The 121854-nt window shown below is 46.3% G+C and overlaps 4 protein-coding genes across 6 annotated transcripts; all 4 read right to left on the bottom strand.

Moving 5' to 3' along the window:
- Nucleotides 1–21271: 21271 nt before the first annotated feature.
- Nucleotides 21272–25967, bottom strand: LOC115907067 (vasorin-like). Its single transcript, XM_030954702.1, has 2 exons — nt 25854–25967; nt 21272–24360 (listed from the first exon to the last, which is right to left on the bottom strand). Exons 1-2 carry the CDS (start codon nt 25892–25894, stop codon nt 21807–21809), a joined length of 2595 nt encoding a protein of 864 aa, XP_030810562.1. The 5' UTR covers nt 25895–25967; the 3' UTR covers nt 21272–21806.
- Nucleotides 25968–27657: 1690 nt separating this feature from the next.
- Nucleotides 27658–36520, bottom strand: LOC115907036. Its single transcript, XM_030954662.1, has 4 exons — nt 36365–36520; nt 33065–34797; nt 30369–30599; nt 27658–29508 (listed from the first exon to the last, which is right to left on the bottom strand). Exons 1-4 carry the CDS (start codon nt 36381–36383, stop codon nt 27880–27882), a joined length of 3612 nt encoding a protein of 1203 aa, XP_030810522.1. The 5' UTR covers nt 36384–36520; the 3' UTR covers nt 27658–27879.
- Nucleotides 36521–44616: 8096 nt separating this feature from the next.
- On the bottom strand, nt 44617–48814 carry GP5 (glycoprotein V platelet). Its single transcript, XM_030954577.1, has 2 exons — nt 48784–48814; nt 44617–46556 (listed from the first exon to the last, which is right to left on the bottom strand). Exons 1-2 carry the CDS (start codon nt 48788–48790, stop codon nt 44617–44619), a joined length of 1947 nt encoding a protein of 648 aa, XP_030810437.1. The 5' UTR covers nt 48791–48814.
- Nucleotides 48815–50274: 1460 nt separating this feature from the next.
- Nucleotides 50275–106254, bottom strand: ATP13A3 (ATPase 13A3). Of its 3 annotated transcripts, XM_030954158.1 has the most exons (35): nt 106134–106233; nt 105390–105600; nt 104951–105004; nt 85873–85966; nt 83963–84136; nt 83279–83449; nt 82901–82971; nt 79313–79393; nt 78529–78598; nt 77550–77684; nt 76686–76758; nt 75787–75918; nt 74667–74846; nt 72845–73002; nt 71998–72186; nt 71032–71093; nt 70293–70443; nt 70087–70203; nt 69041–69058; nt 68796–68949; nt 68592–68712; nt 67295–67419; nt 66228–66406; nt 65661–65783; nt 65498–65577; nt 64775–64817; nt 64568–64677; nt 63637–63733; nt 62687–62759; nt 61708–61885; nt 60861–61048; nt 60328–60416; nt 60051–60131; nt 56267–56356; nt 50275–54799 (listed from the first exon to the last, which is right to left on the bottom strand). In XM_030954158.1, the coding sequence occupies exons 3-35, from the start codon at nt 104986–104988 to the stop codon at nt 54602–54604; spliced, it is 3843 nt and encodes a 1280-aa protein (XP_030810018.1). In that variant the 5' UTR covers nt 104989–105004; nt 105390–105600; nt 106134–106233; the 3' UTR covers nt 50275–54601. The 3 variants fall into 3 exon arrangements, with proteins under 3 accessions (XP_030810018.1, XP_030810017.1, XP_030810019.1); XM_030954157.1 differs by lacking the exon at nt 105390–105600 and having other exon boundaries at nt 106134–106254; XM_030954159.1 differs by lacking the exon at nt 105390–105600 and having other exon boundaries at nt 106182–106240.
- Nucleotides 106255–121854: the final 15600 nt, after the last annotated feature.

A 121854-nucleotide genomic window follows, 5' to 3' on the forward strand; every position in this document is an offset into this window, starting at 1 on the left:
CCTGCTGACAGCTAGATACTGCCAGGAGGCTCTGGAGAAGGGGGAACCCCACCCTGAGTGTGAGAGCCCAGCAGGAACTTGGCTGCAGCTGCAGCAGGGCTGAGCAAAGTGATGCAAGATGTCTGGAGACGGCCAGCTACCGGCGGGAGCATGTGGGAGAGGAGCTGCCCTCGGCGGGGCTCTGCCTGCGCGGGACGGACCACACAGACGCTTCACCCTCCAGCCCTCACAGCCTCAGGATGCCTGGAAAGAGGAACACAGATTTTCCATCCACCCCCAAACTGGATACTCCCTCCAGAGCTGCTCCATCCTGCCCAAAAATATGGGAAGGGGGCAATCTAGCCCCTAGCAGGGGTCTGGGGGAGCTGTGTGTGTGCTGCTGGGTGCTGGGGTGGCACAGGTGTTGGTCTCTGGGGTCACTGTGGCTGAGGAAGTTTTGCATGGGACCCCAGAGGTGAGTGAATGAATACTTGGCCAGGCAGAGGGCAGCCTGGGGAGAAGGGCAGCAGAGCTGAGGCTGGTGTCAGCAGAACACACTGATGGGGACATCCTGACACCTCACTGCATGAGCTGGGAAGTACCAACAGCTGCAGCCCTGCCAAGCCCCAAGCAGGGAAGGATCCTGTGCACAGCCACGTCAGAGCACGTTTGCACAGAAAGAGTAAAACTTCAGATACCGGGTGTTGTTTCAACCCCAGAGCCTCCTCAATAGTGAGCTGCCCTCCAGAGACCTCCCCTCTGGACACAGAATGGAAGTAGCAGCCTCAGCACTTTGTCAGGAGCAGGGAGCTTTCTGCCTCCTGGCCCTGTTGAATAGCTGCAGAATTCATTACAGCCCCGTTTCACTTCTCCCTCCAATTATCCCTGCGGACAAAGGGCTGGGGCTGCAGCGGAAGGTCCCTTTCAGGAGGTGCCGGTGGCAGGACATGCTGCTGGGGCTCAGGCGAAAGCTCCTTTGCTGGGGGGCAGTGACCTGAGTCCTGCAAATGCCACTTTTTGGCCGGGGCAGTCAGTGTGCACAGGATGGCAGGGCCTGCTCAGCACCAGGGACTGGGAGATGCTCCCTGCAGGGCAGGAAGTGCCCCAGTCTCCATAACACCTCCAATATGTATTGCAGAGTGTTTCAGTCAAAAGTAAGATACTGAAGATTACTTTAATTAAGTACCAGACTCATTTTATCTGTACAAACACAAATGGTGATTTGGCCCATTTGGCACTTCTCTGCACAGTGACTGTGAAGCTGCCAAAGACCACTGGTGCTGCTTGCAGTGTAGCTCAAGGGATCGGGCTCCTGCAGGTGACACCTTGTATCCAAGGTCCCAGATGTCATCCTTGCTGGACTGGCCGCCCAGGTCACCACTCTGCAGCCAGCCATGTGTAGGCCCATCAGTTTCTAAGGTGAAGAAGCAGGCAGCAATTGGCTCCAGAGCCAATTGCTGAGAGCCTGGAGCTGGTGTTGAGGATCATGGGGTGGATGTGATACCTGGGTGAGGGCTGGCCTTCACTGGTTCCCTCCCTGACAGCTTGGAGAGGCCACTCACTTCCTGAGATGCTGAGCCCCACCCATGCTCATCACAGCAGAGCCTTCCTCCTACCTGGCAGAGCAGAACTCACTGAAGGGAGATTTTAGAGGGATTTGTGCTGAATAAACTTTGGTGTGAGAAAGGGGAAAAGGGGCAGATGCCCAAAGTCTTCAGGCTTCGTGGGGGGATTTGCAGCTGTGCAGGCAGGGAAGTTTGTGCAGCCTTTTGTTTGTTTGTTCCTTCCACCACTGGCTTTGCAAGATTTAAGGGCTGTTTTGGAGGAGCTGACAGGAGAGTGACTTAGCACCAACATGTCCAATCCTGACACGCTTGAAGCTATTGCCAAAGCAGGCTGTGCCCAGGCTGGAGAGCCTGCAGAGAAACCCCGGGAGAGCAAGACAAGGACTGAGGACGTTTCCGATGGAGGCAGACAGGACACTCAGCCTACTCAGTTTATCAGGAAGAAGATCAAGAGGTGGCTTGATTACAGTCACAAGGACCTTGGTTCAAAAGTATCCTGGCAGAAATAACGAACCAGGTACTTAAGAGCTCTTTAATCTAGCAGGGAGAGGCAAAACAAGGGCCAATTGCTCCACATTTCCAGCAGTCCAAGTGATTAACTCCTGAAGGGGAGGCAGGAACACAAGCTGCCCTCCCCAGGCTGCTGTGGGGCTGGCTGGGAACTCACACCTCAGTGTCACTTGGAGCAACATATTTTACCTTAATATAAGCTACAAGAAACTTTCAGGGATGGCAGCAAGGCTCAGAGCTGGGACAGCATTGGGTCCCCTCTGCTTGGGCTACAGACGGCACATCTTCTCATCTGCTGAAGTGGTCACCGCTGGTCCTTGGGACACAGCAGAGAACATGTGGCACTGTTCAGGAGGAGTGGGTAGGGTGACATGGGGTGCGTGGTTCTGGCCAGGGAATCTGCAAAATGGTGTTTCCATTGAGATTGCAGCTCTTGGTGCCCAGGGGATCTCCAGGTCTTGATCTTCCAACTCCTGAGCAGAGGGACCATTGATCCCCTCTCTGTGAGCTCACACATCTGACCAAAAGCTCCTGAGGCCACAGAGGAGCTGGATCACCCAGCAACAAGCAGCACCCAGAGCAGATCCTGATAATGTGGTACATTATCAGGAAACAGGTACTGGGCAGATAACAGGTACTGGGCAGCCCCATCTCCATCATGCCAAAAGCATGGTGAAGCAGGAGGAACAGAGCCCTTATCTCATGAAGCCATTCATATTTCTATTTAAGTCCTATTATCCCCTCATTTTTGCAATTTTTCTAGTTAAAAAGCAACAGCCTGGCCAAGGCCTTGTTGCAAAGCACTGGGAAGAGCTGTGGCCCTGGCAGTGGCGTGGGGACCCTGATGCCCGGCGTGCTGCCAGCAGGGCTAACAAAAGGCCAGCAGCGGGGCCAGCCCGTGCTGGGAGCGCAGCGGTGCCGCTGTTGAATAGCTCTTCCCGCTCAGAGGAAGGCATGAAGAGGCGTAATCAAATAAGGGTATCAGCATGGTGCTCCTTGAGCGACGCTCCCAGCGTGAGCCGGCAGCGGGGCCGGGTGGAGGTGACAGGTATCTTTATCCCACCACGCAGGAGAGCTCACACGTCCCGCTGGCAGGAATTTGTCTGCAAATTTTCCCCCATTGAAAGAAGAGAGGGGGCCAGCGAGGCACGGGGCTGAGATGATCGCTTGATTAAGGCCAGGGCAGGCGAGGTGGAGAGACGGGGCAGCTCCCAGGGAGCCGTGCTCCCAGTCCTTAACCTCTCCTCGGGAGACCGCAAATTATATCTGTTAATGTATCAGCCCCCTGGTATCCTACAAATAGGTCGTCTGGCTAAGTGTGTGTCAGAGGTTCACAGGAGGAGTTGTTACCTTTTCATCACTTAATCATTTTCATCATCATCATCTTTTAATTTATCTTGCAATAAGCTTTAACCCGGTGAGTCCCAGGGAAGGTAGGTGAAGAGGCTTGCCAGCCCAGCTGGACCGTAAACACAAGCAGGAGGCACTGGATTGCAAAGGGAGTTTGAAGAACAGAGGGAAACAGTTTCATCAGCTCTCCCATGAAAATGGGAAACCCTTTGCCATGGAGGCAGGAGTATTCCCAGCCCCATTTCCCATCCCACTTCTCTGCCAGCTTGCAACCTGGGGATGATGTGCAGAGCTTGGGTCCACTCTGCCAGGGACCAGGAGCGGCTGGAGGGAGGATGCTCCGCGGGTGTACTGGGACTGGGGAGGGAGGGGGGCATGTCACGCACTCCCCTGGGTGCCAGAAGTGATTTACACAGTGCACCCGAGAGCAGAGTCAATTAAGGTCACATTTCTGTGTTGCTAAACAACAGGCGGCTCTGGGTTCAGGCCCGCTGAAAAGGAAACAAAAGCCACCCCTTGAAACGGGGGCTTTGAGCGGGTTCAAAGGAGCACGGAACAAAAGGCGGGCTTTGTGGCTGCCCTCGCCCGCGCCTTCCCGGGCCCTTCCGCCACCAGAGACACCGTTCATGTGGCAAGGGGGAGCTTTTAATTGTCCAGCACAAACAATGCTGGCATATTTAGGCGGCCTCATTACAGAGCCATCCGAAATGCTTGAGAAGCATTCCCACCGCTTAGCATAAATAGCAGAAACGCTCTTTCACCAGCAGAGCAGGTCCCATCTGCTCCCAGCCCGGCCTCACCTTGACTTGCAGTGGTGAGCCCATAGTGTCAGCCCCTCTGCCCCGCTGCTCCCAAACTCTGGTGCAGGAACCTGCCTCCCTGCCCTCAGCCCCCCTGCCATAGGGAGCTCCCCGCAGGAGCAGAGGGCAGGATCTCCAGGGATTTGCAGAAAGGGGTGCTGCTGTGGCAGCCTTGTCCAGGGCTTGCTCTGCCCGCCTGACTCCAGCAGCTTGGCTATGGCTGCTGGGAGCTTGAGGAGCATCCTTCACACCTGACTGGGTAAGGCAGTTTGCAGTTTCCATGGGGAATGAGACAGGGAAGGTCTTGGAGACGTTCCCAAGCTGGGCTGAGAATAACACGGATGTTTCCCAGAGACCCAAACCTGACTGGACGAGGGTCTGTTTCAGGTTTGCACCCCACTGCATTTACCAAAGCTCCCTACCAGCCTCCCAGCTGGTGCGTGGGTGCCCTGGAGTGAGCCGCCCCGGCCGCCGTGGCTCCAGCACAGGGCAGCCAGGGCAGGCAGCCTGTTTCCACAGCGTGGGTGCTGGCACAGAGCCCGGTCAGCCCACAGAGATCAAAGGGAGCAGCGTTTCCCGACCGATACCTGATCCTGGTGCTGGAAGAGAGCCGGGAGGCTGCCGAGTGCCTCCTGCACTGTTCCCACCACCACACAGCACCAAGCACGCCATGGGCTCTGCACCTCTGGGCTGCATTTATGGTACTGCAGTTTCTGCCAGCTCCCTCTTCCTCCTCCTTTGCCTCCCCTTTCTTGCAGGCAACCAGCTCTCCACACCCCACAGTTTATTAAAAATCCTGGGTACCTTGGAAGAGACAACACAATAGTGTACTTGTTACAGCTGCCCAGTATTAATGGACTGCCCCTTTTGATTTTAGAGTGGAACTTTTGGCAGAAAACCAGCATCCAAAAGGGAAAATTGCTGTAAAGCTCGGCAAAAAGGGGGTGGGGAGGGAGGAGAAACAGCCTATAGCTTTGATCAGAAAAGCTTGAAGATGAATCATGGTGATGCCCAAAGCAGATTTGCTGAAGTTTGATTGCAAAGAGGGGAGCCAGGACTGGTGTGGAGAGGGGTGGCCAGAGTGGTGATGGGGCCGGGGTGGAAGGGAGCCCCGGCAGCCAGAGGTTCAAAGGCCTCTGCAGCAAAGAGCAGAATTGGAGGATTATTCACTTTCTATATTTCCACTTCTGCAGCACACATGGGAATCTAATTGGCCAGGATGAGAAATACAGCTAGACAGCTTACAAGTGGACTTGGGAAGACAAAAATATTTGCAGCTGCAAGCCATTAAAGGCAAACCCAGCCTCGCTCTTACACTTTAATTACCCTGCTGTACACTTTCCTCTGCGTACCAGAGCTAGTGTCAGCCCAAAAACCCTTCTCATCTTAAAAAGACAAACACAATGCCTGGCTATACCAGGGCAGCAGCACTCCAGCACAGCAGCTCCAGAGCAGCAAGGGCTGAACACCTCTCAGGCCATCAGGCATCAGCTCTCGCCCACTGCCCCAGTGCAGACCCCAACACTGCCCCTGCAAGGCTGATGGCAGCCCTGAGTCCCATCGAAGAGATGAGCTTGGCTTTTTGTGGAGGGAGGACATCCAGCTGTGTATATTTGGAGCTTCCCATGTACCCTGTGTTCTGCAAGGTCCACCCAAGCCCATCCCAGCATTGCCTTGCTGTGACAGCAAGTGACAAAAGCCTTGGCATTGATCACCCCTGTCCTACAGCCTCCCCAGCCCTCTCTGCTGCTGCTGTATTTCAGCTGAGATGCTCATTTCCCAGGGCCCAAAAGCACTGGCAGGGAGATTTCCCCTTTATTGGCACCTGGACCCACCCCGATGGCTGGAGGCAGAATGAGCCCATCTCCTCACATGCCCCACCACAGCGACATGTCCAGGTGACTCCTGGCAGTGCTCTGGGCCCTGCAGGATGCCCGGAGGACCGTGCAGCCCTGGCAGCAGTGCAGCCACCCTGAGGCAGCCCAGCACTGCCTGCAGGGGCTCTGTTTGGTGAGGGGCGATGCAATGCCCATCACAGCCCAGCCTGCCCGGCCACCACCGTGCTGCTCCCAGCTCTTTGACTGCTCATTTCCTTTTTCTCTCCTGCACCAACACCAAAAATGTTATTCCAGGTGCCGGCCCTGCTCACTCCCCCACATGCTTCACCCCGCTTCTCCTGAAACCTGAGGAGAGTTGAACTCATTTTATGCCATTTTATTTCAATGCACTGAGAATTAGCCTTGTGCCAGGCATTTTTAGTTCTGCGATAAACACAAAAGAGGAGAGGGCCCAGAACTTTGATTAATGAGCAATTTTTTTTATGACTATTTTGAAGCTTTGATGCAATCTCCTTTCAAATGCACAAGCTTGTGGGGAGAGGGTGTTTGAGTCATTTTAAATTGAGCTTAAGTTTCTTGGCAGCACTGGAGGGGCATTGCCCGACATAGGCAAGGACCCCAGAAGATAAGGAAGGACCCTCAGGGAGAAGATCCTAAGTGAATATGTGTTGTTTGTACTAGTTTGAGATGTTAAACCAGGTGCATGCATGGGGCAAGGAGAAGAACTGCCTGGCAATGCTGGTGCTGGGACTGTGCACCAGGGTGTCTGCTGGGATCTGCCTGGTCCTGAGTCCCCACAACACCTGTGCTGAGGGGCTGAGAGAGCTGCTCCTGTGGGAGCTGTTTCTGAGGAAAGCAAAATACAGCAAGGAACTGCAGGAGCAGGGGGGCTCAGGAGCCCATTGCTGCCCTGGGACATCTCTGCTGCAGCCATCATGAAAGGGGTGCACGGGGTGACGCCGTGTCCCTGGCACTGCCAAGGGCTGATGGGCACAGCACAGCAGAGCCAGGATAGAGCAGGGACAGGGGTTAGCCCTGGCAGCAGCCAGCAGGACCCAGCTTATCTCTCTACTGCCCCAAGCCCTGGCAGGACAGGGGTGTGTGCCCACAGAGCCCACCTGTGCCCAAGGACAGCGAGGGGGCAGCCACAGCAATGAAGGACAGAAGGACAGCTGGGCAGGGTGAAGAGAAGGCTAAATTAGGATGCTGGGCACTGCTGGCTGCCAGCCCAGTGCTGCCTGCCAAAAGCCCTTTGGCAGATGAAAATCAAATCCCGTGGGAAGATGATGCCTGGGGCTGGGCTAAGGGCAAACGAGTGATGTTAGTCCCTCCACAGGGTGCAGGCGAGTGAGGGCCATTCCGGACATTGTGTCCCCAGCAGGAATTTTCTGTGAACTTCTCTCACAGCCTGGTGGGGGTTCCCTGTGACTCCCAGGAGGGAACTGGCTGGGGGACACATTTTGGGGCCAGGGAGCCAAGGAGGCCGCTGTGTGCCCAGGCCAGCACCGGGCTGCTCCCGGCTCTGCCCTGCGCGGCTGCTCCCGGCCCCTGCCGAGCCCCGGGGGGCAGCACGGGGGGAGCAGGGGCTCCAGATTGGAACCACATGGAAGCACATTTGCAATGAATTAGGCTGGAAGCCAGCAGCTCTTGCTTGGCTGGGTGTGCAGCCAATCTTTGGGGATTGTCAGCTCCTCCCAGGTTTCCACAGCGGATGTTCCCTGGCCAGAGTGCAGCTGGGCTGTGCACAGAGCTGTGGCCAAGGCGGCCCAGAAGGAGATGAGGACACGCGCAGGCAGGGACCTCCGCCCACACACACACAGCCCTGCTGGCTCAAGTGGGCCCCCACACACTCCTGGCCTGGGCTGGGCAAGGTTTCAGGGGCTGACGATGCTATGGGGCAGGGCAGTGGTGATGCACAGGAGGAATTGTTTGGCCACTTCCCAGCCTGGCAGCCCCAGGGTGAGCATGATGTCTCCCTGCCTGCCCTGGCTCACCAGCCCCTCAAGCTGCACCCAAGATTAAGCAGATGGGGAGCTCTTGCTCAGGAATTGGTGTGAAATCACATCTCAGAGTACTTAAGAAAAGGGCAAGATCCAAAAGGCAGGGAAGAAAAGCTCCAACCTGGCAGCCCTCTCGAGGGGTGAGAGGGTTAAGGCACTGGTGCAGAAAGGCTTTGAGTGTGCATGTCAAAGAATGACACTAACAACTCATGTGACAACCTGCCAGGAAAACTTTTCAGATCATAATTCGCATAGCGTTTGTATCATGTTCCCTTCCTGTTTAAAAAGGCAATATGGAAACCGTGCAAGGGGTTATTTGCTGGTCAGGCCGATCTGCTGGTTATGCTCCCTGTCACGCGCGTCCCCTTAGGAAGTGATGCCACCACGACAGACACAATTTCTAAAAATAACACCATCCCACACATTAGTCTCTAGTATCATTTGTTCTAATTATTCATCTGCAACTGAAGAATAATGTCTAATCATTAGCACTGGGTGCATACTAAGCCCCTGCCAGAGCAAGAAGTCAGGCTACCCCCCACATGCTGCCTGAGCATCTGCCTTGGTGGCATGTCCTACTGATGGCAGAAAACACAGGGGGCACACTGCCTTCCTGTGCCCAGCCCAGCCATTTCAGCACTCGCAAACCAGTCAGGAGTATTCCACTGACCCTGCTCCACCTCTACAGGACAAATCCTGGGGGCACCCAGAGTGCCTGTGCAGCCTCAGAGCCACAACGCAGTGCTCAGCTGGGTGTGCGTGGGCCCCAGCAGCACTGTAGCTCTCTGATAAGGCTGTGTCTGTCTCTTGTTTCATGGGTGAGGGTATTTCTGAAATGACAGGCTGCAGTGTTAATCTCTGGTTGGCAGGGGAGCATGCCAGCCGTGTGGCAGCCGGGCACAGCCGGCAAAAGCCTTTTGCTGCAGTTGAGGCAGGGAGGTGCTCGGGGAGGCTCTGGAGATCAGCCCATCTGCCAGTTGCTTTCACCTCCTGCACTTTGCACAGCCCCTGCTCCCTGACACCCTGACACCCATGCTGCTTGTGCCCAGGTCCTGGTTCAGAGGGGCTGGGCTAGGAGCTGCCTGTGTGTGGGCATCCCCACTGGGTTAGCTGACCTGCAATCCCCCCACGTGCTCCTAGAATGGCCCTGGAACAACATTGGCCAAAAAATTCTCCCCCTTGGATTTTTTTATCACCCACATAACACTGGTGAAGGAAGGGAGGCCACCGCCAGGGAACATCTGGGCTCCATTGCTCATTGTCTGAGCAACGAGTGCTGAGACACTCGTTAATGGATGTCAGCGCTGAAGACAGAAGGGACGTCAGATATTAAATAAACACGACCGCACTCTGCAGCCCAAGGCAGTCCCCTGGGGAAGGCTCACATGCATCCGCACCCACACGCTCCCCCAGCACGGCCCCAGCCAGGGCTGGGACAGGCAGCTCACCACACACACGTGTGAGCACAGCCACACGCCCGCCCGCTCCCACACAGCTCCGGTTTCATGTCAGCCAAGGCAGAGCCGGGTAAAAAATAGTCCTCCTTTTCCTTTTTGGTTTTCCAGCAGGCAGATTATCTGCAAATGCAGAAACCGCCAAAAGCTCTACCCCATGAAAGAGGGGGATGTGTGGAAGGTGGCCAGAGCCCTCCAGAGTCTGGGCTGGCTGATATTCCCCATCCAAAATTGCTGCTTGGGGTCCCACCTCTGGCCTGGACGCATGCCTCCAGCAAGGAACAGCTGCATGCCGGTCCCCATGGCTGTGCACACACCACATGTGGGGCCGTGTCCTGCCTTTACTGGTGCACCCAGTCCCTCCTGCTGCCCCCAGATTCCCAGCACAGCCCAGCATCCCACGGGTCTCTGTGCATCCTGTTAGTCCAGCCAGTGGGAAAGGACAGTCCCACCCCTGCTTCCACCGAGCTGTGAAAGGCTGTGTTTCCCTCACTCCAACTTCTATGGGCTCCCAGAGTCATTTCTCCTGCCCTTCCCCTGCCTGTGCTCTGAGGAAGAGCAAGCGTGGGAGCAGCCTGACCCCAGAGAGCAGGGAGGCTGCCTGGCCACTGCACTGTGACAGACACGTGCTGCAGGGCTGCTCCGGTGGCTGCCAGCCCGGGGGCTGAGCGAGCCCAGGCACTGTTCAGTTCACAGGCCAGGGCAGCCCTGCCCCACAGGCTGCCTGGTGCCAGGCACAGGATGCACAGCTGGGCTGCTGGTCCAGCCCCTGCTCGTAGGGCCGGGTCTGGAGCAGGGCTTGGGGCACCATTACCCTGGGGGCAGCATCACCCCGGGGGCAGCATTATCCCTGGGGCACCATTACCCTGGGGGCAGCATCACCCCGGGGGCAGCATTATCCCTGGGGGCACCATTACCCTGGGGGCAGCATTACCCTGGGGGCAGCATCACCCCGGGGGCAGCATTATCCCTGGGGGCACCATTACCCTGGGGGCAGCATTACCCTGGGGGCAGCATCACCCCGGGGGCAGCATTACTCTGGGGGCAGGCTGTGGCACTAGGCTGCTTTGATGTGTGTTTTGGAGTCACACCACAGCACCCAGATAAGGCACGGACCAGCACACACTGTGCAGGTGTGCAGGATACTCCTGACCTGTGTCCACTGCTGCTCCTTTTGCTGCATTGCTGGAGCCAAGTTTCCTCCCTCCTATGGCATCTTCCACTGAACAGGAAACATTTCAGCAAGACGCATTCTGCAATGTGCAGAGTGCACATGTGCAACCCGACACAAGTGCAGGGCAAAAGCAGCCCCAGCAGGCTGGTAGGTGCCCAGGCTCAGCCAGCGTGGTCTCCCATCCCTCATGACATTAAACTTGTGGGTCCTGTAAAGGGCAGTGAGGAAAAGGATGGACAGTGAGACGTCTCCTGTCACACAGGAGCATGGCACCAGCCAAGGGCAGCACACAGGGCTTCCTGCTCCTGCGTGTGGTGGGGAACTCATTAGCTCAGGGCTGGCTGTGCCTACTTTATTCTCTGGCAGCTTTTGTTCCTTTACAGAAACGTAGTCTCTCTCTCCCTCGCCCTTAGCCCCTTTTAATATTAAGGTCAATAGGTTGACGATTAAGCAGGAAAAGGGCATGAAGAATCAACCAAATTAAATCTTGTGTGCAAACAGGTGGGTGTGAAATTTCAATCAATGGCTGGTGTTAGCAGGGACCCCTGGGATCACGATTTCCCAGGGGAAGACTGGGAAGCCCCGGAGGGATTTGGGTACAAAAACTCCAGACATGGGAGAATAGAAAAAAAGTCTTCTCAAAAACCAATATTGACAAGGTTCCTGTGTTTGCACCCCGGCTTTCCCCGGCAGCACAAAGGGAGATGATTATCCCGGGTCCACCGGGGAGGGGATGACGGGAGCTCAAAGGTGAGCCAGGCCCCCACTCCCCGGCTCCCCTGGCCCCAGCTCCTCCACTTAATCCCCTTCTCGCCCAGGCTTTGAAGTCGCCAGAGGTCGAATATGGGATGTAAATCACGTTAGACGCAGTGTGTGATCACAACGCCGCTGCGAGACAATGCCGCTCTTCCCCCGGTGCCCGGGCATCCCGCGGAGCCGCGGCCGGCGCTGGGTTATAAAACATCCCCGGCACCCCCGAGCCGCGGGGACCGAGGGTGGCTCGGCCGGGGTCACCATTCCGGGCGGGACAGAGCCGCGATGGGCAGCGGCGCCCGGCGGCCGCGGGGCTGCAGCGGGCTCGTCGCTGGGATCAATTAGCAAAGGCTGCGGCTGCGGAGCCGTGTAAAACACGAGCCGGTCGCTGGGCGTTGGCTCCCGGGGCCGTCCCGCAGCGCCGCACATCTTGTAAGCATTAGCATCACGTAAGGGGAGCTGCACAGAAGGACCCGGGGTTTATTGGGCTGTAAACTGCGTTGTTCCCGTTACAGTAACGACGTCGCTGGTGAAGAGATGTGCCTTTAGCACATGAGGTTCGGGAACCAGGTGTGCCGGAAGGAAACAGAGCAGGGTTTGGAGGCTCTGCTGTCACCAGTGGGATAATAGAGAGAGAAACAAAGCAGACGTGGGAGGAAGCAGGGGGCGGCACCAAGGATATGCCGCCCCTGCTCCCAGGGCTGCGGGGCTTTTCAGCCCTTGGCATTTATCTGCCCCAGCCCCGACGGGCCGGGCTCGCCCCCCCTGCTCCCGGACATGGGGCTGTACACCCTGCCCTCCGCCTGGCAAGTTCAGGGTGCAAGGGGTGACAGGGAAACAGCGAGTGACTGCTGGCTCCTTGGCTCTGTTTTGATGGACTTTGCTCTGCCTTGCTCCAGCACTTCCTCTGCCTCCCGTGGCACCTGGGAAGATGTGACACATGGGGTTTGCTGCCCCGAGCAGAGCAAGGGCACTGTTGCCCCAAGGAGCAGCCCTGAGCATCAAGAGCTTCCTTGCCCTGTGGAAAAGCCACTCATGTTTAATTTTCCCCCAGTCACAGAAGCAGCCTCCAATAAAAAAGTGATAGTGGACCGTAACAATTAACACATTTCCTATTTTCCCATTATCAAAAATGTATCCATGCTCTGCAGGCAGCAGGTTGGCTGGTTTAAGTCTTTTAAGACCAGTTCACAGCTAAACCAGGACTGATTTTTCAAGACCAGCACCAGGGCTTACCAGCCATCACATCTGGCTGCACAGACCTGTATGAACTGCATTATAGGCATGGTCCCACAAGTCTGGCCCTGTTTTCTCCCTGGAGCTGCCACCTGTCTTGGTGGCCCTGGCAGAACTTCCCAAGCAGGTGCCTGGTGGGAAACACAGAACCTGTCACACTCCCCACCTGGTGACAAGTGACAGAGGGGGAAATGGTTGGTGCCAGGGACCTGAACCCCATGGCATCAAACGTCTGCACATACCCACTAACAGGAGCCAGGCCCAGGTACCAACCCACCTGACCCCCCCCCTCCCAGGCTCCCCTCCAGGCTGTGCTCCATCCCTGCTCACTGCTGCAGTGCCCAAGCACAGGACTCTGGCACTCAGAAACTATCTGCTTTCAATGCCTTTTTTTCTTTCTTCTTAATTGGGAGAATGGATGATTTTTTTTAAAACAAAAATATGTTGTTATTGTGGAAAATATCTGCTCTCCACAGAAAATGCCTTGCATTCGCTGTACACATTGTGGACCATACCAGAAAACATCTGATGTGCTTCCAGGGCATTTCTCTTCTTATTAGACTGGAATTTTTCCTCAGGAAACAAGTTTTACCTAGTTTGCACTGACATTTGCTGCAGCAGAAAGCAAGCAGCCCTGTCCCCATCTCACCCTTTCATCCCCAGGCACCACATGGGCATCGTGGCATGACCAAAACCTGTGGCACAAACCCTGGCATTGGTTCAAGATTTGACCCAAGTCCTGTAAGCCACCAAGCACCCGCCCAGGCTGGCCCAAGAGGGAACTATAATTTCCTGGGGCAAGATTATATCTGTGTGGGAAACACTGAGGAAAACACAATATGTTACTGGTTTCTGGCTTTCAGTTAGTGTTGATGCTGTACAGTTGTACTGGCTAAAGTTAAATAGATGTTTATCAAGCAAAGTCAAGCCCAAATATTGCCATTTCAGTTTAGTATTTTCTGGGATTATTCTGTAGAACAAAAAAATCAAAAAAACAAAAACAAAAACAAAAAAAAAAAAAAAAAAACAAAACAAAAAAAACAAAGGAGAAAAAACAACATTTTCTTCATGTCTTTCAAATTCATCTGTGATTAATGTAGATGTTAGTATGGTGTTTACAACAACTCCACCCATCAGTTTTCCTGCTGCATCCATAGCAGCATCCCCACAAGGTGGGATGCACCTGAGGACAGCTGCTATGGTCCCTCCACAACAGCTCTGGCTGGGTCTGAGTCTGACTTTCTCTGCAACATTTCAATTTGGGGACTACTGTTCATCTCTGTTTACCCCAAAAAAGCTTCTGGACACAGCAAAGAGAATTGCCTGTGCCCCCTCACCTGCAACCTGCCTTACCAAGTGCTCCCCACCAAGTGTTTTTAGGTTCAACCCCTGGTGGTTCCCCTTGCACTCTGGAGAGCCTGGGGGCTCCTCAGGCAGGGGCTGCCTTCTCCAGAGACCAACCCAGGAAGCTGCTGAGGTGCCGTGTGACACAGCCAGCCGGGACGCAACCATATTCTCTATTTCTTTCTCTTTTTTTTCAAACAGATTTCTGAGAAAACATCTGCTGTGCCCCAAGCCCACACCGGATCTGAAGATCAAAATAAAGGACTTTTGTCTTTTTATTAAGCATTTTAGCAAACGAGACTATTACATTCATATTATATTTCCCTGTTTTGTACAAACACGTTTAAGTCAGCACTAAGAGGATTACGTTTATGGTGCACCAATCTCTGCTCAAATGGGTTGACTAAGGAAACTCTTGTTAAACAGTATTTTCTCTAATGCCTGTTGCTTTTCTTCCTTGCTTTAGTGCTCAGATGTCTATCCAGGCTCCCTAAATCCACTCTCCCCATAAGCTTTCAGATCAAGACTCTTCCCCCCTGTGCCCCCCTCCACACTCTTTAATACAGCTGAAGATGAACATTAGCGCTTGGTTCAACTGCACTGGAAAGGGAAAGGGCAGATTCATCAAAATCTTTATACCTCCATAGAAAAATGTAGCCTTTTGCCTTTCCTCGAGTGAATGTCTTTTCTAGAGGGTATTCATTAGGGGTTTGGTCTGTTTTTGCAGACAGCTCCACAGATGTTGACATTTTTTTTCTTCACTGGGTTAAGACGCCTTCTATAGGCTTTCAGTCTTCATTTGTTACTTCTTTATTATCCAAGAGGGGTTTTTCTTTTTTTTTTTTTTCCGCTTCTTTTTTTTTTTTCCCCCTTTCTTCCCAAGGAGTTGACTCAGTTCTCTGAAGAGAGCAGTGGTAGTCAGGCTCATTATTATCTCGGGCCCTTTTTCACGGGCCCGGCAGGCCGGCGGGGGCCGCGGGGCCATTGTGGCCGAGCAGCAGGTAGCTGTGGCACAGCGGGGTCAGCGCTCCGGCCGGCGCAGCGCCTTTGTGCGCCCGCCCCGTGCTGCTGCCTCCGTTTGTGCGGCGCTGGGAAAGGTCAGGAGCACGCTGCCGCTCCGTACCTGAGCCTTTGTCTGCAGCCGCTGCGAGAACTTATGTAAATAATTCTTTGGGAAGCAATCGCCGGGCCTGGCGGGGGGACGGAGGGAAGGGGTGGAGATGTGCTGGCAGGGTGGTACCAGAGGTACCTGCTCCATCAAACATGCCTGCCAGGGTCTTGGCCACAGCTGCTCAGGAAGCCACGGGCTTGCCACATTCCATCAGGCTTCATATCATCACTCCTATACACCAGGATAGCTGGTTTCCTACTGCAAATTGTGCCAAGAGAGCCATTTGTGTGTGGAGGTTTAAAGCGTGGAGCAGGCAGCAACCTGCACTGAACTCCCCATCTCCGAGACCCAGCGCTCTGCAATTCGCCCAGGACCCGTTACCCTTGCCTGCAGACATACACCATCCAAATACTCATCTCAGTGCCAGTACCTCTACCTCAGCTCCCACAGAAACTTCACTGTGCATCTTGAGATTTTTCCACAAAAAAGGTTGGCGGTACAGACATGGGAACTGGCAAAGGCATCATAATTCAAGTGGTGCTTCAGGACCTGCTGTAACAGAAACCCGAGGTAAGGATCCAGCTAATTCACAGCAGGGCTCATTGTGTCACCCCATCTCTGCAGGCCATGCATTATCTCCAGGAAAACTAAGGCCCTTCTGCTCTTCCTGAGAGCCCTCCAGCCCATTCCCACACTGCCTGGAGTCACCAGCCCTGTGGAGAGCATGGAGCTCCCCAGCCATGCTCCCAGCAGGAGCTGGTGTTGGGGACAGGGCAGAGGTGACAGGTATCTTTATCCCACCATGCAGGAGAGCTCAAAAGTCCTGCTGGCAGGAATTTGTTTGCAAATTTTCCCCCATTGAAAGGAGTGAAGGGACTGGTATGACTGCTTGATTATGGCAGGAGCAGGCAAGGCAGAGGGATGAGGCAGCTCCTGGGGAGGTGTGCTCCTAGTCCTTAACCTCTGCTCCACAGCTGGATGATTTAGTACCTTAGCGGGGTGTGCTGGCTCCAGCCATGGGGCAGGGCATGGACATTAAGGGAGATGTGGTCCCAGGTAGCAATCACTGCCTGTGACTGGGGAGGGAAGGTGCCTGGCCAGCAGGCATGGCTCCCTCCTGCAGCAGGACTGTGCCAATGCTGGGTGCCCACACTGGGTGCCCAAGCACTCCCCAGCTGTCCTTGCCCAGCCAAAAGTGGAGCAGGAGGGGAGCAGCTCCCCCCTGCCTGTTGCGGCCCCTGCTCAGCCTGGGACACTGAACTCGACTGAGTCCACATGAGAATATTGATGGGGAGGCCAAAATCCATCACATTCAGCCCCCACCAGTATGCTAAAAGCTCTTGCCATTTTCTATTTTTATCACAGCTTTAGCAGGAGAGCTCCCATTAGCTTTACACATCATCCCTGGGGAAATAGTGCTGATAGATGTGTGAGATCAGGCAGGTGGATTTTCTTTTCATCACATATGCTGGAAAAGCCTTCCACTGTTAAAAGCAAGAGGAGACTGAGCCAGCTCCTGCAGACTGCTAATGATTCACCTGGAGGGTCCTGGCTGGATTTCAGGCCCCTTGCTCTGCTCTGGTGCCTGGGTGCTGCCTGGCCCAGCAGGCAGGGCAGGATCTGGCCTAGAATCAGAAGGATTTTCCTTTGGGCTGGACCCCCCATTTTGCCCTGAATGAAGATTGGTCCTCTCCCAGTGCAACATTTCACCCCAGCAAATTCCCAGCACAACCACGGGCAGAAAGTAGTTTTTCTGTAACAGTGGAGTGATGGCATCTCTGGCTGCTCCTGCCCTTTGTCACTCTGCTGTGCTCATGCTGGCCATTGCTCCCCCTGAGCACACCAAGCTCAGTGGTGCTCACACACCCTGACCAGCATTAGGGATGTGAAGGAGCCCTGGGCACAGGATCCACAGCAGCTTCTGCATGAACATGACAAGTGCTGGGGTTTATAACCCAGAAAATCTGGGCTCTGAAGGGCTCTGTCTGGTGGGGTGGGAGGCGTGCCGCCCTGCCCAGAGCCACTTTTATGCCATTGTGCCTTTTCAGCATTGCATTAAGGCAGCCAAAGAAGGGGGATTTTTAATGGTTCCAGGGGAACAAAGCGGAAACATTCGACCCAACTTCATTACAGAATCATCTGAAACGCTTGAGGAACGTTTCCCACTAATTATCATAAATAGCCGAAAAAAATCTTTCCCTCCCAAAGCAGGTTCCAGCTGCCCCTCTGTGTTTTCTCACCTCCACTTCCAATAGCCTGACCCTGCCCCCGCACAAAGGGGAGACCCCATCTCCGCTCCCCCCACACTCAGGGGCTCTAAAGAAATACAAACAGGCAGCAGATTAACAGCACTTGTTTGCACCTTAAACAAACAGGAACTTCCGCCCCTTCGGGCTCTCTCACTGCCCAAGGGAGGATGCACCAGCTTGTTTTTCTTGCCCTTGCTCTCATGCCCTGCCCAAACTTTGGATAAAAGCCTGGACAGCCCAAGGCATGAGGCAGGCAGGATGAGAATGCCAGGGGTGTCAGCCCCCATCTGCTTGAGCCTCGTCCCTAATCTGTGCTGTCCTATTGCTGCCCCACCTGCCCCTGGGGAAGCCAGGCCCCTGCTGCAGTAGGGCTGTGAGATGCCAAGGGCAAAGCAAATGCAGGAATGTCCCAGTTCAGCTCTTGCCCCATGTGTGTCACAGGACTCCTTGAAAGAGGCAGCCTGACATGGCTGGATGGGTACTGTGAGTGGGTGTGGAGAGGGATGCTGAATGGGAAGGATGGAGAGGGGGAGACAAACCATCCAGAGGACAAACAGAGGAGCAGTGCTGGTGTTCAAAACCATCACCAACATTGAGGAGGCACAGCAGCACACTAAGCAATGACTTGCAGCCCCCGAGCCATCTCTGCTGGCTGCCACAGGGGATGGATGAGTGTTACACATGCCTGTGCAGCCAGACCTGAGGCTGATCCCAGCAGCTGCCTCCTGTGCCAGGGAGCTGCCCCAGCTCATGTCCTCAACCTGAAGATCCTATGTTGCCCATTCCACCTCTCCAGTGGCATTGCCAGCATCTCTCTGCTCCTACAGGAACAAGTGACAAACCAGCTCCTTCTTGCTCTGCCCACAGCTCCCCATGCCTCTCAAACCCCACCAGCAGCTTTTCAGACACTGCTGCAGCACAGCTTGGCACATGTCTGGCACCAGCACATGAGGCAGGCACGCAGAGAGGAAGCTGTGGCAGCGTGGCCACGAGCTGGGACAGGTTCTCATCACAAGCCAGCAGTGAGACTTGCCCACCAGAGGCCCAGGCTTGCTCCTCGTGCAGGTTATTGTGCAAATCCCCTCATGCAGGTGTTCATTGCCTCCCCTTCCAAAGAACCACAATAAAGAGTTTTGCTTGTGAGCCCCCTTCCTGCCCATGGGGTGCCCCAGGGACAGGAAAGGGAACTGAGGCAGGTGGCAGGGACAGGCCACCACACCCGCAGCATGGCTGGCTCCCGGGAGGGCTGACATGCAGAGAGCTACAGTCAGTGCTGCAGCATGAGTGACAGTGCTGTGGGAACCACTTCTCACCTGCACAGGCAGGAAGAGAGCCAGCAGCAGCTGCAGGACTGCCAGGCCATGCTGGAGACCCCTGGTCCCAGCACCACTCAATGACACACATGTATGGTGTCCTGTCTCTGCTTCTAACAGTTGGTCACGTGGGGCTGTGAGGGACTCAGGCAGTCACAGCAACTGGGAAGAGGTGGAGAGTGTCACAAGCAGCATGGAGAAACCCCACGGGGATGCTCAAGTTTTTTTTCCAAAGCAAGAACCAGGTGCATCCTGTGCAAGGAGCAGCAAGCAGAGGAAGAGCAAAGCGAGGTGATGTCTCATTCAGTGCATGGGCAATCCTGGGCAGCCCTCAGCACATGGTGCTGTGAATGCTAAAATCTTACCTGAGTTCAGGGAAACCAGAGAAATTCAGGGATTAAAAACTATCAACCACTTCCCAGTACAGTGGTGTGCTGCAAAGGGATGCCTGGGCTGCCCACAGCAGAGTGGGGAGAGTGTGCTGGGGACCCTGCACTGCTCAGAGTGGAGAGGCTGTGCTGGGGACCCTGCACTGCACAGCCCTGTCCCAGCCATGCACCTTCATTGCAGCCCTGAGGCAGCAAACACTGATCTCCCTGGTGCAGATCCCCTGCTCTGCCCCATCTCCATGTGCTCTCTGGCTGCTCTTGCTCAGCAAGCAGCAAACCCCAGGGTGCTGCCCTACAGGCTGCTCAGGCACATTGCCCCCAGGATACCCTGCATCCCTCTAAGCTCCTTCCCTCCTGGAGTACACTGTTGGCCCCAAGAGGGGCAAATGGGAACAGCTGCTAATTCCTCCCAGCCCAGCCCAGCCGTAACCCTCCAAGGACTGGCCCTAAAGTGGTGGAGGGAGCTGAGTCTTGCCTGAGAGCCAGCTGCACCAGCCTGGCCCCGGGAACACTCACGCTGTGTTTTCATTGCAAATTACAAATCGATCATAGCAGCAAATTCCCATGCTGAGAACACCCTTGGCTGTTATTATTTTACAGCACTCTGAAGCACTTAGAGGTGTTCTGGGTACTTAGAAAGATATGGCCCTTTCGGGGTATTATGGGGCAAATTAGTTTTAAAAGCAGCTGTAGGAATGTTGGCCATTTGGCTTCCAGAGCCGGATGGGCACAGGTGGAGGCTGCAGGGCTTTGTGCTGCTTTTGGATACAGCACCGTCCTGCAAAGAGGGACCCAGCACACTCGGGAGCCAACACCTCGTGCCTGACCCCAGCTTTATTAATAACCAGTAATTAATATGAGAGCGGACGTGCCTTGTGTCTCTGAAGACCTTTTAAGATGTGATTATGTTGTGCTAATCTCACCCCGAAGTACTTCCCTGTTTAGACTGCGCTGGGCCATTAAATATCTGAAAAGCCAGCAGAGACCCCCCCTCATCACCTCGGGAAGTGCTCAGGGTCTGTTCCCCAGCAGCCAGGCCCCGCTTTCAAACCCTCTAAATCAAGTATTAAGCTGAGTCCATCTGGATTGCCAGAAAAAACACTCCCTCCCCCTCATCTGTATCTCATTACCTGCTGTGCCAGCCCTGGCCCCGGAGCCGCTCGCTCCATCCCGCCCAGATGTGCTGCCCCGCTCGCCTCCCGTATTTCACAGCCGTCAGCAGCACTTCAAGGAGCAGCTGAAGGGCCTGTAACACTGCACAGGTTCTTAGCAAGGATGTATATCCAGGTCCCTAATGCATAGCTGCAGGCATGCACTCCAGCACAAAGCCCCTTCCTCCTCCCCTGGCCTTGCAGGGGAACTGGGGTGCTCAGGGCTCACTGGCCAGGAGGTTTGAGTTGCTTTCCCACTTTTCCTTGTGAAGCACACATCCAGACTACTGCTTTTCAGGGACTCTTTCCCTGGAACACCTCCATGCCACACAACTGGGGAAGGCCACCCAAAGGCAGGACAAGATGGAGCAGGTGCCAGCAGCAATGGCAAGAAGATGAAGACAGACACCTACAACCCTGTAGAAACTGATCAAATTTGGGAGCAGCTTACCTTGCACAAGGCAAAATCAATGCTGAACCTAGAGCAAAAAAAAGGTACCTAGAGACCCAAATCAAGGGAACAACGCCTGTGTTCATCAGCTCAAATTCTCCTGGAATAAAGCTTCCCAGGAAAGGTTTCAACACTTTCTGTGATGGCAGAAACCACAGAGGAACAGCCACTTTTGTTTAAGTTTGGCACTTCCCTAGGCCTGGCAGGAGCCCATGACTGCGGAGGTGAAGGCTCTCATCAACCCTTCCTGCCAAGTTTCCCAAGAGAGCTGTTCCCATCCTGCAGCCAGGGCTCAGCACCAGGTGAGGTTATGGTGACGAAGCACATGCCAGCCATGCTGAAACATCAGTCTTCCAGAGGGGCTGGGCAGGCAGCACCACAAAGGGGTTTTGGAGGACATGAGATTTAAGAGTGGGAAGAAAAGATTATCTGTTGTCTCACAGTGCCACTGCCGGTGGAGGGTCAGACCTGCTTCTACCCCAGCACTGACTGGGGGCCCCACACTCCAGCAAGCAACAGGTCAGGGCAGGAAAAGCCCCCAGGATGAAAACAGTCTTCTCACCAGCCCATCAGACATGGAGAGGAAGATTTAATATCAGGGAGGAGGAGAGGCAGAGGGAGAGGTGAAGAGGTCTGTGTGTGAGGGTGGTACAGACACTGACACATCCTGTAACGTGGCACGGGGAACAAGACGCGGTGCGGGGCAGGAAGCCTTGTGAAATCTTCCTCCAAGGACTGCAAGCAGCTTCCAGGGATGGGAGGAATCCGGGTGGGGGCTCCTGACCCTCCATGGCTCCTGACTGACCGCGGGGTCCCGGCCGGCGGGTGCGGAGGCTCCGGCGTTCCGGGGGCCGCGGGCAGGCGGTGGCAGCCACTGCCTGTGTCGGGATGCCATCTAGTGTCAGGGTGCCATCTAGTGTCCCTCGGCAGAAGGGCCATCAGGCAGGGACACCGAGACTGGGCTTGTAGGCTCCCAGCATCGCCAGGAGTCATCCCAAAACAGCCTGGCTGCTGGGACCCCCTGCACTGGGATTGGCCTGGGATCCCCATCCCAGGGACAGCGCACCCTGCGGCCAGCACGGCTGCAAACCCCACTGCAGGACAGCTGGCACTACCCAGATCATACAGGGCAGCAAAGCTCAAGGTGGTGCCAGGGCTGGCTCCGGGGTCCCCGGAGCAGCCAAAGCCTGAAGGCTCAGCAGCCTCACGGGTGGCCCAGGGTGGTGGCGGGTGTCCTGGTGAAGAAGGAAGGCGACCACCCCTCCCAGCAGTGTGCAGGCAGCCTGCAGTGCCAGCACGGCCAGCCCCAAGGCCAGGGACACCTGGCACTGCCATGGGCTGGTCCACAGGGACAAGCCCCAGGCATGATGACTGCTGGGGGTCAGGGGTGGAGAGGCTGGAGAGGGGCTAGTGCTGTCTGATAGTGTGGGGATGGGAGGTGTGGGGAGCAGGACGGTGCCTGCCGGAGCTGGAGTCTCTAGGGGGGCAGTGGGGGTGGGCTGGGCACCAGCTGCGGCCGAGTCACAGGTGGTGGAATAGCCCCATTCCCTGCCTGGTGCAGGAGCATGGTGTGATGGTGAACGTGAGGTCAGCGGGACTGTGCCCAGAGCAGCAGTCCTGGGGAATGGCCAGGGAGCCACGGAGGGAGCTGAGACAAGGGGGGTTGTGGGTGCTCCCTGTGGGATGGTGGCTGGCCTCTCCCTGGGCACTGAGAGAGCAGGAGGCTCCTGTCTGGTGGTGCCTGCCAGTGAGCTTGTTGGCACCTGTGTGGTGGCAGAAGCTGGAGTGGGTGGCACAGGTTCTGGGTGGGTGGCCCCAGGAGTCTGTAGCCTTAGGATGGCTGAAGTTGAAACACCTGATGATGGGGTGGTGATGGAAGCCTTGAGCATCTCAGCTGATGATGGTGGTGTGGCAGTGGAGGCCTTTGGCAGCAGAGCTGGTGATGAGGTGGTGATGGAGGTCTCTGGCAGCACAGCTGGTGATGGGGTGGTGATGGAGGACCTGAGCACAGTGGTTGTTGCTGGTGTGGTGGTGGAGGTCTTGGGCTTATTGGTTGTTGATGGGCTGGCACTGAAGGCCTTCTGCAGCACAGCTGGTGTTGGGATGGTGACAAAGACCTCAGATGGCTTAGTTGGTGACAGAGTGGTGAAGGCAGCCTCCATGGGCACGGTTGGCAACACAGCAGAGGTGACTACAGGTGAAAGAGTGGTTGGCAGTGTCCTGATGGGAAAGGATGCCAGTGAGAGCATGGTTGGTGCTGCTGTGGACATGGCTCCACGTGTCAGGAATGTTGATGTCCTTTCTGATGGTGTGGAGTTAAATGGCAGAGTACCTGGGCAAATCAGGTGTTCATCCCTCAGCAATGTTACTTCTTGCCCTGCCAGGTGGGGTGGGCTGTAGCAGGAGATTTGGGTGGACAATTTGACCTTCTCCCTGTTGCCCAGGATCCAGCGGTGCAGGTAGCAGAGGTTGCAGTCACATCTCCACAGGTTACCACTCAGATACACCGAGCTGAGCTTCTTCAGAGGGTCTAGGAGCCCTTGGGGAACACTTTCCAGCTGGTTCTTTCGAAGGTTGAGGGTTTTCAGATTTGGGAGAGAAGCAAAGACCTCTTCATCCAGAGCAGAGAGCTGATTTGTGTCCAGCTGGAGGTCCAAGAGCTTGCTGAGCCCAGTGAAGACCCCTCTCGGCAGGACTGAGAGCTGGTTGTGGGACAAGATGAGTTTGCCAAGGGATGTGAGGTTGACAAAGATGTCTTCTGGAAGTGTGGCCAAACTGTTCCTGCCCAGATCCAGCTCCTTCAAGTGTGGCATGGTGTCAAAAAGGCAGCAGGGGAGCTCCATAATATGGTTTGAGCCCAGAGTCAGCAACTTCAGTTTGTTTAAACCAAAAAAGCCCCGAGGTGGGAGAACCCTGATGAGGTTGTTGTCCAAGAGGAGTTTCTCCAGGTGAGGCAGGCTCCTCAGAAGCATGGGTGGCAGTGCCCTGAGCCTGTTCCTCTGGAGGCTGAGCTCCAGCAGCTCCAGCTGACTGTCTAGCAATCCCTCTGGAAGGTCCTGCAACTCATTCTCATACAGCCGGAGGACTTGCAGCTGGGTGAGTTTGCTAAAGGCATTCACAGGAAGAGCTGTGATCCTGTTTCTAGACAGGTCCAAAAAAGTTAGATTGACAAGAGAATCAAAAATGCCTTCTGGAAGAGAAGGGATTGCATTGATGTGCAGGGAGAGCTCCCCCAAACTTTCCAGCCCATCAAACAGGCCTTTGGGGATGGATCTGAGCTGGCTGTCTCTCAGCTCCAGCTTCTGTAAACTTGGGAGGTTTTGGAAAGTGCCCACAGATAGTTTTTCTAATGAGGCACCAGAGATGTCCAAGTCCCTCAACTTGTCCAAATTATCAAAGGCTCCAGGTTCAACAGTCTTGATCTTGTTGCCAATGAACAAAATTTTGGTCAGGTTGGGCATGTACCTGAAGGCACCTTTACTTATAGAAGTGATGCTGGTTTGCACAAAGATCATCTCAGAAACAAAGGGCTTTGCAATCTTTGGGATCTCTTTGACATCATTTTTTGTCCCTCTGTAGACCTCCTGGTAGTCTTTGGGCATTTCATATGGATCTTCACCCAGGATTTGATCTTGGCATTTATGGGGATTGAAGGACAGGAGGAAAAGGAAAAGGAAATGCTGGTACATTGTCCTGGAAAAAAAAGTTTCAAAAATCATTATGAAGAACAGTAAATCTCTGTCCACAGTTCATGAACTGTGGTATCACACTGTTGTTCAGTCTCAGGACTCTTATATTCACATACCATGACTCATTTCATGAGAAAGAGAGACTGGACAAGCAAACCTACACTGCATTTACATGAGTTCACTGCTGTTGGTACCAAGGGATGGAGAGGGAAGGCACACCAGCTCATGGCTTGCATGGGAGATGCTCCAGGAGGGACAAGGGCTGGACACTCTGTTCTCTGGCCCTTCGCACGTGTTTGAAAGGCAGGCTCAGCCTGCCTGGGTGAAGAAGGCAAAGTGCTGCTGCCCATTAGTGCTGCCCCAGTGGGTCCAGTTAGTCACAGGGCAGCAGCCCATTCATGCAACAACAGAAGCAGTCAGCCCTGCAGTTGCTAATGAGGGATCAGCAGGGCTCCCAGGAGCCAGCCAAGACCACAGGACCTTGTATGCTTAGAATTTCCACACTGTGCTGGGCAGACTTGCTATTTCATTGCTGCTTCTCTCAGTTCAGGGGGCTGATTAAAAACATGGTTTCTAAGCAACTCTTTTTCAGGATTCTTGCTAATTGTACCATATTTTGGCCTTGGTCATGAAGCTCTGACAGACAGAAATAGTTAACCTGAGAACAGCAACCAAGCTTTACAGCAAGGCTCATTAAAACCTTGGAATGTCCACAGATGAACTATTTAACACCTAACATTTGGGGCTCTGACCTTGCAGGTAGGAAGTGAAATCACTGATGCACACCTACTAGTAGAGCCCACTTCTTCCATGGAAACATTTGGAAACACTCAGCTAACACATTAACTGGGGTTTAACTGCCATGAGCACCTCACTGGGACCATATTTCCAGCTTTTAATTCACAGCCCTGGGTGGGAGCAGGGAAAAGAGGTACAAGTTTCTTCTTGGGTGACCATCAAAGCTGGCCATGCAAAAAAACTTATTCCGGGAGGGTAAATCTTCTATGAAAAGTTATTTTTTTAAAGAACATAGAGACATCAGCAAATACAGGAGACTGAAAGCCACTGGGTTTGAAGATAAATGGATGGGAGGTGACACTGGTTGTGCAGGCTGCTCCCCAGGGCAGAAGCCACTGCTGATCCCTGCCCATCCTCTCCCCAGGGAGACTCAGGTGGAAGAGCTGGGGCTGTGACTGTGGCTGTGGAAGTGCCTGCTTCACTTCTGCTGCAGGGGCAGTGCAGTGGGTGAAATGTGGAAACATCTGAGGGTATGGGGATGAAAATAGACAGTTTTGAGCCACAAAACCCTTTTAAAACATTTACTGTGGTCCCGTGCTTGTCCCCCACTCCAGCCAGGCAGAGTCATGGAGAGATGGTCCCAGCTCATGGCACTGAAGCCTCCCCTGCTCCTTGCTGCAAGGAAACACCACCAGCCCTCCACACCGCCCCTCCCAGCACATTTTAAAGAGCACAAAAGAAGCATTTTGCATCACTTACTTGGCTGAGCATTTGCAAACGAGTTCAGCCACGGGAGCCATGCCGTGGAGGATAGAGGACACCGGATGGGGGTCTCATCACCTGGCCAGCTCTTTATCCACGTCCCAGGCACGGGGCTCAGTTTTACGTGAGGTCATGACACCAGTCTGTGTGGGGAGATAAGGGACGGCCAGGGAGCTGTGCCCCCAGTGCAGGAGGCCACGGCAGAAACCCCTTGGAGGGGACGCAGTCACGTACTCCCCAAGCGTTATCTGCTGGCACCACTTGACTCATCACATCCAGGGAAAGCTGAAGATCTCCAGGCCAGCCTGTTTGCAGCCATGGTCTCTGTGGTCCCGTATCTCCAGCAGGGTAACTCACCAGTTTCACAAACACAACCACAACAGACAGCTGTTTCATTCCTCAGCATTTGCCGTATGTAGCTAAAAGTGCAGTTCTGAAGCCATTTCTTAATGCTTATAAACAGGGAAACATCTGTGGCTCGACAAATACAACAACACCCGGGCTCTGTGCTCAGCCCCACAGCTCCACACCTTGCTGACCCTAGTGCTGTGTGCTGCACCCCAGTGCAAGCCAAAAACCCTCCCATGGTAACACCCAGAGCTCCTGGCGAGTGCAGGGCATCTTGTGGGATGCTCATTTTGAGGCAAACTGCCAGGATATCCATTGCTTCCCAATGGATAATTGCACCGGCTGCATTTAAACTTCTTCCATTTTCACCTGCTCCTGTAAAAGCTCAGCTTCTGCTTGCTGGGTTTCATTGCAGTTTTCTTGGCAAATTTAAAAACAAACTGCACATTTTTAACAGCCTTACCCCTTTCCAACGTCGTTTCCATCCATGTCCCCACCGGGGCTCCCACCGCCGGCTCTGCCCACGGAGCCTGGTCCCGATGGCCACGAGATGGTGCCGCAGCACCGCCAGGCACGGACAGACAGACATGGGGGACACTCACAGACACTCAGGGACACTCGCACACACTGGTGGGCACGGGCAGGCACACACGGACAGGCCGGCCCTGACATGCACAGACACAGGGACGCTCTCGGATGGACACACACAGACACTTGTGCACTTACTACACCCATGCTCACCCTCCCAGGGGAGCACACGCCTCACCTGTCACCCCCGGGTGGGCAGCACTGCTGGGACTTCGTGCCAGGTCTCCACAGGTCACAGAATCAGAATCCCAGGATGGGAGAGGTTGGAAGGGACCAGTGGAAGCTATCTAGTCCAACCTCTCCGCTGAAGTAGGGCTCCCTGGGTACCCATGGCTCTGTTCACTTGGCTTTTTAGTATATTCAGAGAAGGAGACTCTACAACCTCACTGGGCAACCTGTTCCACTCACCCTCACAGCAAAGTTTTTCCTCTCATTTACGTGAAACTTGCCACTTTCCATTTTCAGGCTGCAGGGCTGCAGGCCAAGCCCTGACAGGGCAGGGGTGGGACCTGCCTGTTCTCACCTGGGCTGGAGCTCACCCTGCAGCCAGGCAGCTCATGCCCCTTGCTGGACAATCAGCAGCACTCACCCACACCTCCCTTGGACACCACAAATCCGTGTCCTCAGGTTTTGCCAGGCTGCAGCTGGGCCTCTCTTCCCTCTGCAGTGCCAAGAGGAGGTGGCTGCAGCGGGCAGACACGAGTACACCATGGGAATGCCAGAGTGGCACCTACTCACCCCCAGGCACCTGCACTGTGCCCCACCATGCAGCTCCTGGCAAGATCCCAATGTACCACATGGGCCCTCGCTGTCTCTCCCAGACACACAGACAGTGGTGGGGGGAACGGAATGATTCCTCTCTCTGCCATGGGAACTACTAGCACAGAAATAATAGATAACTTTTAATTCTATTTGAAATACACAGGAAACGCATAGCTGAGTGGATAAATATCCCCAGGCCAGCTGTTGTGGAGAGCTCAGGGACAGCTGGGGACCATGGCAGCGGTAGCGGAGCGAGACGGAGAGCAGTTTGCTTCCCAGGCTGGTCCAGAGGTTGCCAGAGCAGAAGCAAACGCCTGCCCAAGCCTTAGGGCACGGCAGGGGGACCTGGTGGTGTGACCTCGTTCCCTCTCTGTGCTGTGACAAGGACGCTGACCTGCAGCGTGCCGCAGCGGGAGCGCAGCAGCCAGGCCCGCCGGTAGGCCGGCCCCAGGCCCCGCTCCGGCCCGGGAGGAGGGAGGCGCAGGTTCAGCTCCTGGCACGATGTGGCATTGCAGGCCACGCTCACCGTGCCCTCGGGGTCGCTGTAGGTGCACTGCCCCGGAGCATCTGTGTCCCAGCCCTCCTCCGGGGGGACACCACCGTGTGCTCCCGGGCACTGCAGCTGCCCGCGGGAGACCTCCAGCAGGGACCGGCCCTGGAGAGCAGCTGGGTTGGCACAGAAGGCTTGGCCGTGGATGAGGGGCTCAGCAAAACTCTGGAGCCAGTGCAGGAGGTAGGAGAGGTGGCAGTCACAGACCCAGGGGTTGCCAGCCAGCCCCACACGCACCAGCTCATCATTGGCATCGAAGAGCCTGGCGGGCAGGCGGGCCAGGCGGTTGTGGTCCAGCACCAGGGCGGTGAGGAGGGGCAGCCCGGCCAGCAGCCCCGCCGGCAGCCTGGAGAGGTTGTTGTGGCTCAGCTGGAGCTCTGTCAGCCCTTCCAGACCCTGGAAAGCCCCGGTGGGCAGGTGATCTATGGCATTGTGTGAGAGCTCCAGGGTTTCCAGCACTGACAGGTTAGCAAAGAGCTCCTGGGGCAGTGTCTCCAGCTGGTTGCGAGCCAACGAGAGGTGGAGGAGGCCAGGGGTGCCAGCGAACAGGATGGCAGGCACGGTGGCCAGGTTGTTTCCCTCCAGGCTGAGGACAGTGAGGTTGAGGAGACCCGTGAAGATGTCAGGTGCCAGGCTGCCCAGGGCATTGTGCTGCAGCTGCAGCCGCCGCAGTGCTCCCAGCCTGGAGAAGATGCCCGAGGGCAGCTCCTCCAGCCGGTTGCCATCCAGGTGGAGCTCGGTCAGCTGGCCAAGTGCCCTGAAAGCACCAGGAGGCACCCGTGCCAGCAGGTTGTCACTGAGCTTGAGGACACGAAGGGCGACAAGTGGGGTCAGCAGCCCATCCGGCAGCTCGGGCAGAGAATTCTGTGACAGGTCCAGGGCCTGGAGCCGCCGGAGTGGGCGGAAGATGCCAGGGGGCAGTGCCTCGATCCTGTTCCCTGACAAGCTCAGGTCCTGCAGGCGGCAAGAGGCAGTGAAGAGCCCTGGCTGCAGGGTGCGGATGGCATTGGCACTGAGGGAGAGCTTGCTGAGGCTGGTCAGCCCTGCCAGCATCCCAGGGCTGACAGCTGGCAAGGGGTTGCCTGACACCTCCAGTTCAGTGAGGCTGGGCAGCCCCTGAAAGGCACCAGCCTGCAGCTCCTGGATGTTGTTATTGATGAAGACCAGCTTAGTGAGCGTGGTGCTGGAGCCCAAGTGCCCGCTGTGGATGCTGCTCAGGGCTGTCTCCACGAAGAAGAGGTGGGTGGCACTTCCCGGCAGGCCCTCTGGGATCTCCCGTATCCTTTCGTTTGAGCAGAAGACTTTGGAGGTGTCATAGCACTGGCAGGCGGGGGGGCAGGATGGGGACAGTGCCCCCACCAGCAGGGACCCCAGCCCCAGCAGCACGTAGATCAGCAGCCTGCACTGAAGAAGGAACCAAGCCTTACCCTGTGCACCCACAGGCACTGCTGGGGAAAGGGCTTCTGCAGCCAGAAATGCAGTAGGATCACCCTCTGAGACACCACCAGCATAGGCAGCTGCCCTGGCCATGGGGATCCCTCCAGCCCCTGCCGCCAGCACCTCCCCAGCACTCCCCTTGCAGGAATGGGAAGCTCTTCCTTCCCAGCTGTCTCCCCAGGGTTTTTACTCTGTGCCCCAGCCCACCCTGTGACAGCCAGGGTGATGCCACCCTCACCAAAGGTGGTGAGCAGCCACATCCTGCAGAGCAGCTGCTGAGGTGGGACCTGTGTGGGTCTGTGGAAATCTTGGGGGAAACCTGTACCCTCATCAGATGTCTCCACAGGCACAAAGCCAGTGGGCACACCGTGGGCAATGGGGACAGCCCTGCAGGGCTGCTCTGAGCTCAGTGGCAGTAGCTCTGGGCTCCACCACTTGTATTTCTAATTGCCTGTCGGATGCTTCTTTTTCTACAGGGAATCAGAGCAGCATCAACCTGCTGGAGGGATATTCAGTCTGACCAAATGCCTATTCCCAGCCCACAGAAGCTCTTTTAGAGGTGGTGGCCCCCAGACCTCTGCCAGTCCCTCCCTAGCTGGGATACATGCCAGTGCTGCCTCGTGATGGGGAACATTGCCCACCCCAGAGCAAGGCCCACCTACAGACACCCCTCATCAGTGGAGCTCCCCCGGACTTACACTGGCACTTGAGAGCAGCACTGGCCTTGGCATTTCCTTTCCTCCCTCTTGCTTGTGCTCACAAAGCCAACAGAGGCTCCCACCCATCCCAGGCCCCCAAACTACCCAAGCAGTGTGGGCACCACTTACCAAGTGTGGCATCATGGGGTCGGTCGCCAAACGTGTGGCAGATATGCAGGGATGCTGCTTGCTGGGATGGAACAGTGTTTTCTGGGGCGGATGGGAAGCCAGGGACAAGCTGTTCCTGCTGGGGCGGAGCTGCCCCTCACTGCTTATCAGCAACAACAGCCCATGTCCTTGGAGCACTCTGAAAAATAACCCGGCCTCCAGGGCACTGGAGGCGAGGCCAGAGGCAGCTGCCTGTGAGCATCCTGGCAAGGAAGTGGGGTTCTGGCCCCGGACATCCACTGGGGCAGGGATGGTGGCAGGGTGCTGCTGTCACAGGTGGCTCCAGCCCCACACCAAGGTCAGCATACTTGCTTCCAGAAACCTCCTAAGAGAGCCCCAGAACTTTATTAAATCTCACAGAGAAATGGTGCTCAAAATATCTCTACCATGAGAGAAGAGGCCAGGTGCAGCTTAGCAAGGCAGATGAAGGCTGTTCATGAGGTTAGAGGTCTTTTCCAACTTTATGATTCTCTGGGGAGGGGACCACTGTGGGACCATCATGGGGTTTTGCATCCCAGCCAGCAGTGGGATGGCGAGGGAGCCATGGATCAGCTGAACTCCCTAGGAGTTTCAGCCTGCCCAGAGGAGCAGCCCACACTACCATAAAAGCTGCATTGCAAGGGCCTGTGTTGGCACAGGCTGGGCTGGCAGCAGCCATGGAGACACCCCCAGGGGCAGGAGGAGGGATACCTCACTGCACTCAGTCTCATGGAGCAGATGGTGACACATGGAAAAACACAGCTGACACAGTTCAGTGGCAGCCAGCTCTGAAGGGAGCCAAGCAAGCTCCCCACCACCCCAGCAGTGAACTGTGCAGGAGACAGTGTCTCCATGGAGAAGCTTGCTGGGGTCTCAGCTTACTCACCAAAAGCCCACCCACTGCTGTTGTATGGCTTAGCCCTCCTTGGTCCATCATCCCAGGTTGGAGTCCAGGAACCAGCAAGGGCTCTGCAAACACAGCCCATAACCCTCTCCCAGCCTCACCAACTCGTACAGGCTTTTCCTCAACACTGTAAAAATCTCTGCGGAGTGGAATCAAGTGCAGCTCCTGTCCTTGCTGGGCCATTCCCCTGCTGCCCACCATAAAGGAGTGAATAAACAGCTCTTGGCACTTGGAGTGGACAGCGGCACTTTAATGAGAAGGTCACACATCAGCACTCAACAGCCCTGTGACACAGTCATGAGTCTCCTGTTACCGTGCAGGACTCAGCCCAGAGGGGTGACCCCTCACATGCACCAGGGTGGAGCTGCTTGTACCAGCACTGGCTGCTGAGGTGGTGTGAGCAGCCAGCACTGCAGGGTGGACACCAAACACGCACCTTGTCCCACAGCAGCATTCCTCAGGCAGCCTGGTGCCACTGCAGTACACATGGAGGTGAGCTCAATCCCCCATGGTCATGCTACAGCTGGAGAAGGCAGCTGGATACAGGGGATGGCATGGCACTGGCACCCATTTGCAAACTGCAGAGCAGCCAGCACTCTGTGCTGCCAGCATCCCCCCTGGCCAAGGGCTGCCACCAGGCAGGGGCACTGGGCACACAGGAGGGCACTCAAGGGAGTAAGAAGAGGATGAAGAAGCTTTGTCAAGCAGAGCAGGACCAGGTTGCTCACTAGCTGGTGGAGGGTGTTAAGGAAATGAGGACCAGGAATGGGGTGGAGTGGAAGCAGCCCCAACATGCTGCAGCAGTCCAGGAGCACGAGCACAGGAGCTTCTCCCAGCCCCTGCAGACACTTCACACCCATTGTCCCACTCCTGTACCCTCACAGTGCAAGCCCCTGGCACCCTGTGGGGCTGAGGCAGGGTGCTGCAGGCAGGGGCTCAGCCACAGCAGGGTCAGCACCAGCGTGCAGTGAGGGCTGGGAGGCAGCTCCTGCCCATCCCTGATGCCAGCACACTGTCCCATGCCTTTCCTGGCTGGAGGAGCACAAGGGAAGGAGGCAGGAGCCAGGAGCAGGAGAGGGTGTTGGCTGTGCTCTGGCCTGCCCTGCCTGCAGGCAGGGAGGGCAACTGGGACGCAGCTGAGACACTCAGGGTGTGCCAGCCAGCCTGGAGCCCTGCGGGGAGCCCTGCCCAGGCACTGGTGAGTGATGGAGCAGCACAGGACACACAGCTCCCCTGGGGCAAAGGTGGCACAAACCCAGCATGATGGCTCACACTGCCTGCCCAGGCCAGGGGCAAGGGGAAAGGCATGGTGGGGGCAGAAGATGGGGAAGAGGAGCTGGGCAGGGGTGAGGGCAGCAGGCAGCATGAGGGAGCAGCACTGCAAGGAATGAGGCAAGGTGAAGGATGGGGAAGTCCTGTTATTTGGGGTAAAGCACCATCATGGCCAGGCTGTGGCTCCTGGCTCGAGGGGTCCCTCTCTGCATCCCACACCTCAGCTGCTCGACCCAGGCAGGGAATGAGCACAGAGGCTGCACTGGAGGCAGGAAGGGCTGGGGACAATGGGCAGCCATGGGAGGTCACTCAGTGGGGGGACCCTGCTGCAGAGCAGGGGCAGGGCAAAGCAGAGCAGGACAGTGGTACACACAGCACACACGGTGATGTTGTCCCATCCCAGTTAGCAGGGCAGCTGATGCAGAGCCTCTGTCATGTCCTTTGACCCCCACAAGCACCTCTGCCCTCAGGGTCTGCCAGATACTCAGGCTTCATTCGAAGCCTTCATCCTCATGAGCACAACGTGGCTCTTCTTCCTACAGCCATAGACCACCAGTGCCACCAGAGCAGCCAGCAGGGCCACACTCACCAGCACGATGACTGCCACCACCACCCCACTCTGCAGGCGTGTCAGCCCCCACTGCCCTCTCTCTTCCTCCTCCTTCTTCTCCTCCTCATCCTCCGGTGGGGAGGCTGGCAGCCCTGTGGGGGGCTCCATCGAGGCATCTCCTGCTGCTGAGGCATCATCTGATGCTGCCTCAGAGGTGTCAGCAGGGAGCAGGGTGCTGGCATGAGGAGCAGCAGTGGGGGGCTGGGGGTCGATGAACTGGTCCTGAGGCAGCCCGGTGATGGGGATGCCCTGCAGGGCGGGAGGCTGGGCACACAGCGGGGGTATCTCACCCACCTTGTGAGGGTTCTCCTGCAGCCAGCCCTGCAGGGGCAGGATGCCCTTGTCACAGCGCCAGGAGTTGTTGTGCAGCCTCACCTCTCGCAGGGCAGTCAGCGGGGAGAAGATGCCGGCAGGGAGGTACTCCAGGGCATTGAAGTGCAGCTGCAGGTGCCGCAGCCCAGGAGTGGCCCTGAAGAGGCCCCGTGGCAGTGCCTGCAGCTGGTTGTGGTGCAGAGAGATGTTCTGCAGCTTGGGCATCCCCTCCAGTGCCTGGGCATCCAGGCGGCGCAGGGCATTGGAGTGCAGCGATAGCTCCAGCAGCTCCCCCAAGCCCTGGAAAGCCCCCGGTGGCACCGACCGAAGCCGGTTCTTGCTGAGAACCAGGAGCTGCAGCTGGGTCAGGTTGCTGAAGACGGCAGTGGGGAGGGTGGAAAGCTCATTCTCATAAAGCCAGAGCTCCTGCAGGTTGGGCATGGGCCCAAAGGCACTGGGGGAGATGTCCCGCAGGCGGTTGACGTGCAGAGTGATCTTGGCGAGAGCATGCAGGGGCAAGAAGACACCACTTGGCAGAGTGGTGAGGAAGTTGTTGGACAGGTAGAGCTTTTGCAGGTTGGTATTGTGCACAAAGAGCTCCGGGGACAGCGTCTCCAGATGGTTCTGGTGCAGCCCCAGCTCCTGCAGCTCCGGGAGCCCATCGAAGGTGCCCACCGGGATGTGCCGGAGCCGGTTCTCATAGAGCCGCAGCACCTGCAGCCGCGCCAGCCGCTCAAAGGCCCGGGGCGGCAGGCGGTCGATGTTGTTCCTGGCCAGGTTGAGCTTGGTGAGGCTGGTCAGCTGGTCAAACACCCCCTCCTGCAGCTCCTTCAGGTTGTTCCCGTGCAGCTGCAGCTCCTTGAGGTTGCTCAGATGGGCAAAGTGGGAAGGCTCAACCTGGAGGATCTGGTTGCTGGAGAGGAGCAGAGACTCCAGCTTATCCAGAGGCTCAAAGACCTGCACAGGGAGCTCCTGCAGCTTGTTGCTGGCCAGGCTAAGGTAGCGCAGGTCGGGCAGGTTCTGGAAGGCCCCGGGGCTGATGCGAGACAGGAGGTTCTTCTCCACGCGCAGCCCGATGAGCAGGGAGGCGTTGCCGAAGGCGGCGTCGCCCAGCTCGGCGATGCGCGTGTTGATGATCTGCAGGGTCATGGCGTTGGCAGGGATGGGGCTGGGCACCGTGCTGATGTCAGCACCAAAGCACTCTACCTGGGCACTGCGGACACACTGGCACTGCTCTGGGCACTGGCTGCTGGCCAGCTGGATGCCCACCAGCAGCAGCAGCCAGCGCTGCCAGCCTCCCTGCTCCATTGGGCCTGCAGAAAAAACAAAGGAGGGGGGTTCAACCCTGGAGGTTCCCAGCTCCCAGAGCCACTGCAAGGGATGGGTGCTGCTTTCCCCCTGGAAAAAGCCACCAAGGTTGTGGCCATCCTGCTCCCAGCATGGCAATGAGGCAGAAAAGGGCAGACAAGGAAGGCTTGGGGCAGGCAAGGCTTGACTCAGCCCAGGCAAGAGCTCAGAGCAAGACAGAGCTGGAGGCCACAGTGCCTGGCTGCCATACCACAGCTATTAGTGGCATCCCTGGTGTCCCAGCTCTCTGGGCTCTTCTGGCAGCCAGGAGTGTGGTTTCCTGTTTTACAGAGTGTGGCGAGCTGCTGCCAGCAGCACTGGCCTCCCAGCACCACCAAAGAGCCCAGACCTTCACCAGAGCTGGCTCATGGCACCTGCAGCGTGTCCCACCATTGCCCTAGAGGCCCCAGCACTCTCTGAGCTCTGAGCTCCTATTGCAAATCCAAGAGCAGTGCCTAGGGATGCTTTAGTCCCAAGTCCTGCAGGAGCCTGGGTCAACAGGACCCTTGCCAGCTCCCCAGCACAGGCTGGGTACAGGCTGGCCCTGTGCTCCCCCATGCCTAGCAGGAGGTCTCGGCCTGGCCTGGTTTTGTCATGAGTGGAGTGTCTGATGTGGGCACGTGCCTGCAGGCTGGTCCCAGGGGTGGTGCCCAGCAAAGTTCTCCATTACCCTTGAGCAGAGATACTATGGACACCCTCTCCTCTCTCCTCTGGCCTGTGAGCTTCCTCCCTTCCTAGATTAAAGCACCAGCCTTGTGCCAGGCTGGCACGGAGCAGCCCCCCATTAACAGCTTCATGTGGCACAAGGGAAGGAGAAAGCCTGCAGCTTCTGCTCTGAGCACAGCTCAGCCGGACAGGCGACTCAGACAGCACAGGGGTCTGGCCACAGTGCCCCAGGGGCACCCAGGGTACTGGGGCACAGCCCCTGCCCTCCCCACAGGGAACACTCTTGCTCTCAGGCAGGGAGGGAGGAGCCCTCCACAAGCCAGCATGGTTTATGTTTCCCATATGGAAACAATCTGCATCCAAGAACAGCTATGTTTATAGCAAGACATTTATAAACTTCCCCAAAAGCTCGGTACATCAAAAGCCCTGCTCATGTCACTCCCTGGTAAGGCAGCACTGAGAGCACACACACTGGAGCAACCTTCAAGAAAAGCAGCTGGAAACAATTGATATCTCTTTTTCTTCTAGGGATAAAAAACCTACAGACCAAGACGCTGAACATTCTCTGCTGCTCAGCCCCTCAGCATCCCACTGCTCCTAACATCAGCCCGCCCAAAACAGTACTTTGCCCCCTTTAATTTTCTCCGTTGATCATTGTCTGGGATACATTGCCTATGTAACTTTCAGCTCCCACGGCATCTAAGTGGTCTCACTTTTTTGGAGAACCCTTGCAAGATAAACATCTCCATCAAATGAAAAGGTGCTGAACGTGCAGATCCCACCACTCCACCACCACCTCCCAGAGCTGCCCTGGCAGTCCCTGGAATCCGTGTCCACTCAGAGGGGCAGCAGGAGAAGGAGACTTACCCGAGTGTCCTGCAGCCATGAGCAGCGAGCGAGCACAGCTCCGTGCTGGCAGGAGAGCAGAGTGTGGTTCATTCTTCCCCTCCCAGTATATAACCCGTCCAAATCAATGAATCAGCACAGGGGCAGTGGCGGGGTTAGGGAAAGCGCTGGAGCAGGGCTGCTTCCAACTCCTATTTCCTCAGCACAGCAAGCATTTCAAGGATCACTTTTGGGTTTCCCCCTCCTGAACCCCATGCTCTCGTAAGAAGACAAGCAGAGGGCCCCGTGAACATGCTGCTCATGTCAGCCAGTGCCCAGGCAGTGGCTTGGCCCTGGGAGTCCCCCTAGTCCCCAGTGGGACACAGCCACTGACCCATGAGGGCAGACAAGCAAAGCCAGACCCCTGGGCACAAAACCCTGTCCTTCCCTGGCATGAGTCCACACCAGGGCTGCTCCATGGCACTTCCTTGGCACAGGCACAGCTCTCGTTTCCCCATCTATGGCTCCTGTAAGTGTCAGGAGCTCGGGCTGGGCCCCAGCCCAGGGCCACCAGTGCAGGCAGACCCCTGCCACAGGGACCCTGCCCAGGTCACAGCTCTCCTTCCCCCCACAGCCACAGATGCCACGGGGCCACAAACGCACGAGCACCCACTGTGGGCTCTGTCCTGTGGGCACCACAACCAGCACTGCCAGGAAGCAAGAACTGTGCCAGGGTCAGCAGCTGTGTGGGTGCCAGCCATGGGCCAGGCTGCTTCAGAGAGCCCTCAGTAAGCCAGAGGATTGCCCACAAGCCATGAGGAACACCTTGGCACCGATAAACCCCCACTGCAGGCATCCCTGGAACCCCAGAGCAGCACAACAGCTGTCTCCCGGTGGCTGCCCCTGCTCTGCCCCCTCAGCACTCCTGACACACAGGTGATGGAGCCTGGTATCCAGGGGTGTTTGGAAAGCATCCATCGACTTGTTCAGGGGCACCTGCTGCCAGCCCTCCCCTGCTCCTCCAGCACACAGGGGTGCACTGGGGTGCCCTTGGGTCCCATCACCCAGCCCAGGTCGCCCCACCTTGCCCACCTCCTCCGGGCAGTCCCGGTCCAGCCGCTGCCGGGAACGGATATTTGGGAGGAAGGAGGTGACGAGAGTCAGTGCACATGGCCCCTTTGAGCTTCCTGGAGAGCCACTGCAGTCCCCTGGTCAGCACAGGGCAGCTGGAACTTCCCTGCCTGCCTCTAATCCCCTCTCACCCCACCCCACCCCACCCGTTGCAGCAATCTCCGCTCAGGTTCCGGTGGCACCGAGGAGCTGCTCAGGACGGGAACAGCTGGGGCTGCTGCTGGGAAAGGGAAGAAATGTGTCACGCTGTGAGGGCTGGGAGCCTGCAGGGCAATGGAGGGGACAGAGAGGGGACCAGACCAGGACAAACAGCAAACTGCAGGGATGGAGAGCAGAGTTCCCAGACAGTCTCAAAGGAAGGAGACAGGGATCGTGGGAACATGGCAGGGAGTGGGACCTCAGCTGGAGGCCACAGCCACCATGATGTCACATCGCATGAGAGGCCATCTGCCATAGCACATGCTGGATGGCCACAGACCCCTCTGGCTGGCAAGGGGATGAAACTACCCCTGGCCATGCTTCCTGCCTGCTCTGGGGCAGCATCCAGGCATTTGGGCACAGAGAATGGGCATTTTGAATACACCACCCACCAAGTGCTCTAGTTCACACTCTAGTGACACAGCAGTTTCCCAGAACCACACTTCCCAAAACAATCTCCCCACTTCTGTGACAGCACTGCAGCTGGAGGTCAGGCACAGGGCTTGGGAGCTGCCTGCTCCCTGCAGCCCTGACACAAGAGCTGGGCTCTCACAGCCTTATCACAGCCTTATCATGGCTCTATCTGCCCACTGCCAGTGCTGCTGGGCTTCTGCCCACTCTGACTCATCCAGAAGCTCACAGCTTTTCAGCCAGGCAACACAGAAACCAAAGCTCAGCACTTCCAATAAATCACTGCCCCCAGCCCAGCTCGTCCCAGGAATGTCGGAGTCGCCTCCTTCCAAGCAGTGCTGCCCCAGGGAGGACAGGGATGCAGTGATGGGTACCTCAAACACCCTGCCCCAACAGGGGGGTCATCAGATTATGGTCCCTACCGTGATGCAAAGTTTCAGACTAGTCCAGGTAACAGCCCTGACAAAACCTGCCTGTCTCTACCCAGGCCTCAGGAAACTGCCTCTGGCTTCCAGCTGGAAAAGAGGATTGTTTTCGAGTTCAAGACATGGAAAGCAGGGCTGAGTAACAAACGCACATGCCCGTGAGCCACCGCAGCCACTCCCAGAGGTGAGCACATGGGGGGTTGCCCCAGGCTACTTACAAGGGAGAGGAACAGAGGGTGTGAGAGCTTGAGACAGCAGCATGGACTCATCCCACACATTTGGAGGGGAGAGGCAGCTCCTGAGGCAGCAAACGGATGTGATTGAGGGTGAGATGAGGATTTTGCAGGGAGAGGCTGTTCCACATAGCCAGAAACCCACACAGTGCTGGATGGAGTGGGTCTCATGCCACAGGAAAGCCCCAGGTTCAGCATTGTCTGGTGGACCTTTGCCAGCTCCAGCTGCACCAGCCAGAGGCTGCAGCCCCCCTGACCAAGCCCTGGACAGTGTGGAATCACTGTTGTATCCCTGCACCTTCAAGGAGACAATGGAGCCCCAGAACAGTGTCACTTATTACTGGAGCTGCCTGCCTTGCTATAGGACAGCAGGACAGTCCCGTGTCTGTCTGTCCATGCTGGCACATCTCCAGCACATCCCCACGGCCAGGGTGGCGGATGCAGCAAAGCTGAGTGGCTCTGAATCACCAAGGGACTCGAGACTGCTTGGAAAAACTCATGTAATCGCTAAAATTAGCATTGTGGGCTTGGCTGGGAGAGCACATTGTTCATCTGCCAAGCAGCTGAGCGTGCTCACCCACGCTATGCAGACGCAGCTCCCCCCTCAGCCCCTGCTCCTGCACACCTCCACTCCTGCACGAACTGGCACCCTGGGCAGGGTGTGCCCTCCCCATGGCCTGCAGGGCAGTGCTGGGACCCCCCAGTCACTCTGTGCTGCTGCAAAGTGCCCACCCTGCTGTGAACCCCCACCCTGGTGGCCCCCAGTGCACACAGCTGGTCCCAGGCACCAGGCCAAACACTGCTGAAGAGAGGAGGAGGATAGAGGGCTGGGCTGGGGCCACAGAGGGAATGCTCCCCGTGTTCCAGCACAGGGGGACACCTCTGGGCCTGAGCCCTGCAGCAGGACCTACAGGCTCACACCACAGCTGAGGGGCAAAGGAAGGAACATTAATCCCTCAGGGACTGGTGCTGGGGTCACCTCCACCCTTGGAGAAGCAGCAGCAGCCCCTGCCTCACCACGGGCCCACCCTAATCGTTTGAGGAGCCCAGATGAGAGAGCTCCTCCATAGGACCAGTGATCCAGCCCTAGTGACATTTTCCCATCCTGCTTGCGGGATGCAGGGCCAGGGCTGCCTCACTGCTCATGCCATCATCTGCCCCAAGGGACGGGGACATGTCCTGCCTTCCCTGGGAAAGTGCTTATGCAAAGGGGGAAGGAACTCTGGGAGGGAGCAGCAGCACTTTGCTTAGCAGGGACGGCCATCAGGCTGACCTCCATCCCAGCACCGGCCCCAGGCCCACCACAACCCTCCTGGAGCTCCAGCAAAACAGAATTTAGGATCTCAGGCTCCAGTGCGGTTGGCCCCAGCAGCAGAACCGCCCCGGCCCGAGTGATAGCAGCAGCAGCAGCAGCAGCAGCGGGGCTTGGCCCCGGCTCCCGGCAGCTAGGCTGGAAGGAATGCGGGCCCGCGGCCAGCTCCGCCCGCAGGGATAATCCGGAGCGGAAAGAGCTTGTCCTGGGAGAGGGGGGAAGGACCAGCTGGAGCCGGAGGCGATGGCATGGGGCTCATACACTGAGAAATGTTCCCTGGATCAGCTCCATCTCTGTAAAGCTACCTCTGGCACTACGAAGTGGCCCAGGAACCTCTCCCCAGCACACAAAGGGGGAAGGAGGCCTCGTTTCTTCCCAGGAGAAGCCAGCAGAGGAGTGAACAGCAGACTGCAGAGCTGCTGCCAGCCATCACTGGCTCTCTGCCTGAGCTTTTTCCTTGCAGAGAGACACAAAGGCACAGCTGGAAGTCTGGCATGTCAGTCCCACAGCAGCAATTGCTGAGCCCAGTGGTGGATGGGTCCGGGTGCTGCTGGAACAGAAGCTCCCAGCCTGTAGTGAACTGGGACTCACTCTCCTTGGCCCAAGAGACTATACCAGGACTTATCCACCCACTAACACTCACAGGTGAGTATAAACCCAGATTTTGGCTACAAAAATGGAGGTATAACACCTCCCTGGTTTGCCACTCCCTAGCGGGGACAAAGCAGGAGCTTCAGGCCTTCTGCTCACCGTGAGTCTGTGAAGTCTCATGGCCTTGTCCAGCAGGAACGTGCTCGGGCTGCATCTCCTCCCAGCTCTTCTGACATTCCTAGGAAATGCTCCGATATCAGGGCTGCCAAATCAGCAGCCATGGGCCAGCCCTGCTGGTTGGAGGCCTAGAGGAGACACAGCCAATGCTCCATAATGTCAGGCAGAGGCTCCCAGGCTCCTGCCTTGCAGCCAGCAGCTGCATCACTCCTGAACCACTGGGGGGGGCCTGCCCCAAGCACATCTGCCATCACCCTACTTCTCTTTGACATCAGGACAGGGAAGATCTGAGGTGCAGGCTCTGATCTTGCTGCTGTGCATTGGAGGACTGAACTGCATTCACAGGCAGCTGCCCAAGCTCACTGCCCTCTGCAAGCAGTGACAAAGGCCCTGCTGCAGTTCCTGGTCTCAGGAGGCAGAGGTGTGGGATGGAAAGGACCAGGACAGCAGGGACACCAGGAAAGGATGTGTGTGCTGATGGCTTGGAAATGCTTGCTGCAGTGGCTGTGAAACAGACAGAGCTGCCAGGGTTTGTGGCAGCAGTTCATTCAATGCCCCCCTCAGCAACTTGTGCTTTGGGGGCTCTCTGGATTCAAATCCCAACAAGCAAAGGAGAATGGCATTTGTAGTGACATCGAGCTGGAAACACAATGAATAGTCCCATGGCTTGGCACAGGGTAGATCAGAGCTCCCACTGCTCCAGGATTTCCTCAACAGAGAGAACAGGAGCAACTGCTACAGCAGCAAGCATTGGAAGGGACGGAGCAAGCTGTGACTGGGCTGGCACAGCTGGCATGGTGGGGAGGTACCAAAGCACTCCCAGCCAGGATGTGCTCCTGGAAGCAGGTCCTTGACCTGGAGGTCTGGATAACGTGCAGGGCTGTTAACTATGACTGTGTGCACCCCCATCAGGAGCCAAGAGAGCTAACCAACCCCTTCAGCCACTGTATGCACATGTGCTTTGCATTCACCTCTTCCCCAATATCAGGGACCTGTGGATCAGGGATTAGGTACCTCCAGTTTCTTACCTCCAGCCTACTGTGTTCCTTCCAGCCTGGTGGCAAAGGCTGGGCAGTATATGATGCAAGCGTGGACTGCAGGGACTGAGAAAATCCTGGCACACAAGGAAAGAGTACGTGGAGGGACCAGCCTGGTGCCTTCCTCTGGCCACAGCTGCATCGTGCTGACCTGGGCAACTATCCCTTCTCCAGGAAAAACAGAAATGGGCTATGCACAAGGATATCCTTGGACTTCTCAGGCCAGGGAATTTTTCAGGAAGGGCTGAGCTCCACTGAGCAAGAAACAATGAATCAGAGGCAACTCAAAACAGTACAGCTCAGAGGAAAGTTAGTAAGCCACCCCAGGCACTCATTGCTCCAGCCTTTTGTTGTCTGATGACTTCACTTCCCCCGTCTGGCTCGAGCGTGGGGAAAGCCCGATGACAGCATGTGAAGAGGAATCATCCTGGAAGGGGAATCATCCTGTCCTAGCCCTTGCCTGTACACAGCTCTGTGCCAGAGCCCCCACGTGCCAGAGCTGGAGCTCAGTGACTGCAGCAGGAGCCAAGGAGCAGTGTGGGGGCCCAGCTGGCTGCACTGCAGGGCCAGGGCAGCCAGAGAGGGCTCAGAAAGGCGCAGCTGGTGCTGCCGTGGGGTTGGACAGCAAGGTGTCATACCCATACCATGGGCAAACAGGGGCTTTTTCTCACAAATCAGACACTATGCATCCAAGCACCCGGAGCACACTTCCTTCACTGAGGTAACAATCCCCAGCATGGTTTGTAGAAGTCAAAGACAGAATTTCCTCACTAGCCCTGATTATCCTGACCTGCCTGCTCTGAGCAGCTGCCTGCGTGGCACCGTGTGACAGCGCTGGAGCTGGCACAGCACCGAGGGGTTATTACAGCTGTCCAACCAAGAAACTAAATTTGCAACAACTCTCTCTTCTTAAATACTACATGCAACCACCCAGAACCACCACTGAGAAAGCTCACTGCTGGTTTTGTGCTTCTCTCAATTATATTGCAGTAAATATTCTGGAGCATGTGTTTATGATTCCAGTCACAGCTTGCTTTGCACCACTTGCAGTGACTTGCATTTCTGCTTCTTTAGAGATAGCTCTAACTCCCATTTAGCCAGGTTTGCTAAATTTTGTTAAACCTCACCAGCAAGACAATGATCATTTAACACTATAGAGGCACATTCTCTCTTTTCAAAGCCTGGAAGAGGAATTTAGGCCCAGCAGCAGAGCACCCTGAAACAAAGAAGTAACAGTTTATTCTCACTGCCTAGAGTAACACATAGCAGGGAACCGACCATAACCAACCTGCAGGAAATGCAGGTTTTCTTCACCTCAAGTCTATTATTCATTTAAAGGCCATCCAGGAAAGTCCCTAATAGTGAGAAAGTCACTAAGGTTACAAAATGACTCCTAGAGTAGAGGCTCTCTGGCCCAAGAAACCAGGGATTCACACCCAGAGGTTTTTAAGCACATCAGAGCTTTTAAGAGCAAACTAAGTCCCATAATGTAGATAAAAGCTGATAGTTAAATCCAAGAGCTAGTAAAGCACAGACAGTCTGACAGCCACCAGTCTACCTATGAACTAAAATATTCATACAATTCAAAATATAAATAAAATGTTAGTATAAAGACCAAAACCCACACTATTGCCTAGTAGTTGCCTTTGCACATCAACACTTGAAAGGACTGGAAGTCAGGGAATAGCAGGATGTAATAAGGTAAAAAATAGTGAGACTGAAAATGTGACTGAACACTCCAAGTTGATGAAGTTGTATATGCTCCCTAGCCAATTTCAAAATGGAGCTGACACTTTGTGGCCCTCAGTTCAGGCAGGCTCCCTGCCCTTCAGCTGCATGCTGCTGTTTTGCTAGCCAAGCCCAGGAGAGAGCATTCTTTTCTCTCCCAGCTCAGTCAAGACCAGCTCTCAAACCAAGTCATGCCTGTGGAGCCCCTCCTCAGTCCTGGGCATCCACCTGGTACTCTGGTTTCAAGACTCCCTGCATCATGCAGCCAGGAACACCTTGTTTTTTCAGACCACTGGCCAAAGTTTATGGATGAAAGTGTTTACTTAAAATTCAGAGTTGTAGGAACTTTACAAAGTTTCTAGAAAACCTCCAATCAAACAATAAAATACATCACGATTATACTTCCTAGCTCAGCATCTTCCCCTGCTGTTAGCTTTAATTGGTATCTCTTCCTTGTGCGATGCCCTGGAAAGGGGCTGAGGATGGAAAGCAGAAGTTAAGACACTTGCACCACACCATTCTGCACACATCCCCATTGTTTAAGGGTCCTTCCCAGCATCTCCTCCCAAAACCACCATTTTTTTTCTCAGTAGGGAGACAAAAGATTGCAGGCAGTAGAGGAAATAATATCATTTGAGTTCTTTGGGTGATCTCTAAAGCACAGCTGAAGCCATGTTCCTATGTAAGAGTTCCTCCACTGATGGCACTCCATCTGAGCAGTGAACACTGAGCAGGCAGCAGCCTCTGGCAGCGGACAAGGCAGCACTCCAAGGCAGGAAACCCACAGCACACGTGTAGAGGTGACCACAGTACTTCCATCTTGCCCTCTGGGTTCATGCACTAAGTGCTGTAGCAATTTACAGTGATTACAGCCACTCTTGGCAAATGCTGCAAGGTACATAAAACTAATTTCCATTATGTTATAAAGACAAGGTCCTTATGGTCCTTGCTATGAAGATCTGTAATCCACATCTGAATCAAGTATTAACTGCTCAGATGTTCAAAAAGCATCCAAAGCAACACTTCCAGTTCTTTCTTGGGCTAGATTTCTCTATCTTCTTAATATACTTATCAGAACTACAGGCTGAGCAGGAATATTTCTGGAGAGCAAGAGTTGCCTGGTGTTACCCATCACATACAGACTGAGCACAATGACTACAGTCTGGAGTGTTAAAATCAAACTGTGAACACACAAGAATAGCTGGCAATAAGTAACTCTGGTATTAAAATAGGGTTTAGCACTGCTGTGGGCTGGAAACTCATCCCACCAGACAAGAGTAGTCAAATCTGTCCCTCTAACACTGCTGGTTCGTGCTATGATGTTTGGAGAAGTTTGGACTGGAACATCTGAGAAATGTAGCCCAGGTTGTCCAACATCTTCAACATGGGAGTAGGTAAAACCTGGAGCTGCAGGAGGGATTGATGTGGGTGTGCTGGTGATGTCCATGTCAGACAGCACTGTTACAGCAGTCTCCTGAGATGATGTGAAGTGCTCCATCACAGATGTCAAAGTTGAGCTGAACGTCTGATAGGTCATAGCTGTGGTTGGCAGGCACTCTGGGTCATCGATGCTTAGAGACACAAGAGAAATATTCTGCAGTGCCATTGGGCTGTGGCACATCAGAGATGGCACATTTTTAACTACTGCTGTGTTCTTTTGGAGCCATTCTCGGAAACCAAGAATTTGGCAATCACATATCCAAGGGTTGTCGTCAAGGACAACTTCTTCCAGCTCAGGTAAAGCAGTAAAGAAGTCTGCAGGAAGAGACTGCAGGTTAGTACTATTCAGGTAAACTTTCTGGAGGTGCTTGAGATTATGAAAGAGGTTTCTAGGAAGAACCTCAAGCCTTGTATCAAAGAGGGAAATGTTCTGCAGTTTCTGAAGGCTCAGAAATATTCCCTCTGGCAAACTGGAAATATTGCTTGTATGGAGAGAAAGGCCCCGCAGTTCATTCAGGCCACTGAATACATTCCTAGGAAGAACCGTAAGCTCTGGGTTAAAACTCAGCACAAGAAGCTCTAAATTTGTCAAGTTACTGAACACAAAATCTGGTATTGTTGAGAGCTTTGTGTGATACAGCCATAGGCTACCAAGATGCCTCATCTCTCCAAACAGTACTTCTGGAAGAGACTTCAGTGGGTTCCTGTACAAGGTCAGTTTAGACAGGTCATGCAAGTGCAAAAAAAGCCCAGAAGGCAAAACCTGAAGCCTGTTCCTGGAGAGTGTCAGCGTTCTTAGTTTACGAAGAAAATGAAATGCGTCAGGGGCGATGGAATGGATATTATTGGAATGGAGGAAAAGCTCCTGCAGCTCCTTCAGGCTATCAAACACACCAGACTCTATTGAAGACAGCCTATTAATATACAGCATCAACCTCTCAAGCCTGGCTAATGCACTAAATATATTTCTAGGCAGTGCTGCTAAGTAATTTCTTGACAAGTTCAATACTCTGAGTTTGGTGAGTTTCTTCATCACACCACTGTGAAGTGCTGTTAGTTGGTTTTTGTTCAAGTAAAGCTCCTGCAAACCAGCCAGTTTGTCAAACAGATTTTCCTCAATAGATTTCAACCTGTTACTTTCAATGATCAATTGCTGAAGCTGCACCATGTCATCAAATACTTCTGGTGGAAGTTCAACCAGCTTATTATCCAGCAGTTTGAGGACTTTTAGCCTTCCCAAGCCTTTAAAAGCTGTTGGTGAAACCAGAGCGATGTTGTTTGAAGACAGGATGAGATGCTGCAGTTCCTCCATCCTAGCAAAAACATCCTGCAAGTATGATATGTTAGCATTTGTTATGTGAATTTCAGTCATGTTGCAAGGCAGATTTAACAATTCCAGGTCTTTTATGTGGGGGCCAGAGCAATAAATTGCATTTTTTGTAGAGCAGTCACATTTCTCAGGACAAATAGATGCATCCAACTGGAAGAAAAGCTTGATCATCACTGACAAACGAAACACCAACATCCTTGTTGAAGTGCCAGAAACATTAGCTGTTACAAGAGATAAGAGAGAATCAGGATTTGATCATAGGTAACTTAGCAGCTAACAAAGATGTGTGATTATATTATAAACCTGCAAATGTGTGCAAAAATTCCCTTGACTTGAAAGCAAACTTCAAAATCTTTTATTGTTGACTGCCAATATTTCTGAAGTGCTCAGCTTACACCAAAAAGTACAGGTAAATTAATTTTTGTAACTCAAGTACTCCTTGTTTGTATTTGTACTAATTAACTATAATAAAAGTATACAAAAATCATGATGAAACACTTAAGTAGTCAAAAGACATTTTATTTGAACAGAAAAGCATTACAGAATCACAGAAGGGTTTGGGTTGGAAGGGACCTTAAGGATCATCTCTTTCCATCTGACAGGGACATCTTCCACTAGACAAGGTTTAGTATATTATACTAAATTACATGCCAAAAATGTTTTAAGAAATTATCAAAAGGTCCTGCACTCACTGTGTTTTTCATTGTAAGTTATCTGAGGTTAAAAAATAAAGTTTAGCCTGCAAAAATAGACAATGGAGGTAAAAAGGTTGTCCTGTACTTTAAGTGGTGAAAAGCAAAACAGCACTGTCCAGTTAAATCCTGTCTCAGCATTTTCAAGCGATGGCTTCTTGGAACAGCCCAGGAACACACAAGAAGGAACAGGCTATTTTTGACACAGCCTGAAATAACACAGAAGACCCCATATGGCACAGGACAGTGAGCCTCTGATAATCACCAAGCCTCATTTCAACAGCTTAACACAATACCAAGCTATCAGCAGTGGAATTGGAAGTACAGTAAAATGAGAAGAAAGAAGCGCACGAAATTAGATGGGAAGTTGTAGCAATAAAGGTACATCTGCATGAAACACACCACAAAGTTGGGAAGTTGCATACATTTCCAAACAGGAAAGCAATCATTGTAGGTATAAATGGTAATATTTAAAAGAGCAAGTCAAACAGAAACCCACAGAAATACTTCCTCAATGAAATCAACAAGTCCAAGTGTATCAGAAACGTGGATGTCAAGCAGCAGAATAAGCAGCTGGGACCACTGAAATAGCTGCAAAACTTCCACAGATGTAACTGGGATAGCTGACACAATGTCAGCCCTCTGTACCAGGAATATGGGGGGAGAGGAAGGCTCCATCCCCACATGCTCTTTTTCAGGGGCAAGGATGAAGCTCTCCCATACCAATCCCACAGACAGACTGTTGGGTACAACCCCCTTCACTTTAAGAGAAATCAGGAAGGACAGCAGAGCTTCTGAGGCACCTGAACTGCTGACAAGAACATACCACAACAGACCTAAAACAGCTGCATGTCCAAACCAGCTACTGCATTAAAAAAAAGCCAGAAGAGCAAAACAGAGTGCTTTAAAAAAATTTAAATTTTATTCAGCTTCAGAGTACTGAAGTCTGGTAAAATATCTAACTCTCCCTCAGGAAGGGAAGGATGTGGCATTTAGGGCTATCAACAACCAGCCACACAGTGCCACAAAATAAGGTCTCAGTGGGCTTTTCACAACTCATTGAATGAGATATAGGCATCACCAAAAAACAGCACAAGATTTCACACTTCCAAAGGTCTTTCACATGTCAAACAAGAATCTTCCAGAGAATCTCACCCTCCTAGTAATCCTCCCTACTCCAAAACTTTGTCATAAGCCAGTGATGCTTTTACCTCAATGAATTTCTAACTCAGCCCATCTCTGATCCTACGTATCCCCATGAGCAGAACCCTCCATCCAGAAACACAATAAGAAATTTCTGTTTCAAGCCCTGATTGAACCAAATGGATGGAAAAACTCCCAGTTTGTTATGCTAGAAACTGCAAATGCAGGTCCCTTGGAAGGTATGACTACAGGCCACTCTGTAAAATCAGAAACAGATTAACACCAGCCTGTAGGTTTGTGATGACTGCTTTCCTGGTGTTATAGCAAAAGATAAGAGAATATACAAGAAGACAAGCAGATGCTCAGAAATGCTAGAAAGCACTAGTTTTGACAAACAGCAAAATGGTAGAAATTCTTTGCAAGATATGAAGGCTGTAAGTGCTGTCACAAGAACTGGAAAAGCCTATGGGTCTCAAACATCTAGAGCTGCTAACAGTATTTTTAAAAGAGCATTTAAAGACTTTAACAATACAGAATACAGTAATACCCAAATAAAGATCATAACTATACATTCCCATGCCTTAAAATTCTCTTAAAGCCTCACATGAGACACCTGGCATTCCAGAAAAGGCACCAGCCTGGCTGGTCACTCACCAAAGTCTGGTCTACAGCTTCTTTCCCTTTCAGCCCCCCTTCCCCCCTGCTCAATATTTCTCAAGACTACAAAAGGATGCCAGAGGCAATACATTAATGCTGTTACTATATCAGAAGTCTCAAATCAGTTTTGAACTTACAGAACACTGAGCACATGTATTGCTTACAGTGGTGCTTACCTCTTTTACTGTCTTGCAAGTTCCTAAACTCATACAAGCATGACAAAGAAATTTTGAGCTGTACCTTAGAAACTTATCTGCTTTTTAAAGGAACTTACTAGGAGCAGAGCAGGCAATCAGGCTTCACCATGACACTGCACTTTAAATGGGAAGTAAAACAGCAAAAGGCATCCTCCAGATAACACTTTCACCCGTATTTGCCCAGTTACTGAGACAGGCCAAAGGCCAAACAATATCTGAAGCTTCAGAGCAGATTTTTGCTTATAATTGTTCAAGCAACCAACTTCCACAGGTTGTAACTCGAAAAGTAGGGCTTGAAACCATTCACATAACAGGAGAAAGTTTTAAGTCACACACCCAAGAGCAGAACACCCACTTGTAGCTTCTTTGGCAGTGATATTGCAGTATGTGCTTCAGCCAACCCAAAGTACATCTGAGTGAAGTCAGAAATCTACATTTCAATGTGAGATATGATCAGAAATTTCAAATTTGTCACCGGTCTGCTAAATAGGTTTTGAAGGAGTGAACACATCCACTTTAAACCAGGTGCTCCTACCTTCACAAAGCTGCTCTGACTTTTAATTTCTTGCAGGATTGGAGTCAAAGCAACTTCAGTAAGGAATGAAGGGACTTTTTTACTTAATACTTTGGCTAAGCATTCCAAGGTTGACACATTTGTTTCTGTTTTTCCTCAAAGTCTTCTGGAGTAGCAGGCCAACAAAACCTAAAACCTGCAAGATTCTGAAAGAGAAAAGCTAAGTTGTAAAAATAGAAGCTTGAAATTGAAAGATTAAGTTTTTGTTATTAAGTAAAAAAGGTATTTTAAGTATCTTGTCTTCAAGTTTAAAATAATGTGCTCTGCCAATGACTGTTTCAATGGAAGGTGAGCCACAGGACAGAAAAGATGTCTTCATTTCCACATGATTTTTCTGAAGATGACTGTGACAATGGTGACAGCTCAGATCACACCTCCCACATGTCCAAACAGAAGGAACATCTGAATAACCACGGTGGAAACAAGCTGCTATCACGTGTACAAGGCTTTAGAATGGCTCTCCTAAGCCACCAGGAAAAGCTGCAGTCAGTGTGATCCCCTGAAGAACACTAACACAGCAGGCACCCCTCCCACCCCATCTGCAGAAACAGAGGCACTGAACAACATATCCATGACATCAGAGGGAGTAAGCCTGTGTTCTTCAACAAGCTTTCCACCTAATTCTAGAAAGAATAATTAAAACAATTTCATGAAACTAATGAGAAGAGTTAAAATATCTGTTCATTTTAATTTTATTTTCAAAGAGCTTCAGTCACAAAAATGATTTACAAGTCTATTTACAATTCTATTGTACAGTTATTTATGTATGCCTCTTGACAACAGGGTACCATTCTAGAGCAGCAATACATATTTTAAATACAAAGATGTAGTATCATTTCAGATTTAAAAATAAAAGGAAGCTGAGCTTCTAGAGAGTGCTGTAATGATGAACATTTTAATCTGTGTTAGGCTCAACGAATTAATGACAAACTAAGTAGTTTCTGGTTCACATAATTATTAAACAAGCTGCAGTTTGTTGAAAATAGTTCTAAAAACCTGAAGCTTTACTGTATATAAAATCAACATATTCAAGACTCTAAAAATTGTCAAAAACCCACAGCGTTCCCTTAGACATACAAAACCCTAAGTTTACAATTCAGAATTTCATGGGAGAAATCCAACAGGACTTGAGCTCTCTCATTTTGTGATGACCAACATAAGCATTAAAAATTTGCAGCATAAAAAGGACTCCACATCTGCTTAGTATTATACTGCATATACATATATACAGTACAGGATTATTTACCCAATTTGGGATGACTGTTCAGCAAAACCTTCATGAAGAAAGAAAAAAATAAATAGAATTAAAAATCCAACTTTTTAAAAAGTGCAACAGTAAGAGTTTCCAATTTAAAGTTATGATGAATATGGACAGTCAGTTCTGTGGGTTTTTTCAGCCGCTTCTATTCAAGCATTATTTGCAGCATTTTCTTTTTACAGTAGATTTAGTTCTATAGTACATGAAACTAGAGTTACTGCTAATTGAATCTGAAGGGAAAGGAAGGAAAAAAACTTTAAAAATAACCCTGAGGGATATACAATTTCATGATCTTGTAATTTATTTCTAAAAAGTAATATTTATTATTTAGCAACTGCTTTTCTGGATAGACCAGTCCTTTAAGTATGTGCATAAATAATATTTAAAAATCAGTAATATTTACAAATCCTAATACATCAAAATAAAATACGTACAGATTGAAGTCTGCATACACAAATAATTTAATAATAAATCAAACTCCTCAACATAAGGCCAAAATATACAGCAGGAAGAAAATGTCTACCCAGTATCTAGTGGAGCTCACTAACTTGGTCTGTTCACCTGAATTTAGATTTCCAAGATGAACACTGAAAGAGATTTTTTTACTACAAAATGAATTTCATCTTACTTCAAAACAGAAACTGAATACACTAGTGCAGATCTAGTTTGCTGCATTTCTGAAAACCAGAAAAACTAAACTGCTCAAAATGAGAAAAATTACAGGTGGTCAAATTCAGCTCTTGGGCAGGAAGGCATAAATCCCAATAATTGCAGAAAATGCAAAAGCTTATTTTGTGGCTGAACTTGCAATAACAAGATGGATTCTCAGAAAAGCTGGTTTATTATTCTTGACTAAGCGTCAGAGCTCAAGCATGCAACCTCAGGAACATTTACCAACCCTGAACACAGACCTGGAGGAAACAAGCTCCCATTTGCAAAACATCCAAGTTTACTATGCTCATGAGCCATTAGTCACTCAGCTAAGTGGAGACACTTGGCAATTTCTGTTTTAGTAACAGTTCCCTAAAATGTTCTCTGAAGACAAGCCCACCTTAAAGAGCTGTTTTCCTCCTCACTTTCTAGGTAAGTCTAATAAACTGGAATAAGACTGAAAAACTAGCTTCAGAAACCAAACAAGCCGAGAGAAATTATCAGTCCAGGAAAGTATTAAGCAAAAGCATATAAAAGGGAAAGACACAAGTATTTCCTTTCAGTTCTCATGAAACAGCAAATCTAAAATGGTCAGTGAAATGGAGAGCAGAAGCTTATGCGTTTAAGGATAAGTCACAGCTCCCAGGTCCAAGATGCATAGCTTCACAATATTTTTCAACTAAAATATTATTTTTGTTTAGATTTCAATACTACTTACGCAGCTAAGAATTATTCTTCATCAGTTATTCCATGCTACAAAGATTTTGTAAAATCAACATCGGCAGAAATTAGCCAAATGACTCAGGTTCATGACTAATTAATGTATCCAATGTTTGCAGACCCTTTAAAAGCCACCAATGTTGTTCATGTTTACGACCTTATGAAGCCAGGATAATAAAGAACATTGCTCTGTTGAATGAATGCTAAGAAAACCACTTCCCCCTTTCCCCCTGCTCCACTCCTCAAAAACAAACAACAACAACAACAGAAATCAGGAAAAGAGTTGACAGCTGGACTGGAAGATAGTACACCCATATGCATACTATTTAGGAGGAGCAATAACTTCAACAACCAAGTTCTAGGAAAAGGTCTTCCAAACCATTTAGCACCACTTTTAAATTCCCTGTTGGCACAGTATATTCAACACTGCAGAAACCACAACATGATTGACATTAACATGGTTAATGGTTGATGATTTTGAAGGTCTTTTCCAACCTTAATGATTCTATGAGCAGCAGGGCACACTGTCCATACTGTCCTACAGAACAGCACAAAGGAATTAGGCCTGATCTGAAAAATTCTGCTTATTAAAACAAGGCTGGAATGGAATTGTCTCCACAGGAATTTAAAAGAAGAAAACAAAACAAGACAACCCAGAAAAATAAAAAGAAAAAAAAGGAAAAAAGAAAGAAAAAAATCCCTAACGTGAAAACCTCAAATTCCATCATCAGAATATACACACTTCAAAACAATCCCAGCCAGCCAGTGCGCCTGGGGCCCTCATTCCACCACCACTCTAAAGGACCCCACTTCCTTCTCTAAAGGATCTCTACAGAATCATGACTTCTTCAGACCCCAGATCTCCTCCCAAAGCTTAGAGGTGTCTGGACCAGTTAGTTGCCCCTGGTCAAAAATAGACTGATCAAGACTTAATATTTATCATCTTCCCAAAGACACTAAGGAAGACTTTTCCAAACATTTACAAAGTTGACAATGGCTTCCAGAGAAGTAATTTGTAGTTAAAAAAAAAAAAAAGTTTTAAGCCTTACAAGTCAAAGTGCTGTCTGCCTCTACTTCTTTGTAGACCTGTTTTTCTAGTGGTCTTGGGTTCTGATACTGCCTCATGGCAAAATGATGTATGGCTACCCCTAGTGCTTAAGCAGTATTAGTGGTGACACAAGCTTTTATTTTTTTCATCTTTTTTTTTTTTTAATAAATAAAATCTGCATAAGCCTTATAGTTCTGTAGCAAGACAGACTTCACCTCAATTTTCTTTTAATTTTGTTTTGTACAGCTACATGTAGCGCTGAAGACACCGGCAGACTGAAATGCCTGCGCTCTTCACGTGCACAAACACCACACGTGGGCATGTGACAATACCTCCCTCCACTCCCATATCCCTTGCAGCAGTAACTCTGGCCTTACTACTTCAAGGTATATAGGAAAATTATCTTTAGATTTGCAAATAAAACATGGTCCACAAAGGGATAATCCAACCCTTCTGCTGGAAAAAGCAAGGTTTATGGAGAAATGCATAGCTAAATGTAATAAAACATGACATAGAAGAAAGGGTTTAGATTCTCCATCCTTCTTTCTCCAAAAACTTTAGAGTGTAGCCAAATGGCTCCTCCCCTGGAGGCCACCTAAGCCTTCCCTGTGGTTAGCTAGAAGAGAAGCCAAGAATCCACATGAAAGCAATGTGCTTATTTCTTAAGGACAGAGCATATTGCTTCTACAGCATTCCCAATTCCTGCTGTGGCAGACTAAAGAATTAAACTTAGAACCCAAACATTACACCTGGAAACACTCCTTACTAATAGGGACAAACTTAGAAGGTACACACACAAACTTTAGAACCGTTCTGAGGTACAAAACTTTTCATCAGTCAAATAAAAACCAACTAAACAAACAAAATAACCCAAATCAACCAAAAAGACAGACCAAAAAACCCCAAACCATGACAAGGTTATTATGCACCTCTAGTATAGCCATGAAACCATCACATCATAGGGTTTACATGAACACATGCCCAGATAAGCAGGTTAGAACAATTATTAAAATACTCCAGGCAAACAATGTGAACCTGTTTTAACTGCCCTGCAGTTTAAACCTTCAAAAGCATCTCGTTTAGGAACAATGAAATCTGAAAGAAGGTGGAAGGAAACACAATCATTTTTGTTCTGCCTAAGGTAACTTACATTTTTAAAATGTATAGCCATAGGACACCTGGCTCTGAATTTTGTATTCAGAGAGACAAAACAGTTGGAAATATCTGCATTAGAATTTGACATTTAGCACACTGCAGTTTCAAATAAAGCCTTAAAATTACATTCTTCTGAATACTACTAAAGATACATGCCACCAGGATCCACTGCTACGTTACAGTGATGATTTGATATGAACCATTTTCTTGGGATGGTACTTTTGCTTCTGTTGTTGTCCTGGGTTTTGGTGGCCATTCTGGATCAACCAGCAGTTCCTGAGCTAGGTGCATATACTTGGCTTTTGGTGTCTTCTCTCTACAGCCAAACAGGGAAGAAAGCAAACAGACTCCACAGCGGTCCCCAGCCTCCTGCAGAAGTGAACAAATTTGAAAACTGGATTACCATAACAAAAACAAAAGTCAGTAACAATACAGTAAATCACTAGAAGAAAAACTTATTTCAGTCTTTAATTTACTATTTCATTATCACATTGGATTGGACCTGTGGTACAGAAACTCTTCTGTTGTGTCTTCTATACTATGGTAGTAATGACATTCAAAAAACATTACGAAAAAACCAAGTATTTCACATTATCATAACATCTAAGACCACCAACAGTTTTTATGCATATTCTGAAATAATTTCAATAATTACAGATAGAACAGGGAACAATAAATTATTTTACTGTTGGAGAATAAAAGCCTGGTCTAGAAAAAGCAAATTCCTAAAATCCCAAAACACTTTTTAAATCATGAATTGTTAAACTGAAGGCAGCCAGTCAGACAAAAGTAGCAGAATTTAACTTGCTGGTGAAATCTAAATACTGCAGGTATTAATAGTTATTAAAAAGGACATAAATTATTAAACTTAAGACTTCCTTCCTATGTTTCATCTCCCAGTCTTAAATGCATGTAATTTAATTAGCTGGTGAGGAGAAACACCATTCCTCATTCTTGAGACTGAATCCCTCTCATGTCTCAGAGAGCACCTATAGTCTGCAGGGCTGACATTTTAATGGTAATATATTCTATAGTTTTCATCATGCTCTAAAAATATCTATCAATTGGTGAACTGAAGCAAATGTGAGCCTTCAGCACAGTTTCCATTCTTCAGTGATCACAAAACATTTTCTTCTACAACAGCCTCAAAAGGACAAATGTACATCTGAAGTGAATATATTTAATAAAATTTAGTGCTGAGAAATAAACCACTATAATTCTAGCAAGTACAAATGTATAATCGGCCAAAAGTAATAAGGCAACAGGCTTAAAGTAAAGCTGTTTTTTATGGGATTCACATAGATTTCCTTCATGTATTAACAGCAGAGGGGCAGACCAGACCAAAATTCATGGTCACCTGAAAAACCTTTCAGTGTCCTAAACCATCTGAAGCAGTAATAGTGTATTTTAATTTGCCATCCTGTTTTGTTTCATTTATACACGCTGAAAATTACTGCTCTCAGACAAGGACCCAGAACTCTAAACCAAATTAATTTATTTTAATTGCTTCTAAGCAAATCAAGATGTTCCCAGTCCTAGTATACTAACTTGTGACACCAAAAAAATTTGCTAATGTGGAAACTAAAGATGAAGTGAGAAAAGTCTTAAAGCAATACTCCAGGTTTGTTTCACAGTTCTTGCACACACACTAAACTCTTTAAGTGTCAATACAGAAAAAATATAAACCCAGAAGCCTTTGCTTTTAATATTCCAATTATAGAAATCTAATTTAAGCAGACTTAAGCTAAAGATAAGGCAACAGACTTATAGATAAGAGACAAAACCAAATTAATCCACATGCACTCAAACGAGGACAGCAAAATACTCGTCTCCAACCTGAGGCGGCTGGGGTATGGTGAGGCGAGATTCTCCTTGTTTGTCTCGATTGAACACAACCTTCCAAAGGATCATATCAAGGAGGACATTCTGTGAGACATTACAGTGAGTGGGAAGAGTTAAAGAAACTAATGATCAATTGTTGTTAGTGTGCACATTACAAATAAAACATGAAACAGTGGGTTAGCCGTAACTAATTCAGTGGTGAGCAAAACGGAGAGTTTATGCTACTTTTGTTGGTACTTTTGTGATAAACATTTCCATTCTTAAAGTGCTCACACAAAATTTAAGAATATGAACAGGTACTCTAAAATCAACAGCAACAATGACCAAACCTGCATCCATCTCTATGGGTAAAAAACATAAATATACATGTGTTTCAATACTCTAAAAACCTGCGAAGCACCACATGGAGACATGAGTGCTTAGAGCAGTTTCCCCATAAACCATCTTGGAGCTATCCTTTTTACTTAGTCTGTTTTAAACTAGGGACATTCTCAGAAAAGTAGCAGTGGGGTGGCAAAGCTGGGCCACCAGCAGGAATAAAGGAATTTGGTTTGTGTAATTCCATGTTTTTAAAAGAGGGCAGAATTTGAATAGTATGTTGAGCACATCTGGTTATCCTCATACAGCTGCATGGGCGGACTCAGGAGCTTTGAGCAAATCTGACAACACAGGAGTGAACTTGTACCTTCCATGGCCTCAAGCCTACACTCTGATCCTTGGACAAATTCCATTTCTAACATCTGACTAACTGCTGCCATTGAAAATGGGGAGCTGATTAGTCAGACTTTTGTAACAGATTTTTATAATGCTTATGATTTTATAATATACCAGAATTTGACAGTGTTTTTATAAAGCATCAGCCAACAAATCTTCAGCTTGTTAGATGTTCATTTTTGAAGCCAGTCTGATTTAAGCATGTCTATACCAGGCATCAGGGGTGAGGAGGAACAGCTGCTAGGATCTGCCCTTGTTGTGCAATATTTTCTATCATATGGTAGAAAGAATCTGCCTGCTTTGTGATCCTAGCCTGGCACCCACATGGAAGGAGCAAAAGCTTTTCAAGGCATTTCAGAAAACAAACAGAAAACAACCACAGTCAAAAATTATTCCTGTTGTAGAAGCAATGACAAAACTACATATGATCATAGCGTGACACAAAAGCGTCACACTGGCAAGTGTGACTAAGGAAGATCTCATCCTCCTGTATCTCATAATTATGAGATACTTAAAGAGGCATTCCTGAAGGATAGCTCTCAGCAGAACAAACTCCAGGTGAAATACAGGGTACCTTGTTAAAAGATGGAAGGAGCTGCCACCAGTGACCTCTCCCAGATACTCAGAATGTGACCTGTGGCACAGGTCTGCAGTGAAAAGTGGAGGGAGCAGAAAATCCAGCCAGGCACACAAGGAGAGAAAGACAATGAGCTATACTTGAAGTGAAGGAAAGAAATAGCCTGGGATTTCTACACAGCACACTGGACCCAGGGAGCTGGCACCACATGACAAAGCTTTAGAGAGTGCAGAGTAACACTGCTGGAACTGGGCAAATGCAGTTCAAGAGGTGGGCACCAGCTACAGAAGGTGAAGTGTATATTGTAAAACAAGGTTTGGGATTTGAGGATTGCTACACAACAGTTCTGTTGGGACACCTGCTGAACAGTAAAACAACTCATCTGCCATAACAAAGCATTCAACTTACAAAGTGGAAGAAACTTGGTTTAAGAGAGAGCATAACAGCCCACAAAATTACTGCCAAGAAGTAGGTACTTCTATTTTATTACCAAAGTACAAGCAACAAGATAAATAGTGAAGGCTGTTTAGAAGAAAAGTGTCCAATCACCCCTGCAGTTTTGGTAATGAAAGTTAAATGACTGACGAGTACAAAGATGCTAACTCAAACCTCCATAGGAAAAAGACTGGGGTGAGGTTTGAAATACTGGGTGAAAGAACACAGTCTGCAGGTAATTATAGTGCTTAGGTGATGTTTAGTAGAAATTCACAAGTTTTCAGGCTGATGTGAAAACCAACAAGGCCCAGAAGTAGAACTTGATGAACACATATTTAAACCAGAGGAGAACCATTTGTCCTCAAGAGCCACGTGCTGATACATGGATTGGCACACTGTACAGACTTCCTACTGGAGCCCTTACACATCCAGAACAGAAACAGCACCAGATTCTATAAAAGTTACAAGATCACCTGCAGAACAAAGGAATTTTCAAGCAGATGATAAATGTATTTCACTCAGTAATCTTTATCACTGGACTGAAATTTGAAATTGAATAGGAAAAAATATTTCTGTCTAGGAGGTTTGTTTTAATTTTATCAGAAGACAAAAAAAAGCCATGATTCTGAAGCTTTAGAATAGCTGTTTTGTTTCAGTGGCAAAAACAGCAAAATACATAAAATTTGACTTTTCACAAATAAAAGAAAGCCAGAAAAACCCAAACTATTAAGCATTCACTACTACCAAAAAAAAAAAAAAAAGTACGAATTCAAGGCCATAAAGAAAAATCATCAGAGGAAGAGCTAGAGTACATACAGGAGTAAGAAAAGCACAGGAGCTTTAATAGTGGATAAACTTGTTAACAACAAGACAAGAGGCCAAGACAATTAGTACCTACTGACACATTTTGGAAAAGTTGTTGCCTGCCATGTGAAAACACAAAACCATGTTCCAATAGGCAGCAACACAAAAGCATATTTTGCAAATTGTATTTGGAACAACATTTTAAATACAAAACCTTGGTAATTTTGATTCAAGTATCTAAAAAAAACCTTTGAGTTAATTTTTACTAGGTCACTAAGAAAGGGAAAAAACATGTCAATTGGAGAGAATATTAATCCTGTAGTATTCTTTGAAGACCAAAATTATATGATCCAAGGAAGCATTATGCTGGTTACATTGGTAGCAATCCCTCACATTGTAATGGAAATACTGATTAGAAGCTGTAGAAAATGTTACACAGTAAAAACAGATAATTGTAGTGTGCACTAGATAATGCTGGAAGGCCTTTTCATCTTGCAGGAAAAAAAGTGACTCATGACTGCAACCAAAACCCAGACATATTCAGGTTGGAAATCACACGTCAGTCAACAGGGAGAAAAACTAACCACAGGAATAAATAACTGACTGTGAATCCAGATTTCTTCTGGAAGATTCATCTGTCCAACTTTGATTCTTGGAAACAAAAACAAGGCACCTGGATGAAAGGTAGGACATATTTCTGCATATATTAACTCTGGAATTATAGCAGAAGAGATGAACATCCAGAGTGACTGACTTCAGACAAGCTCAGTGATGGCAAAAGCAGATTTGCATGAACATCTCTACTTCTGGACTTTGATCATATCAGACAAACCTGCATTACACAGACCTGCATAATTCTGAACAATAAACTATGTGTATGATCCAAATGAAGGAAGGGGGCTCCCCTAAGGATTTTAGATAGTTCTCTTGTATGTTGTTATTCTGAAGTAACACAGAAAATAAAAATGGGAGTATTTTAATACGAAATTGTTGAATTATTAAGTCTTTTAACTTCCTCCCCGCCCCAATTTTTTAATAAAAAAGATTTTAAAATTATACTTTAGACACAGAAAGTCCTGACACCTTAAATCTAGCTTAAAAGGACACTTGTAGAAATACACACTTAACAAGAAAACAGCAGCCACTCATACTGGCATGCTGTGAAGAGTGATCTAAATAAAAGACAAACACGCACCCTGCAAAAAGAAGCACTTAAAACAGAAGCATTTTTCCATGTGGATTTCTTACCTCTGTCACCACAGACACAACTGCATTTAGAATAACGATGATGACAATTCTTAGGCGCCACTCTGGGGGCACACACACAAGCTGTGGAAACAAGTTGCCAGAGGTTACAAACACACATGTCAAGTAAACACACATCCAAAACAGACTCAGCATTATAAATTCTCCCTTCCCCACCCAGTGATGTTAAGCTAAAGCTCTGCAGGGCTCATGCATGCCCCAAAGGCAGCCCACCAGTTCCCTGAGGAAGCTGACACACCCAAGATCTGCTGCCTCTCACCTCAAGAAATTCATCGATAGCTTCAACAGGATGCAACATGATGAAAAATATGAAGACATAAAGAACTATAACAGATAAAACAAACAGAACTGTAAAAGAAGAAAAGAATATTTTAATTGGACCACCTCACAATCAAGAGTTTTAGACAGCTTTAATATGCGTCATGAGTTCATTACTGCCTGGAAACAACCTCTCTTCTCCCCCTAAACTCCTTCCAAGCAAACTGGAGCAATACTAGTTGTGCTGATAGTCATAAAGAGAGAGAAGGTCTGACTCCTGACTCCTTCTCACTGGCTCACTTGTGGAGTTGAAATATACAGACACATACACGTTTACAAATTAAGCAACTATTAACACAAATTTCTCCATACAGTTTAGTATTTCCTTATTTCTAGCTGTGATTATGAGATGATAACTCCACTATGATTTGCTAGCAACACTATTGCTTCTGAAGTGGCACAACAGAATTGTCAACAAGTGCACAGTCACTTAGGAGTTTTATTTGGAACTGTATATACTAAGAAAGGACTTACAATTTTTGTAGCATGGTTGTCTAAAGGGCTTTCCTTTGGAAAAGACAATTGCCACTATGAGGTACTGAAAGCTGGATATAAAAAACAAAGTTGTGTTTTCATAATTTTTAATGTAATGTTCATCATGAATAGTCTCATTCCCATGGTGTGCAGAGCTGGTGTTCTGGGCATCCAACACATTACATGCACTGCAACACAAGAACATTGAACACAGTTATGGAGAAGAGGCAAATAGGGCCCACTTATTTACAAAAATAATGACAGAACAAATTGCTACAGTAGTAAAAATGTTTAAACTTGAGAACACATTACAGGTAGTAAAAAATAACTCAAAAGTGTGGAAGGGAGGTGGCAATTTTTGTGAATTCAGAGCTTCAAGTTCTTTTATGTTGCCAGTTTGTAAATTTTCTACATAAACTGTTTTAAAACTATCACTGTAGACAGACTTCAGAGACAGGTAAGAAAATACTGCAATCTAAAAAATAAAATTAAAACACCTCTTTATTTTCAAAGATATGAATTTGATTTACTGTAACTCTAACAGGAAAGCAAAGCTTTATAATATGAAAGAGATAGATCTGAACCATAATTTCAAATTTCTACCTCAACTGTCCCAAAACTGAAGAGTCATTAGACCAAGCCATCTGACTCTGACCCAATTTTGTTTTTCAGCCAGTGGGTAGCTCCTACATATTTTTTCACAGAAAATCAGCAGACTAACAAGCTGCAATACAAAAGCATTATTTTCAAAGTCCCCACAGGATGGGGGTCAAGAAAGAAGAGAGCATTATTGCCTATAGCTTTCCATTCCCTACTGTATCCTGCACAGAGCCAGTGAAACACTTACTCAGAGTCTGGTGTCCAAGGCTCGTACCAGGACTGCTGTTTGACCCAAAAGAACCCCAAGGTTTGGAAAGCAAGGCAGATGATGATCTGAGACAACACGGAACACAGAAGTGGACCTGAGATAAGACCTGATGGAGGCCTTCGTGCAACAAGCTCTGTCCAAGCAGGGTTCAGACTCACTGCAGAGAGAACAAAAAACAAATGACACATTGCATCACTATGGTTTTCAAGAGTTATCCTGTTCACATTCTGTGGGATTAGAATGGCTTGCTCATGACATCACTTTAAAATTTAGTCCAGAACTGCAAATGTGAAACCACTTCGAAAAAACCATACAACCCTAGAACAACACCACAGCGCCTTCTACAGGCTGGCTCCCCAGCAGCACAGCATAGCAGGGGACAGCAGCAGCCATCAGACTTAAGGAATTAGTAGTGTCTGGCCAAATTCCCTTTGTTTGCAAGGACTTACAGCTTGCCTCCTGACTTTTGGACTGCCATTGCTTCAATTAAGATGTTTCTATTAAATTTGAAAATGGAATTCTACCGTTAGCCAGTAAATGGAATGCTAGGCACGTATGTGAAATCAAATGTTTCACCAGGCAGTACTTTAAGTGTAACATTTTGTGGACAGAAGTTCAAAGTAAGAATGCAAGGAATCAAAACATTTGAGCAAGATGATATTGCAATGACTCCTGTTTTGATTCTCAAAACCGGCTTCCTGTACTGTGAAGACTTAATTCCCCAAGATCATGCCTACAACTTGCTTCTTGTTTTAGGACATTTCACAAATTTCAGATGAATCTTATTCAGTACACAGTGTGGTTTGGGTTTCTTAATGCATAGATGCAATAGTAATAACATCTTCACTGTATGTCACAGTGTTTTCTCAAAACCACATGTAATTAGATATTTAAGAAAATCTGAGCAAGCAAGAAGTGGTTCAAAGAAGCCACGATGGTAATTCAGTACAGTACTTACTAGTGAAGACAACCACCAAAATAATTGCCAAATCAATGAAGAGAAACTGGAAATCTCCCAAATTGCTCAGGATCTAGAGAGAAACAACAAATGAAACATTCGTAATTTCTTCACACCACAAAAAATTTATATTGACACTTTTACATCATTAATTCTTTGAATTTCCCTCTATAAACAAGACAGTGTCCTGTCAAACTGGCCTCCTTTATTTGCAGGAGTCCTGAATACTCTACGATTCACAGAATAATTCCTGAAGTATCACAGTATGAAACAATTTCCTTTTCAAGATAGACAAGCTATTTGTAATTGAAATTTGTTTGTAATCAAAATAGTATTATTGAATCTTATATACCAGTGCAATATTAGCTTAGACCTACAGCTCTTTCAACACCATAGCCTTACTATGTACTCATACAGCTGTGAAAATTTCCACCCCAAGTTCCTTTAATACTCTGCACCTTTAACTTACTCAGAATACAAATTAAAATACAGGATTTCTATCACATGCCACTGTTGTGAAACCAATCATATTAACAGGAAACATTCCATTTTGCTTGCCCCCCACCCAGCTGAATCAGTACTTCCAGTTTCTTTAAATTCTAACATAAAATGAATGCATTGCCCTTTAAAATAAGTTAGGCTATTTCAAAATACTTAAAGTTTTTAAATAATTGAAACCTGTACTTTTGCTTTGTATATATCCTTATTTGGTCTTCCTACTGTAGAGACTTTCTTTTCTCAGCCACTGGTTATTGCCTTTTCTAAACAGATACTACCATGTATTTTGTACAGTTAGTATGAAAAAAAAAACCCCAAATACTAACAACACTTTCATTTCTGAATGCATATGTTGTACTCAAAGGGACTTGCAATAATTTATATTAAATATCTATCAACTTTCAAATCTCTGAATTATGTTGACACTGCATAGGTATTGACAGAATACTTACAGAATACAGCAAAGTAACAGTGATGTACTGGATGATGCTGTATAATGCCATGAATTTAAACACACAGAAGGAAGTTACTAAAGCAGCACGGCCTTCCCTGTCAAAACAGATGCAATCATGTAACTACAAAGGTTTCTGTGCAAGCAGCTCAGTTTTGCTTACCAAAATGTTAGCTGCAATTTAATACACCAGCAAACTCTTTGAGGGACATTAGGCTACAGACATGAGAATAACAGGACTCAGAATGGTACACTTCCCCCAACATCAATTGTGGGCATGTCTTCTGAACTCAGCCAACACCTAACCAGTCCTCTTTGGACTTCATGTGGTTTTCAACAGAGGTTTTTAAATGAATGTCTTTTTACACAAGCATCTACGAAGCATTAGTTTGCTGCATGGACTGAATAAACACAGTCCGCCACAGAGCTGCTGACTTCAGAAATGTTTCTGATAATGCATTACTTCATTAGCTCCCCACAGACCCCTAGATTCTTCTTTGGCTGACCTTTATCCAAAATCACTACCTAAGTTCCAATTCTAGACTAAAAAAATTGGTCAAATCCTATTTAGAGAATTTGTCTTCTACTTTGTATGGTGCTGAGCAACTATCTGAAGATTTTTACTGCGTGCAATTACACATAGCTTTTATGGAAACTAGCAAAGTGACTAAGACAAAATTAAAGACTGTGTAGAAGCTTGGTCATGCTTTGAAAAATTAACTTTACATGGACAAAGGATTTTACAACAAAATAGTAAATCATGCTATGGCAGGGTTTTGCACTGAGTACCTTTGGTAAAGAAACAGAACCACTAAAATGTATGTATTGTTCTGTAATTCACACTGGTTTCCTGCAGCATCAAATAGACACTAAAATAGAGCATGCAAAATGAGTTACACAGACACATTTAAGTCCACAGTCAGTGGCATTACCTGATCAGCTTTGGCACACAGGAAATACTGGGTGTCCTGGAAGTGAATGGTGATGCCACAGAAGCCTCAAGTTCAGACAGAGATATACCACCATGTGCCCTCTTCAGTGCCTGCCAGGTAACATTGACATAGAGACCATTTTAGAACTTGCCTTCAGCTGTACCATTTAACTGAATGGTTCTGTATGGAAAATAAAAGTATACCTACCCCACAGTCATTTGCACCATCTCCACACATGCCCACATAGTAACTATAAAAAGCAAACAGATATCAGCATTCTGGACATTCTCCAACCATGGTTCATTTAGCTTATTTCATTAATTACTTCTATATTACTTTGAGTTATTCAGGGTTTGCATAACAATGGGTGATCGTTAATGCCGAAATCAATTACTGTTGCTGTTATACATATTAAGGAACTAGACAGAAAAGTAACATGACAGTGACAGGTCAATCAAAGCAATAATGGTTAATTAGCTCTCTATCATCCCAATGTGGTCTAAAGAATCTTTGCTCTAGGCAACGACACTTCTATAGTATTTTGTAAAGCTGCAAGGCCTGACACCAACACTCACATATTGACCAATGTAAACACAAGTCATCCTGATAATACTTCTGTAATACACAGAAGACATTTGATGGGTTTGTTTCATAAACCAAGCAACTGCATTTATAAAATATGTTAGTCAGTTTATGCACATATTCCTCATTTAAAACTTCATTAAAAGTCTGAAACTTTCCCAACTAGCCAGCAGATGGTACTACTCTCATTCTATTAGATCAGCTAATAGGCTGATCTATTAACACAAGGAGTTTTCTCAGCCTAGCATTTTTCTTTAGGCAAAACAGCTAGCAGCATGTATAATTTTTGTCTCCTATCAAACCAAACACATTGAACCTCTTGCTTTCTATGCTTAAGCAAATACTTACTCTACATTTTGTAAAGCTTCCACCAGCTGAGTTTTCTGATCAGGTGCCATGCGAGCAAACACAGTGCCGTGTAGCACGAGCTGCAAGACAGGAGAGTTCTTAATGCTCACAGGGCAAAGGCTCCTCACCACTGAAAGTGCCCATGCTCAAGTGAAATGCTCACCTTGGGTACCAGGTCCTGAAAATGCTCCAAAATCACTGCAAATGACTTCCCATTCATTGCAAAATGGTATTTTGTCATCTGGAGATCCTCAAGGCTTTCATGGACCAATTTAACTGGAATATCCTATCAAAAGTAGTTTAATACTGTAATGGATTTACACAAATATCTTGCCATTTCAAGCTAATACTCAGAGAGGTATTCCTAGAGATGACTAGGTTTATAAGGAGGTAACTTGAAAAAAAACTGTCATACAATAAAAACACTTACATATTACTAAGAAAATGTAGTTTAATGTTTCAACTACAAGCAGCTAGAGAAGTTCTGACAGACTGAAATGTTGGAAAAAAAACCCCGTCAAGTGAAATGTCAAATGTCATATCACAGTTGAAAACCTACCCCCCCAGCTGCTTTACTAGTCTTTGGTATTTGAAGATCTGAAAGTTAACCAATATATCAATGCTGAACTGACACTTAACAGCAGATTTACTATTTAATGGAATAACATAAAAAGAACAGCAAAACTAACAGCTTACATTCTAATATATATGCACAATATGGCCATATTACCTCTGAGTTTATGGCTGGTGATGAACTAGTGCATTTTGCGAGGGTATCTGCATAATGCCAGTTGATCCTGGCAGCCTGCCCATCCTTTGGAGGTAGTGCTTCAGCAATAATGACCTTATCCTGAGGTAGAATCATTCCACAGTCTCTGGCCACAGAGATAGCAGTTAACATGTTATCCCCTGTTAAAAAATTGCATTTAAAAGGGTTTCAGTCAGAAAAGCATCAAGATCATACGTTGATATTCCCTGTAAGACAAAAGCTATCAAAGCCTGTACAGAACTATGATGAGGACTGCCCCACATATCAGTGCCAACCTCAGAGCAAACCAAGCCTACAGACAACATTCAAACCCCCAGGTAAACCCCCTCCTCTACAAATTTTGTTTGCTGCTTGGAGCTATAAAGATCTCTGATTGACCAAATCTTAGTGTATATGGAAAATCAGGCAGAAAACAGGCAGCCATTTAAAATACTGCTTTTTAGAGTCACAGAACATGCAAACACAGAGCTGTATTGTTAGCCCAGCAAAACATTCCAAAATCACAACACCTGTGATTTAAAAAGCAAACACATATTGTACAAAAAACACTGAGCACAGACATCTAGAATGCTTACAAGGACCTAAGTCATTCTCCCAGAAAAAATCCAATACAAAGTGACTTTTCATAGTATAAATCAAAATGGTAGGGAACCACAGGACATCCAGTCCAACCTCCTGCTCAAAGCAAGTTCACTCATAAAATTAGACTAGGACTTCCACTCAGCCTGATTTGGAAGACTTTTAAGGGTTTTCATTCTCCAATTCAGTATTGAGCACCTTATACTTGAAGCTAGGGAGAAGAAATTACAAAGTGGAATTAAAGCCTCTGCTGGTTTATCTGACTTACCAAAGTAACTTGCACCCAAAAAGAAAAAAATTGGAGTCTGAATATTTTCACAAGTTTCTAAACTCCCCTGTTGCTATAAACACAGTGTAAACCCACTGACATTAACATTTGACTTCATACACATAATTAAAACAAGACCAGCAAGAGATGGATCTTTGAGTATCAATGTTTACGTGCTAACCTGTAACCATGACAGTGCGAATGTTGGCTTTATGCAAATCTTCAAGTACAGCAGGGGTTTCTTGCTTTAACTTGTTTTGCATTATAATTAACCCCATAAAATCCATGTTGCTTTCAATAGCATCTCTGATGAAAAAGAGACAAGGAAGAGAAGATTTTAAGACTTACAATTATTAGATGCAGCTCTAAAAGCCTGATTTTCTGCTTATCAAAGTAAAGAGGAATGTGTATTTTTAACCATGAAGTAATTTGCTTTATAAAAAGTGATGTGAAAGATATAATAACAGTAATTTATACTTAATTCTCTTGTTTTATTTGAAAACCAGTGTGAGAAAATGTTGTTCCCTCTCAAGCACAATTTTCAGTTTCTTCCATGAGAATGCTTTCTAAAGGAAATTACAGTCTCAAATACGTTATAGCTACAAAACCTGCTCTGAAACGAAGTGCATTCACAGGCCAAATATTAAGATATGTTTAGAGTGCACATCTCTATTTTCCAATTTAGCTGAACCTTAACATAAAAGCTACGACATTGTTACAAAGACATGTAAGATTAATAGGCACTAGCTAATTAGGCAAAAAATAAATTCCCTCTGGTTTACATTAAAAAGTCAGTGTATTTACAGGTCTTGGTTATTCTACTGCTATTGTAGACTTTCACACCTGAAACTGGAAAACTCATTGCTTTGCTAAATGTTCACCCTGCACACAGGGCTGATACAAAAGAACACAGTCAAAGCTGGCATTTTCATAGCTGTGCTACACATTCAAGCACTGTGGGAAAGATGACATTATCCACAAAACTAGGCTCAGCTGAGAAATAATTCACAGGAGGTACTACTCTTTGAAGGAAGAAACCTTTCTACCTTTCAAACCTCTGCAATGAGAAAACGGACATGCTGCCTTTAGGAGACAAAGAAACTGCATCAAACATGCACAGAAGGATTTCCACTACTTGCCATTATCCTTAATAAACATAGGTGATATAAGTATGTGCAAGTAAAAAAATCAGATGAGGTTTTCTGCCACAACAATGTAAATTAGATATCATGAAAATAATATTCCAGTTCATTTCCAGCTTAAAGCTCATCCTGTGAATTCACTTCATTGCAGAAAAAAACTTCTTTATCTTCTGTGTCCAGGGCACAACTAAAGGATGTACAGAACTATGTATGCCAAGACAAAAAAAGCTAAAGAAGAGTAGTAATTGATTTAAACAAAAATACACATTACATATTAATTCAAAGCATGCAGCTTTTAAAGTCTCTTACTTATTAAAAGAGTAAAGTCAGTCTTACCTGCTAATAGTCTGGACTTTGTGCCACGTAAGCTTAGACTCCAGTTTTCTGTGAGCAAGAGCAATAACTCGGAAGCCTTGCTTAGTGTATTCTTCCAGGACACGCTCAAAGTCAACAGGAACTTTAGAAAAATCAAGTTTTGAGTTATTAAAATACTCATATTTCAGCTGAGCTATAGAATAAATAAAAAATTTGTTCCTTTACCTGTTTCCTGCTTACACAAGCTGGCAATCACTTCTGGGGCACCTTTCATGTAAGCATCCATTCTCTTTTCCCCTAGAACCCTGGCTATCACACACATGCGCTGCAGCACTGAGGAAAATGGAAACTGGCGCACGATTCCAATTTCATACCCAGTCTATGCCAGACAGGAAGGAAGGAACAAAAGGGTTACATCCACATGCATCTTCAGAAAAACTGGCATGTGCCAAATGAAAAATTACACTTACCGACAGCTCAAACAACTCCTGAAAAACAAAAAATATACAGTCACTCTAAATATCAATTTTGAGTATTTCTTCAGCTACTAACTATTTCAACACAAATCAATAAATGAAACTGCACAGCATTCTTCGTATCAAGTGATAATGTATTTTTAATGGATTTCATAAAAGCTGAATATAAATATACTGCATCTGTTTAGTATCCTTTACTTTAAGTGAGACATAGTAGAATTGTAGAGCTTGATTTCTTGATTAGAATTTCCAAGATCTTTCACAGTTCAAACTGTCTGTTTAGCCTTTGTAAATGACTAAAGTACTATGGTGTTTCAGAATGTGGCCACGATTTTTAAGTATATCCCTCCAAAAATAATGTAGTAAGTTGCAAGAATGTTCAGATGTCAACAACTGCACAGAAATTACTGTGCACATACACTGAGCTCTGAACAAAAGAAAGACAGTTCTATCTACTACAAAATACAACTCATACAAATGTACTGACTTGTTATAACCTCCCACGATCCTACTATGTGATAATCTGGATATACACTCATGGTTAAAATTTCCCTTTGTGAAATATTTAAAAATACTTCAAAATACAGCTAGAAGAAACTTTTACATTTGCTAAGTACATTTTGGTTTTTTACTCAGCACTTAATATTATCTCTAAGGTACCAGAGTGGCAAGAATTCCATGCCACACAGTGACATTAACAAATTATTGTTTTAACTGAAACTGCAAGGTGAGCACACCTAAGCATTTCATTAAAACATAAGAATTTGGTAACACACAAATATTAAAAGGCATAAGCTCAAAAAGCATTACTGTACTTCTTAACCAATCAGTAAAAGCAATAATGCTGACGCTCACTTTGTTCACCTTGAAAGGGGCATATACTGAATCACTACCTTCAACAATGGTTTAAACATGTTTGTTGTATCCTTGCCATCAAAACCCTCACAGTTCTGATCCAATTTCAATTTTATCAGCCAGAACCTCAGCATACAGTAAAATATGTTTCTTTAACTCAAATCAATTGTTTTGAATTTTTATACCATTTCTTGATCTGTTGCTTGCTTGGATTCTGGGGAAAGTTGTTTTGAAGGTCGAACCACTGTTGGCATGATTCGATTATGAAGGGCTGTTTCCTCTTCAGTTGCTTCTTCTAAAATCTATATTAAAAAAAAAAATCAACTAATTTATACATTCATTAACTTTGACTTGCTCATAATGCAATATTCAGGGGAAAAAAGGCACTTACCCATCCTATTGCTTCAAACATCTTCAAATCAAGTGGATCCCCAGAAAGTACCCCTTCAATTTTTGTAAGGGAATGACAAGTTGCCATGCAAGCAACAAACTCTGACTTCAGCAAGCTCTCACTGCAAGCCCTCTCTTCCGGCAAAAGGAAACTGAAACAATGAAGTAATAATATACTTAGCACTATAATTATTTATTATGAGCCACTTCAAAAGGTTTGTTTAGATTAACAGAAGAAAATTGACTGCACAAGTCCCTTCACTTGTGTTTTCACACATCACAGAAAGCAGATTAAGACTCTGGGCTGGAATCTTCAGAACCTATCACAACTTTTTCCTCCTTCAAACACTCAGTGTTCATTCCTTCCTTGTCTAGTTTGATCTCTCATACAAAGCCCTCTTATCACTTAGTACTTAATTAGCTAAGCTAATTCATCTTAGCAGCCCAAAAAGTCATCACTTAGGAGAACAGGATTAAAGAAATATGCAACTGTATCTGCAATAGTTTTGCAGTATGACCATGATGAGGTCTCAGACTAACAAATAAAATTCTGCCTCAGCTTCACTGTGGAGTTTTAATTTCCACTAGACCTAAGCCACAGTTTAAGTGGCATTCCTACAGCACATTATAAAAATGTAAACATATATGAGCTCACACTGAATTTTCTAGTCTCTTCTGCTGAAGCTCTTACAGTACAGCATGAGTATCATATTTGCTATCAGCCCTGAGCTCATCCTTACCGAGCATTTTCCACCCGCTGAATTCCCCAAAGATCCAAGCCATCCTCAGTAAGTGTGCCAGTCTGCAAAGGAGACCAAGGGCATGGCATCAAGAAAAAGCCTTCAGAAACAAATTATCTTCCAGCAAAGCAAAAATTAACAGCTATTTAAGAAAATTTTCTTTTGTTTTCACATACAAATCAAGACTTCATGACAGAAAACACAGTATCTCCTTTGCTTTTTGCTAGTAATTAAGTTCCAAACCCGTTAAATAACTTTCTAAAATATTCAAAGCAGTCATGCTCCTCTCTGGAGACAGGACAAATGAAACAGACCCTTATAATCCAAAGATGATAGCACACCATCCCAATATTCAGAGACAGGACAATGGAAAAAGGGCACTAAACCATTAGTAATATCTTATATAGTTAAAACAATAACTGAAATGTACTTACAGTTGAAATAATACAGTTTTATTATTTGAGATAAAATCTAAGGAGGAAAATTAATTTTATCTAGGAAATAGCCAAAAGCAAATAATTCTGGCTAGCAGCATTACTGCCTTTCATTCATGTTTGGTTAACAAATAATAACAAAATACATTCAACTCAGTACTTTTCATTGAAATGCATTCAACAATACTTTTCATTGAAATTAATGAAAATGAGAAAAAGTCTGACTTCACACCTGAGTTTCTCAGAAGCTTATGTGCTAAATAAAGTTCTTAGTAAGTCTTAACTCACACATTTCTGAGGTGCTAGTAGTAAGTTGGGAGTCTTGAGATAAGAAAACAGCTCAATTACAACAACTTTTTAGAGCACATTAAATTAGGAGAATTGACAGATGGTAAACACTGAATACCTGGAAGCTAACAGATCACAAATCATCTAACTTACATGAAAAATGAGTTTTCCCTCTTCATCTATATAAACTCCCTCTTCTAAGACAATGCTCCTTCAGGTAGCAAGGATTCAAAATTCACCTAACCTTATCAAAACACACAAGATTCAGCTGGCCACAAATATTTATCCTTTGTGGGCTGATGCAGAAGATGCCAATTTTTTTCAACCTTCTTTGTGCATAAACGATGCCAGCAGTCATAGCAGCAGGGAGTGCTGGAGGCACCGTGATGGTGATAATGTCAAGAGACTCGATGATGATGGTACGAGCTGGAACCTGCATCAGAGGTCAGAGTTAATGAGCCAGAATTCACTGCTTACACATTCACCATCCCACTGATGTGCTAACAAGAGCAAAACCCACACATTGTTTTCCCCAGTACAGTGTGTTCTGGATTGCCCAGGAATTTAACATAATCTTCAACCATCATCAGCAACCACAATAATCCAGTCCTAAATTATCCACAACCCATAACTTCACATTTGCACTTTTCTCCCTGGCAATGTACTGCTTTAAAACATTAGCTGAATAATGTAAAATTTTTAGAGAGAGAAAAAAAAAAAACAAAAAAAACTTAACAGTTATCAAGTTATTCCTTGATAAGGACTTTTTTGCCTGCAGCATGTTTAGATGGGTTGTATCCTATTTCTTCCAACTATAAGTCAGATGGTAATCTTACATATAACAAAGATAAAAATCTAGTAATTGGATCAAGAAAAACCAAGGTAAACTCAAATTTCTCTGTAAGATATTAAAATCCTGTTTCTGTGCTGAATTTTATTCTCAGTAACCTTGTCTCACTGCATTGATATAAACTAGAGCAAAAAAAAATTCACTTTAAATCAAATAGTTTCTCATCATATGAAGTGTGATGGAAGTCATGGTCACCCCTTTTCTAAAGTAAGGCAGTTTTGGACCAGAAATGAAAACATACCTCATTTAAGATGCTATTGACAATGGTGTAAAGAAATCCAAAGCCTGCTACCACCACCAGAGACAGGAGAAACAAATAGGCATCTCTGTAGAGCTTAAAATCAGTTGGCTTTGGATACAGTATGGAACGAACAAGCTGTCCTTTAGCAGTACTAAAGCCTAGAAATAAAATGGAGTAAGTTATTAAAAATACAAACAAAAGTAAAGCTATTAAAATACATTAAAAACCTCAATAAAACCCTTAAGCTACTAATTTCATTACAACTGTTTCTCAATATCCACAGCAGATGTTTTGCAATACTGTAATTAAGGTGCTTACATGTGCACATCATACTAAGGGCTTCTCTCCTACGGCAAGGACATGCAGCTGATGCAAAGAAACCCCTCCTCTGCAGCAGCAGCAAATCCTCACATGGTTTGGCCTGGCAGAGTTTGTTGTACTGTTTTTGTCCCTCACAGTGCAGAGCTAGTGGACATATTTATTGTCTAATTAAGCCAGTCCTTGCAGAAAAGAAAATTAAGATATTCAGAGTCCAACATCAAATACTTAAATGGTAGGTCTACTTAAGTTCCCTTGAGAGCCAGAATGAAAGATTCAGAAAAAACTGCAATGCAGGGAGTAATCTTCTGAGAAGGGCACCTCCTGATGGCATTTTGACAATTAAACTAGGAGACTATCCTTCTAAAGGTCTTACAGTTGAACAACCAACAGATATCCCAAGGGCCTCCTTGAACTTTTGCCTCGACGTTTAAAGAGGCCAACATTAATGCCCAATTTTGTGTGCCTAAAACATTTTTCATCTGCTTAGACTTCAAAGTCTATTACTACAACCTCAATGTCAATGCCAGGTCTTCTGCCATTAGTGACAGCTCCCTGACAGGTTTTCAGCGTGCAAGCCCCCACAGCAAAGGCTGGGCCCTTCCTCAGGGCCTTTCCTTCAGCAGTTCATTTCTGTTGCTGTTTGGGCTCACCCTGCTGGGCACATGAAATTTATTTAAGAAACAAAACAAGTTCAGATGCGTATTATAAAAGGGCAGATGTTTTCAACGGAAGGAAAATATTTTTTGGGAAAAAAAGACTAATTAAAGCCTCAAGAAAGAGAATAAAACAAAAAATCAGAACCTTTACTGCTAAAGCAGACTAACAGAAGATGAAAAGAACACACCAGAGTAAGAAGCAGCTAATTAGGATGAAGTTATTTGTTGGAAATCTTGCTTTAAGTAGCAATCCAGTCAATACAGTCCAATTTATTCTAACTTGTTTTATTGCACCTTGGATTATAGCTCACAGTCATTTATTTTGTGGCAATTTCCTTAAGATGATCTTTGTAAAGCAGAATACCACAATTATACTAGCTTGTGCAACTGGTTTTCATAAACATTTAATACCAGATCTCTAACATATGAATTAGCATTTCTGTAAATAGATCAAACTAATTTTTAAAGTAAATGTTATGTACTTTGAAATAACTATAGGTAAAGAAAAACATTTGGCATTGTGAATGACTCTGCTAAAATCAGCTGTTCCCCACTATCCACCCAAACCTTTTCCAAGAGGCACATGCAGTTCAAACAACACACTACAAAAAAACCTCTAAAGGACATGAAAACACATTCAAATAAGTTTTCAATTGATGCTGAAGACTTTTTTCCTTGCCAACTGTTAATCTTCAGACCACCATCTAGTTTTCATCATTGTTTTAAGACTTTTATCAAGCTATTTGGGGTACATTCCTTTACCAAGTTTAGCAGTATCAGCCAGTTGACACACGCCTACAAAAAGGAGTAGTAGATTAACAAGGGATAAATGTAACAATCAATACCTGTCCTCACTACCAGAGCTTTGACCAACTCCCCAGTGTAGAAGCGGGTCTGGATGACATTGGTCCCACAGAACAGCGTGTGCCGCTTGTGCACCTCGGGACTGTAGATCTCATCTCCCACTGCTTTTGGATATTCTGAAGGATTTGGCAGATTAATCTTTGTGACAGGAACACTTTCACCTTAAAGGAAAGAAAGTCTCTAAGCAAGATCAGAGAAGAACAGACATTTTTTTCATTCATAACTACAAGTAGAATAATCTAATCTCACTTTACCAGCACAGGCAGACTTATGGAAGTCATCTTCCTTTTAGCATTTTAGGTAGTCTCTCCCCTTACCCAAATGCTATTTAACTATTCCTTACAGAACTTCTGTGCCCCTTATTTCAAAATCACAGTTTGTGATATAAAACACAGTCCATTAAAACAAAAAACAGGACAAGCTTCCCACTCTTGCTGAAAACCATCCCCCCCATCTTTACTCAGAAAAACTAGAAGCTGAAGAAAATTATTCTCAGCTCCTTTGGTGACCAAGTGCTCTCAAGCTAGAGGAACAATCAATTTTTATCAGTTGCTAGCAACAGCAAGAGGATCAAGTATATTTACAAAAAACTGAACACAATGGAACACACAGCCTCTGAACTAAAATTTTCTAAAGGCTGTCAATTTGGACAGATTCTCCTAGGAATAACAAAAAGTCCATCCTAGTTACTGAAGCTGTCCTTTAAATACATCAGACCCCTGATTTCAGTGTATGCAGGCACAACTTGAGATAATAATTTGTGGTTTTAAATACAGTAGAATATTCTACTCACTACCTTCATTTTTGGAAGAAGCTAAAAAGTTTGGGCAAAAATTTTCTCAAGAAACAGGCTTCTGAACTCCATCTGCACTGAGAACATCAATTTAAGAGGCAGGAAGACAAACTATGAAGAAGAAATTTTTTTAACAAGAAACAATCACTCATTTTTGGAGTTTCCAAGATAAGCAGGACACAAGTACCTAAATACTTCAGAACATGTCTAATTGTAAGAACATACACATTTCAAACAAAATAAACATATCCACTTCTGCTAAAACATACTGCAAGTAAGCATGCACAGAGGTATAAGCCAATCTTTACCTGTTAGCATACTTTCATTTACAATGCAAGTACCACTGAGCAGTACTGCATCACACGGCATAATTGTCCCATTGGATGGAATCAACATGGTATCTCCAGGCACGAGGTCGGTGGAAAGGATTTCTTCTATTTCTGAATATTGGAACACAAACAATTTACCTGAAAATAGCCATCACCTATAAAACCTGATAAAGATCCTCACACTCAAGATCTAGGTAGTGACATGTACAACTATTAATAAAATGAAGTACAACTTCATTTAATTAATGGCACGAAGAGATTTTAAAAATATACAGAAAAAGCCATTGATAAACCCCAATTCCACCACAGATTAAACTACAGAGCACATGGATAGAACATGACAAACTAAAAGAATCAAGCTTATACAAAAGATATTAATCATTAACCACAGTATAACTTCAGTATAAAGATATGACTCCAACACAAATGTATGTCTTAAAAGCAGCATAATGCATCACACCTTTTGGATACCACATCTTTAACTGCTGTGATATCCAAATGAGGGAAGTTCAGAAATCATCTTGCAGCCCTTGTTGGGTAATAAATTGTAATGGAGACCAAACACATGCACATCTTAAAGTCAAGAAAAAAACTAGAATGACAATTATATAAGTGGAATGGTAGAGAATGAGAAACAGCAATAGAACAAGCACCTAATCTAGAACAAACCTCATACTCACTGAAAATTCCATCTAGAAGGTTAACCCTGAACACATTACACTATCTAAATTCCACTTTGAACTTCTTTTCCCCTGCAATTTTGCTATGGAATGCAAGCATTTCAAGCTGATTAAAGAAAGAACAGATGCAGACCCACTTTACACTCACACTTCATGAGCAATTTAAATTCAACCTTCCAAGCCACGTGTGAAATTTACCTTGGTTTCCTCTGCACACAGAAACCCTTACAATGCTGTGAGCTGCTACCATGTCATGTAACATAACATATTGCTGCAAAGGGGAAAAAAATTCATTATTCAAAAGCACAGCTCGTCTTCTTCTAAATGCACATTCTACAGTAGAAGTGATGAGATTCTCTACTAACATTCTTTAACAACAAAACTCTACTCAAAACATTCTCTTGAACATAGTTTAGAAAACTTATGGGCAAATAAATTTTGAGTGCATCAACCTGTACAGACTCCTATTTTAACAGCATTCTGGAAGCAAACATACACTGTCCTGTAAAAATCTTATAAAATCATTTGGTAATTTACAAAAGTAACAGCTACAGTAGTTGTATGAGCTTGAATTAAGGTAGAAGTTGTCTGGGTTTTTTTTTTTTTTCCTCTGGTCTGAATTCAGAGATTGCAATTTAAGGATAATTACTCCTTTGATTCCTATCAGCTAAGTCTACAGAGCAAACTGAATCACCAGTTTAACAATCTATATGCTTCACTGGTGCTCAGTTCTGCAGGACCTTTTCAAACAAGGAAACAGCACAAGATGGAATCACTACTGTCAATAAAACTTGGTACATAAACTTGTGTCCAGGTTTTATCTAAGCAAGGGAGTGTTTCTGCTGTCTGAGGCCAACCTGTTGATTCATCAGCATGGAAAGGCTGCAAAGGTCTCAAAGAAAACTATATACCCAAATTCTTTCAGCTCAAAGAGGGAAAATGCATAGCAATATTCTATCTGTATAACTCTGAAAAATTCTTAAAGATTTGTAGGCAATTTCATAACAACATAAGGCAATGAGTAAAAAGCCAAAAAGATGCATCCATTTTCTTTGAACTTACCTTTCTAATGGTGTAGAGTGAGCTAACAATGGATATTACAGACATAATCACAATTGCTAATGCATAGTAGTGATACTCATCAGTGATCCACAATATCACACTGAACAACTGGAAAATGTAAAAAGGGTTGAGAACCTAGAAGAGTGACAGAACATTCAAGTTACACCAAAAGGTCACATGGGTTCTCCATCAGAACAAAGCTGAAATTATCTTCCTCCAGGGAGAAGACAATTTCAGTTCTTTATACATACTTTTTGATTTGCCAGATTGATCCTTTTTTTCACTACCTCCTCAGCCTCTCAAAAGCACAGTTCTCACTCAAATAATACACAAATTCAGACTTCAAGACTGCGTGCATTTCCCCCTACACCTCAAAACAAGGCAATGGCAATATCTGATGCACCTTAAGGTATAATTCTTAAACAAATTTGGATGTTATTTTCTATTTATTCTTAATAAATGCCCGGATACCTCAAGTTCTTACTCTGTTAGATCAGGTTGGAAAGTTTCTTTGTTCAGAAGTTCTACTGTGCATTATTACAACACAAGATAACAAACCAGTTATTCAAATCCACATGATACAACGAAAATGGAGCAAATCCAACAATACTACATTTCATTTGTTCATTAAACGAAATATGTTGTAAATATATAATCCCTGGCCTCCTCATAGAGAACATAAGTCATTTTATGTTTTAAATTAATTACAAAAAATAAATAAGATGCTGACCCTTTCAAAGAATTCTGATATGTTTTCTAATGTCCTTACTACGGCACCAGACTGTGAACTCTGCAGAGCTCATAGCTGAGGCCTCTTTCATTCTTAGCTCTAAGGAGAGCTGAAAAAAAATGTCCATATGATTTTGTTTTAGAATGCTGGGCTCTAGGGGAAGGTTTACAGCAGTCAATAGTCATTGCACTTGAAACAACTTTCAATTATATAACTTTTTTCTTTAATTTGTTAAAGAAAAGATTTTACCTCCTTAACCAGAAGCTTAAAAATGGAAGGCACTTTCACAGCAATTTCATTTACTCCATAGAATGCTTTTCTGCATTAAAAAAGAAAAATACAAAAAAAAGTCAAGTTTTTTTAGGAGTCTTATTGATGTCAAAGTAATTCCAATAATCTGATCAAGTATAACATGTCCCCAAATCTGTGACTCTCGTCTTATTTATCAGAGTTTCAAAAAGTGCTTTTCAGAAAACATTTACCTAGTGAGATGTTCCAATACAAAGATAATTATTTTATACTTCAATTTAAACTGTACCTTATTTTTTAGATTCTTTCATAACAAGATTTCTCTGTAAACTGTGTATGAGTCCAATGTTATTAAATATGTCATTCTGAAATCCAGTATGTGATTCTCATTCGCTTAAGCTTAAACCAGTGTTAACTCTTACCCTGCAGTAAGACAATGTTTTCAAGGTCCTGTATCTTAGTTTTATTCTTAGCACAAAAAAAAGGCAAATCATGAAAGAGGGAACAAGAAATCAAGCTCTGATGGGGCCAGAGCTGATTAGATGACAGCGACATGAAAAAGCCCTTAAAATTATCTGAGGGGAAAGGCTTTTATTTTAGACACAGATTGCCAGAAGATGAATTGATAAGCAAGCAGATGCTCCCATATTTCAACCTGTATGAAGGTCTCATTTTCAAAAAAATCAGACACTGATCATTCAATTGTCTTCTGTGCTCTTTAACACTCTGAGCACAGGTAATGAAACATCAACAACTCTTCCCTCAAATACTACTGCAATATTACCTGTAATCATGCATTCCCTTTGTCAGTCCTGTGCTGTGTTCGTTATGAATTGCAGAGCAGAAGGTAGATTCATCTAGGCCTCTAAATAAAGGAAAAGTCAATGAGTTATTTAAAAAATCTGATATTTAAAATTAAATCTTCAGTGACTCAAAAGAGCTAGGTCTTTGCCAAGAGGTATACACCATTTTATAAAACAACAAAATCTATGGGCAAATGTGTTCTTAGCTGGTTTTGTCACAACTGCAGATACCAGTAACACATTAAAAGCAATCTTTTTGTTGATATATGTTACTCTGTAGGATAATAATACCTATTCCAATCAAAATGGAGACACAAAATGAAGTAGAATACTAGCATAACTAGTATTCAAAGGCTTCTAAAAAGTGAGCAAGTTTTATAAAACATTATATGAAATCAATGTGAATTAACATTTCTTTAAATTATCTTCGTTTGACTCTAAATAGCAATGGAAGATTTTTAGAAATAATTATTAATTTACTAAATACATCTATACCACAGATATTTTACAGCATCTTACTATCACAGTGTTATCCATGACTAGGAAAAATGCATCCTACATTTTCAGTTTTTCTTATCACCAGAAGATCCATTTTCACAGGATTTCTCCACATGCTGTGAAAGCCAATGCTATGCTTTAGGAAATCCACAGATATGCAGAAACATCTAAAACATCATTGTTTACAGCTATGGGATTGTGTTAACTATCAAATGCAGAAATCAGATGTATGTTGCCCAATATCTCATGGACATACTTTAGAAAGGAAAATATCATCACCTTCCAAAAAGCTTTCACAGACATTATGACAAAAATCAGTATTATTCCACACTAATGTTTTTTATATTGGATATCTATTAAGTTATCTGTCAAAAAGGATTCAGAGTTGTCCCAGTAGAAAAAAAGAAAAAACCCAACTCTTTATTGTGCATATTTTGTAACAATTACTTCCATTCTCTAGAACACAGGGAAAGCTTTAAATATCCTCACTACTGCAAAGCCTAGGATCACGTTCCCACCAACTGCTTGTACAAGAACAGAAGTTGAAAATTATGTGTTAACCTGGCCCTAAGTTTACCAGGTTTCTATAAACCTTTTTAAGTTCAAGGATTTTAAAAATACTATTTTAAAATTTAAAATACACAAAACTCTGTTAACAGCTGTGTCTTTTCCTCCCACTCTACCATGAACAACTTTTCTTTTCCTGAAGGAAAACAAATGTAACGGTGGATTTAAGGAGGGTCTCTAAATTTAAGCGCTCTATAAGCAAATATGCATACCTATGTGTGCCATGTCCATGCAAGGACAGAGCTTCTAGCACAGTGCTCTCTGCTTTTCACACTACTGCTACAGACTGAATTCCCAGGGCATTAAAATCCCTGTATGCAGACTTTATTATATAAAGCACTCATCAACCCACTCAGAAATTCAGTTGACAGTAGCTAAAACAAAACAGACATCCAAGGTCAGAGTTGCATCCTCTTTGGCTATGTGACCAAGCCTGACTTAGTCCAAGAACAATTACACTTGCATTTCCTGTGTTTAAAACAGTGATTGTAATATTATGGTAATATAAAAAGAACAATGATATGAAACTCAAGGTCTCATAACTGAATTAGTTGCCCAAGAAATCTCAATTTGCCCTCCCTTGTGTGTTGTGTTAAGCCTTTCATGATGTGATCAAACTGCTCTGTCTTTGAGTGCTTGTGTAACTGCAGCCCACAGTGAATGCTCCTCATGATGCAGGGTTGTGCTTAGATCACAACTACAAATGTGCTGCCTGCTTTAAGGGTTTTACTGTAAAGGCCTCTGTCTCACAGACTCTCTCTTCATAAATATTAACTTCATTCTCTACCATATGATTAGGTAATATCAATTTTTGGTTTATACATATAAACTGAAGGGCAGAATAAGAAGATATATCTTAGAGAAGGACAACTTTTTCAAGACTTCTTTTCAGAATATTTATCATTCACAAGCTCAGATATTATTTTGCACATGGTATCTAGTACTTCACTACACAACCATACACTTAGGAGGAAAGTTGTAACAAACTGGCATTTTTATCTGACCTTGTGGAAAAGTGACTTAGCGCTCTAACAGTATCCAGTATGTCTCAGATCCACTTTTTTCTCCTCTTTTTTATTCAATAGCTAAATAATCATGTCCAGCTCAGCTACTGTACCTGACTAAACAAGTGGCCAGGCTCAGTCATGGCCAATACATCAAACAAAGGAAAGTTTGGCTTATCAGCAAGAATGTGATTGAATAAATGCTCCCATAACTTCACAGGCATATCTGAGATTTTTCCAGGGCTTATAAATTGGCTGAGTTATCACAAGAACATCAAAAGGCACAGTCAAATAGCCACAAATGCCAAGTTTCAAGTCACTGCTTTAATGCTAAGGAACAACATTTTTTTCTAAACACATGGAGTCATATGATTTTTTTCCAATACCTGTTTTTAAGATACAAGTACAGTTTCTTAATCTCATCTGTGGGAACTATTCCCTTTGAACAGTTTAAATTAGGAGCACTATAGGCATGAAAACAGGAGCCTGCAATGCAAAATGATGAGTGTCACTACCTGCACGACTGTATTTCATGGGAGGCTTAACACAAAAAATGCATACAAAACTTTTAATTACTTACTCCTGAAAACTGAGACATTTCCACCCTCCCAGATGAGGACTGCTCAGTTTTGTAATTGCTTGTGTGGCAGCAATTTATTGAAATTATTTTCATTGCTGATAATTTTCCATATTATTTGCACATACCTTTTTGGGAAAAAACCCATCTCCACATGATGGTTCAGTGCAGTGAACACTAATTCAAGCTTAAAATAGATTTTATTTGTGATCTGAATTTATTGTTTTAATGACCAGTTGCCAAAAATGGAGAAGCCTGTGCTCATTTAACTTATGGCACTATGAGACAGCCTTATCAAAGAAAGAAAAATTTTCTTCTTCAACCCTAACATCATGCAACACTCTTGCTGGATGAAAGAAAATACAGTGCATCACAAGCTAGTGCGGCCCACTAAAAGACATTTTTTATCAGTGCAACAGACCTGTTTTTGTTACTAAAGAGTAACAAAAGATGGCTCAGATCCAGCTCAACTGCACTAAAAATTAGAAATAGACATACACAAACATGAGCAAAAAAGGTATTTGGTGAATTCCTCTTCTTCCTAGATACTCCTTTTGGATCTAGCTCAGCAACACAAAAAACAAACTTATTCTATCATAAGCAAAGTTTTTGAGTGTTTGTAGAACTACTACTGTCTATGAACAGATGCTCTGATTCTGAACTAACACTCCAAGAACAGGCAAAAAAGCCTGCAGAAGCATGCAGCCTGTCACCCTACACAAATCACACCAGATAAAGGCAGGTTAAACAAACACCTTCCTTCCAAATTCTCCCTGCCCTCACTATGGTTCAAACAAAGACTCAATGAGCTGAAACAGCTGGTCAGAAAATAACACCAATTTTCAGCATGTTCTTAGGCAGGCTATTTTATTTTTTTTTAAATACAGTTTGAAGCACAACACATAAGAAAGAAGTGCTCTTACCGTACAACATCAAAACTTTGAACTGAATCATTCCAAAAATATTTCACACTGTGATGTGTGAAGTAACGAATCTGTAAGGGCAACAAAACATAGATGTCAAACTGGTACCACTTAACACCTCTCCTCTGACTGACTATTCTGAGAGGTGACAGAAACTGAATTTAGAAAAGCTTCACTGAAAAATGAATACTTTTCTTTCAACATAATATTTCAAGCTTTCCACAATTTTCAGTAACAGTTGATTGAGGAGACTTCTGTTCCACTCAAAAATGAGTTAGACTTTCAAACAAAAGTAGCAGCTCACATTTACTGTACTGTGTGCGTTTATTCTCAACAGTACTTGAGAATCACCCAGCACAGTACTGCATCTTTACTTACAGGCAAATGTTTTCTTGAATCGTTTTTATTCTCCTCTGCAGCAGATTCAGAGAAATGAACAGCATGGCCATTTGAAACCTTGTGCACAACAGGGTTAGGATTCTGTAAAGGATTGGCTCCCAAGGAAGGCATAACACGAACCTTTGCACAAAACCATATCTTGAATTCATCCTTAGAAAGAGGGGGGAAATGAGTCAGCTGAAAGAGCATTTAAACAGCATTTTACTACAACAGCTGTAGTAAAATCACAGATCATAGATTAGCAGAGCCCATACAGAATTACAGAACATATCTCCATGTTAATATCAGCTACCTTAAGAATAATTTTATTTCCACAATTCTAAAAGCACATTTTTGCACTTGGGTCAGCAGTTACATCTCACTTCAACAACTGTATCTTTGCTGAACGAAGAAGGCGAAACCATGTTTTAGCTTATAGGAACAAGGTATTTGTTCTGTAACTGCTGATGACAACAGCATTCCTGTATTTGATTAAACTGAAAGACAGACTACTCGCTATGCCCCTGCAAACAGCTGTCCGCCTTCCCACACAGTCATTCCCCAGGAGCACCGTTCTGCACTGCTGTAAAGCACAGTCATGTCTACACTGCAGGCAGGGACTGCTGTACTCCAGCACACAGAAGGAGCTGCAAACAGGGAGAAGCACATCCCCTGCACACTTACAGTCGTTCTCAGCAGAACCACCTGGCAGTCCTTCAGAGCAGCCCTTCTGCACGTCGCTTTCACACGCCACTGGGGCATCCAGTAGAGGAGGAGGAGAAGAAAGCCACCAGAACAGATCACTCCCACAGTAACTAGCACCAACTTCCAGCGACACAGATCATAGCCATAGATCTCCTGCATGGCAGTAAAACAAGTAATGATGACTCTCTTAATTACTGTGCTTGGGATGCCAACATTAATTTTTCATAATGTGCAGTATTTAAAGCAAATCAAATTTCAAAGCCATTTCCTCTTTTTTCTTTTCTGGGGGAAGGAAAGATTTGGAACACTTAACACACGGTGGAGTGGAAGCAAAAAGGAACACTGTTTTGCTTATTCAGAAATACAAACATCAATAAAAGCCTGACAGAGGCAGATCATCCACTGTGTAAAACAATTCATTGCAAGACTGTCTCCTCTCTGCACTGCTCCCTAAGGACTGAGGCTGCAACACAAACTGCCTTAACTCTCAGTGAACAACATTTTTTGACCATGACACAGCACAGTCAGCTGAACATTTAAGAGCAAAAGTGTGTGGTTTTGTCAAATGCTGATTTTATGACATAGCATTTGATTAGCCAGCATTCATAGTTTTGAATTACTACTGCAGGCTGAATTTTATACATTCTAAAAAAGCTCCTCAATATATCAAACATCACTTTCTAGTAGAGAATTTTGCTTAGTTTGCCTGTCATTTAAAAAGAAATGCTACTTTACAAACTCCAAGACTCACTCTAAGGTTCTGTAATTTGCACCAGTTAGAAAAATCCTTTTCCCATGAAAAAACCCCCAAGTATTCAGTGTGCAAGCACCAAGTCAACTTGATGACAGCCAGGAACAGAAAATAATTTAGTGATTTACTGGACACTGTTTTACATTCCTGAGTTTCACATTACATCATTAGATTATATTTCCTGTTGTAAAAGGGTAATGAAGTTTCCCATTGAGTCCCACCCATTGTTCATACTGACACAAACTTCTTGGATTTTTTTTTTAACTTTTCGTTAAACAGTGCTGGAAATTGTTTAAACTCCTTTCCTAAGAAAAGGCGTTTTAAAAGTTTGGTTTGCCACCTTCTCTGATGACAAAAAGCAGAAATAAAGCCCATTTTCTCCTAGCCCCAAAACACTCTTCAGCAATAAAAATAGGTGAGTGAAAGACGGTGAGAGTGATCAATGCTTATTTTCAGAAGAAAATAAAATTATTTCCTCAAAAAAAAAAATCATTTTAGTGATCAGGCCATAAGCACCTCCTGTTCTAGGATGCATTTGCTTACTTTCTGTATTAGAGCTGTCTAGTGAAGATCTACTTTTCCTAGCAGTGTGGACAAGGACAGAACAGTCACAGAAACCTATCATTTTTGGAAACAAAAATCCCTATATATACCAAATGGACTAGAAAAATCCCTATGAACCCCAAGTGAGCTAGAAATTGAAAGAGTAGCTGCTAGTACTTTCCTGTCAAAGCTTCCTGCTTTGCATCACATTATGAAGGATTAACCTGTCTTAAAATACAACCAAAAATCTCCAGGATTTGGACAGAAGAAACCCCAACTAAGCAAAGAACAACAAAATAATGGTAATAAAAAACCAAAACACAACTCACTTTGTTTCCATTTTCATGTGTAAAAGTGGAAATGTTAAGCACCAAAATGGGTTATCTATTGGACTACTGACCTTAACAAAAACCTTTCCTATCCCAAGACTAATTTCTTAATATCAAAAAATATTGCCAAGGATAATCTTATAAAATTGCTAAATTCATTTAAACAGAGACAATCCACTTCCCAATGTTATATGCCCCCTTTAAGCAGAAAACCCTGAAAATGTGTTTCTTTCATTGTATAAAAAAAGATTAACAGAATTCATTACCATCTCATCTTCCTCTGCTTTATTGACATATTTCTTTTCTTCTTTCTCCATGTTTAGTATGATATGGAACTTCTCGACTTGAGATATGGAAGACCTTCAACAAGACAAGAATTAAAAATGAAAACAACATTACTGATTTTATATCTAAGTTTAAGGTGGTTTCAAGTTACTTTTGGTAAGTACATATATAAAACACAACACTGACCAAATATTAATATTTATCTTCAATTTGCACTGTAGCTAGTTTCTAGAAGTAACTATCCAAGGAGGTCTATAAAAGCTTTATGACTGAACATCAGATGACTACAAGTGAAATACTGCAGAAACATCAGGATTTAAAAGAGGAGGAAGAAGCTTGTACCAATTTAACTCGGCTACATTCTACATGCAGCAAGCAGTTTTTGGTATGTTCTACAAGCTTCATGATGGAAATGTAAATGAATCCTGTAACAAAAAAAAAGCTTAAAAGAAGTAGGTTAATATTACACATTTTTATCACTCTATATGTAATAGTTCCAATCAGATGCTTTCAGAAGTCAGGCTATCCTTCAAGAGGAAATACACAGTACCCCTGAGATCTACACTTCTCATCTGAACAGAATAAATACTTGCTCAAAAACATTTAGTCCCCGGTTCATTATTTCTTAATCAAGACAAGCTTTTTGGTCAGTCTTTCCCCTTCTTTCCAATTCCTCTACTATTCAGTTTGCATCAAAATCTCTCACAGTTGCTAATCTTGAGAGGTGCTTTGAGGACAGATTATGATCACAATTTTCATGAATAAGAAAAGGCATGGAAAAAATATGACACTGTCTACAAGATGAATGTAGTGCACACAGATCCCTACTCCAAAAGGGGAGAGCTACAAACCAAGGCTAAATACAGTGAGGCTTATCAGAATTTTCCTCATTGCATAAGCAAGAAAAATCAAAAGTACCATGTCAAACCACCAAATTTTTGAAATGAAAACTGCATCTAACCTTCATCTGGGCACCCCTGTATATGTTAATTGTATATAATTTATAATTAATGCACAGGAACAAAAAACTACCGCAATTAAAATCACTAAATAGCCTGTGCTCACCTACCAAGACATAGATTAACTGTAATTCTCTGCACTGACATGGTATAGCCTTCAATTTTATTTACTGCACATACATAAATCTCTCAGAAGACAGCACTTACTACCACAGCTTATAACCAGTCCTCAAGTATTAAGTCACAGCACAAGCAGCTACTCTAATTGTCCTTTTTCAGGTTGTTATTATTAATAAGTACATGTTATTTTTAATAAGTCACGTTAATAAGTACAATCACTACCAACTTCTCTGCCACTAACTCCCCAACATTTTCACAAACCAAACCACCAGATTACAAGTCAGATCCTCTCAAAGCCAGCCCCTGGATCCATGCACTTACATTCACCAGCAATGCCAGCTTCAAAGGGTCCCTCCTCCCATCTCCTGCAGCTTATGTACAGCATCACATGCACACGTGTTTTCTGCCACCTAACATCTCCTTCCCACTTAACCCAATAAATGAAGCAGGAACCCAACAGCAAAGGTTTCTTCTGCTACCCAAAACTGGATCTCCTCAGAAATCTATTCCCACTGCTGAATAAGGTCCTAGTAGAAGAAACACACACTCAAAGGAGAGAACTGCATCACAGCACAAAGCTGAGTCTCAGGTGAGAAGCAGCTCAGTACCTCATAAATTGATACAGTTGGCATTTTGTTCTGAATGGAAGGAAACTAACTTACCAACAACTGCCTCCTTTGATTGGAACATCAGCTCACGCTTCCTTGATTTGTTAAACTGAAGATTTTCTATTGCTATACTATAATTTTACTGCAGATTTATTTGGAAATTAATCCACACAAGTCATTCAAGTTCTAAACCACACTTTCATTTAAATTGCCACTTTCTTAACTAAGGAGCTTTCTATCCTGGGAAAGATAAGATATACATAGAACCAGTTAAAATCTGTCCTAAATCTACACAGGGCTGCTAAGAAAGCTCCTGAGGACAATCTTTGAATTAATTACATCAAACAACTTTATGTACACCATACAAATCACATTTTCAACCAAGAAGTCATGCAGCCAGAAAATGTTCTGTGTATTTACAGAATTATACTCCTAATAGAGTTCACAGGTCCAGGAAAGGATTTTCAGGTTAATCATACTTGAGCTAGTCTGCTCTTTAACAAACACACACTTCCCCACTACAATGTACAGTAACATCAAAAAGGGTTCTGTAGGCAACTCTCCAACCTTGATGGACATATCAAGTAGGAATTTGATACAGGAAACCACCAGGCAGAAAAATAAATGCAAATAGCTTCCAGATCAATGGATCTCAACTGAGATTTCCATTTGGCCAATATGGGACCTTGTGGGACATCATGGCAGCGTGAGAAAGAAGCGCAATTGCCTTCATTTAGGCAATGGGAAGGAAGATCAAGTTGTGGGTCTGAAGTATGAAAGGAAATCTCAGCACTAGCAATAATTCCTGTGATTCCTCTTTGAACAGCTGGGTAGAATCAGACAGGGAATACATGAGGAGAATTAAGAGGCTATTTCTGACTCACATCATTATTACTCCATCTGCATTATTTTATACAGACTCATTTACTGAACAACCTTCAACTAACATGAAGTTAGTTCTCAACATGGCACATACTGCTGGTAGTTTTCCATATTAAAGTCTGATTCAAATCTCTAAACTTAAAAAGCATTATAGAAAGATTTTCTTTGTTGATGGGTCATGAAAATTATTCCTATTCCACAAGAAAGAACTGCACTCTCCCTCCAATCACATCTCTTCTGGCACACCATCAGCCCAAGCATGTCACCACAAGTTCAAATGGGTAAGTTCTGTGGTTTGTGTCCCACTGCCCTGTTGAAAGCTGGGGTTGAACACCACCACTTGGTGCTGCCTCCTTGGGTGACTTCAGGCCGCTGGGTCAGACTGAAAAAACCTTACCAATTCAGAGGAGACTTTAGCAATCTGCATTTGAGTTTTACTTCCTTCCTTCTGTAATATGATGGGGAATAAAACATTACTTTAAACCTTTAATTAAAGATTTAAATATAAACCTTGGTCTTTCCAGACCAAGTAAGAGACTATGACATTTTACTAGTACTCAAATTGAAGTGAGGTGGAAATCCACTTGCAATAAGCAATATGAACATGAGAATATCCAAATACAATGTGCCTCTGATGCACATTACAGGCTGCCACTCAGCCTCTCTCTGACCCAGGAGTGAACAGCCAGAGAAATCCTCTGCCCCTTTTAACAAATTGAAAATAGCAACCTTTTAAAGAAAGACTTATAACCAATGGAAATGCTGAAAGTTACTATCACTCCACTCATAATTTTTACTTATTGCATTGCTATTGTATAGCTAAGCATATTCTAGAGTCAGAGTAGTAGAAAATATCAAAAAGGTCTGTAAAAGAAAAGGCGGCTTGCCACTGAGATTAAGAAAATGAAATCTCTTGCAACATTGTGTAACAATGTAGGTACAAATTTAACAAATGGTCCAGAACTCAGCTAAACAGTGTCTGAACTCCAAGTACTTCTAAGAGCATACATTTGAGTCACAAGCTTAAACAGTAAATCTGCAACTCTGCAAAAAACATAGTATCTAAAAATTAAGTTGAACAGCATTTCCAATTTGTTACTGTCCTGAAGAGTGTGCAGCTGTGAGCAGGACAGCAGCACCTGCAGCCTCAGACCTAAGTTGATACTTAAGTCCAAGTAAGATACTTATTTTGGAGCTAAAATAAATCACAAATTGGATCACTAAAGAAATTACAGCAGTGTACAGAGTTTAAAACTATATGCATCCCTCACAATGAAGAAAATGCTGCACTTTTTCTCAATTACTACACCACTCCATATTTGTCCTTCTATCCTGACTAAACCAGGATACCAAGCAATTGTACCAAAATATTTGAAAGTAACAAACATTTGTAGCAACAGCACAAGAGGTGCAAGTGAAGTTATGGAGTATTTATTAAGGAAATTGTTCTAAAAGCACCAGAGCAAGTCTCCATCAGTACACCTGAACATTTCTGCAAGCCACACTTTTAAAGGACTACAGGCTTACTTCAAGTCAATTTCCAACAGCTGGCATAATCAGTAAACCACTTCAGCACAAATTTTACCCATAGACTTTGATTTTTGGGGAAGCAAAAGACAATCTTCCCTCTGTTGCCTTCAACATTCGTCCCAATTCCACAATCCTTAAAAAATAAATAATACACGTTGTTGCCATCTGTTTATTCTTCCAGTTTTTCAATATAAGTGGCAGTTTCATAGCTTCAAGAGAAAATTTTTAAAGTCTGGACAAATTACAGCTCCAAAAGGAGAAATTTTTAATATCTCCTGCAACCACAGGGTAATTTAAACCCCAGATTTCTCAGATTAAAATATAATTTTTAAAGCTGAAGTCTTTAATAAAATCCATGTATGGATACATACAAAAATTATCGAGTTATTAAATTTGCTTATGCTCTCATCATCTGTCTGCTTAAAATACGTGAGTAAACTTCCACATTTCTATTTTAAATGCTCCCTACTTTATTCTTTTCAGATTTTTGTAAAAAGTCCTGTGATAACTAATAGTTTCTCTTACCAACGAGCAGTCCAGCAGCTGTCCTCTGCACTTGCTTTTGTTACCATGAGTTAGCGAGGCAGTTCTTAATAACGGAGACCCTATCTACAAGGGAAGTCCTGACAAATGAACTATTTTGTCTAAAATCTAAAAAAAGTCTCCAAGGGCTTTTCAAACTGTTATCAAAAGATTAACATATCAAAGAAAATTTGGCACTGCTTGGAATGCTTTTTTTTTTTCCTCTTCCCTCCAGAGTGGCCGAACAATTGCAAGACTGTGGCCGGGCTGGCGCGGAGGCTGCGCTTCCAGGCATCAGCCGCCCGGTCCAGCTCCTTCTATTCAAACAACAAATGCCTCCCCGGGAGCCTGCAGACACTCGCAGGGCTGTGCACAAGCCCTGATACTATCTGCCCAGCTAAAAGCATCTATGCTTCTGACCAAACCCTTCCTTGTATTTACAGTGCTTGTGAGTGAAGACAACAACGTTCATGCTGAGGAGCTAAAGGCAGCGGGTCAGAAATGCACGCATTTCTCACTCTCAGCATTTTGCACTTTATCACAGAGCATAATGAAGCAATCACACACACCAGATCAGATGACCTTTAGAGACTGAGTGCTACAAAACTAAGAAAGTGAACTTTGTCACTACCTGAACATCACAGAAACAAGGTACTTTTCTGTACAAGGCAAGGCTCAACCAGCTCTGCTTTGGTAAGAACACAAAAGGCAAATCAAGAGATGTAGCAAGGCAGACAGAAAAAGCAAGAGACATATAAGAGAGGCCAAACTTCAAATTCACCTCTGTGCGAAGATCAATGCAAGTAAATCTTCCTCAGCACCCTATGTAATTGCTCTCAATAAATAAATCAAACAAAGTAAACTAATACAGAAAGAAAATTAATAACAAAAAAAACCTGACTGACCTGTCTAGAAAACAATCGAACACAATTCCTATTCCTGACATCTGAGCTACTGTCCTAGAAAGTGACTCACCAGGCTCTCCTGGGTCCAAACAGGCTACTAAAGGACTAAAACTCCTCTTTCAGAACTTACTTACAACAAGTACATCCTCCACTAAGAGCCACCTTACATCTCTGTTATTAAAAATTAAGTTTCTAAATAGCGCAATGTCATGAAAAGCCTTTCATATTTCCGAATAAAAAACATCTTGAAAGTCATCATCTTCCACTGTATCCCAACTAGCTGCCAAAACACAGGGGGAAAAAAGTGGTTTTTTTGCAACTTGAAAGCCAAACATTCTTAAGTCACTCAGAAATTCAGAATTTCTGCACTTTAGAGCAATACTTTCAACAATTTACCCGAAGAAGAAATCAACCCTACAAGGGAACAAACCTTACAAAGGCAATGTTTACCACTAGGGCTTATTCTTGTTATGGTACCATGAGATTCACACACATTGAGATGATTTACCAAACAGTCCATTTTTTCCAAACATTATAGTGAAAGTTTTTGGGATTCATGCAATGGGCCCAAAATGGAAGTAAAAGAATTGCTACATATACACAAAACACCAGCTAATGCTCAATCACTGCTATACCGGCAGTAATGAAATTAAAACTGAAGAAACACTCAAACTGGAAGAGCTGTAACAGACCAGGAAGAGGAATTAATGTATCTTCTAAGAAAATATTCCATCTAAAAATACATCCGACTTCTTAGGAAAGATGAAAACTCAGCCTGGGAGACAGCTGACCATTAGGAGAAAGGGATGGCAGTTCATTTTCCTTGACATGAGGAAATATTTTCCTTGAAAGAAGGCTAAGAAAAAAGATTATAAAATGCTTACAAGGACATTCTTCTCCAAACATACTTCATAATATCCTGCATATGCATAAAATCAATCACCAAAAAAGCAAATTTGGACACAACATTTCCAGCTTTCAAGGGACGGAATCAAAATTTCTGCCCACAGTGTCTTGGACATAAGTGCTGTATTTACTTTTCCAGTCTTTCTCTTTTACATAAGATACCCTACTTTAGCATCTATAAAAATAATGTATTATTTCCTAAAATTTCTCCACTGGCAGCTTTTGAAACAAGACAGACAGAATTTGCAACCGCTGAGAATGGAAGAACGACCACTTTAATACATTTGCAATTAAAAATCTTGAAATCTATTCAAACAGCTATAAGAAAGTCCTGCTAAAATGCACCTCATGACGTCTTATCACCAAACAGTCTGGAATCAGGATCCATCACTAGTCTCTGTACATCCTTTAAGGAAAGAGATTCTGAGCTGTTCTTTTTGGCTTCTCAGTCTCCAAGGAGCTTCTGTACACAGGTATGCCTGCACTCTACATCTTTGGTTCTCTGATTTTTCCTCACTGTTGCAGGTAGCCAGGACCAGGGCCACGGTGTGTGCCAGATGGATTTTGCTACACCCTGGACTTGGAAGGATCCATGTCTGAGCAGCAGCACAATGCCAGAGACATCTCACACCACCTGGCAAGCCTGACCCCACATGAGAGAGCCCCTGTGCCTGTCTCCAAAACACAAAACCCATGCCACTCAAAGGCATGGGGCTATCACATTTTTGTGACTTTAAAAACCAAAAGGTTATGACTTTTGCTTCAACATGCATTACCATGAGCTTACGCACATAATGCACTTGTCAAGTTTTCAGTATTATATGAACATTTTTACAAACATGAGATTTACAAACACAAGAGATGCTCTACTTGAGAGGCAGCCTCACCCTAAGAAATGCACCTAACAGAAATGGGAGCTGATGCAGTTTACAGCTCTCCAGTACCTTGCAGCTGAGCCCTTAAACACTAACTTATCCACATAATGTACAACAGATGCTCAGGTAAGACATACAAACTAAAATAACTGTGCAAGATCAAAAATCCTTCAACTGCATTTTGAAAGGAGTTAAGGTTATAATTTGTACTACAAACAAAGCTTAACACTTTAGTCAACTAACCAAGCTCTAACAATAAGAATGACATAATAGTTTAATGAATACATGGAAATTTTACAAGTACACGAGCTAAATTTTAACAAAGCCCTCCACTCAATACCTATTTTATCACTTCCCATCTTAGGCTTTCTGTTATAATACAAGCTTTTGTTTCTGTGTTTAGGCTTAAGGAAGACCATTGTATCCAACAATCACCAAACCAAAATTGTATTTACATTTGTAGAGTGTATTCTTTGTAAAGTATACTTTTTGCAGGCTGTAAGAGCAATTGCAATGTTTATAGTAGAGTAAGGGCTACATTAAGGAAAGATAATTCTACATCTAACAATAAACTCAGTATGTCAATTCATCATGATAACAAAGTACTATAGCCAATACTACACTCAAAACTTACTTTCTAACCAGTCTTCAGATCATTATTTTCAGATCACTTAGAAATTTCTTATTAATATAGCAGCAATGAAGAAGTTGAAGATATGTTGGAAGAGAATTTAGGAAAGTTGTTGGTCGTCTCAAGGACAATTAGTCAAGCATTTTACCACCTAACCTTCCCATCATCTCATTTATCTTTCTTCAAGTAGCAGCTATTCACATTAAAGAAAATTTTCAACTTGAAACCAAGCACCAAAACTCACAATCACCCAAAGCTTGTCCCCACTCTCAGGCTCACAGAAACAGAGTCTTTACCCATTTCTTTTCAGATTTCTGGATCTCTTACCTAACTGACATGAGAGAAAGAAGACCTGTCCCACAGTCAGGGAATCCAACAAAGCATACATTTATTTTGGATACTTATTAGTTCTTTTGTCTCTTAGAAGAATATACCAGACATTTGGGTTAGAATTCACAGACTATGTTTTGTTTGTTCTTGGAAGAGAAAGTTAAACTGTTCCAAATATCTTGGGTAAGGCATGGCGCCATTACACCCAGCATGAGCTCTCAAGCTAAGCACTAAGGCTGCTTCCAAAGAAATGGTTTTTTCTCACAAGAGGTGTGAACTTGACTCAGGCCTTCTATGTGATTAAATAACCAAGACTATTCTAGATAATGGGGATGGCAAAGATGCCCCATCCCAGCACCAAGAGACAGGCAGCCATTCTAGTGGAGAACTGGGAGTCTGAAGACCCAGACCCAGCAACAATGGGTCCTTTCAAGGAAGCATTTCCCCTTAGGGGCTGTGCCAAGAGCCCAACCTTTCCTGTGTGGCTGCCGCCTTATTGTGCAATGTAGAGTATCTGCTTCCTGGGATATATTTGCTTTTGTAGTATGGATGCTCAATAAAAGGAGGCAATGACTTTTTTTCCTCTTCCTCTTAAATTCTTGGAAAATATTTTTGAGGTTAACATAAGAACACTTGAATCAAATTTCTCTTCGTCTGCAAGATCATCAAGCACAACTAGACTAATCAAGAGATGAACTTTCCTCTGAAGTTTAGACATTTAACTTTTGTTTCCTCAGAAGCACATGTAGTGGCATACAGCTATGACTACAACAGTCACACTCATAAGCAAGCAACTGGCTCTTTCACATCTTCCTTTCCCATCCTATTTATGACTTAATACCTCTCACTGCTTTCAGCAAAGCATTCTCAGACATAGCAGCAGTATTTCTTCAGTTTCCTGAAGTCAAAATGCAAAACTTAGATATTCTAAAGTTCAACTATGTAACAACTAAAAGTACACAACACAAGAGTATATTCCTGAATAACAGATTGTACTAATTATACACCAAATTGTACTAATTTCTAAAAATGTATTTTGTAATGAAATCTATACATTAAACCAGGGGGTTCTGTTTACTGAAAGCACAATTTTTAAAAGTAGTCATAATAAACTGACACAAAGTTTGAAGTATGTGGTACATTCACTTAACTTAGATCAGAAACACTTCAAAGAAAAAGCTCTTGTCTGCAAACTTGTCAATCAATAGAAATACTGTGCATGACAGATGCTGCTAAAACTCTAAATATCATATAACAACACTAAATATTAATGTTAAAAGACTGTATAGATTCAATTTGAGACGTCACATATGACAATTAATTTGTTTTGTTCTCAGATTACAGTAACTGAAATAATTAACACAAAAATCCACAAACAAGTTTCATTCCAAGATTGAACTGCTGTACAGGACAATTTTTTATGTGCAAGAATTTATAGAACCTGACAGCTTAACTCCTGAAATTGATTAATTTACACTCAGAACTACCATATGAGGCAAGATGAAAAAAATCAAAGGGGGAAAAGCTGCACACTCTGTTTCCATGAAAAGAAGTTTGACAAAGACAAGAAGAGAACAGACATTCAGGACTGTAACATTTAACTCCATGCCTCCATGCCTGTAACGTAAATCCTGGCCCACATCCACCTAGCTACTATGCCCCAGTCATTCAGAACAGTCCTACAAAGCCAGAAGAGCTTCAGAGATTTAGTAAACAGTTGTATTTCAGAGAAGGGCTTCTACAATCTATGAAATTAAATTAACTCCCCATATGCTACTACAATACATTTCATCATTGCCTTAAATAGCTCTGTTTAAATGACACAATTCAGTGGTTCTATGCCCCTTGGGAATGACTTCCACAGCATCAGCAGTGGGAGACATCTCCTGTATAATGCAAAGAGACTGCAAAAATCTGACAAGGGATATTCCTTTAACTGCTGCAATCTTCTCAGCCCTAATGACATCAGCAAAGGTCTTGAATCTTGCTTCTCCCATAAGTAATAGCTTTTGTTTATCAGTCCATTTATAGTTAACTTTTATCCTGCATACTTACCTTAAAGGAGAAATTCTGCCTTAACATATCTTGTCTACAGCAACATTTTAATCTCTGTTTGAAATACCTTTTTTAGAACTTATCTTTCTTTCCTAGCTATAAAAATTTTTATAACAGTATTAAGAGGTGTAACTGTATCCATCTTCTCCCCTCGAGGAGGCAAGTTTCCTTAAAAGCAAGACTGAAATGCTTCAAGTAAGTGAAGTGTATCAAGGAGTGCTTTTTCCTCAAGCATTGACCTCACTAACTGAAATATCACCACTGTCTAGCCAAATATTCAGAAGTAGCCTCTTCCCAGGTAGCTCTAGTCCAGATGCTTGACCCAGCTTTCCCCCTTCAGCCTTGCTTTTTCATAAATATTAGGTGAAAACCGAGGTCAGCTTCCTAAAGCACCACTGAGGACTGCCACAATTTCACTTATACTAAATGCCCCAGTAGCTTTAACTCCATACTCCTTGTATCAGTGGCATGGAAGAACAGAAAGGCTAATAGAGCAACAAAACAATGGGCCAGAAAGGTCAGATTAAATGTGCATTTCCCCTGCAGTCAAGGAGACAGCACAAAGAGAGTGACATAATGATGCTCCCCAGTGCACAATCTCCAGTCCCAGGGACTTGTAGTTCAAGAGTTTCATGAGCCAAATACCCTATCATCTTATTTATTACTAAGTGGATTTTTCCTGGGGTTTTACAAATTATTTTGTGGCACATTTTAAGCTTGCCATCATCCTGCAAAGAACTCCTGAATTCACAGAAGATTCATTCTGCCCTTATTCTGACCCTCAATCTATTAGCTTTATGAACATGCACTCTGGTTTCTCCTTGCCTACAGCATTCAGAAAAGCAAACCGCCAAACAACTACGTAATCGGAATATAAGCAAAATAATCAAAAATGTTTTGAAAAAGACTGAAGCTCTGAACATACCTCCTTTCTATGGGACATTAAGAAAGTAAAAACATAGTAACTGGTGGTTGATTCCTATCTTTCAGGCTGTTGTTACAGGTATCAAGCTCTTTTTCATAGCTGTATATACCACCACACTTTCAAAATGGAAAAACGCTAACCTAGCTAAAATCAAAATTAGTAGCCAAAGAATGAGGATGTTCTCTGACAGAGGGACACACAGATATAAAACACACTCTTCAGGAATCCAGCAAAGGTAAGATGGGAGGATAGAGCAAAATGCCACACAGACTATTCACCATAAAATACTGCCCCACAAACTAAGCAAACTGTCTGCATACAGCACAATGTCTGCACTACCAAAAATTAGCCTCCAAAATAAGTGAGCTTTACAAAAGGTGAACCACTTCCATTAAGCTAGGCCAACAAAAAGTATTTTCAGAGAGTGCACACCAAAATATTCTCAACCCAATACATTGTTCTGTTGACAGTACCTCATCAACCAGCAATACTGACTTGACTACAAGGCTGCATGAGTTGTGCCACCACACCCATCCATGGTACATACAAGTGTTATCAGACTTCAGCCACACAGACAATTCTGGCATTTAAGATACTATTTCTTCACAGACATTTATGCCAGCAGAGGATGACAGCAAGCAGGAAACTGAGACTATACCTTTGTTCCAAATGCAAGGTGCAGACTGCACTAATTCAAAATACTCTGCTCTGAAACCAGAGCCAAGGACTTCTATGACATGTTCCAGCAATGGACTTATGTGGAACAGCATCTCCAGCAGAGACAGGTACTATGTAACACACCAGATAGTCACTACTGAAATGACCACAGCATAAGAACTGGGGTTACAAATGCTACCAGCATAGCAGCACCAGCTTAAGGCATACAAGTCCTCCATAATACATGCTCAGAATGCAATCATGCCAACAATCTCCCTACTTAAAAAACCTGTCTCTGGGGAAGGGATTTTGATGGGTAATGGAAAGGGTGGCAGAAGGAAGAGTGCTATAAGGACAAATCCATCTGCACACTACTGAGTAAGGACTCTGCCAGGCTGACAAGACCCTAAGTTATTTTCTATTGTGCTCTCACCCTACAAAAGGCATGCAATTTGTTTGGTGAAATTTGTGTGTTCTTATTTTTGCCTGTCCATTACTGAAGTTATTTCTGCTGGAGAAGACAAGTGTCATAAACAAATGAAAATTATATTGCTATCAAAAATTTAAATTTGTAGATGAACTAAGGAAAATTAAGATGTCAGGAGCACAAGTAGACTTTCAACCAACTTCAACTGCACAACAATGGTTTTCCAAGTGCTCCAGTTCACTCAGACACATTATATCTGCCTCTGCTCCAGACACATGCCCTTCACCACAGGTTGATCTCACCCAAGCAGTTGAAGGCCATCACAACAGTACAACTGTAACACAGCAGAAGCTGTGTTTCATCCATCCACTGCTGGCATTTAAAGTCTGGCTGTCTGAACTGGACTCAACACCATTACCCCCAACACAAGTTTTCAATATGGCCAGTATTAAGGCTCAGTAGGCTGCCTCTAGCAATAAAGCATGGCTATGATGCAGGAAAATAATGTCAGGACCGTCTCTCAAAGCACGACTTAAGGTTTTGAGGTCCTCAGTAAATGGATGAACTGAAGATAGGGTTAATATAAAGAATGCACTCTGCAAGACAGCACATTTAACAGCCCTTTTATGTTTCCATTTGAATTACCAGTTGGTCTGAAAAGAACTTTTTGCTGGCTTGTCAGATCTGGAGTACTGCTCTAGTGACACAGGCACCACTTTCAGACAGCAGCACCCTCAGCCAAAGAGCACTCAAGCCAGTGGAACAACCCTTTGAATTCACTGGACATTGGATCCAGCTTTCACAAATTGGTGACAACAGCAGATATGTTGAGAACCCTCCATGCCTGTATGATAAAAATAGACCCCTGTTTGAGAAACAGAGGTAAGAAAAATTACCCCCCCAGAGAAAAAAAATCTAGCCAACAGTAATAGGGCTTTTCAGGAAATTAACCTGTACCCAAAAGTTAAACAGTTCAGTAAATATTACAGGGTAAAGGTAAAGTCAGGAAGGTAATGCAACTCAACTGTACAATCTCCCCACCAGAGGCCAACCATTATCCCTGTCACTGACCTTTCAGCTACTGCTATCTGCTGCTGCACTAAATGCAGCCTCCAGAAAATAAGGTCTTGCTATTGTTGATGTGAAGCACCATAGCAGATCTTAAGGGCAGAGTTCATGAGGGTAACTGTACTTTTCTTCAAGATTTGGAGACATGATATGGCAGCAAAATTAACTGAAAATTCACTATGGCACAGGATTAACTGAAGTGTTTTTCACACATTGCAGTTACATTACAAATCAATTGCTGAAAGAGAAGGATTAGCTGGATCCTTTGTTTTGCCACACAGACTACTGCAGACAATCAAAAGCAATGGTAACAGTGCATAAAAACAATGATATATAAAATAGCATGGCTATACTCAGTTGAACCTTCCACTTTGCAATGGGTCCACCCTCACTTAGTGAGGATCCCTGCAGTGGTGAATTTACCACAGTATGGGAACTGCAAAGAGACCCTCAAAGCCAAAGGTGGACCTTTGTAACTATGGATGAGAAACATTGCAAGATTATCACCTGAAGCTAAAGCAGTAATCTGAAAGCTACCAAGATTACTAAAATGAATGGAAATTCATCAGAGCCCTGCTAGGTTTAACTCACACAGACTTTGCTAACATGCAGTACCTCCACCATGGAGGTTTAGAACATCTTGACAGCACAAGAAACCTCACTCCATTTGCAGGATGCAGCATCCAGGAGAAGCCAGTAATCCCAAACACCGAATGCTTCCAAACCAATACAAGCACCACAGCTCTAACCATCTGAACCTGCACAAGATCTACACCCACATGATACGACCAAGAGATTGACAAAAAAATTCCTGTCTATTTCTCCCTCTCTGGCTCAAACATAACATCAACTAAAACTAGAATGAGATGAAAGGGACATTAATTGTGAGTTTAGTCTATTCTCCAACCTAAACCATATACCATTCCTTCTAAACATACAAACATGTTCTTCACGGCCACAAGTAAAGACTTCCTAAAGTTCTACATTAACTGTGAGAAATGTTGAAAACTTAATTGTTTTCTGTGATGAAAGTTAATCCCACTTCAATGTGCCCATCATGGCCACTGAAAATAGCATTTCCTTCTTACAAATCTTTTAAATACTTGAAATCTCTTACATGCCCCCTAAACTCCTCATCTCCTGCCAAAATAACTTGGATTTTCTTCCACATTTATGAAGCTGCTTCCTCGAACTCTGATTACTCTCATTTCTCTACTCTGAACTCCTTCCAAGTGGTCCAAATTCTTCTTGAATCTTGGCACCCAAAACAGATGCTGTCTGCACAGACTGTACATCAACAGCAAATAAAGCCAATGGATTCAAACTTTATGTCCCTCAGACAATACTCCTGTTTAAACACCCCACTAAGATATTTGCCTTTTCTGCAAAACAGCATGACACTGACTCATGTTCAACTTGTGATCCAGTACACCCCCAGGTCCTTTTTCTAGTAGCTAACCAGTTATTCTTCACCCTGCATTTCAACAGCTGGCAATTCCTGCCTAAGTGCAGTACCTGCATTTGTCCCTACTGAATGCTGTGTGACTTTTTCAGGTTATTTTGAACTGTCATCATGTCCTCCAACACAGTCCCTGAGAATTTAATAAGCACATTTAATCAGCCAGCTGACTAATATTTTCATTAACGGCCGGGACCCAGGACAGAATCCTTCAACATAACTTCTCATTTTAACACCAAATTGTTAATTACAGTTCTCCAGATAGGATCATCTACCCCCAGATCACGCCTCCATTTACTTATGAGGCCATTAAAATGAGGAAAACCTTTTTAAATCAATCAATTCAGGAGACTAAACCTCCAATGCTTCTGCTATAGCCACTGAGCCTTCTGCTCTGCAGTAAAAAGGTATCAAGGCTTCAGACACAATTACTTTTCCCACAAATCAGTTCATGCTGCTGTATCTTCCAAGCACTTGAAAATAGAATGTTTGCTTATTAATCTCAACTGATGGAAAAAACTGGGACAAACTGAACTGTCAGACTGTAACTCATCTTCCTCAGCTCTTCTCCTTTGTAACTGTCTGAAGACTCATCCTCTGCCAGCCTTCTAGTACTTCTGAGTAGTTCTACATAACATTTTTGAGCAGTTTTAAGAATTGTACAGCGAAACTTACCAGGGCCAGTTTACACAGAAACATCTAGTGGAAGTATGCTGTAGTGTAAAATATTACCTTGTCACAAATATTCACAAGATTAAGCACCTGCATGACACTATGTGAAAGACAAACAAAACAGGCACTAAGCCCTTCAAATGTTCTGCACCTCCTGCAGACTGTGCTCTCCCCACCAAATCAAGTGAGCATTTCCCAATCTTCCTGCTACTACTAAGATACTTTTACAGGTAGCTTCAGACTTTTATGTCTCTTACTACCTGCCATTCCATTTGCACTGTAGCCTTTGTGATATCTGCCCCTACTTGTCTTTTTCACGTGGTCTTCACAATGTGAGTCAATTTCACATTCTACATGTATTTTCTTCCTTCATCCCAAGTCACTTAACTGTTCTTACTCCTGTTTCTCAAAAGCCTTCTCATTACACTGTTCTCCTATCCTTTAAAAGAATCAGCTGTGATTTCACATCCATAGCCATTTACCACCTTTCACTTTGACATCATCTGAAGGAGAATAAAATCTGAAGGAGCTGCCATTGTTGTTACTGCATGTAGCCTCTAAACTGAAAATATCACTGCCATATAACCCTGTTAAAGGTCAAAAAAAGAGAGCTGTGTATTTTGATTTTGAAGGATGATCTTTTAGTCTTAAATACCACATAAAAAAATCTCAACTAAAAAGTAATGGACTTGCTACCAGTTCTACTACCACATCCAGAGCTGTTTTAAGATGAACAATGCAATGTCACAATTCTAATAAAGCAGAATCATAAAAAAAGGGTTTAATTCTTTCAAATGAAAAACACACAATGAAAAAATGAAAATGCAGAATGAATGCTAATGCAGCTAATTCTGCTAAGTTTGATAGGATTATGAATGTGATTGACACTGCACCACTTCAGAGCAATCAGCAAGATTCCACAGCCAGGGAGAGCCCTTCCCAATCCCAACCCATGCACAGCACTTCATGAAGATAGTGCAGAAATTATACAGTTTAGAAAAGGAGCTGCAAGACACAGAACTTCAGCTTTCTGTGCAGATCACATCCATAGCTCCTAAACAGAAATTGTGAATCACCCATCCTTTTTTATTTAAGCCTGCTTTTCAGCTACCAAAAATTAAAGTTTACAGTCTTATTTCAATCAGGAATAAAGGTGTCAGACTTGGAGCTATAATACAGCTACAGTTTACTACAAAATGAACTTTTGTTCTCTGCTATGCAGATTATTTAACAAAGGAAGCAGCTTTTTTATGAATGAAAACTATTTTTAGCTCATTGTGTAACAGTGAAAGGGAAACATTTTAGCATTACTGTTATTTAAAACACTTTTTTCAATGTTTTCCTGTAAAATTAGGATTTTTGAACTAGGATTTCTCTTGTATGAACTTTCTCATGCTAATTAAAACCATATCCGAGCACCAGTAAGAATGTTGAAACTGAAAGCCCACAAAAACTACTTATCTGCACAACAACACCACTCCAGACCCAAAGCAGGTTTGACCATAGTAGATGCCATGCTGTGGAGACCAGTAATCCCTGTCCAAAAAAACCTGCACTTAAACACAAGCTCTGTTCTCCAAGGCAATTCTTGCAGACATTCAAGAGATGAGCCTGAACACAAATGGCAGAATATTTATGTTCACATTACATTGATAAGGTTTGGGCACTGAGTAAATTAAATCTAAGGAAACCCTTTTTTTTCTAATTTCCAAAACTCAAGACTTTTAGAAGATTTAACTAAAGGACTTTGTTTCACAAAGCAATAAAGGAATGACACTTCTCTCCAGGCCAGCTACCATCAGGCTCTGTCCTGGGGTGACTTTATGATGCTGGCATCCATCTGTGTCTACCATACAGACATCAAATAAGGAAGGTGTTACAACCAGGCTCCCTGATCTGCAGTTGAAGATGCCTGAGCACAGCACTCAATAGAGACATTTCTCACAACAGAAGTAATAACTTCTACACCAGACCTGGGACAAGCTAAGTCGAAGTAATCCCCTGCTGCAGATTTCTGCTGTTTACAGAAATAAAGCAAATGCTATCTGAATGTTTCCAGAAAAAGGAACAAGGCTGCAATGCTCAAAATGCTTGATGAAAACCTGACCTTTCCATGTCAGTTCCCAGTTCTACTACTGATTTCCTCTATGACCTGGACACTCCATTTGGACCTGGCTTTAACAACAGAAAGGTATTTTACTTCCACAGAATAACTGGAATTTGTCTTCACCTCACAGAAAATCAATGTCCTGTTGGCTGTTTTATACTCCACACAGAAAACAACAGGATAGTACCTCCTCAAGGCAAATGAGAAAATATAATCTTAGGGTTCCATGTCAACATAGAAATATTTCCTTCTTTTTAAATAATTTATTAGGAACACAGCAAAATAGCTTGTCTGATGTGCCATGCCTGTCACATGGCAAAGGAGCAGAAGAGGACTGAATCACAAAGTTTCTCAATCACTCAGACCTCATGATGCAACTTCCCTTCCTGCTAGGCAGCCCCCACGCTCCCTTGGAGGCACTGCAGCTTCCTGACCAGGCAGCTGGGACCTTTCAGTCCTCTCCCTCAGGTTAGGGATGAATTAGTGCCTACCAATGCCATGAGGTCCTCCACAGACTAGCAAGAAATGAAAAACAAATACAGGAACAGATGCCTGATCCTAGAAGACAACTAACAAAAAATTAAGTGGGGAGAGCAAAACAAGCTCAAAGGCTAGACAGCACTACAGGAAGACACCAAGCAGAGCTTGGAACAGCCCCACTGCTCCTGGGAGCTATTTGGGAAAGCAGCAGCTGCTGCCCAGCAGCTCTGCTGGAGTCTGCAGAACTGCTCAGACCCCTTCCACTGCTTACACCTCCTTGTGTCACAGACAGCCAGCCTTGGTCAAAACCAGTTAACAAAAAATCTCTCTTGCTCATTTTCTGAAGCACTTTAAAAACTGATAACCTTGGAGCACATCAGTTTTTCACAGCTCACCTAGGTGCTCACAGTGGAACACTCCATGTAGCCAGAAGCCAGTGTTCTTTCCCACAGGTGACTCCACCAACAAGAGATGGCATTTTTGTTCCACTAAATCTTGTTAATGATATACATCTTAGAAGTCAGGAGGGTGAGATCAGTACCAATCAATTTCCAAGTCAATTGTACAGTTCAAAGTTTACACAGCATATTTTCTTTAAACTTTGTGAAACTGTACTTGTAATTAACCAGAAAAAGCAGCTAACAAAAGCAGCAGTACGCAGCCAACAGTGTCATGCCAAATACCAAGACAAACATTTCCTCAGTACAGGTGTAATAAAGATACACTGCTGTCACTCATGACACCGATACAGGGACATTAAGTTGATGAGGATCACACTTACACCACAGAGTAAATTTAAATAATGCCAAAAAAACTGTTTCTCACAACATCAAGAAAATCAATATTCTACAGGATGTAATGGTGTACAAAATGTTAAGAAAAGGTAAAAGTAGGAATTCTTTCAAACATGGTGGAACTGATGGCTGAAAAATATTGCTAACCTGTCTGAAGAGCCAGTGCGTGGACAAATCTCATACATACAACAGCTGAGTCACCTACAACAAAAAAAAACACAGTTAGAGTAATGAATAGGCTAAATGAAACATAATCTTGATTGCCCCTGCTAAGAAAACACCACACAACTGCAGTGAGTGCATACTGCAAAGAAAACATATTAATGAATTCTAACTCAGCAACCTCAGAGGAGGAAGCAGCCAGCCAGCGTGGCCAGACAACTATCAGCACTCATGTTAGAACAGTTGAGAGTTAACATCTCCCACTGCTGGAAGCTATGCTAGCTCAGCTTCCTGAAGGGCTCCAAAAGTCTCTTCCAACTACAGCACCTGCAGGGATACACTGATCCCAGCAGGCAAGCCAGAGCACTGATGGTAGCAGCAAGCTTTCAGAGCCAGTACTGTAGATACTCAAGTTTATCTTCACCTTCAGTATCAATTCTGTGAAGGTTCTCAGTGTTTAATTCACCTAGAAGCTGTTTATCCCTGCACAGGCATAAACAGGCCTCCTCTCGGGGATGACGCAGTGGCTGTCAGAGGTGCTCGCAGTGCGAGATTCCCGGCTCCATGGCTCAGCTGAGGGAAACGTGCTCTGGAACCTCTGTCAGCAGCAGCAGCAGCATGCACTGACTCATGTGCTGAAAAAAGGATGAGACGCACTGAGTCCTCATCTCAGGCTGCGAAAGTTTCTCTTTGGTACACGACCAGCAGCGCTCGCCACCGACCCCGCCACTGCAGAACACGCTGACGTGTGCCCCGGCGGCGGAACGCGCGCTCTTCGGGAACCGGGGCCGCCGGCAGAACCGCGGGCCGGGCTGAGGGCGGAGGAAGCGGCACGGGAGAGCTGCCCGAGGGGGCCCCGACCGCCCGGGCTGGCCCCTGGGCAAGGCAGGGGGGCGGCCTGGCCTCCGGGCCGGCGCCGCACGTGTCCGGACACCGGCGGCCGCCACACGCCGGGCCCCTCGCTCCCGGCCACGCGCGCCCCGGCCCCGGGACCCGCTCCACGGCACCGGCCCCGCCACAACCCCCGCGCCCGCGCCGGGCCGGCCCGCGGGGGCTGCCGCGGGCGGAGCAGCGGCCGGCGCGGCTGAAGGGCGCTGCGGGCGGCCGTGCCGCGCCCGGCGCGGCGGAGATTGCGAGCGCCACTGGAGGCCCGCGGACCCTCCCTCACCTGCCGGGCCGTGCCGTGCCGTGCCCGCGGTCCCACGGCCCCACTCACCGGCGGCCTCAGCGCAGCCCCATCGCCGGCGGGGCGGGCGCGGGACCGGCGCGGGACCGGCGCTCCCCCACCCCGCCCGCCGCGCGCGGCTGCCTCGCGAGGCGCGAGCGGATCGGCCGCCAACCGGCTGCACGCGCCGGCCGCGCTGAGCGGGGCGGGGCGGGGCGGGCGCGGAAGTGACGGCGGCGCGGCACGCGCCAGTGCCGCTCGGCGCCGGAAGAGCGGGTGTCGCGCGGGGCCGGGGGCGGGGCAATGGGGGCGGGGCCTCAGATGGAGGGGCGGGGCAAGGGGCGGGGCAAAGGGGGCACGTGGGGAGAGGGGTGGGGGACATGGATGTGGGGACATGGATATGGGGGGACATGGATATGGGGACATGGATATGGGGGGACATGCATCTGTGGGGACATGGATATGGGGGATGTGGATGGGGGGACATGGATATGGGGACATGGATCTGTGGGGGACAAGGATGTGGGGACATGGATATGGGGACATGGACATGGGGACATGGATATGGGGGACGTGGATGTGGGGACATGGATGTGGGGGACATGCATCTGTGGGGGACATGGATATGGGGGGACATGGATATGGGGACATGGATGTGGGGACATGGATCTGTGGGGACATGGATATGGGGGACGTGGATCTGGGGTACATAGCTATGCAGGGCTCTGCGGGCAGGACAAGGGGTCCCCTTGGGACAGGGGTGGCAGTGGGTGTTGGGCTACAGGACCCCACCTCAAGGGGGGAGCCGGGGTCCCCCAGGCCACGTGTGCTGGCCATGGGGTGTCGTGCAGGCACCGGGGGCTGGTGCTGCCCCTAAAACCTACACAGCAAACATTTCCATGGAGTCAGGTCCAGCTCTGCCAGTTTCCCTCCAGCGTCCTCATCCATTGTCACAGGACAGGGAACAACGCCAGGCCAAGAGCTTTATGGCTGCTGTTGGGGGATTTGGCTCCATCCAGCACTGGTGAACACTGACAGGCGCCAGATGAGCAGCTCTGCACGTGTCACTCAGTGTCACCACGGGGTGTGCTAGGCGGAGGTGACAGAGGGTGGGGACCACCTCAGGGGAATCCCTGCAAGGCCTGAGTGCCTGGGGCACCACTGAGGGGCTCCATGACAGACCCCAGCTCGGGTGCTGGTCACAAGCCCAGCCCCACAGTGGGTCACTCACTCAGCTCTTCCCCTCAGCCTGACAGAAGGGGTCATGGATCTTTCCCATTGTCCTATCTACACCTGCTTTTAATAACCCATCCCTGCTTCCATCAACTGCTCAGTTTTGAAGGGCACTGCAAACCACTTAGAGGATTTGTAAGCCACAATAGGATCTATATTTATTTTCACATACTACTTTTTCCAGTAGTTCTTCTCCATTGCAGATGAAGGGAGCCATTGACTGTTAAAGTCATTGCATGCAACCCCAGCAGTGCCTGAACAGGGGTTACATCCATCTGGCAGGACATCACATCATCCCAGCACCACTCTGGGCTTCCTGTGACAGCTCCAGTGACCCCACAGCTCTGGGCTGAATGAGGTCAGCATGGGAATCCAGCAGGAAGTTCTGACAGTGGCAGAAAGAGAAGACATCATTTTTTGTTGGCCCGGTGAGCTGATTCACTCATGTGACCACTGCTTAAGGGAATGAGAGGAAAACAAAATGAGAAAACTGCCCCTTCTGGTAGCCACCCACACATAACGCTGAGCTGCTCAGACTCAAATCAGATGGACGCCTTCCTCTACTCAAAAAAACCCCAAAACATCTATTTTCTGTTAATGTGCTAACTCTGCTGTCACAGTTTGATTCTCTGTTGACTGCACACCTCACCACTCCTGCCAAGGCTGGTATCAGCCTGGCCAAGCTTCTGTCCCTGCTCACCCAGGACACACCAGATACTGGGTTTTGTGTAATGACTCAGCAGTTACTTCCCCTGCTTCTCTGGAAATTCAGTGGTACAGTATTTACTGAGAAATCAGTACTAAGAGTTTCTGATCTTCTCAGGCAATTCTTAAAACACTTTTGCACGAAAGTTTTAAAGATGGGTATGAACCAGTGGCTTTCATTCACTCTGGTTACATGTGAAAGACCATGTGAAATACCTCCAATATGGTGACACAAATCTGTCAATTCTTTAAACAAAGAACTGAAAAATTACTGCATAATTTTGGGATTTTTTCATTGAATTGCAATTTTTGTTGTCCAACATCCAACCTAAATCACTGCTAGAATTTTATTTGTGCCTCAAGAAAATGCCACTGGTGATCAATGGTACTGGCCAATTGTCTTTCCCTAGCTAGTTACCCTTTTTGCAAACTGCTAAACTACTCATTGCTATCAGCTTGCAAAATTCCCATCTATATATGTCCTAATTGTTCTTCCCTTTTGAGCATGTTTTGTTTTAAAACCAGAAAAGCCTCCTTTGATGCCACTGAAATGGTGCACATTTGAGTCACCTAACAACACACTGATGAAGGACTCCCCCAGGTTCCATTTGGATCCCACTGAGGTATTTCCTCAGGCTCACTTTTTCTCATAACCTCTTTTAGCCTTGCAAACTTGCTAGCAGTGTCCCCAGTAGAGTCATAGGAATGTGGGGAGATTGAAAAGGGTACCCTTCTGCTGGGTGTTGCAAAAACAGAGGTAAAACACATTAGTACAAATAGCTTTCTAGGTCATACAGACCTAGAAACTGCTATGATGAGGAGAGCCAAGGAGATTTTTTTTTTTTTTATTAAGTACTGACTGGTAAAAAGAGCCTATCATATGACTCAGAGGAAAAATATTATGAAATTATCAGTGCTATTAAACAGAAGCTCTTACTCTATCATTCCCTATTAGTAAAAGGAGTTAAAAGGTTTGCTTTGATATATACATTTCTATGTTCTTCATAAAAATTCCTTTAGTAATTTTCAATTAAAGATTAATTCCTCATCACGTTTTTCAACCCATTGTATATTCTAATGTATTATCTTTATCCCCATTAGAAGGTTTCCCTTAACACCTAATTGCTTTTGTTTTTCAGTCACTGGCAAATTTGAACTCGTTTATTGCTTCACAAACCTCAAACCATGCAGGCTTTTATTAACTCAGAGATTAATTTTGTGGTTGGCACACTCCCTGCTTTCCAGCTCTTTTGGCATTGCTCTGGTTTGTACTGCTGGAAGTGCCTGGCAACCTCAGCTCTCCTGCAGCATTCCTGGCTGCAGCTTCCCTAGGGAAGAGAGGGCTCACAGGGAATCACAAGTTATTTCTAGGCAGAAATCACAGCATTCAGTGCTTTTAAAACATCAGGTGTTTAACCTGGTAGAAAAAATTAAGTAAATTACAAGAGAAATTACAAGAAAAACAACAATTTTTCTCCATTCTGTTCACCTTGGAGGGATTGGTTAGCAGGAGGAAATGAGCCAGAGAATACAATCCAGCATTGTCAGTGCTTCTGGAAATGTTATGACCATTCACAGACAGTGTAATTCCTCCAGACTTTGCTCAGTGGGAGGAGGTAAGCAGCCTGGGGCTTGAGGACAGAAGTGGTAAGCCCTGCAGCCTTTCTTAATGGGCTGCCCATGACAATTTTGATTGCATTGTTACACACATTCCACCTGAAACCTTAACTGGGTACAAGTCCCACTTAATAATAAAACTTGCAAGTAATTTACAACTTTCTGTGACCAGAACAATTCTTACACATGACATTTCTCATCTGCTCCCTCCCATCACCTTTCCCCCAGTGTCGAGGGCGTTTGCTGTTTTCCGTGTCTGGCTTTGCCCCACCGAGCCCTGCACTCTCTCCCAGGTGAGGCACAATTGAGCTGAACAATGCCTATTAAGTGTACAGCATTTAGTGAGTCTCAGACTGACTAATCACATTTTATGTGCTTTCCCAGTCTGACTGTACCCACTGTTATCTCTCATCTGTAACTGTAAATCCTCCAGGGCAGAGATCAGCACTGTTACCTGCTGTATATTACCTAGCTGAAAGGGGCCAAGGATTTTATGTGCTTTGGCAATAAGCAGAATAAATATCATTATGCCTTAAGAACATTTCTGAAGTTTTTCTCCTTTGCACATGGTTTCTAAATCAGGCAGGACAAAAACCTATCTGGGGATCATGTTTGTGTATGAAATCTATCTTGTGCCAAAACTAAGATATCCAAGTAGCAGAGAAAATAAATCAGAACCTACTGTTTATTTATTCAGTCTCTTTAATGTGTATATATTAGCATGTTCCACCCTGCCTTTTCTGGTAGGGCTGTATAAATATGTGCCTTAGCTCAGAGGAGCTTATGGGACCCACCTCTGCAGTGCAGCAGCAGCCAGCTGGCCACATCTGGTCCCAGATGCTGCAAGCACACCTCTGCTAGCCCTGTACCAACAAGCCCTCCCTGAGGACAGCTGTGGGGCCTCCTGTGGGACACCTCTGGCCCTGTTTGTTTGATTTTCCTGGCAAGGGTGTTACACAGGGGATAAAATCCCCATAGCCCACTCTTTCTAATCCCCATACATCCTTAGGCAAACAAAAAGAGGCTCATAAGAAAAGGGGCTGAGAAAGGACATGGCTCTGTGCCTTGGCTGTGTGTGTACACATGACACTCCTCCTACTGCCTTTATGTGTTTTCTCTGACCTCAGTTGCTTGCAGGCTCTGCCAGCTTAGATTTTCAAGTTCAGTAAGTTGGCAACAGCAGTGGCATCCCTCTGGGCTCTCGGACACGGGCATGGGATCTGCATGGGACTGTGACTCTTGAACTGAATGCCAGAGCTCATGAACACAGACAGGTATATGGTAACTCATTAAATGGAGGTTAGCAATTATAGCTTCACTCTTCAAAATGATTCACATGCAATTGAAAGCCACAAGTCCTTAAAAGTTTCCTTTGAAAGCTCTTAAACTACTCTGGCAAGTCTGAGTTGTTGAACAATTTATTACTTCTCTGCCAGATGAGCTTGTGAAACTGCTTTAAGAGGAAATTGTACAATGTGCCCAAGACTGTCACAGATGAAGTTTCTTTTCTCTTGTGCCACCCAGTCCATTTTCCCCCATCTCCCAGACATCCAGTTCTTCATGGTTTAAAATAGCCTGGCTGGTTATTTCCACTACAATAGCAGCCTATCTAATATGTTGCAGGTCTTCAACAGCAGTCAGAGGCAAAGGAGAATTCATTGCTCCATTTACTTGAACAAGATCTTAAAAAGTCACTTTCTACAGTAGATGAAAAAAATAATACTGTGCTTTCCTATTCCTCTTGCTAGCCCCATGACTGCCATGAGAAGCAGTAAAGGAGGTCACTCCTGTCTCCAGATTACTTCTCAGGTCCTTTGAAGACCATTCCCTCCACAGACTTTACCTTCCACTCTCCTCTCCTGGTTCCCTGCTGCCACAAAGCCATAATGGAATCACTGTGGAGCTACTTGGCACATCCTTTTTGTTGGTACTTGTCCCTTTCCCTCTCCCTTCTATTTTTAAAATAAGGCAGAAGTCTTTCAGTCAGTAGGACTGCCAGCCTTTGCCTAGCTCACATCATACCTAAGGAAGTGGGATCTGAGTGCTGTTACCTGCTTTCACACCTCCACCACAGCATTTCATCAAGCTGCTGTGCAGCACATGCACAGAAGCTCCCTGAGGGATTGTCTCCACTGAGGACACCAGTTTTCTGATTGCTTGCACAGGGTTTGTCCCATCCAGCCTGCAGCCTGGGCTGAAATCCTGGGGCACCACATCAGCACTGGTGCCCGTAACAGCAGAGCAAAGGCTGCCACACTGTGACAGAGGTTGAGTTTGGTAGCAGTTGTCCCAGCCACAGGGTAAAGTTTCCAAGGGAACCCAGGAGATACCTGCAACGCTGCTGAGTTCACTGGGAAGTATCCCAGTAAATGGGGGGGAGTTCCACCCTGACCAATGGACAGCATAAACCCCATACCAAGTAACCCATTTACAGCTAAATTACCCCAGGACTGCTAAGAAAAATAAAGCAACTAGCTAAACAGAGCTAAAAGACCCCTACATATAAGCCTTGAACATGACACTCTTGAGAAACCATCACTTCTACCCAGCAAAATACAACAAGCAAAGGACAAGAGTCTGTGCTTCTATTATTTAGCTGCAAGTATTTCACTGTGAAATGAATCTGCTGATCACTGCCCACCCAGCACAGAGGACAGATTCAAGCTCTCTGGCAACTCTCCTAGCTGAAGAAGGTGATACCCTCTCCAGCTGAAGAATGCACACACACACTACTAATGGATCTCACCATCCAGCAGCTCAATGTTTTGATTTCATATTAGAATTGCTTGAAAATAGGACCTTTAATACCTCTATTGTTATACATTTCTCTCTCAAAGTATGTTTAAAGGACTTAATCAGACTCATTTCCTTAATTTCAAGCGTATCTCTGAAAACTTATTATCCCAGGCTGATGGCATCAAAGAGTGAATTAGGAATAAAGCCAAGTGAAAAACCCAAAGATATTTCCTTTCAGTTTCTGTGCAGCCTTCACAGGCTGCAGAGCATTAGAGCTGCTGAAATTCCACTGTCACATTCTTCAGGATCTGTGAATTGGTGCCTTGCTCTTACACCCTTGGCAGGAAGAGGGGATACAATCCCTGTTACACTTCGCCCAACAAAGCTGTGCTGTGATGAGCAGCTTAAATGTGTGGCACTGGAAAAATGTCTTTGAACTATTGCTGTTTGGGTTCCCACTTTCTGAGACATATTTGTCACAGCAAAGTTACCCAATTAAACAACAAAAAAAAAGCAAACCAAACCCTGGACTTGATTTCATAGCGTATGAAACCCTTGATTTCACCTTCTGTCCTTCATCATCATTTGCAGAGAAGCAGCAGATCTTGCTTGCAGCTGTTCTGGGCCAGGCTGGAGCTCCACACAGGCCCCTGTCCCAGCCATCTCTGATGGCAGTAAGGAGCTGAAGTGCTCTGAACTCCAGGTGAGGAGACACCTTGCACACCTGGCCACCAGGTAGCCAAACCCAAATCTCTCTGTTACAGCCATGCCACCGGGGACTGCAACAGGGGCAGGAACAGGCACATTTCACATGCACTTCTCCAGGACTTCATCACACATCCCAAACCAAGATGCCCCCATCCTGCAAGGCTAAGGGACAACTTGTAACCCTTGCTGCACTTTGAAACTGGACACAATTTTAGCATGGTCCAGGGCAGACCAAGCAGTTATTGCTGGAGTGACTTCTGCAACCCTGTTCTCACAGCACCTCCTGGGAAAGTGCTTGGCAGACTGGCAGTCGGTGCTGTTACAACAAAGCAGAGGGCTGGGAAGCCTTTCTTCTGCTTTGTGCTCTCCAAAGCTCTGCTTTCAGAGAGGACAGGAACCAAAGCCTGTGTGCAGCTCCTCTCCCTGGCATGGCGCCTCAGAGAATGAAGCAGGTTACGCTGTCTGGTCATTTGACCCACCATCAGTCATCCTCAAAAACTTTTTCATCTCTGTTATTTCAACTAAATGGGCAAAGTCCCTGAGTTTATGATGATCTGAGACACTGTGCTTTTGCAGTGCCCTCTGATGCCCTGGTGTCTCCTCACCTGCTCCCAGACTGGCAGCATTGCTGCCATCAGGACTGGCATTCCCTGCCCACATGGCCCAGCACCAGCTGGAACAGAGCAGGAGCCAAATGTGCTGATGGACAAAGAACATCTTATGCAAGGGCTGGAGAAGGTCGGCTCACCTTCAAGACACTGGAAAGCAAGGCAGGGGAGCATTCAGAGTGTGGGAGCCCAGTTTCCCTGCACTGGGGAGGCTGGGTTTGCTGGTGGGCAGTGCCAGGCAGGGTGGGCATCAGGCACAGCTGCACAGCCAGGCCAGCCCTGTGCACAAACCAGCTTTACAAAGCACAAGGTGAGAACATTATTTACACCACGTTAGAACATCATTTTGCTTTTCTGAAACTACGGACTTTAGAAGTTACCTTTGCCCTCTGCCCTCCAAGCCACACTGCTCAGGCTCCCTCCATCTCTCCAGTCTTTCCTTGGTAAGAGCCAGGCCTGGAGCAGTGCTCTGAAGAAGCCAGGAAGGATAGTCAGCTGCTGACGGGAGCCAGGCTTTGCCTGCACAGCCGTGGCAGCACCTGACAGACCTTGCAGTGCTGCAGCCTGACAGTGATGGGCAGTTCTGGGATTCTCCTTCCCCTGCTCTTGCCAGAAGATGTTTTCCCAGTGTGCTCTCTTCAGCGTGGCAGCTCCAAAGCCTCGACTTCAAAGTAGCAGCTAATGCTGGAAGAGAAGCTGCTGGATCCTTTCCACCCTTCCTTGCCCTCTGGGGTCCTTTCTTCTCTATCCCTGAGGTTTTAGAGTAAGAAAAGTCTAATTATTTTTGCAGCTCGTAATTACTTTTGCAGCTCCACCCTAACAAGCAAGCTCGTCTGCTTTCCTGGGACAGGTCATGCCCTGACAAACACCTGGCTGCTTAATTACTCCAAACAGCGCTTGGGGCTCTGCAGACAGCCTGGGCTGAGTGTGCTCTTGGTGCCTGGGAAACCAAGGCCAGAGGGAGGGTGGTGCGAGGAAGATGAGTACAGGTCCCCTTTGGCACACAGCCATGCATAGGAACTCACGGGTGTGCACTGCAGCTTCTTGCAGCCCTCCCTAGAAGCAGCATGGCACCTCCCAGGGCACTGTGTCCCTAAAAAGGTTCTTGGAGCCCTTGATGGCTTCATCCAAGACCGCCTGACTCCCAGGAATTGGCTGGATCCTCCTTCCCTACTCTCCAGGGCTACAAAACCAGCAGAGATGATCAACAACGGAGGTGTGTCTCCTCACAGTCCACAGCAGCTGAACTCCAGTCACCCCACAGAGCAGAGGATACCCAACAAACACTGAAACCAAAAGATCTGCCCAAGCCTGACCTGGTGCCAGCCTGTCCCTGGCCAGGCTGGTGACCTTGGCTGAGCACATCACCCCTGACACACCTCTTAGAGAGAAGGGTCTGAGCAGGCAGATCCATCCACAGCCCCTCAGGAAAAGCCTCCTCTAAAGCTGCACCCGCTCAGAGCATTCCCACCCTGGCCATTGTTTTGGGACTGACTGGAAAATGTCAGCAGGGCACTGGGTGCGGGTGGGGGGGGTCAGGAAAAAGGAAAAAGAGATGATTAGATTTTTTTTTAAATCAGCCAATAAATTATATTAACTTTTCCATTGACCTTTTGTGGGGTCACATTATCAGACTAGTGAATGTGGTTCATGAAGATAGGATTATGCTCAGATTTCAAACTGTGCAGAAAGTGCATCCCAAGCAACATGCCAAAATGGAAACGTCAGCTCTGCCAGATGGGTGTGCTTCTCATTATCCTCCCGAGGAAAGCCAGATCCACCACCTACAAATATTGTACATGTTATTAAAAGGGTCTGATTCCCAGGGAGGCTGGAATTGTGCAAGGTCTACCTTTGCCAATGGTGCCTTTTACTCCGTTCCCCTTGAGACTGTGGTGGCACAGGAGTGGCCTGTGGAGGGACTGGCTTGCCACAGGCAGCCAAGATCACTTTCCTCCCCCTGCTCAGCCAGCTTGCCATGGAGCAGACAGCTGGGAGGGGGCAGCTTGCCTTGGCCAGGGCATGAACACTGGCCAGGCATCCTGGTGCCACCTTTGGGGTGGGATAATGTTCAAAGCACGGGGCAGGGGGGAAGAGGGTGTGAGGTGCAGCTACATGCGCTGGGTGCCTGCAAGGGAAGCACTGCTGCCAGTCTCTGACAGGGCTTAGCAGGTGTTGGCAGAGCTGCAGCACTGGGCCACATCATATCAGCTCCCATCATGAAGGCAGCAGCAACAGCTCCTTCTGCAGCTATAGCATCTTCCAGGAGTGTCCCAGGGAGCAGGGAGTGTGCCAGCCCCAGGGCTGTCCTAGTCCTCTGGGTTTAGGGTGCTGCCCTGTCCCTTGGACTGCAGCCCGGCAGACAGGAGCCTCCTCTCGGCCCCTGCCAGCCCAGCATGGCCAAAATTAGCTTCCCCTGCGTGTGTGCTGGGTAGAAGAGCCACGATTGTATCTCAGAAAAGCATTATTGTATTCCTCAAGCCCTATCTTATCAGGGAAAGGAAAACGGGACTTTGACAAATTGCCTCTGCAGTGGCCGGGTGAGCACATGATTTTCGGTAATCGCCCCCCCTGTGGTCGCCAGTGGCCACTATTGTTCCCAGCCCTGGCTGTGCCCTGCGGAGTCTGGGCAGCCATGACCCTCCCAAAGGAAGAGAGCAGTGGGCCTGGCCACCCTCACCTTGGCTGCACCCAGAACATTGTTTGCAGGTGGGCATGCAGCTGAAGTCAGATTGATCCCTTTATCAGGAGCCTTCAAGTGCTGATAAGGTGACATCGCCTGCCTGGAGCAGGGACTTGAACTCTTTTGCAAGGGGAGATGGTTATCAGCAGTCTCTGGCAGGGCTGTGCTGGCTCTGGAGCCTCACAGCTGGAAGCAGAGCTGAGCTCTGAGCCTGGGACAGATAGGAAGGGTTTGTTTTGCTTTGCACAATGGCTGCTCAGATCCTGTCCAACATTGGAGCAGAGAGCACAGCAGGGCACTTCAAAGGCACTCAGCCTGGTGCGTTCACCACATGGGGACCCAGCGTGGCCAGTGGCCGTCCTGCCCCTGGGACACTCAGCCTGACCCCAGGGACAGCCTGGCCCCTGCAACACCGGTTGCAACAGGAGACACATTGTTCCCAGTCCCAGGGCAAAGAGGATCATCACCTGGAGAGCTTATGTCATCTCACCAGGAAGTCTAAGAGCCACCCACGAACCCATCTCTGCCTACAAAGCATCCATGCAGGGAGGAGAGCAGGGCACTCTATGACCTCTCTGCTCCTTGCTGCTGCAAGGCCACCTGGGGCCCCTCCCCAGCAGGGTCATGAGGACCAAAAGCCTGTTCAGTGGGTCCACAAACCACATTCCCTGGCAGAGCAGGGAGCAGGAGGTGCTTGGCTCACATCTGCTGCAAGCCCAGGGCAGGAGAAGACCACAGGGTGACTGATGGCCATGGGACAGCCAGCGTGACCCTGCAGTGATGTTCCACAGGGGACCCCTGCCCGACCCACTGAGCTCACCTGGGAGGGGAACAGCACTGGGACCATGATGGAAGCTGCAGCCAACCTCACTGGTGCAATGCATTGGGCAGCTCTCCATCCCCCTAAGCACAACTGTGGCTGCTGCTGGGGTGAGCTCCATCAGAGGCTCTGGTGCCAGTGGTATCTCCCCAGATATCCCAGCAGAAGCAGCCAGTGAGGGCTACTGGGAGCAGACAGAGCTACAGCAAACCATGCTGCACAGCTGTACAACACCTACCTGGTGTTTTGGTGCTTTGTGCCCTTTTTTGCTCTGCTGCTGGCTCCTGCTTCCCAGGGCTGGATGAAGGGAGAGATTGCAGCTGCTGCAAGTGTCACAGCCATTCCAGCAAAGCTGCTGCCGACTCCTGCATGTCCCCCTATGCCAACAGCTCAGCTCTGCTGAATCCAGGTGAACTGAATACAAGATCTGAAAGGGCTGAGGCCACTGATCTCCACTTGCTGCACCTCAGGGCAGAGGACAGCACAGCTGCTGGAAAATTGCAAACCACAGGAGTGTGTGATGTGCTCCAGCCCCTGCTGCACAGCTCCTCCCTTCACCAGATCCCTGAAATGTCCCTTCCCTCAGCCTGACCAAGCACCAGTGTGCACCTTCACGGCTCCCACCCTGGGACCCCCATGAGAAGGGATCAGGCACTGCTTGCTGGGCACAGCACCCATCCCACTGCCTTCTGAAGAGCAGCTGTCCATGATGGAACACCAAGGCAGCCCTTGGGACCCGCCTCTGGGGCCAGCACAGAGCAGGTCAGCACAGGGTGACCTCCTGCAGCCACCCTGCTGCTCCCAGTGCCACAGCCTGGGGCCTTCCTGAGCCAAAGAGCCAGCCCTGGCCTGCCTCCCTGAACTCCTCTCATCATTCATCCCAGTCTTGCTGCCCAAAATAGCCTGCAATGATTTCCGCAGTTAATCTGGGCCTGCTCTGAGCCTGCAGGCTGTAATCTGAATTTGGCTCTAGCCAGCTCCATTTCAGACTTCCCTGTCCCCTTACTCTGAGACACAGGAGTGGCACTCCTCCTTTCCTTTTCTCTGCTGTCCCAAGGGTACCCACCCCATCACATCCCCTCTTTGGGACAGGACAGTGCTGCAGAGGCTCACCTCTATCCTTACTGAGATGCCACCTGTGCCCCTTGCACCTCCTCTCGTGGTCTGTTTAGCTCTGGGCACTGGAGAACACATTAGATTGTCTTCCAGCCCCTTCCCAACCAGCTCCCACTCAGCACTGCTCCCATGACAGCCTCCTCTTTGGCAGTCCCTAATCCTGCTCCCACTCCTGCCCACATGGACATCACTCTGTCCCTGTCCCCCCCGCTCTGAAAAATTACCTATAACACATAGAACACGTCACTCTGTCCCCCAGCCACTCAGCAATGCTTGCAACATCTGCCACCAGCTTTGGGATGTACACATACCCAATAGAAATGTATCACTAGCAAATGTTGTGGCCTCATTTTTCTCAGCTCTTCCAAAGTGTTTAAACTAAGATTTAAAGCGAGACACCAAGGTGTTTGATGCAAATGACACCCTTGAAGGATGGGATGTCATCCAGAGGGACCTGTACAAGCCCTAGAACTGGGTCTGTGGGGACTTCATGAGGCTGAACAAAGGCAAATGCAAGGTCCTGCACCTGGGCTGAGGCAAGCCCTGATATCAATACAGAACAGACTGAGAGCAGCCCTGCCAAGGACTTGGGGGTGCTGGTGGATGGGGGGCTGGATATGGGCCAGTGATGTGCACTGGCAGCTCAGAAAGCCAAAGCTGTCCTGGGCTGCATCTAAAGCAATATGGGCAGTAAGTGAGGGAGGAGATTCTGCCCCTCTGCTGTGGTGAGACCCCACCTGCAGCACTGCACCCAGCCATGGGGTCCCCAGCATGAGAAGGACTTAGAGCAGTGGGAGCAGGGCCACAGGAGGCCATAAAGATTATCAGAGTGCTGGAGCACGTCTCCTGTGAGGAAAGGCTGAGAAAGTTGTGGCTGTTCAGCCTGGAGAGGAGAACTTGGAGCTTGGAGCTCAATCTGAGGAGCTTGGGGCTGACCTCAGATTTGCCTTTCAGGACTTGAAAGGGACCTACCAGAAAGATGAGGACAAACATTTTAGTCAGGCCTGTTGTGATATGACAAGGGGTAATGGATTTAAGGTGAAGGAGGATTAATTTAGATTTAGGTTTAAGATAGAAATTCGTTAGAATGAGGGGAAACAGGTTGCCCAGAGAGGTGGTTGTTGCCTCATCCCAAGAAACATTCAAAGCAGGGTTAGATGGAGCTCTGAACCTGATCGAGTTGAAGATGTCCCTGCTCATTGCAGGGGTGATGGACTAGGTGGTCATTGAAGGTCCCCTTAAACCCAAACTATTCTACGATTTCCCCTGCAGGAGTGTAAATGAAGGACACAGATGTTCCTGTGGGATGGAGCAGGAGCAGGCCAGGCCAAGGCTCGCTGTGAAGCACTGGGAGCAGCACTCTGTGCCCGCTGCAGAGCCCGTGACAGCCAGAGCCGGCAGCTGGGAGATCCCGGCTCGCACGGATAAAGCTCGCTCCTCCTGAGCTTCAGAGAGCAGCCGAGGTGCCACCCCAGTGTCTGCAGCAGGGACTTTTGTTTCACTTGAGGTTATCTTATCGCCATAGGAAAGGCAATACAGCAGAAGAATTTCCTTTCCTTTATGTTTCCAGCCTTTCCATTGTCTGGCGTCTGGATTTCTGAGCCTTGCCACTCACCAATGCGCTCAGGCCTCTGGAAATATGAATGCAGCCCCTTCTTATCAGCAGGAGCTCTGCTGAGCTCTTTTTGCTGCTGCAGGCAAACCAGGCCGGGTCTGGTGGCCCCAGGCCCCATCCTCACCCCATCCATGAACTGTGCACTTTCCACTGCCCAAGGCAGGTGCCAGCTCAGCAGTTCATTCAGAGGGATGCCAGTGTCAGCCAGCAGAGCTCAATGAGAAGTGACCAAGGCATTGAAACACCATGGTTTTCCATTTCTTTCTTCCTTACATGCAGACCATGAGTGATGGGTCAGCCCCCCACACAGAGCACTGAAGACATACTCAGCCTGCTGGATGGGTTTCCATCTCACTGGTCTATGGTTCTTGGTGCTAAAGTTAGCAGCCAGGGATCACCAGGAAATGTGGTGGCCACCAGCAGTGAGCCACAGACTGTCTCTTTCTCCTGCCTTGCTGAGTGGATTAGGTTTCAAGTCCACTGGGATGGTTTGTAAGCCTAAATGCAGGGGGAAACAGCAGCAGAGTCACAAGAGGAGACTGATGGGTTTAAATCCAGCTGTAAGGCTGCACCTCTCCCAAAGCCCCAGTTCCAGGGAAGGAAGACATCAGTGGTGAGAAAGGGGGACCCCCCCATGCCATATCTCAGCAGGACAAGTGGGAAAGATGCTGGGAACTGTCCCTGCTCCACCAGGCAGTGCTTCAGGCACAACATGGCATGGCAGCCTGTGGTGGCATCCCAGAGCTTCTCACCTTCCCCCAGAGAGCCCCAAAGAAGTACCTTCTGCTGCTTACTGCTTGTTTGGCTGAGGTGCTTGGATATCCTGGAGAGGCTGCAGCTTGTCTGAAGGTGCCTGGGCACAGCACAGAGCAAGGCTGAGCAGCAGGGCTGGGCTGGCTCCAATGCACCACCACATCCTCAAAGTCCACTGTGAAGAGAAAGGAGCAGACAGTGCCCCAGGCAGGTGCCAGGGAGCCCCAGGTGGGTTCTGGGGAGCCCCAGGCAGCTCCCTGGGCAGCACAGGACCTGCACTGCCTCCTTCCAGAAAGAGGAACACTGGCTGCATTTGAAACTATAAAGTTTTTGGTTCTCCCTTTCTCCATGGCAACGCAGAATAGTGCTGGCTTCCATCTTTCTCACACACTTCCCTTGCTATCCAATGTGAGGAGAGGGCTCAGGAGCACACAGAGTGGCCAAGCAAGATGTGGTGTCAAAAGTAAGAGACTCCCCTTTCCCTGAGACCACACAGGGAATTCCTGAGCATCCCCCTGCACTACCCTGAGCACAGCCAGTTCTGAGAAGCTCCAAGCAGACACACTCTTGCTGAAAACCCTGTGAAATCCCAGATGAGCCTGCACTGGTCTATCAATGCTGACCAAAACAAAGGGGCTCTGTAGATGCTTCCAGCTTCCCTTTGCTCTGGGCAGGCAGAAAAAGCCTGGCTGGACTGCAGGACCTTCCCTCATGGATGATGTTTCTGGTTCTTTGCCTCAGCCCCCAAGTGATGAAGGGCTGCTTGCATTTCCAGAAGGGCAAACCCAAGTCTGCTCCACCCAGCAGATGCAGTCCTCCTGCCCTGGCACCACCCATGGGACAGACCCTTTTCCCACAGCAAGAAAGAACACTGGGGCAGAGTTCCTCTGACTCAGTAGTGGTTTCTTTTCCTCTTGTCCTCACCATGACCTCTCTTCGTGTCTCAAGATGTCCTGGGCACCTCAGGCATTTAGCTTGGAGAGATTATTTTCTCGAGAACTGCTCCCTGCTCCTCTCCCAGCTGCCCCAGGATATTTTTCCCCAATATTTTTTTTCCTTCTGCAGCAAAAAAAAGAAAAAACTCAGTAAAAAAACTGGATTAGAGCCACCACACAGGGAAGGGAGACAGC

Source organism: Camarhynchus parvulus, chromosome 9 (genome assembly GCF_901933205.1).
Source record: "Camarhynchus parvulus chromosome 9, STF_HiC, whole genome shotgun sequence".
Taxonomy (NCBI): domain Eukaryota; kingdom Metazoa; phylum Chordata; class Aves; order Passeriformes; family Thraupidae; genus Camarhynchus; species Camarhynchus parvulus.

What these genes read in the sequence shown, in the direction of transcription:
- LOC115907067 (XM_030954702.1), bottom strand. Translation starts at nt 25,894, where the DNA reads ATGGCTCCCGTGGCTGAACTCGTTTGCAAATGCTCAGCCAA. An exon ending in GTTTGCAAATGCTCAGCCAA is followed by an intron (nt 24,361 to 25,853) that starts GTAAGTGATGCA and finishes TTTTTTTTCCAG; the next exon opens with GACAATGTACCAGCATTTCC.
- LOC115907036 (XM_030954662.1), bottom strand. An exon ending in TTGTGCTCATGAGGATGAAG is followed by an intron (nt 30,600 to 33,064) that starts GCTTCGAATGAA and finishes GGATGCTCACAG; the next exon opens with GCAGCTGCCTCTGGCCTCGC. An exon ending in ACCCCATGATGCCACACTTG is followed by an intron (nt 29,509 to 30,368) that starts GTAAGTGGTGCC and finishes TTCCTTCTTCAG; the next exon opens with TGCAGGCTGCTGATCTACGT.
- ATP13A3 (XM_030954157.1), bottom strand. Translation starts at nt 104,988, where the DNA reads ATGTATGAGATTTGTCCACGCACTGGCTCTTCAGACAG. An exon ending in CACTCTACACCATTAGAAAG is followed by an intron (nt 76,759 to 77,549) that starts GTAAGTTCAAAG and finishes TCCCCTTTGCAG; the next exon opens with CAATATGTTATGTTACATGA. An exon ending in GAAGCTTTACAAAATGTAGA is followed by an intron (nt 64,818 to 65,497) that starts GTAAGTATTTGC and finishes TGCTTTTTATAG; the next exon opens with TTACTATGTGGGCATGTGTG.